At 43.0% G+C, this 144,179-nt stretch overlaps 1 protein-coding gene across 10 annotated transcripts; it reads left to right on the top strand.

Moving 5' to 3' along the window:
* The first annotated feature begins 49,076 nt into the window (after positions 1-49,076).
* On the top strand, positions 49,077-143,909 carry PRR5 (proline rich 5). 10 transcript variants are annotated; one of them, XM_030040945.2, is made up of 13 exons: positions 49,077-49,234; positions 49,679-49,761; positions 50,615-50,695; positions 51,671-51,852; positions 72,801-72,972; positions 88,501-88,766; positions 99,319-99,399; positions 105,987-106,035; positions 106,712-106,769; positions 111,491-111,582; positions 113,794-113,934; positions 139,765-139,903; positions 142,768-143,909. In XM_030040945.2, exons 6-13 carry the CDS (start codon positions 88,636-88,638, stop codon positions 143,316-143,318), a joined length of 1,242 nt encoding a protein of 413 aa, XP_029896805.1. In that variant the 5' UTR covers positions 49,077-49,234; positions 49,679-49,761; positions 50,615-50,695; positions 51,671-51,852; positions 72,801-72,972; positions 88,501-88,635; the 3' UTR covers positions 143,319-143,909. The 10 variants fall into 10 exon arrangements, with proteins under 10 accessions (XP_029896805.1, XP_029896806.1, XP_029896808.1 ...); XM_030040946.2 differs by lacking the exon at positions 51,671-51,852; XM_030040948.2 differs by lacking the exons at positions 50,615-50,695; positions 51,671-51,852 and having other exon boundaries at positions 49,679-49,697.
* Positions 143,910-144,179: the final 270 nt, after the last annotated feature.

The following is a 144,179-nucleotide window of genomic DNA, read 5'->3' as shown; positions in this document are numbered from 1 at the left end:
TGTGAGGGATCTCATGAAATATGAATTACGCCTGTGTAATGTTTTGCATACCCTAGTGGCTGCCTCATTTCAGTCATATTACATATGCAGCTTCTATGCAAAAGGGAGAGAAAATGCTTAGTAGATGTTATTCTATTCCTAATAGAGGTTTTCAGGTTTCCATAGTCACTCCAAATTCCCTGCTAAGCATTAAGATCAAGAAGTGGAATGGGTTATAGAATGCAAACTCATCATGACAATCTCTGTGGTGAACCAGAACGTGATCAATTTAAACCATGAAAATTCAACACCAGCCTTTAGTTCAGCCTTTACAACTGTTTTGAAAACAAAATTTTGCAAAGGATTCATTTTCAAAAGCAATTTCTCATGCACCATTATGTACAAAACAACCAACTGCTCACAGGTGCACCGGTTTCATTTGCTTATGTGAATGGTAGTCCTAGGTTCAGATGGGTGCACGGAAAGAATTAATTATAGAAGTTACATCTGGAAAAAGCACTCAAGGTACCTCAGCCACACTTTTCAGTAGCGGAGTTCAGAAGCAGGAGCAGAGTTGTGAAGGGTGCTGCTGTCACTTCGAGGGGCCTTCAGCTGAACTATGACAGCTGTACACCAGCTGAGGCTCTGCCTCGTTAAAAGATTGCATCAGAACAAGTACACATATTGAACTGCTATACGTGTTGGTTGCATCTGTGTGATGAATTCCATTTGTCGTGTTCTTAAATGGCTCATCTCCTTCCTGCTTGGTCTTCCACCTACACAAGGACCATGTCTGACTCTTGACATCTTTGAAGAGCAGCCAAGATAAACGTGATTTTGAAAGGACTGAATTACTTCCAATTCCTTCCCCATTTTCAGGTGCTCGTGTTGGAGGATTTTCTGTGGGTTGTGAATATCAAAGCATGTATTTTTCATTCATGGAAATGAATTTGTGCACAATTCTTCCCAATTACATAAAAGAGCTCTTTTCTTGCCAGGGTATGTCTGATATATAGGGTTCTTAATGAGAAATTCTACATATATAGCAAGCCCTATCCCTGTCTAGATAATACATTACATCTTACAAGTATGATATTTTTGTAGTGTTTCAGGTAATACGGCAACATGAACTTCCCTTTAAAAACAAAATTTTCTAATTTGCATGGTTATAGAGAAGAACTTGCTAACATGAATCTTGAAAAGCTCAGAACTATGACCTCAAGTAGAAACATGTTTGACTCCATTGTATTTTGTTCACTCATGACCTTTATGAGGCCTCCTATACTTCCAATTCTTTGAGTTGGCAATATGTAGTGATTCCTACTAGTTATTTTTCATTCCTATTCGGATGTGAACTGTTGAATTTGAGGTGTTATTACGGTCTATCTTTATTTATGAACTGATACCTAGTGCCAGCATTATTCTTGTTTGGGAATATCTTCATAGCTTGGAAGAAATACTGTTTTCTTAGTTTTATGCCAGAGAAAGATTGATATATGGAATAAGTGGTAACACTTCTATCAAAATATTAGTATATTTGCCCCCCCCATAAAAGAGCCCACACAATCCCGCCCCTTTTCCCCAAAGGTCTGTTTTCTGTTTATAGCAGAATGGTTGAATAGCAGAGAAAAAGAAAAAATCCTCAAGAAAAAATTGTATTTTCTATGGCAAAAGAATTCTTTATGAATGTATGTTTTCGCATTCTTCCCTCTTTATCTCTCTAGATGTACGTGAAACAACATATAAATCATTACATCTTTTCTCACCATTTTCACATCACCCAATTTTTAAGTCTTCCCAATATCTTTTAGTATTATAGATTAGCAGTGCTGTTTAATGTCCCCAGGCAGGATAACATGCAAACTTCACACTGCTTTGGTGAAGACAAACAGCTTTTTCACCCTTAAATTCCTTAGCAATGTTTCTTTAACCTACAAGCAGGAGTGGGATTAGTGAACTCACTGGTTGACTCCTTGGAACACACTTGAGAAGGTTCCTTTCAGGAGCATAAAAGGAATAGGAGACTTGCAGTAGTAAATATTCCCAAAGCTATAGGGAATAATGAAGCAAACAGCTTGCTGTAATTAAACAAGGAGAAAAAAAAAAAAAAAAGGTTGACTAGGTCATTACATAAATGATGGCTTATAGTGAAACAATTGATTATTTTCTTTAAATAAAAACTACTAGCCTCTCAGTGGCTATAAAACGTCTCATGAGGCATCTTGTCTTACTTATGTGAAGATTTTGTGGTAGAAAATATGAAAAACAAATTTATAAGCTTGTATGACTATAGATTTTTTAAACAAAAGCAGTTTAGCAAATTATAGACAGCCATGTTTTATTAAGAGACAGTGAAGGAAAAGTCTTGAAGAGAGGTGCAAATTTATCTGGCTAGCATCTGAAATGTGAGTAAAAATGAAGAATGAGAGAAAGTACAGAAGTCCACTATAAAACTTGTCATGCTTCCTATTTTATACTTCTGTGGATCACGTACTGTCATTTATACTCATGCTTACTGTAAGTTTCATGTTAGCATTAAATACCTCAGCTTACCTCTGGAAAAGTAAGAATGATGAACTTAATTTTTTCAGTAGGAAAATGTAATCACCATGAAAAAGTTCTAAACCAACAGTTACTGCAATCAGAGAACAGTGGTAGTATCTCCATGAGTTTTTTTAAGAGTAAAGCACTGTGGGGTTTTTTTTTAATGAGAAAAGGCTGGTTTTCACTATAACAACTTCCACAGAAAACATATCCTTTTTTAATCATTCATAAGAAGAAATACTTCATAGGGCCTTAAAAAGCAGATTTCTTTGGTCTTGCCACACCCCAGACCTAGGTATGCAGGTTAGCCTCTACTCCCCCAAACCTGCCACATGCTACGATTTGGATCCACATTAAATGACTTATTAGCATCCGGACATGTTTTCTTATGGCCTGAGTAAACTTCGTGCAGGTAACCCATCTCCAGTGCCTTCCTCTTCTGCTGCAGCCTTCACTGTCCAGGCATCCGTGCTGCTTTTAGTTCCCCCTGGGTGCGGTGGGTGAGGGCTTGCAGGCAGGCAGGAACAGGTACTAGAGGAGTGGAAAGCCCCAGAGTAGTTGCCCCTGTCTCCTATTCGCAAGGAAAAGAGTGTTACAAGACTGGTGTAAGCAAGCGGGTTTTTTTTTCCTAATGTGGTAGTATCCCCTAGTTAGCTCCATCTAACAGCAAGGAAAAGATACTTGTGTAATTTTGGCCTGATCAAGCTAGATGCTGCACAGATTTCGGAGGTGGTGTCTTCAAAAAACTCTCCCAAGAACTTTCCTAAATGTTATTTATTATAATGCAAATGATCTAATATGCATTTCCTTATGTATCTGGGATATCTTATATCTCTCATTAAGCATTAACTCATGAGACATGAAAGCCCAAATCAAGCAAGGAATAGAAAGAAAAGAGAACAGTGACAGCAACAACAAAAAGACAGACTTCAGTAGGCATTCAAATTATTTCACAGGAGCTGCCATTTTTATTGATACTTAGCAAATATAAATTTTCTTTCTCTGATAGCTCATATTTCCATTGGATAAGATGGTACTTCTGCCTGTATTGCCTTATGTTATTTTCTCAGTTGCTTTTGGTTGTTTTGTGTGAGGAAAACATAGAAAATGTAACAAGCAGTGCAGTGTTAAATACTTCGTGCCATTTGGAGGGTGCAGTATTTCACTCCTGATGTTAAAACAAGTCAAAAAGCCAGAATAAAACTGAGAATATTTCAGTTTTCTGATGAAAATAGTTTCTAATTTTAGGGAAGCAAATACCTTCTCAGTTTTCATTTTTACCAATTCTATGCAATGTTATTCTCCCCGTGTATTTCTTTTTCATTTTTCTATTTTTATAAAGCCTGTTGTGATTACTTTCCATATTCTATATATTTATGATGAAAATAATTTGTTTTCTCATCCTAAGTTTACACCAAGCTGAATTGAATAGGAATATATACACAAGAGAAAAGCAAACCAAGTTTTTATTAGCGTACAAAATGATTTCTAGAAGTTTGGCAGATTATATTTATGGGGCTCTGAAACCAGAAAGAAGACAATATTCAGAAGCTTTTAATTTGAAAAGTTTTGTTTATGTCTCTTGCTGCCCTGTGGAATTTATTTTTCCCAGAGACTTTTCTTCTTGCCATCATTTCAAATTAAGACATGTCTAATATATGTGCATTGATGTAAAAGGGAGATGGTTATTTCTCAGTTCTTCTGAGGTGGCTGGGGATCCCTTCTAGCTGCTTAATGCTAGGGACATGTCATTTTCTGTTGTCCTTAGTTCCACTTCACTCAAAATAAATCTCTTGTAAATTGGCTTGGGGTAAAATCTTTATCCTGCTGAAGTCAATGGAAGTTTCAATATTGGCCACAATTGCATCCTGAGATCTCAGAAAGACACAGCAGGTCACACACTGCAAGTTTCTTCTTCATTACAGTGAAATAAATGATGCTATAGCACACATGAAGGCTCTCTACTTTCTTGAACCACCTGCCACCTTCCTGGGCCTCTTGTATCCTTCTAACTTACTCTTTCCTCCTACAGCCTGCTCCTTTTCAGGGACATTTTGAAGCGTGCTGTCAGCATACTACCACATTTGCAACGGCAACTGCACATCAATGATTTTTAGGACAGATTTCATTCTAACTCAGTATAAAAATAACATATGACTAAACAGAGTGAGCATGTGAAATGTATCTGTGCTTCACAGCATGGCTGCTTCAGCATCTACTTGGAGCTATGCTTCCTCTAACCTGTAAATAGACATGAGCTTGTACGTTGTGGTGCCAGGAAGAGGGCAAGAAATACAATCCCATTTTTTGTGGGCTACAAGTTCACAACAGTAATGAGTAAGATGTGTTTTATCTACATTCCCTGTGAACTGTGCTCTTAGTCATACACATTATATATTGTCCCAAGATGAGATGTGTTCTGGAAGAGGGTATGTGGATGAGGCTTTTGTGATGTCTCTGCACTTCTAGATGAAGTCAGGAAGCTTTCCAAAGGCAAAGTTTATTTTTCCAGTGTTAGCAATGTTCGTGTGTGTATGCATGTGTATTTTCCTCATATCCCTTATCTTCAAACATGACTGGAGCAAAGCATCACCATGCCTCATTCCCCATTTTTTGTCCCACTGAAGAAAGAATGCCCCTGTGCTGTGAGCAATGAGGCACGGCTATTTATTGCCATTTTACACCAAGCTTGGAGGTGTAAGTTGCACATTTCTCCTGAATGTAGAAGGGAGATCAATAGATTGTGTCTGTCTAAGGAGCTTCCACTTCTGTGTGCTTACGGTTGGAAAGTTTAGCTGCAGTCCCTAAGGACAACTGACCCAGGTTTTTCCCAGCATGATTAGTAGATTATATCTACTCCTCTTTGACCCATTAATGATGATCAAATGAAGGTAAGTCTGACTTTTGCAGTGGGGAAAAGTGAAAGCATGTGATGAAAGCAATCACAGGAGGGTTGGAGTAAAGATACGCTACTCTAATTAGACCCAGGTTTCCTGATGGAGGGTCTGGCAAGCATATGTGATCTCATTAATCTTGAGCTATGGTCTTGAGCTATGGTCTAGAATATGCACAGCCAGGCTGGGATGGACAGGTGAGGTCCTGGGATGGTATCTGTGCTTGCAGGATGTATTCACAGTGACACAGATTCCACCAGCATCTCTCCTGAATGATATTTTCATTCTGGTGCCAGGGGTTAGTATTCCAGAGTGAAATTAGAACTGAGATTTTCTAGTCATTACTAATAACAAGAATGTTATCATTAGCTACCTAAACACATAATAATAGCAAGGGTGAATGTAATCTTCCTATATGCCTTCCCTTCTGAATTTCAATAGGACGTGGTATTCTGCCTTTTCACTAGATGGACTGCAGTATTACTTGCTGAAAGTATGCCATATTCCATCCAAGAAATGGCTGTATTTAGCTCTACTGAATGTGTAAAGATTTTTATCAGTTCCTTATGAATTTCATTAAGATGCTGAGACATCCTATTCTTTACTGTTTGTGAAAGCCTGTTGAGATCCTGTAAGGCAAGACAATACAGATAAGTGTTAATTTACAACATTTGAAAATATTTTGCTAAACTTAGAGGGGAAAAACTGCATCAGGTTTGTTTGTCAATTGCCTGTTTTCTTTACTATTTATTCTTTCTACATTTCAGAAGAGTATTGTGATTGAATTTTACATATGAACTCACATTTTCTTTAGAAATGTCAAATTAAAAAAAACACAACAAAATAGGAGACGATATCTAGAATCTTTTTGAACTCAATTTGTTTTTCTAGCATCTCTTATAAGAAGAGCTATATTAACAGATCGTTTGCCTAGACTGCTTGTGCCAACTGTCACATCAGTTGCACAGCTGTGACTCAAATCTCTGACCACTGACTTACACATACAGTTCCTCTAGTCCTCTTTTTTCTTCACTGTGTTCCTAGATCATTTTGTTCATATGAAGCAAATTATTTAAATCATAAACAGTGAGATTTCTGAAGCAATTAATGGCTTTGCATTTATTACAACTGGGACAAATTTCTAGGAGGAAGGAGGGACTTGGCTAAGAAAGGGGGGTTTCATAGATTCCAGTGAAGGCTATTAATTGTTTTCTGAGGCTGTTGGTGCCACCTTCTTCCTACCCCTCCTTGCCCTCTGTGATAAGATTGTGGGTACAAGTGCCAAAGCTGCTGGAGAGTCTGGGGAGACGCTGAGGCAGTGGCCCCGTCTGAATGCCGCCGTGCTGCGACTAGACTTCTCCCAGAGCCAGGGGTCAGTCGGTGTGAAGTTGTCTCCAGTATCCGCCAAGGTACTGCACGCACTGCGTAGCCGTGTCCTTGAGGAGCAGCACTGGACTGGCACTGGGGCAGAGAGAAAAGTGTTCGCACTGGAGAGAAGCCACGGAGACACCGAGAAGGGGCGTGAGGCAGTAGCTCTAGGGAGAAAGCAGAAACATTCAGCTGAAGTTTCTGCAAAAAGGACAACCTGTCTGTGCTGCAGATCATTACTACCCCATCTGAGAGGGATGGATGCGTCCACTTTTTGTAACATTCCCTGAGAAATACCTGTCTCCACAGAACTGATCTGTGCTTCAAAGAGAAAACTGGCCTCTGAGCCATGAACAGCATGAGCATTCAGCAAAGATGAAGAGGTGTTTCCACACTAGAGAAATAACTAAAAGGAGGAGGAGAAAATAATGGATGTGAGCAACGGAGCCAAGCTAGCATCGCCGTTAAAACATAAAGCGTTATAGTTTCTGACCTCCTCTTTTGTCTTGTGGAAACTGTTCCAGCTGTAGCCACAAGTTAGGAAACCAAAAAATGCACAGAGCTTGCAGTATAGGCAAGGCTTAGCTGGGCTCTGGGAAAAATGAATTCTCTGTGGGTTTTGTTTAAAAAAATTCCAAACTTCCAAATGACATACTTCTTAATAAGAAGTTTATAGGCTTTAAATCTTCTTCCATTTTTGTGGATATTCAAAAGAAGTGTGAACAGAGCATTTTCAATAGTTTTTTTTTGTACCATCGTAACTCAGAATTGCAACATGCGATTCTTAGAGTCTTCATCAGCAGATTTCAGAGCATTTTATGCTTGAAACCAGTATAACTCCTTCGGTTAGAAATGGGCAACTTTCCAGGCTCCAACACATCAGTAGCAGATCTGGGAAGATTATGAACATGTCCAGTACCCTGGTCCAGTGCTCTAGGCAGTGTTACGAGTCAGAAAGAATTTTGCTCTGGCTTCATCTCTGGGCACTGCTTCCTTGTATGATGGAAGGCTGAAATGGGAACTGCATCTATATGTTTGATCTATAGTGACAGTTATGGGTAGTCACCTATGCCACAGTCATGGCAGGCATTCACAGCTCTGTAGTTTTTCAGTATATTTGATCCTTGTATCTTCAATCTTCATTTTCTCTTCATTGCTTTCTAGTGGTTAGATTCAACTGAATGTATATTTCATGGATTGCAGTAAGTGATCAGATTAAACTGAATATATATTTCATGGATTATAATATTTCTGTTTCTGCCTGTGTACATAACTGAAAAGTAAGATTTTGGAGAGATTTGCTTGTCTATTAGCATACTGTGTGCAGCACAGACCTCTTTGCTACTCTTCCCTGATAAGCAAGCCACCAGTGCCAGTTTAGTAATGCTCCTACAGGCAACAAGGAATATTTGTTCCTTTTCATAAAACAATCTGCAATATTGGTCTTCTTCCTAGAAGAGATCAGCCTACAGCTTTCTAAAATAAGGTCATTAGAACTGCCAGTTTAGTTTTCTTGTAACCTTGTGACTGACAATGCCTTAGGGGTGAGAGGACATGACTTAGCTCCTACTTCCTAGAAAATACTACCAAAAAGCTGTCCGTCTGTCTGTCTTGCAAAACTGTACTGGTTGGTGGTTACAACAGCTAGGATATGTCATTGCTTTGTCCACAATGAGTGAGCACTGTAGTAGTCATGGACACTCCAACTCCCGGTTCCCAGACATCTGAGAAGAAAAGTAGAGTAATGAAATCACTTGGACAGTTTTCAGTGGAAAAGACCATTTCTGCATTGTGTAAAGGTCTGCTGGAAACACAGTTGGCCTACATTTCCCCCACTTGGCTTTGTCTCCAGGATCTTGAATCATGATTTGCTTATCAAGATAAATTCTTCAACTCTAGAAACACTCTCGCATGTCAAGAGTTATCAGTGGTCTGTCTTTCACAGCTCTTTGTGTGACTTGTCTAGTTTACTCAATTTGTTTCAAACAGTTCAAGTGCTCTTGAAAGACAAATAGGCATTTTGACCTAGTGACATGGAATCCTGGACATGAACTCATGAAAATCCGCATTATAAATTATTCATTCTGACTCCTGCTATGAAGATGGCATGTAATTGGCTTATTTGTGGGCATCGGATAAAACTTATCTTATGCCTGTGCAACTGTCTTATTTCCATGCTGCATGGAGGTACTAGTAAGGAAGTGGCAATGCTCTTAAGTGGAGCATTGACAGCTCAAGAATATGCATCAAAAGCATTTGGTGGGAGACAGCTTTTATAAAATCCCTGTGGGAATTTACAATACCTTTTCCTTTCCTCAAATCATATCTTTGGATATACTAATCAGACCTTGGGTGTACAACTTTTTTACAGATCCCCCTTTTCTATTTTGACTGGCTCTTTTGACAGCAATGATCTAGATGTATAAGCTGCTTTTCTATGTGAGAGATGTCCCCTCTCACTGGAGTCTCCTTCTTGAGCTCCTGATGAAATAGTCTTGCCACCAGTTTGTTGCTATTACTAGGGGTTGCATTTATTTAAACTAATTATATCAGAGCACCTTCATCTAGGGGTTGCTTCAGTCATCACACACATCTAAGAGACTGTAGAGATAAGTCATCAGATAATTTACAAACTCCAATGGTTCCTAACTCATTTAGTATCATTAGGTGCAGACAGCTGTTCTGCAGTTTTTAAATTTTGGGGGACTAAAATATAACCTGTAAAAGTGAACCAGAACAGCTTTGTTATACATTTGATTGGAATTTTACCTCTTCTTTCTTCAGTTTTTGGTTAGTTCCCCAGGCTCTTCTGTGGGAGAAGTGGTACTATGATTGTTACCTTCTGTAGCTTCTGCTCCTTTTTTTCCCATGTTTTTATACAAAAACATGATAAATGATGATGCTGATCACTGTGTTAAGACATTAACATATCTTCCTGGCAACTCTGATAGTCTTCTGCTGGCAATTTGATCTCTAAACAACACTCTCAAGCATCTGTATCTGCTGAGTTGTGTCCAAATCTGGTGATATAACCGTATTTTTTCTCCAGTAACTCTCTCTGGCACAAACTGCTGACAATATTCTGGGTTGGGCCAAGTTATGCAATACTTCATTGACTTCTGGGAAGGAGCCCTCTATAGGGCACAGAGTTGCTTGATCTTTGCAAAGGTGAAGCTGCCTGACTCCTCAATATCTAATATGCTGTTAACATGGGCCGTAGCACTTTAGGAAAGAATTAGAATTATTCCATTGGCTTTATTACTCCCATTACTTACTTCTTTGCATGTAATTGTTATTTTCAGCAGCAGCTGTTTAACCATCTGAATCATTTTATCCCAGCTGAAACATATTTGAAAACGATCTTCTTTATGCAAGAACCATCCTGATAATCTTTTCGCAACTCTTGCAAGGATATGACGGTGCATTGTCTGTTGTGGGCACATGTTTTGGTTTCCCTTGTGCATCCGTTCTATGACTCATTTGTGCCAGTTTTAGTGCCACCAAGTTAAAGAATTCACTTATTTCAGCTGTCGTCGCTAACTTCCGTGTTGTAAGCACTGAGTGAAATCTCAGCCTCTTTTCCAGGTAGTCTGCTTACAATTTAAACTGATGTAGGAATACCAGGAACATGCAGTATCATAATTTTAGCTTGGTTTTGCTTGGATACATTTGATTTTTTACTTTTGCATTGTGCTGGGGAAGTTTGTAGGTTGTTGTGACTACATTTGGACTTTCAGCACCCTGCTTGTCTACATGCTGCTTTGTTGTTTCAGCTGGTGAGTATCCCCTGTGCATCATCAGAATGGGCTGAAGGAATAAACATCTTTGCCATTTCTGCCCTTTTCAACTATTTTTGGAAAATTCCTTTCATACACTCCATGTACTTAGAGTTTGTCTCTCTAAGCAATATATGGGGTTTGTGTATGTGACACATACACTTTTTATGTGAAATTGATCGTCTGAAGACAGTTTTAGGGAAGTGAAAACAGGAAGTTACAGAGTAATTTGCAATATTAACTATGATGTGTTGTTTGCTAATAGCAAGAGTAATAAATCGTATTTGTTTACAAAAGCTTGGTGCCTTTCCAGATCTCATATGTTTTGGTAGCGGGGGGGCTACAGGGGTGGCTTCTGTGAGAAGCTGCTGGAAGCTTCCCCTATATCTGACAAAGCCAATGCCAGCCAGCTCCAAGATGGACCCGCCGCTGGCCAAGGCCGAGCCCATCAGCGACCATGGTAGTGCCTCTGGGATAACAGATTTAAGAAGGGGTGAAAGTTGCTACACAACAGCAATTGCAGCCGGAGAGAGGAGTGAGAACATGCGAGAGAAACAACCCTGCAGACCCCCAGGTCAGTGAAGAAGGAGAGGGAGGAGATGCTCCAGGCGCTGGAGCAGAGATTCCCCTGCAGCCCGTGGTGATGAAGACCATGGTGAGGCAGGCTGTGCCCCTGCAGCCCAGGGAGGTCCACGGTGGAGCAGATATCCACCTGCAGCCCAGGGAGGACCCTACGCCGGAGCAGAGGGATGCCCGAAGGAGGCCGTGACCCCATGGGAAGCCCGCATGTCGTGGTTTAACCCCAGCCAGCAACTAAGCACCACGCAGCCGCTCACTCACTCCCCCCCCACCCAGTGGGATGGAGGAGAAAATCAGGAAAAAGAAGCAAAACCCATGGGTTGAGATAAGAACAGTTTAATAGAACAGAAAAGAAGAAACGAATAATGATAATGATAACACTAATAAAATCAGAATAGCAATAATGAAAGGATTGGAATGTACAAATGATGTGCAGTGCAATTGCTCACCACCCACTGACCGGCACCCCGCTAGTCCCCCGAGCAGCAATTCCCCGCCCCCACTCCCCAATTCCTATATTGGATGGGATGTCACATGGTATGGAATACCCTGTTGGCCAGTTTGGGTCAGGTGCCCTGGCTGTGTCCTGTGCCAACTTCTTGTGCCCCTCCAGCTTTCTCGCTGGCTGGGCATGAGAAGCTGAAAAATCCTTGACATTAGTCTAAACACTACTGAGCAACAACTGAAAACATCAGTGTTATCAACATTCTTCACATACTGAAATCAAAACATAGCACTGTACCAGCTACTAGGAAGACAGTTAACTCTATCCCAGCTGAAACCAGGACACCGCGCTGGAGCAGTCTGTGCCTGAAGGACTGTAGCCTCTGGAAGGGACCCACACTGGAGATGTTCATGAACAACTGCAGCCCGTGGGAAGGACTCACGTTGGAGAAGTTTGTGGAAGACTGTCTCCCATGGGAGGCACCCCACGCTGGAGCAGGGGAAGAGTGAGGAGTCCTCCTCCTGAGGAGGAAGGAGCGGCGGAGACAAGGTGGGATGAATTGACCCCAACCCCCATTCCCCATCCCCCTGTGCCACTCAGGGGAAGGAGTTGGTAGAGAAAATCGGGAATGAAGTTGAGCCCGGGAAGAAGGGAGGCAGGGGAAGGTGTTTTAAGATTTGGTTTTTATTTTCTCATTATCCTACTCTGGTTTGATTGGTAATAAATTAAACTAATTTTCCCCAAGTCGAGTCTGTTTTGCCCATAATGGTAATTGCTCAGTGATCTCTCCCTGTCCTTATCTTGACCCACAAGCCTTTCATTGTATTTCCTCTCTCCTGTCCAGCTGAGGAGGGCAGTGATAGAGCGGCTTTGGGGGGCACCTGGCGTTGAGCAACAAGCAGTATTCAGCTATGCACTTTGGTTGAGGGGTGTGGGGTGGGAAAATCCTTCTGCCTTTTTTTTAATTTTGTACAAGTGCTTTACAGTTCAGGCCAGCTGCAAAAATGATCTATTTTTAATGTTCAACACATCCAAGAGTCCATTTTCTCAGTTACTTGGTATCTTAGCATGGTTTGGCAAGCACTTAAAGTTTGGAAGATAGTATTGTTTAAAGGTATAATTTGCTAAAATACAAGTTCAAATATAAGTGATAAAATATTCTTTAAACTTAAGAAACTTTTTATGTGAAATTGATCGTCTGAAGACAGTTTTAGGGAAGTGAAAACAGGAAGTTACAGAGTATTTTGCAATATTAACTATGATGTGTTGTTTGCTAATAGCAAGAGTAATAAATCGTATTTGTTTACAAAAGCTTGGTGCCTTTCCAGATCTCATGAACTATGGGGCCCTGTGATTTGCTTCAATTTTTTACTGTAGTTGTTTAGATTTGACTTTCAGTTCCGCTACAATGAATACCTTTATGTAAGCAAAGGAATAGAGAGCTTTCTTCTCAGCATGTAGTGGGGAAAAAAATTGACAGAAATCAAAGTCTGCTATACTTCAGCATTGTGGCATCAAGAAAACTATTCCTCATGCAAGCTCCTCTTTGCTGGGTTACACTGCTCATAACCTTCCAGCCTGTTATGTTCAAACTTATCTCCAGGAATTGAGTTTGCATTTTCTGTTTCCATACAATATGGGAATAAGGAGGATTTTTGGATGTGTATTATCCTGAGCTGAATTAATCATTAAAATCATCAGTAGTTCTGGATTTCAGTTAAACAAGAGTAAAGACAGCATGAAAAATTTTCAAAGCACTTCAGGTTTTCAGGTACAGGTAAGTCCTAGGGCTGAAGGAACTGCTTCTGGGTGTGATCCACACTCAAGATATTGTAAAAGTTTGCAAATTCAAAGACAGATTTTCTAAGTGTATTTAATACTTAGAAAGCATTAGTAATCAGTTTGTCACTGATTTTAAAAAGGAAACATTTCAAGCTCTTATTTATGAATATATAATGTAATAAGGAGAAAATGTTATGTCAGCTCACCTGTAATACTAGACATAACTAGAATTGCAGGTTTGCAAGTATGAGGTTTTTACATTGCTTCCATGCCTTCTCTTAATTCTGTGATCCCGGATCCAAGCAGCCAAAGTTAATCAATCCACAGTAGGCCTGTAGGGAAATGCAGTTCTACCTCTATTCTTTCAGAATTACCGTAGCAGTGGAAATAAAGAGCTGCTCAAATGCCCAGTGCTGTCAGTGGAAAAACACCCCTTGACAAGACTTGGAATTTCTTTCTTTTCTGAGCAGGGAGTTTTCTTCTTAGATTAAAAATATATTCCTTTTTTTACAACGTGCAGTCCTGCATCAAGCAAGAAGTACAGGAAAATATTATTCTAGTCAGACTCAGCAAAAGAGAGATTTTGTAGACCTCAGGAGGCTGAGGACTATAATGAACATTTGCAAGACAGCATTTTTTTCTCCTAATTTAATTAATGGAAATTTTGGCCGCAAGTACTTGAAATGTGGAAAACAGTATGTAATGAGATCCATCTGTCTAGCTTGAGAAACCATAACTTCCCAAAGAACAATCAGATTGCTTGTGTGATTGTACCTTCCTTTTGGGGGGGGGTGTCCTGATGTATCTAGTGGAGAGGGGAAGTGGGAAGAAAGATGGAAGGACAGACGTGATGTGTTCAACGGAGCAATCAGCCTCCTTCATCCTATAAGCTGCATGCCAAAACTCTCCATATGGCTAACATCCCCAAGACCTGTGCCATGGACCATAAAAATGTGCAGAAGTATGTCTAGGAGTAACACGCAGGCAGGCGATAGAGATGGCTCACAGAGCCTGTGGAATGGGGACAGACACACTGCCCAAACCTTTTTCAGTTTTTTCTTTTTCATTCATTTTTTTGTTTTCCTATTTGTACTGTTTTCATGTAAATGCTGCTAACTAGTTTCCATCTCAGAACAGATTTTTTTCCCCTGTGCAGGCTTTTTCCAGCCATCCTGACTACTCCAGAAAACTGTTGTGAAAAATTTTATTCCTGCAGTACTAATCTGTCCCTATTTTTTCCATCTGATCCCTATATCCTCAACATGTAGCATGCAACATTTTTCTGCACACAACAATGGCCATTTCAGCTGGCTGAAGCTGGGAACGATGAATTGAAGCATCAAAGTCTGCTTGACTTAGCAGCAGCATTTTTTGGAAACCTGGGCAAGTTGGAATTTGAAATTTGAAGGCCAAAATAAAAATGTGTTGTGATTCAAACTACAAACCTAAGGTAAGTGCTTGCTTTTCAGTGTGCTGTGTACTATGTACACCAACTGAAATAATCTATGAAAATTACACCACTTATTTTGGAGCCTGTACATAAACTTAGGAGCAAATCCTAGAAACTTTTTTTCTTTTATGTTTGCCAAACAAGTTTAGAAATATAAAGGAATAATTCAACCTCCTAAGCCAATCTGTTGCTATGGAAAGATTTACCAAGACAGTATGTTTTCCAGTGCTTAGTCCAGTCCATTTTAAGATTTGAGTATTTCCTTTGGCAGAGCACAATGCTGTCTCATGTATGTCGCTAGTGGGAAGTTTTGCCTAATACTATCTCATAATTTCCAAGCAAATTCTCTTTTCTTTACCTTGTAAGTCCTCTTTGCCTAATGGGAAATTAATCTTCATGTTCAGGATTAAATTGCAACTTCACTTTCATTAGTAGGAATGTTTCTGTTGACTTCAGGGAGCTGGGATTTTACTCTTGGTGGTTACGGGCTTCAAATGCTTGTAGGTAATGACCATATCTATTGGCAAGTCCATCCTGACCCTTGCAAGACCCTAGGATTCCTTACCTGTCATTTCTTTAACTTTGGTGTTTTTCCAGTTCTTCCCAACCTACCATAATTTGCAAATTTTATTTATATGCTACTCTGCCACTCTTCTGAGTTGTAACTGGTGTGGCGGGACAGGGCCGAACAAAACCTTTTCCTACTGCTTGTTGGTTCCAGCTGCTCTGCATGAACAAAAGTTATGAACCATTAAGTTTGATACTGTTTGTCATAAATTTTGAACTGTGCAAACATCCAAAATAATTTCTGCTTGATGTGGGCAAGTGACATCCTCTGCGTTTCCAACATCAGGAACTCCCCCAGGGACACCATACCTTGTACAGAAACCAGCAGAGACCTTTCTGGTTCAGCCAGTGGGACCCATTCCAGTGGGAACCACTAAGCCAAGGAGTCACAGGCTTGCTAATACACATCTTGCCGAATGCTTTGGATTGATGCTGCTTTTAAATAACAACAAAGAAAAATGTGTCCCGTATACAAGTTAGCACCTGTACTCAGCCTATGTTATATGATCTGCAAGTCAAGGAAGTCCTGGCTTCTTCCTCTTCTTTTCATGCAAACATTGTAGAAAATTTAAGCCACAAAAAACTCTTATTTTAACATATATTTACAGCAAAAGAGGTTTTGGTTAGTGGTTACTTTTTTTTTTTTCCCTTCCCCTCCTCCCCAATTCATACTGAATTGCTCAAAGGCTACAAGGAAGCAGGGAATAATAGTTTCATTACTTTGTTGCATCCTCTGCAAGGTTAGCTTTATGATGGTACTTTTGATGCTAACTGCAGTACAAAAAGGCCAGGGAATATCATCACACTTTATTGAGTAGAAGAAACCATGGATCAGTGGTACACCAGGCTCTCCAATTACATTTTTAGATGAGTAATTATTAATGTAGAGGCAAAGGAAGGTCTCAGACCAGTTTACAGCCCTGCATGTGAAAGGGTATTGCAGAGGAATATTGTGCGTTGGCATTTGGAAGCCCTCAGTCCAATAGTCTGAGCTCACCACAAATAACTCATTTGGGAGTATTAAATATTGAGCAGTGCAAATATGAAATTTCAGTGGTAATGAGCTGTAAATGGAAGGAAACAACCAAAACTCTGCATGTGGTAATGGGATAAACAAACGGTGATGAGAGGCTGCATCACTGCCAAAGGTGCTCAGTAGTTTTGACCAAGTGTGATCCAAAGCTCTACTGAGTTGCAGTCATAGTCCTAAAACAAGTGCATGGGACTTTTTGTTGGAGACATTTTGTCTTTTTCTGTCTCCAGTCTTGAGAGACCCATGTCTAATGTTGAGTGAAGCTGTTTCCCACTATGCAACTCATTCACCTCTCCTAAACAATCTGCCATTTTTGTTATTAGTTCTTTCAAAGCAGAGACTTCTTTATTGTGGATTTCCTCTCTCGCGTCACTGGCGGGACTTCTGAGCACGAATGCAATGGTGAGAATGAAATGGAAACTATCTGCTCGTGTCAGTATATCAGCCTCTTGGGGCAGAAAAATCCACTTTTTGGTGTGTTTATGGAAACTGATTTCTGAAATAACACCAGCTAATGATTTTACTTGGTAAATGTGCATGTGCTTCTGAGTTGCTGAATTTTGTCATTCTTCCATTCATTTCCTGGTAGAGTCAAGAACGATTTCTTCAGGACTGTGTTTGATGGTTGTTTACCGAGCCCAGAACAACTGTGGTTTTCTCACTTGGTTTTTGACTAGTAAATAGGAGGTATCTTGAAACTATCTCAGTTTTCTGATTTCAGCAGTACTGGTTTTAGGTGCTCAGATTGATCTAGCTCTGCTACACTGTAATTATCCAACTGCATTGTTGATTTAGTTAAAGGAGCTATGATTAGGTAAACTCCTCTGAAAAGATGCTGTCATCAACTGAAGTAGGAGTAGTGAAGCCAATATTTTGTATGAAATAAATGTCACTTCTATTGGCCAGAATAATACTTTTTAATTAAGCAGAAGCAAATACTAAAAGAGTCTGGTTTCTCCAGGTGTCTGGTTTATACTAAGAAAACAAAATTGATTCTGGATTTTGAACTTTCCAAAAGCACACTGAGGGAGAGGGCATGGCACGGCCTGGGCTCAGCCCCCCACACCAGGCTTCTCCCTGACCCCTCAGGGTCAGTGCTGGGTCCCGTACCATTAATGTCTTTGGTCATGACCTTCAAGGCAGGAGGGGATGCACCCTGACCAAGAGCCCCCAGGGAGGCCGAGAGCACTTTTCTGGTGCGGGAGCAGCCTTTTTGGGAAGTGATGTGGCCCAGGAGAAGGGTGCCTGGGAGGGCAGCCCTCAGCCCCCACTCCGGGGGAAGGACACCCATTGGCCCTCAGGATGCTCCCATGGGGCAGAGGTCAGGAGGATCCCCGTGGTGTTGGGGGACCAAGCCAGGTATGACATCCCCACGGCCCCCCTGTGTCACCAGTGACCTCGCTGCCCGCTGTTGCAGAGCTGTTACCAGGGCCTGTGGAGGGAGAGAGCTCGCACCGTGAGCCGGGCAGAGCAGCTTTGACAAAGGAGGAAGAAGAGGGAAAACTGGCTGGGACAGATGTGCCACTCTCCTTGCGGCCACCGCTGCCACCACAAAACTCATGGACATGGACGTCCCTGAGGATGAGGCCAAAGGCACCGGGGCAAACGTGTGTCACCCCCCCGGCCCGCTCCTCGCAGCTGGGCTGCCACGTCCACCCCTTGGAGACAGAGGCGGTGCAGGCATGTCCCTGCCACGGCTCCCCTCCACCTCCAGATGGGGACAGGGGCATCACCCCGGAGCGGCTCTCAACACCCGTTGCTGCCTCAAGGCCATTTTAACGACTTACTGTATATATTATTATGGAGCAGTTACGCGATAGTCATATATGACCATGGCTGGTCATATATTTCTATGCATGTTACATGCACAATAAGTTGTATTATTCTTAGCTTAAGAGTTAGTTATTGCATTCTGAGAGCATGCTTGTCCAGGTACCTGCAAGCTAGACATTGTGTCCTGGAATTTGTTATGCACAACATGCATCTGACTTCAATGCTATGCAAGCACAGATCTTCCCCTGAGGAAGAGTTAACAGCATTAGAATTAAAGGAAAATGGACTCAAATTTATGGAACAAATAAGTCTGCAAATACCGTTTGATTCTTTTTGAAATCAGAATGACTGAACAATGGTGTAAAATTGTTTGTCCAGATCACAAGACACATGTGGGAGTGCATAAAAAAAGAGTGGGACTGCATGCACTGTAAGTCCTTTTTGCATTTTGAGAAGAGTTCTTCAGATGTTTGAAAACACAAGAATAGGTTTTATTGCCGGTTTCTCTGTTACTAAAAGGGAATGTTCCTTACCATCAAAAAGAATATTTTGTCTTTGTATTAATAGTGATAGAGGCTCAAACTTTTCCCATCAGAGCTCTGATAATCTTTTTTTTTCGTCTCTTTAGTATGTTTCCAGTCTGAATAGCACAAATATACATTTACTTCCAATGTTCAGTAAATAAAACTACCCTGAAATGAATGACACTGGGCGAATTTGTACTGAGGTTGAATCTCTTCATAACGTGTCACCTGGTCTGACCTAACACCATGTAAAAACTAGGCTTCCGAAATGAGAGGGCTTCCCCAGCCACAGTCAGTCATGCCAGGCCACTTCATTGCATCACTTCAGAATGAGGGAAATTTGGAAAAGGACTTGAGCAATGAGTTGGTTTTTACCCTTACTGGAAAAAGATAGCCACGCCTTGGTGAGAATGGTCCTTGCATGATGACCCAGAGTGGCAGCCGTCCAACGCCAGGCTGTTCCAGTGCCTGCCTCCCACTCCAGCAGTCGATGGGCTTGGAAAGCGAGGGCGTCCTGCTAGCCTGCTGCTCCTTTGGGCACAGCCCCTCATGCACTTGCCTCCTGACCGCTAGGAAAACAGCATCACTGCCAAAGGCGGCCCAAATGCAAAAGACAGGCTGTCTTCAGCTCTGCGCACCTTGAAAAATAAACCTGGGGCAGTAGGAGGGAGAAGGCGGAAGGTGGAAGATTCAAAAGCACAGGCATAAATGACAAAATGAAATGGCCCAAAGTAATATGATGCTTCACGCTGGAACTGGGTATCAGGGGAGGGAAGAAACATTCCCCCTCAGCATGAGGTGCCGTCATGTCCATAAGCTAGGACACACCACCGTTCTCAATTAAGCCACATGGCCCAAGGTCTCGTCCGAAAGGAGATCTTCTTTTACCCCCTCAGTGGGACTGAGAAGGAGGGACTGGAGCTCCCGGGTCTTTGTGCAGGCTGGTCTATGTAAAGCAGAGGGCTGTGCTATGTTAAAGGAAGCCATCAATACCTGCATCAGGCTAAGTGTTCAATGCTTACCGCTTTGTCTACCCTAACCTTGAGATAAGTAATCATATGTTTGGTTATGCTGGGTGAGGTGTCGAGGGCATTACCTTTCCTGGTTTTCATATAATGCTGTCACGGTCTCTTCTCTGCCTCCAAACATTTGCACTGGTTCTGTATGCAGCTGCAGCAAGCTAGGCAGCTCTGCTGAGGTTTGTAGCCTGGCAGATTCACAGTGCTTTTGCCCTGACTCTGCTGTAGGGCAAAGTTGCCTGTTCTTCGTTGGAGTTGTGGGTGGATGTGGCCCAGGAGGGACCTGAAAATAACCCAGGTGGTGTGTTGGGCTCTTGCGTGCTGAGGAGATGCACTCACCTCCCCGTGTAATCGTCAGGACTCAAACCTGAGGTCTCAGGCTCGGTATGGCCATGAGGCCAGGTGGCTGGCTACATGAGGGTAGATGGGCTTGTTGGGGCCACGGCTGGGAAGTATTTCAAACACCAGAGCTTGGCAGAGCCGGAGGTCCCACAGGCAGCGTCAGCAGTGTGTGCTGGGCCAAGGGAAGCTGATACCCACCCAAGGGCAAGCGGTGACGTCGGTAGGGCAGTAATAACTAAGAGTGGATCTTAGGAGAGCCTGGACAACCACAATCACAAGTGTCCATGATGGCATTCCCCTTGGGGTAGCAGCCCACGTGAGATGCTGCCTTGGTTTCCTCCACAGCATGGCAATTGTCTCACAGTATGGCAGTTTGTGGCCTGCATTCCCTTAGAGGTGAAAACTCAAAGCTGCTTAGGATGCTGGCATACTTTAGAGATAAGAAAAGAGCCTGTTCATGGGCTTAAGAAAACAACATAAGCACTTGGCACAGATGAAGAAACTCATCTCAGTGACACCAGATTTTTGTAGAAAATTGATCAATTTAAGTTAATTTTGTTTCAAGTCTGGTGGTGGTGGTGCATAGAATGGGACAGATTACACCTCCATCCCTGGAGGAAATGTTATGGGATTGTTTTATTTTGCTTTCTTTGTTGGAGTCTGGTAGCGAACAGTTCCTTTTGGTAGCTCTCAGATACGCTTTCATTTGCTCAGCTATGGCAGCCTGTGACTATCAGGCCTATTTCTTTTCCTCTGCAGCAAGCAGTGTGGCTTGTAGCTCTCTGGTACTACTCTCCAGTCCCTTATTTTTTGTTCAGCAGCATTGGTTATCACACCTAGCAGCTGTGGGTTTATTTCTGACACTGGAAGGGATTTCAAAATGTCCAAGACCTCATGCCAGAAAGCTGTAAGGCTTTTTCCCTACTAGCTATATTGTTTCAGCGTTACATCCTAGAGACAGCTATGATATCGCTGTTGACAGAGGCAGGGTTTTCACAACTGGATAGGCTGGCATGCGCTTGAACCTTACACATTATGAAATCAAAGATGGGTTTAGGCTATTGCAGAATGTACCTTTGTAAAACTGTAATGACAGTAGCTCTTATTTCTGTCTTCAGCACTAACACTTGCTTTTCTTATGTTTACAGTGTAATAGCTTGTGCACGTCAGTTATCTCAGGGCGAATACAGCTAAGGCAATCCTGGTTTTATTCAATACTGCTTCCAGAAAAAGAGAATCCAGACACTGATGTCAAAGTCTTGTCCTATGTCAGGGTGAGGCAATGGTCTTCCTAGGACTGGAAGGAGAACCCCACCTGATGATTATCTGGGATCTCAGTTATTCCTTAACCCTCTAACCCATCATATAAAGTGACAAAAGAAGCCATGGCAAGAGCCAAACTGTTTCACACATTTATGCTCAACTTCCTGTTCCTTTCAGTTTGGTATTGAGTGTGAACATGATTTATAAGATTGACCACATTTAAAAGCATACACATGATCCAGACCCTTGTTTGGGACTTAAGGAAAATCCAGAAAGAATTTAACATTCCTGTGGGTCTTTTATAGTCTATAATGACTCTCAATTCCTAAGTCTTTGTTTTAATATTTCCAATTCTGGACAGAAAGCGTTTCTGAACCTATGAATAGATTATCCATCTTTCCCTAGAAATCATCTTTATTCCCACTACAACCCTATTAGGCATTTCAGTGGTACCTTCAGCAATGTGTTTGCCGAGTTTGTTTAGTAAATGGTTTAAGCTCTGTGACCTGATATTTCCGACATCCTTTTTCAAGTATGTTTAATGTTCCTGGGAGTAAAACCATACCTCCTCTTCGCTGGCTTTTTCATTCATTTGCTTCTTCCCAGTTTGCCAGACCACTTCAGTCTGGACCAAAGACTGACTTTCTTACTTCAGTGCTCTATTTTTACATTTAGGAGTGGCTGTGCCTGTTTCGATCAAACATAGACAGTACAAAATCTGGGAAAAAACTCAGCATACCTGACCATTGAGCCATGATGTCTTATTCAGGTATACACCCTCCTTCCCTTTTCTCACTTTCAGTAATCCTTTCACTTTTCCTGAAAGGACAGGCTTGCGTGTCTGCTGGTTCACTAACTGTCCCCAGAAGGAGAATGAGCTGGGAAGCCTAGATCTCAGCAACTAAGGTGAGGGAGATCATAGCTCCTCAAGGTGCTAGATAGGAAAAATGTATTGTTTAGGACAGAACCACAAAGTCAGGACCATGGAACAAAATTCGATATGTCAGACTTGAGTATACTGATTGAATGCACCAGAACACACCTGATGGCTAAAGATGAACAGACCTAGATCTTGAATGAGAGACCTTCCCTCAAAATCTTTGGGACCCAGGGCAGTAGCTAAGAAGTTGCAGCCGAACTTGGCAAATGCCACACCACACAAATCAAATCTGTTGAATCAGTACTGAGCTGCTGTGGGAAAAAGGAGAGGGGAGTCCTTGACTACATAGCTTCAGCTGGGAAAAAACAGATGTAATCCAGAGTTGTCTAATGATATACATCCGTTTTTGTCACAGCCAAGTATCTTTGGCTGCTTTGCATTTGAGTTGCTTTCATCACCAGTAGGAATTCAATTGGTACTTCTCATGGCTTTTGCCTACACAAACAATACACTCAACATTTCAATGACTGTTAAACTGTCATCTAAAACTTGGTTTTAAAATAGCAATTGGAATTAAACAAAACTTTGAATTAGAACTCCAATGAGACAAAAAAACAGGCAATCCTTTTGGAAAAAAGTTGAATACTTTTGTTTACTAGCTCTGCTGCTCCCTTTAGCTTCAATTAGCTTTCATTCCAAAGCATTTTATGCAATTCCGTATGAATGGCAATAATCCATATTAAAAGGTCTCATGCTTCTCCTTCCATTCACATAAAATTTCGGATGTTCAAACAGTTGCCCTTCCACTAGCAATGCCAGTGTCAAGCAAGCTTACTCTGCAGTGCCTCAGCAGATCACCTTGGACTTGCCTACTCTTCAGACAGCTCCTCGTTCATTTGCAAAGCTCAGCAGAGTCCAGTTTTCATTCCGTTGTCCCTGCAAGACTCCCTGCTCAGGAACCCATAATAATTTAGGGACAAATTTATGCTATATCTTAGACCATTGAACATCTTTCATTTTGAAACATCCCGAAGCATGCAGAAGGCAGGATTGTCACAACTGACCATAGTGCTCAGACACACGGGTAGTCCAGTGTGAACTGGGAAAAGTCAGTTGGGCTACAAATAAAGGCAAAAGTGTGTCTGTGCAGAGCTGTTTGTACAATCCCTTTCCCTCTACTGAAAACAGCAGGACTATGACATATATTTAGCAGTAATATGACTTTAATTAATGTCATCAGATACACCTTTAACAATAAAGTTTAGGTACAGGACGAGATTCAGTGCAAAGTGATAGTGGCCACAATGGTTTGGTTCACATCTGCCTTCTTAATAAATGTCCTGAGGAACCTTTAGGGAGCACAAACCACAGGAACTTTATTTCGTGTCTCTTCAGAAGGCTTGGATTTCCTGAACCACAACATATCTCTTCATCAGGCAGAAATATGATAACATGATACTGCTGCAGACAGAAAATTTCAGCTTATTCAGTCATGATGGCCTCTGCCTGATGCTGTTGCAAATGCCTGTGCATCAAAGTTTAGCAGTAAAAACATTTTCACCTTCTCTGCTGTAAGGCCTCCTCAACAGCTATTCAGTTTTCTTCTACTTCTATATAGCCTTTTCTGAATATTTTTGCATCAGACACGCGGGTACTTGATTTCCTTTCTTGACAACTGTGGCCATATTTTTGGAGTCTGTAACACAAGTTTTCAGGGCATCAGAGGAAACTCGCATGCGGTACAGGCTCTCCGGTATCCAGGCGGGGAGGGGAAAAGACACAGAGACACCGGATTCGTGATGCCCTCTTCTCTCTGTTGGCAGCTGGAAAACAAGCTGCAGTTCAGTCTTCACTTCCAGGCAGCTCCACTACTGCCAGGATCCCAGGAGAGACAGTGGGGATTCAGGCTACGAATGCCTTAACACCTCCAGTATCAAAACCAGAAGGAAACACTGTGGTTTAAAAAAAGAAATCCGGTTTTATGAGCACATCTTAATACATCAGAACAAGAGACACAGGCATACTTCTGTTTTTTTGGACTTACTCTCATTTTAAATGCCATTTCCTGTTTTACTAGCTCATAAAAAATCAAGGTCATATATTCTGTGGTAAAATCTGACACAGCTCCATTAATTGCAGGAAGACAACTCTATTTATGCTGCTTGAGGCTCTGGCCCTTTTAAACAAGCTTAATGTGTCAGAGACTCTTTGAGCATACCTTGATGCAAGGAGAAGAAATATGTATTTGTGATCCATGGTTTAACTCTGCATGATAATGTAACTCATATTGCTTTCATGTACCCTATTTATTAAAAAATTATAATTGCCTTCATTTTATCCCTTCTCTGCTTGTCGCAATGCAATATTTTGTATGTATTGATTATATTCAAAAGTACCCAGGTGATGATTTCTCCTCCTTTATTATTCCTGTATTTCACACCCTGTAAGACTTGATCTGAAACATGTTTATTAAAAGTGACAGCTGGGAATATAAGAACCTGAACACAATGAAGACATTATCTGCCTTGCTGGGTTGTGCTCCTGGAAGTGTTCCTCTTCAGGCTAGGCTGCCTCTTGCAAGATTTTGTAATCCAAAAAGTCATTATTACACAAACGTGTCCCTGGAAACTTTGATAACAAAATTGGTAGAAAACTTCAAAATGAAAAAAATTGGCTAATTTTGAAGTCATTTTCAGTCTACAGGTTTTGAAAAAAAATAATTTTGTGTCCCTGACACAGTTTGCAAACATTTTAATACAAAATGTTCTTTTGTCTCCCATCTAGTATTCCCTCTTTCATATCCTTTTTGTCTCTCCATATATCCTTTCCCAATCTTACCACACTGCTAAGCAAAGAAAAGAAATAAGGGGAGAAAAACTTAAAAGGTGCAGAAAAGAGGTTTTTAAAGGAAGGGGACAATGCCAAAAAAAAATGCACATTTTCTATTCTCCTGCTACAGAAAAAGCAGAAAACTGAGATGAAAAAGAGATAAAACACTCTTCTCTTAAAAACTCTTGAGCCAATAATTTGCACACTAATGGTAATTAATTAATGGCACTAGTTCCTCCCACCACCACCACTGCCTCGCGGGTATAATTTCATTCTGTCCTCTGTAGAGGCACGACGGCAGGGAGAGCAGAATGAGGAGGCTACAGCCCATGTCTGCAGTACAGCCACAGGGCAGGGGTCTCGGGTTAAGCAGATGAGCATGGGGAGAAACAAGCCCCCCCTTGGCGAATCTCAGCACTAGAGTTAAGCTCTTCTTCCCCTTTCACAGTGGTCGAGAAGGTAGATTGGGGGTTGGTGGCACATTAGCTGAGGGGGATGTAAATCCACGCTGCGGCACTGTGCGGTCCTTCACCTGCAGTCCTGTTTCCCCACTGGTGACAGCACCGGCAGTTTTGTGGCGAGAGGGATTTCTGTCCAAAATTAAGCTTTGTTAGGTACAAAGAGACTCACATGAGAGGGGAACTACTGCGTTCAGGGCCAGCCTGGAGTCAGAGCAGATGAAGGGGATCATCAAGGCGTTCCCACAGGGATGTACCAAGGATGTGGGTTGTGATGCTGCGTTAGGAAGGTAGCTGTGACAGGGGACAGAGTGATTCATGCTCTAAATACAAATGCTTCATTCATGTTTTGAACAGTGCTGTACTCTCTGAGTAGTCCTGGTAAGAGAAGCAGGTCTAGATCTGAAACAGAGTACCAGCCCACAAGGAAAGGGGACTGGTGCTCCTCACCCAATGGAGAATTGTGCTAGAACTGGAGTATGTGTCCCCTGGGCACCACGAGTGTGGTCCAGCTGTTCCTATACTCCATGTCCAGCAGTACCCATCTTGCAGCACTTCAGGGGAGAAGGAAAGGTACCTTAGAGCTAGTTATTTCGAAATTACATGTCAACACATAGGGAATGTTTTCAATTTCACCTTCTCTCTGTGCTGGTTACTACTCCATTACTAAGCAGTACCAATCATTTCTAAAACATATGAACACAGCTGTGCACAGATCTGTGGATGGCAGGATAGACAGAAGCATCAATACTCCTCAGCAGAAGCCTAAAGCAGAAGTGATGTCCTCTCACTGTGCCCAAAAGCAAGCAGGCCTCTGGTTGGAGGGTCTGAAAAGCCTTTATGGTTTTACTGCACTTGAGAGGATTTCTGTCAGGGCCCTTAATAGGCTTTAATGACCCCAACCAGCCTCACCTGGGGCCTCCACCCACACCCATGAGCTCTATTTAAGATCAGCCCTGAGGCACTTGTTCCCATCTGAACTATGTTGGAGAAGTGCTAGTCTACAGCTATGACCACCCTTGATCTGGACCTCAACCTGGGGACTGATTTCCTGCCTTGACCTGGGACCTGCCTTGGCTCTGTGGATCTGCGGTTGGTGATGCTCCTAGGAGAGATGGGCTAGCAGGATAAGGGGTGAGTAGCACATGAGAAACAGTTCACAACACCAGACCAGTGGTATCTTGGATCAGGTCTTGATACCAAGTGACACTCGATAGTCCCAGACTGTAGAGCAGTTCCCACAGGTAGGGTTGGGAAAGGAAACAACTTGATCCCAACAGCTGTCTCTCCAGAGGAGAGAGAGCTCTGGGACGCTTACAGCTGTACTTGAGGAACTGGGTGTTGTTTAACATCAGCCTGTTTCGTCTCCTTGGGGGCATGGGGGCTAGGACTGGTTCTTGAATAAAACATGAAAACATTGAAACTAGAATGTTTAGCTTAACTTCTCCAGATCTCTGGATAAGGCTTGAGCCAGTATTGTATTAGTGATGCTTTGAAATGTGATCTGCAGCTGTTGCCTCTAATGAAGCACTGGCAAAAAGCTTGTATAAGTGTACTAAGAGAACAGCTTAGAAAACCTACTCTGCGATTGACTTTCCTTCAGGGGAAGTATTTCAACAGTGACTGCAGCAAGTTTTCGAACAATCTATGTAGGAAAGAATGGTCAAAGGTGTTAAGGGTGGTTAGGTGCCAGGTACCTCATGGGCAATGAAGCAAATGCAAACTGGGTATACAGGTCCTACTTATCTCCTATAAACTCTCCAGCTGATAGTACTGTGGTCTAACCAGCCTGTGTTCCTCTTCCCCAACTGACTCTTACCTTTGTGGGGGAAAGGCTTTGGAGAATCAGTCCATGCGATACTCCTGATGTTAATACAGAGTTCGTATGTCATGGTGAGGCTTGACTGAGCTCCAACAGCTTCTGTAAATGTGAACTCATGGCCAGATAAGGCTTCAGAGCATCCTCCATTTCCTATCATTTTAGAAAAAAGAAGGGATGAACACTTGAGTGATGGATTTGTCAGGTGTTTTCACTGTTATAGCTTTATCTTGCTCCCTTCCTACACCTATTTCTGCTCCAGCCAGCTCTGCTGAGTATTGCTGACTAACTCTTACACGGGTGACTCAGAAGAACTCATCCTGGTTCAATATTTCCCTGTGTAATTATAGGGTACCAAAGTGGTTATTAATGTTGGTGCAATGCAAAGATATTATCTTCATTCTCCATATGTTCTGTCAGAACAAATGTTATTGCTACAAATGACACTTCTCTACCAAGTCATACAAATGTAGCTGTCTTCTCCTGCTACTGCTGTTCATTTTTACCTTCCAAATAACTGTTTACACTTTAGAAGACGAAGTGAATCCATCTGTGTTTTGCAAGTAACAGGACCATATGTCTGGTAGGGGTCAGCTGTAGACATTACGTGAAACCATGGGAGTCAAGAAAAGCAGTTAAAACAGCAGCCACTGCACTGTCTTAATGATGACAGACATCAAATTTGATGTTTAGCCAAATGCTTGTTCCAGACATTTTTGGAAGGAAGTGCCAATGACTGTCAGACATCCTCAGAAAGGCCGAATGCTCTATTCAGCCAAATGCTGGGAACGTTTGATTACTTGCTGTAAATATATGAATAAAGGGAGTGTTAAAAGAGGTAAGTGTAATGCTGTGCTGAAATGAGCAAGAGGGTGAGGCAGAACCACTGCTTTGACACTTCATGCTGGGTTGCAGGACTGTAAATTTGGCACCAACAAAGTCCTGATTTTCTTCTCTCCTCAAGAGAGAGGTCTAATTTCACTTAGTAGGGCTATAACTGAAGTCTTTTTTACCTCCTGAACCTCTCCATTCCTCATTTTCTCCAATGAGTTGAGTCAAGCATCTTGCTCATCACTTACAGTCCATTCATGATCCAAGTGTTGCATTTCATTTGGCTTTTGTCTTGGGGGGCTTACTGAGCCTGTGGCCAAACTTTCAGTTCTAAAATCTTTGTTCTTTGCTCACGAATAGAGGTGGACTAAATGATTTTTAGCCCACTGTTCCTTTACACAATACAAGTAACATTCACAGCTTCAGCAGAGGACTATGTCCCACCAGCCAGCTCTAAAACTTTTATCCACAGTGTGACCATCTTCACAAAGCACCCATAAACTGGAAAATGTCTGAGGTAATGTCCTATTTTCAGCTGGGATAGAGTTAACTGTCTTCCTAGTAGCTGGTACAGTGCTATGTTTTGAGTTCAGTATGTGAAGAATGTTGATAACACTGATGTTTTCAGTTGTTGCTAAGTAGTGTTTAGACTAATGTCAAGGATTTTTCAGCTTCTCATGCCCAGCCAGTGAGAAGGCTGGAGGGGCACAAGAAGTTGGCACAGGACACAGCCAGGGCACCTGACCCAAACTGGCCAGCGGGGTATTCCATACCATGGGACATCCCATCCAGTATAGGAATTGGGGAGTGGGGGCGGGGAATCGCTGCTCGGGGGACTAGCGGGGTGCCGGTCAGTGGGTGGTGAGCAATTGCACTGCACATCATTTGTACATTCCAATCCTTTCATTATTGCTGGTGTGATTTTATTAGTGTTATCATTATTCGTTTCTTCTTTTCTGTTCTATTAAACTGTTCTTATCTCAACCCGTGGGTTTTGCTTCTTTTTCCTGATTTTCTCCTCCATCCCACTGGGTGGCGGGGGAGTGAGTGAGCGGCTGCGTGGTGCTTAGTTGCTGGCTGGGGTTAAACCACAACAGGTAAAAATGAGAATTTGGGGTCTCTCAGGCGCCTATCACTAGTCAAAATGCAATGCATCAGGTTTACCACTGGAGCATTTTGTGTATAGTCTACAGACTTCTCATATTGCCAAGGTGGTTCTAGCAGTGCTGGTATTCACAGCCAACTCCTTTTTGTGGGTACAGGCACAGGAAAGATCTGTCAGTGATATTCTGATGTAGTTGATGCAATCACAGCTATACTGACACGCTATTCATACCTTACTATGTCCTGTGAATACTTTCCTTATGATGTAGTAGCATCATTCTGTGGGATGCAGGCAGACCACCCATTCAAAAATCATCTGAATTTCAGCCAAGGCAGTAAAATTGAATTGCTCATGAATGCTTGTTACCAGACTTGCTTTTTGCTTACATTTTTTTTCGAAGGAAAGTGGATAAAGTATCTTTGCCTTCTTCAGCGCTCTAACTTCGGGCAACTGGAAATCTTCCAGAGCAATTTAACAATGATCAATGCAAAGTGAATTAATGCAAGTCACAGACTAGATAATCATGTGGAATTTATCAGGTACCTATGGGTCTCTATTGTTAGGTGCCTCTGTGCTTACATAGGAATTTCCAGACTGTCCTGATATGGCAATAATGAACTGTTAGAAAAATGAGTCTGCAAAGAAAAAAAGCATTTCTAGAAAGGTTTTTTTAATAAAAGAAAAATATTGAACTGCATGTATTGCATGCAAATTGCTCAAAACAGATGTAGCAATTAACTTTTAATGCATCTCTTCTGAAATGCACTGGACACATAATTCTATATTTCAACTTGTAGATGAATGATAAAGGAACTTATAATTAATAATATGGATTTGTTATAACCATTATCTCTGTGACCCAAAACAGGGTACTTCATATTTGTTATTATAAGTCATGGTCTTTATTAGTGTATTTGCTAGGTGTGTCGTACTTCAGAGTGGCAGCCTGCAGAACACAGGTTTTGATCACAGACTGCAGTTTGACAAAAAAACCTTCGGAATATGTGTTTTGGTAAGTATATGCATAAAGGTATCCCTATTCACCATGGCCACTGCTGAATCAAGGTCTCCAGCTGCTGCAACTTTAGTTGCTATTCTTCAGCAGCTGAATATCACTGTGCAATAAAATAGGGGCTTTATTTAATCTTTTTAATCATTTTGACTTCATGGAATGTGTTTTGGCTCCTCCCTTTTACTCCATGTTGGCTTTTTACATGGCAGATCCATGCCTGTCTCTGAGTTATGCCCTGAAAATTTACCTGCAATTATTTCTTTTTTTATTTCTTTGTGATTACAATTGTTATTCCAGTCTAGTTTACTCTTTGCTTTAATTTCATGCTCATCATTTAGGTATTGTTGAAAGCTAATAGCATGATCACTGCTCTGTTATAAATAGGACAAGACATATTAGATGTCTTAAGGAGTTTATAATTGAAAACAGATTGACAACCATAGTTAATGCATTGCATTCCAAAGTAATCCTTCCTGGGTTTGTTTTTTTCCGCTGGCTTCCAAATGTTTCAAAAACTGATTTCAATTTAGAGCACTGGCTCTGTGGTTCATAACTGCTCACCAAATAACTTCTGCAGCTTATGTTGCCAGCCTTCTGTTTATTGGTTGTTGATGTTAATATTTGTACCTGGGATTTATGTTGCTACTTTCACAGGAATGAAAGAGGTGTGGTACCCAAGCCACATAACTTCCATTCCCTCCTTAGATATCCAAGGGGGTGACTTCACATCATACCCCCTCTGATTTATGATGTGCTGATGAGAAGGACAGCCTTGTCCTCATCAGCATCTCCGCATTGAACTTGGTGGTCTGCAGTCTCACTGGCAGGAGATTGCCTTGCTCATCTCAAAGACAATGAGTTTCTTTTCTTGTTTCTGCAAACTGATCTGATTCAACACATGGCTGCAAAATCTGTATTTGATGCAGTGAAAATAGTGGGAGGGTACAGCCAAGAGAGGAGAGACCAGCACCTGCAGTTAGACAAGGTTAGGAATAATATTAAACTACACCACTAAGTCCCACTGATACTATTAACATTATTTGTGGGTTTAAAGGCAATTGCTCTGAGTTGCTGTTAAATCCTTGAATAGGAGACTAAGAAATGGGAAGGGAGTTAATAACAAATGACTAATGTAATTCATTATTTACTTACTTGTAATGGTGGTTTCCAGAATGCAATCTAAAGTCCAAGCTACAAGTAGACAAAAAAGGAAATGTTGCGTAAAGTGTATGTCCTTTCTTTTTGGGGAGCAAACTGTATGAAATGTATATTTTATATAGAATTCTTCCCAAACAGGGAACAGAAGACTTTCTTCATTTTGTAGAAAGCAATCCTTTCTTTTGCAATTCTTGAAAGTTTTGTATCAGCATGTGTTTTTGTTGCTGTCATAATCTAGACTCTTGTATCTAGATTTCATTTATCTCAAACTTGCCTCTCCAGATAAGTAGGTGTACCCTCAGGTCATCTAAGTATTCTTGAGGGATGAACAGTGCAACCTTGCAAGCAGATCAAAGTCAGCATTTCCATTCACGATCATATTTCTTCTTGTCCTCAGTTTTTGGGGTTTTTTTTGTTGTTGTTTTTGGGTTTTTTTCCAAATCTAATGACAAACAGCTCAGATGAAGAATGCATTGACTTAGAGTTTGGAGGAGCCCTGCATGAAGTGATGTAGGTCTCCTAAAAATATCATGTTCCTTTCATCTGCACATCCTTCTAAAAAAGGCATGTTGGAAAGAGGGCTGCCTCAGAGAATTCCTGTGAATACAGGAAAAAGCAAAAAGCTGGCACGTGTAAAGAACTAGTAAGTGTAGCAAAGATTTAGGAATGTCACTTGCCATATGTGCATGCCAAGTAAAGAAATGCAGCAAAGTGTTTCTGCCTTGTTAGAACAAATACCTTTATTGGCTTCTCTTTTGGTGCACTTGTATTTTCAACTGGATAGACTTTTTCGTTAGAAAATTATTTATAAAGCCCATTGCCCCCACTGATTACTTGTCTCCTTCCTTAGAAACAAATGCAGGTAACCATGGAGCAAACAATGATTATTTTGCCAGAATATCACTAGAATTTCCATTCTGGCTGTAGATGTTTTCAGGTCTTGTGGCCAAACAAAATAGCCTAAGTTTTTTGCAGCAAGAGAATGGATCAAAAGGCCTCACTTTTTCAATTTCACAGCTACTACTTAGATAATATACAGCAGCTTCTCCTATATTTATTTTTTTTTCAGTTTGTGGAAAGCATGCTATCTTGAGACTAGCAGAAGGAAAAAACCTAGCAAACATAGCCTGTACATTCAGTGCAATTCTTTGAGGCCAAAAAGATGTAAAGATTAGACATGTGTTATGAATCCCAGCCAGGAATCTGTCTTCATCTTGTGCCCAAAATTCCCTGAAGAGCTAAAGATGTTGCTCCTTGGTAACATCAGCCTCTTGTTTGCCCTAAGAATATTTCTGAATGAGCCTGATCCTCCCTGTACTGTTCAACTAGGTAAGGCTCCAGGCCTGCCCTGGTTGCTCCCTTCCCTCCCAGTTCTTCCCATTCATTTTCCTGACATGCTTTCTGTGTTTTCTCCCCCCCTCCTTGTTCTATTTTTGCATGTGCATTTGTGTTGTGCCTATGTAGCTTCTTTCCGCTGTAAGCCTAATTAAATGTAATTACATTGCCTGGGTAGCCTTCTACAGAGCTTTGTCTGCAACACCCCATTTGGTTTAACTCAAATGTTAACTAAATGTCCACATGTCTTTCTGAAAGCATGTCAAATGAGACAGAGCCTAGGCTATATAAAGCAAACTTGGTTCTAGCATGTTCAGCTTAATAGCAGATAACAAGAAATAAAATGGAACACCATAGCTGCTCTCTCTTCAACCTCTCCTTTGCTTGGAATTGTAAATGCAAGCAAATATTTTGCAATTTTAGTATTTTTGTTGTTTTTTTTTTTAATGTGTAGGGACTCATGTAGGTTCCTGAAGGGAGAGGGGGAGGATATGATGAAGTCAGAGAAAAAGCCCTTCAGAGTTTAAGAGGTGAGAGTTAAGGGATTGCAAGTGCTGGAGCAAGGCGAGAGCTCAATTAATGCTACAGGACAGAGAGCAAGCTCCAGGAGAGCTGCACCCCTCAGTGCTTCATTTTACTCCCCAAAATGGAGTATCATGCTTAGCACAGTGAACAGTGTTCACCATCCATTTGGGGCCTGGATGAAGCCCTGTTGGACTTATGAATTTATTAGGATCTCTAGTAGTTACATTAATCTTTGAACTAAGTTTATATTTTTTGTGCTAAGGTATAGTGAACAGTTTAAACTGGTATTATGCTCTTGCTTGTATGTTTTACAGGGACGAGGTGCAAAGTTTGCAGTAGGTATTATGATAATGTTAATCCAAATGATCTTGCTGACAGGAGCAAGGGGTGGTGTGTATAATAGATTCATGTTCAGATTGCTACAATGCCCACCCCTAGAAGGAAGAAAAGCTCGTAAGTGTTTACACTCCTTTCCCCCCTCAAGTTAATTACCTGAATTAATGATCAGAAGTTTGTGTTAATAGGCAATAAATTGAATGAAATAAAAATTCCCTGAGTCAAGACTTTTGCTTGTGACTTTGCTGAAGGACATGAAATACTCAGGTGAAGTGGAAGAACAATCAAAGGGTCACAAGAAAAGCTTTGAGTAGGAGGCCCTGGCTATCAAGGGGACCTGGGTCCAAACTAAAGAACACATGAGAGAGCAAGGAAGTTGAGGCAAGGATGTTTACTGGGCTTTTTACTTTGCCTAGACCATGTATTTCTTGTATTCTTTGGTGAGAGTCAAGAAAAGCAGTAGTCTTGTGAGATTCATGTGACATTTCTGCGTATGTGCCTATGTGACTGCATGCATATGTTTACACCTATAACACATCCAAAAAGTTAATTGTAAGCCAAACAAATCACATCTCAATCATGTGTTTGGGGCTGGAGTGTGTTTAGGTCACTACAGAGCAGGGACCTGGGAGGTGATGTCAGTGCAGTAGTTCCCTAACTGGTCACCCTTTTAATGGTGTGATACCTCAAAAAAGATGTCTTTTGTCTGGCTCTGAACTTTTAAAACTTCCAATCAATGCATCAATGTACTGTTTGCTACTAGTTTAATTATCCATCTAATATCACAAGTCTTTTCTGTATGGAGCTTGCTAAGAGATCATTATCAGGTCTCCTCAAGTGTTTGTCTTGCATGATGGAGTGAAGGCAGACTTTCCAGTCCTCAAGTTGCCCATCTTATCCTCATACCTTCTTTTTTGACTTTTTTTTAAAATATGGACACTGGCAGATAATCTGCTGCCTTGTAATTAGGAAAGGAAAGTCAGGAGACAATGATCTTTGAACCCTTTCATTTTTGCCATTGAATTTGTCTTTTCCTTTCACACAGGAGTCTAGGTATTTGGATAATACTAGATTTATGCCAGAAATATCCATGGTTGTTAGATTTACTTGTGCCTCTGTGTGATACAATGCAGATATGTTTTCCTAAGAACATTTTTAAAAGTGGGTAGGCTCTTCCTCCAAGAGCTAGGAGCTGTATGTGTCTATTTAGTGCCTTAAAAAATCCTGGTCCTTCACAGAACTTTAGTTGAATGTTTTGGGGAAAGACTAATCAAATCAGCTGATTTTGGCATTAAACCTTAGTGCTTTCAATTGCCCCTTCCTCCCACCAGGAAATGTAGTCTCAGTTATTCACTAGCTACATAGGCAGCATAAGCATTATTCTGAATATGAAAGGAGCTTAAGCTAAATGCCTAAAGAAGCTGGTGTGAATTTTCCCTTCTGGATACATCTGCATGGCATGTTGCAGTGCTGTGTAAAAATATTCTTATTACCATGCAGAGTCCCACTGGAGTCAGTGATTCTGTTTTTGTAGACTGTTTGAAACATGAGGTCCTCAGCTTCAGTTGTTAAAATATATAGATACTTCACTGTAGCCTAGGCTGAAGCAAGATTGATATTTTTGATATGTGCATAATGATGCAGCTAGACTTCATCTTTCTGAATTCTTCTACATTTACACATTTCTCTGTCAGTATGACCTACAACAGAAACACACTGATGTGACTGCAGAGCATGAAAATACTACAGAAATATGTCATATAATACATTGCTATCATAAAGCTTTAACACATTATATTGTGTATATTTGGGGGGAAAAAAGGTATTGTGATTTAAGACCTATCCCATTTAAGTTAAATTGCTGGGGGAAGAAGAAAGGAATTGAGAATGCAGAATTAAAATTGGCTTTTCTAGAGCTCTTCTAAGCTGGAATGCATATCAGCAATATGATACCTGGAGCACAGAATTGCTATGATCTTACTTGTTGAAGGAGAGGAGCTTCATCCAAAATATCTCTCATGAATGTCACAAAAGTCGCATTTACTATTCTGGTATATTGTCATGAATGTGTCTTAGATGCGAAAATTGTATTTGATCTCTCCACTTTCTCTGCAGATTCACTGTAGTGGGAGTAGGATCAGGCTTTTGTTAGATATTTTGTTCTGCACTCTGTCTATCTGTCTGCACCTCCCTCTCTCGCGCTCTCTTTAATCTTTCTGAGCAATTTTCTCTCTTCCTGCAGGGGTGATTGAAATGATCCTTTGAAGCAACCAGCTTTGACATTTGGAAAAAAAATTCAAAAATGAAAGAATGCTCTAATTAAGCAAAACATCAGTTAGAGCTCAAGCAAAAATATAAGATTCTGATCAGTTCTTTCATGTACACTTGAAAACTGCACTGCGTTAACAGAGGGGCTTATTAGAGGGTGCTTACAGAAAGTGCAGATTATTGAGCAGAGACACCCATGAGTGATAACCAAGACTGTATGTAGGAAAACTAAATATTCGCCACCCTTCACATAACGCATGGTGTGACGTACTGCCCAAGCAGCTCAGGAAAAGAGAAAACTTTTGTTTACACTGGGGCTATTAAACACTGTTCCAGAAGTGAAAAGGGGGCTCAAAAGGGGGGGTATATTCTCCACTGTTGGTTTCACTGAGAACTGAGCCCTCTGGGTCCAGGCACTTGCACATGTGCCTGCTTAATTATACCTGTGTGACTTAACAAGTACATGGCAAGATTAAAAAAAAAAAAAATCTCTTCAAGGCCATGGTCTTTTTTTCTTCCATGGTGTTGTCCCCATCGTAGGTGTACAGTAGGTTGAGAAAATGCTGAAAGTACAAGTTTTACCTTGTATCCCCAGGTCTTATGGCCACCTGATATAAAAAGCTGAATTTGGATGTTGTGAGAGCTGAGGCTGGCACTTCTGCACACAAAATAGCCACAGCTCATTGTTTCAGCTGTAATGCCATTGTTGATAAGATAGCGATTACTTTTGTTGTGAAAATGACACACACACTATAAGGAGATGTTCTGAGTTTAACATCAGAGTGGCTCTCTGTGAGGCAGGGCTGGGGAGCATGTCAGGGGCCAGCAGGTTCGCAGAATCCAATTCATAACAGTAGTGAGATAGAGCTTAAAAATGAATAATTGTGGCATGCCCACACACCGCCCTTTGAAAAGCTGTTTAAGTGGAATGATATAAATTGTTTGCATTGTTTTACTCGCTTTCCTCTTCTTTTTTTGCTGAGTGAGGAATAATTTTCTGCAGTGAGGTTGTGTGCTGCTGAGGTTTTTTTTTCCTGAAGCTTTCTCAACTCATTTAGTGTTGTTGGGTGAAAATGCTAGAGGACCAAGATGGGTGGAACTCAAAACCCCTGGTTTCAGCCTCCCTGAGTTTCAGGTGTGCCTGTTTCCTGGCATGGATGGTTTTCATTTAGTCATAGGGTTTTTTGCTCTGGGCCTGCAGACAGTTACATGCATTCTTAAACATTCTACCACAAGCGCTCCCGTTGGAAAGCTGCACGCCCACAGGAGGCAAAATGGATGAAATGGGCACAGAGGCAGGAGGAAGGTCATGGTACTTTGGCAGGACTGGGAGTTTATTGCCTGCTTTAATAACGTGCTAGTGCAGGAGAAATAAATTTTGAGAACTGATTGCATGTGGGAGTGCTACTATGGTGTGAAGAATTTTCCTGGCAAAAACCCACAGCCTTTATCTTGCAATGGCCATTTGTCACCGAACACTGTCCTAGGGGACTGGGCACACTTAGCCTGGCTGCTTCAGGTGGTTGTCTCCAGATTTTGCTGACCTTGCCTGACTTACAGCATGGGTGTAATGCTCTCTCCCCATGGGCTGCAGAAGGAGCCTCTTTGGTTAGCTTAGAAATACACCCAAGTGTTGGGGGGCCAGTCCATGCATGCATGATAACAGGTTTTTGTGTCTTGTTGCTCTTTTAAGGGCACCTTGCAGAAATCTCACTGCTGGGGCTGAGGAAGGACACTTCCCTTGGGTAACAAGAACTGTTTATGAACAGGGTTTACTGATGGGCAGGGGTGCTTTTTCTGGGGACAACAGACTGGAGAATTCCTGACCACTCAGGAATTTGAACTGAGGCTGGTCAGTCTCAGTTTCAATGTGAGACAACATGGTGCATGCGTATGTGGAACAGCTTCTACGCACTTTGCAGGTATCATGGTGGTGCTCCAGAGATCTTTACAGTGTAGTTAAGAGTTGGGAAAGATGCGGCTGCCTGGGTGGAAATTATTTCCTCATGCACAAGTACAGAATAGGTTAAAAAAAAGTGTTTTTTGGAAAAAATGGGCTCAAGCACTAAAATCTTGAACTGTTGGCAGAACAAGGAAGAGCCTGTTCTTTACTCCTTCAGTCATCAGGCTTTTGTTGACAATTATTTTGGCATGCATAACACACACTATGATTGACCATACAATTATGCAATCTCCTGAAAAAAAATGAGGATTGTGTTGGTGTTTGATTCTGCAGCCCTCTCTGATGCCCAGCATGACAGAAAGTAAGATCTAATAGAGTAAGTCTTCTGTTCCTTTACTTTTAAATACATGCATTTTCGTTTTATATCGTTTTCCCAGAACACTTACTGGCAGCAGATATAGCAATACCATTTTAAAGTTGACTCCTTTGATGTCTTCAATCAGATCTGACAAGGAGTCTGTTCCCAACAGATATTTGTTGGGGCTTCTTGGCTAAAGCATCTTCCCAATCTTTTGACAAATTCAGTGTCTCAACACTGTGAATCTCACACCCACCACCCCCAAAATACTGTCAGAGCAAGTGGCTTTCTTTAGAAATGTCCTCTTTCCAAGTTTTGCACACTGAAAGTTCCTCTTCAGATTTACTAAGTCTAGCTTGTGGGAGGATCTGATGACGTCTTCTCTTTTTATCTTCATCTGCAGCGTATCAGTTGTTCCTGCCCTGCAGACTTGATGGCTGATCCCTCACTGCATGCATGCCTCCAGCCTGCCTGTGTGTACTAATGAGGCTAGAAAGCGAGTTTCTCAGTGCCGGTCCTGTGAGCAGGACCTTGCGCCTGGGCGCCTGCTTCACTACCACAAGAAAAGGCTGGAAAGTCAAGTTGTGTCACCAGATCACCTAGCACAGTTCAGCGAGTAACAAATACTAATGGCCATCTGCTGACTAACAGTGACGGCTATCCATAACAGACAGTATCTATTTTGCTTGTTCTCACTTCATAGATTATCTCCCTGTAAGAAGGGTGAAGCTGGGTGAAGAAGCCTCTGGAAGGAGAAGGGATGCTCTTTCCCTTAGGGAGCAATTGAATCTGCCCAAGGGCGAGAGATGCATCCAGATTATGGGGCGGATCAGAGGAAGCAGCAGTAAGGCTTTAGCAAGGCAGCAATTTGCAGCACAGCGAGGAAGCGAGAGACCGGTGAGAGAAGCAGTGAGCGTGCTTTGAGCTCTGTGCTGATATAAGAGAAAACCTCTTAGAGAGCTGAGGGGACTCTGTAGGTAGTTGCAGCCCACCAGAAAACTCCAAATATAGTTTGAGAGCAATGGCCTGCCTTTCTAAGATACAATGGGCAGGGGGAGATTTGTTTATAAGCTTTTTAAACTACTCCTCGGTCGTACCTACTGTCTGTCTTAGTCAGTTGGCATCTTCTGATCTAAAATGTCAACAAGTTAGATTTTTTTGTCTAATAAAGACTGGCTTTCTCTAAATTTGAAGCCTTTGAGGAGCTCCCTGTGAAAGAAAAGCTCTTGACAGATTTGTATCAAAGCTTGGGCTAGGCTGGGATCCTATCACACAATCTGGTGGTTTTCATAAAATGAGTTAGCTATCTGACCTCATTTGAATTGAATCATCATAGTGTCAAATCATCAAGTGTCAAATGACACTTTGTTCTCATGTTACCAGACTTAACAGAAAATCCTGAGACTGAATCATCAGATCACCATGAAGGTAAGGTGCTTTTCCGTCCTCTGTGCCTGATCTCTGCAGATCTGCTGAGGTGCATGGCTGGGCTGCCTCTGCCTGGGTGGAAGGACTTCATCTTTGCAGAGCAGTGGACACTTCAATTCTCTCCTTCATCAGGGTATTGTACATCTCTAACACTGAGAAACTGCCTCCCCAAAATGTATCTCCAAGTTTTGCTACGTTTTGGGGTAGGCTCTGCTTTCCTCTGTCCTGGGGAGTAGAGGGCACTGGCAGGGGCCTGGACTGGTAGTCAGATGAAGTGTGCAATGGAAAGAATAACACTTCCTTGTGTGGGTTTTTTCTGCCTGTCTCTGGTCAGCTGGCACCCCTTGGGGCAGGAACTGTCTTGTGCTGTGTTACTGTACGATGCACATTGATGGTCTCGTTCTGGGTTGAGGCTGCTGAAGATCCTCTGAAGAGGAAAGAGGAGCATTTCTTTTTTCTGACTCTGGCAGATCAGGTGTACTGCTGTTGTGCTGCCCCAGGCAGGCCGGGTGGATGCATTAGCCATATTGCCCCTCTCAGACTCTTGCCAGCAGATCAAACCCTGTGAGGCAGGAGTGCATGTCAAACCCCTTCAAAAGTTGGTTCAGTAGCTCTGTCCTCCCTTCCCTTCTCCACAGCTCTGTGTGGACTGAACCTGCCCTGACCAAGGCAGAGGCACATCCTCCCCTGCTTCTTTTGGAGTCAGCAGAGCTACAAGATTTGCCTCTGGTGCTCCAGACACTCCACCACCCTCAGTGGGTTTAGACTTATCACCAGCCTTAAGCTTTGGCAAAGGCAGAGGAAAATTTCTTGGAGAGAAGGAGGAAGCTCTTTTCTGCCCAGTATTCACAAACATGCTGGTGTATACTAAGTCCATACTGTCCATGTGAGAAAGAAGCACAGTAAAAGGAAAATAGGTACCTCCCACAGGAAAAAAAAAAAGCATCATCAGTGTGCAGCTGAACTTGAAAAATGTTATAAAACATCACTCTGAAACTCTTCAGTGGGTTTGTAGCTGGTCTAACCAGTCTTTTACATCATGGAATCTTCCCCTACATATTATTCATTAAACAAAGGTATTTATTAGAGCAGAAACTGCAGCATGCGGCATAGATAACATCTCTATTGCAGGGCAAAAAAGTTCTAACCATTCTTTAAACACACCTTGCTTTTGTGTGAATGGCAGGTAATGCTCCTTCAGTGGCAGGGACAACATATTCCTGAGGAGCAGACAGAGGATTTCCACTGTTGGAGCAGTTAAGAGCCAGCAAATGCCCTACTGCTGCTTCCACCCACCTTGTTCATCTATGACTGTTGCTCTCAGTATGCTTTTCTACCCTGTTTTTCTGCATATTCCATGCAGCGGGCTTCCAGCTGCTCCTGAGGGGCAGCCTTTTAAATCGGTGCCTTTCACTTGTTCTTTTCATGGGCTCCTAAGTGTCTTTGACTTTAAGGTGTCCACACAAAGGTACAAACAAAAAAGCCATCATGCTGGCAAGTGGGCTTACATTTGGCATGTAGGAGGCTGTAGAGTCACTTGGAAGGCTTTACAATTGTACCGCTAAAAGGAGATTGAAAACCCCAGTTTAGATGAAAGCAGAAAGGATTATTACACTTGTACCCATGTATGTTTTGGCTGCCTGATAAAGGCTGTATCAGAGCAAAGGCCTTCTCCAAAGCAATTGAATTACATAGGCAGTGATTACCATTCTGGTGGCACACGAGCCTTTCTTCCAGTTATTTGCATAGGTTGTTTATCTTTCTGTATTGTTTTTCTCTTAAATTTCGTTGAACTGTCTTTTTTCCAAGGTATCAGCAAGAAAAACTCCTTAATGACTGTACACTGCTCCATGATCAAGGATATTTCTCTTCCACAGAGCTGTTCTTTGGAAATGTGGTGATGTTTTGACCAGGGAGCTGAGCTGCTCGTGATAGAAAAGCTGTCGTTTAAGCAGGAATGGTACGTACCTATCCACATGGAGATGCCACTTGACCTTTTGAAAATATAAAACTTGCAGACTTTGGATCTTGACTGAGTAGCAAACTACCTACTGACATTCTGTTTTATACAACTCCCAAAGACTTCAGCCATTCCCCAAAAGAGATAATGCTCATGAACAGCTGGGATTTTCTCAGTCTGCCTTTATTGTTCTTGTCCCCTGAAGTGAGCTGTGTAAAGGTCTCTGTAATGATGCCTCGCTGCCTTATGTAGCCAGTAGAGTCCAGCAGCTTAAACTCAAGAAAATTCCTAAGCCACAAATATGCAACATTTGAGTTAATTTGTATTTGCTGTTGGAGAAACTTCAGCTACGGGTGCTGCTGCAAACAAGTGTTGGCCAAAGTATAAATGAGACCGAGTGGATGTAAACAGTCCTGGGCAGCCAGTTGTCGTGCAAGCAATGTATCTGGATACATTAAGAAAGATTAAACATTTTTTTTTTTACTTGGAAACAGCAGTGGCTGTGCAAAGACAAATAGGAAATGCTGTTGGAATCTTACAGAAATTCCAGATGCCTTTATGGTAATGTTTTTGAAAGAGCTGTTACAACAGTGGGTATAAGGGAGCAAATATGTATGAATTATAATTTCATTACTTTTAGTCCAGCATCAGATTTGTAATGTTATTTATTAAAGTCATTTTGGTATGTATTTTAAAGAAGATATTATTCCCTACAGCATTACTAGTGTGTTGCTATTAATATTTAAAATCTGTTACATAGGACTACTGAGTTTGATCTTCAGGGTATTAAAAACAGTACTTAAAGAAAACAGACTTTCTTAAGGAAAAGCCTCAGCAGTGTAATAAACAAGTTGTTTAAAAAAAATAAATCAGAAAATATAAAGTGAAAAATGTTGAAGTGAAAATATTTTTGTAAGAACTTGAAATCACTGTAAATGATACATGTTGGTTCTTTAGCCAAACCTTTTTCCTTGCAGTCTGTGTCATTTCACGCTTGCTTCTGAGTGTCTCATTGTTCTGGGAAACTTAATCATGATAATTATGTGCCATCTCTTCTTTGACAAAGACCCTTAGCACTTAACAAACTTTTAAGGATATTATGAGGTGTAAGAATCACTCTTGCAATTGGGGAAATGCAGCCAGTCCTGGCATGGAGTATGGCAACTGCTCAGAAGCAAAGCTAACAGGCTACATGGTGTCACGGTCATGGAAGGAATAGTCGAAGTGGATCCAGTAGTGAAATAAACAGTGGTCCCAATTTATTAATCACCTAAAAATCTTAGAAAGGATGACTAGAGAAGTCCTATAACCTAGTTGCCTGGACCAGAGCAAGTTACTGATTCAGAAGGGTAAGAGCATGACAGCAAGAAACCACCTGCATCATTCCCTGCTGTACCTGTAGCAGAGCAGTGCAGAAACAGTTTTTACTTCCTGCAACGCTTTTTGAGATTCAAAGGGGTTTTTTGGTTTTTTTTGGGGGTTTTTTTTGTTTTGTTTTTCATTAGAGTGGTTCTGCTTTGAGGAAGTCATCAGATAGATACTCCCCATGGCTGGGGAAGTCCCAGCTGCCTGGCGAGAGGCAGGGGCGGTCTACACCTCCATGGAGCACAAGGGAGGTTTGAGGGACGGAGGGGACAGTGGTGTCTGCAGCCCTGTTATATGGTAAGGGAGAGCGAGCCCTTGCCAACAGGGGTGGATCACAGGGGTGAGAGGGCAGCGATAGCTTCAATAGATTCCTTTTGCTGGCAGATCTCATGTGCTAGGGTTGGAGGTATTCCCATGACTCATGTCATCGCTGTGCAGTTCCCTGATGTCCAACAGGAAGGTCACTGGGCAAGAGCCTGTCCCTTTGCCCAGTTTATAGCGAATGATTCACACCAAATGGAATAGTTCCAAAGACAAGACAGATGCAGGTCTGACTTCAAGCAGCCAAAGTCCCAGTTGTAGTTTTGCTCCTACAGCAGCTGTGGGAGACCTGCCTGCAAATTCAACAGTTGAATCAAAGTAGGAACTTGGGTTCCTGGCATCCTGGACAAGTGTTTTAAGTCCTTGGGTATGTCATGTATTCTTAGGGCAGCCTCACTGATTTGGACCAAAAGCTTCAGTTTGGATTTGAGACTCTTTCTAATGAAAGTTTCATTTGGAAATTGCCTCATCCTGGTTAGTTTACAAGATAAGTTAAAAACAAGAGGAAGGATAGTCTCTCTCTCTCTCCCCTCTGTGGTTCATAGCCCATCTCATATCTGGGATGGTGGGCTTGGGACTGTGGGCTCCTGCCAGACTTCACCTGAGTGCGTGTTTAAGTGATGCTAAGTGCAAAAAGAGCAGAGATCCCAGCCAGCATCTCTGCAGAGTACTGCAGTACTGCTATAAGTAATTGTGCTCAGGGCTGACATTGCACTGAATTGCATCATCAGAGATGCTGGTTTTTTAAATGTCAGCTGAACTGCATTTCCTTTTCCTTCTCAGCTGACTGTCAAGTTGAAACCTCTGGTTTATTTTATATATCCTCCAATGTTGGCCAGAACAACTCCAAAATGAAAAATGGTTCTAATGTTCAAACCTGTTTGTTTATGCTGAATCCTTGGTGGAAGCCATCTACTGCTGTATTTATCTTTAAGTTGCTGGAACACTTGAAGATATCTCGAGGTTGGAAAGTTCCTGGACCACTGAGAAGCAATATGAGATGGGATATAAGATGTCTAAGACACATATCAGTGGTACATCACTGATTTGCTAGATGCCCTTCAGCAACTCATAGCTACTTTTACACTTATTTTGGTGCAAGTATGCTTACATGTATTTTGGTGTTTCACCTATTGCAGCTATTTTGCAAAATAGCTATCACTGTCTCGACTGGATGCTTTGAGAGAGCTAATTAATTAATGTTAGTGAAGCATTTGGTATTCTTGGATAAAAGACACTACAGAAAAACAAATTATTATCCCTTATGTTGTAAATCAGTTTCCACTCCATTCCTAAATACTTGCTTTATCTAAGGCTGATAGCAAAAACTAACAAGCTCATTTGAAAAAAAAAAAAAAAGGTTAGATACAGTTGCCTGAGGGCATCCTTAATCGGAGAAGATATTTCCTTTTCAGATGAAAAAGGCATCTACAGTGAACAATTTCACTAGCCAAGAAACAGTAAAGAGAAGGCTTCCCATGCTAAGTTAAATAGGTGGTAATTACTTTGTGGCTAGAGAAGGGGTGTGGGAAGAAGGCTAAGACAAGCATCCCACTTCTGAGCCACTTAAGCTATGAAGGAAGCCAAAGACCTACGGCTCCATTAAGAATCAGAGATCTTTATCCCAGCTGTCCCGTAGCTGAGAAAGTTTTTTAACTAATTATCTACTTGTGCCTTGGTTGCCTAGGTAGGTTTCTTTTTTCCACTCTCTGCAACTGTACCTTTGTACTACAAGCCCTATTTAAAATCTTGTGATTATGGTTCATCTTCACTCCCCCTGAGCTTCCCATCCTCAGCCCCTTGGACAACAATCCCTTGTGTAATTTGAGGAGAAGCAACAGCAGGGACATGTAAAACAAGTGCGCACACAAAATCCATCACTGTGTGCAATAAAGTAAATCCGGCCTCGTATTAATTTTAACCAGCTGGTGAAAAATGAGCTTTCTCTGTGCTCTTACTTCATTGTTTAGAAAAACGACTGGTTGGCAAGGTATTGTTCTTGCAGATGGAGGGAAATTTCTGCCTCCAGTAATATCTGTGGAATGAAGTTGCCTGGAGTGGGCATGCTACGGCTTAACTGAGGACACTCTCTGGCAGTCATACTCTTTGACAGTGTGAGCTGGTAATTTTCCACAGCCTTTACCCAGTATCAGGACATCAACCTTTTTCCATTAACTCATCCTTTCTGCAGCTCTGTGGTTTCCTGTGCTTGTTCTAGTGTGAATTTCCTTCCATCCACAACTTTGTTGTGCAGCTTTTACTTCAGGAGGTAAGAGGTTTGCCCTTGTTTTGATAATTGTGAACTGCTGAGGGCACCAAAAAAAAAGTGCTAACAGCTAATGCCCTACATTTTCAATAGCCCTACATATTCTTTCTGCTGCCGTAGCTGAGACATTGAAAAAACGTGCCACCTCAGCATATCTAGGCACCAGGAAATGCTGGCTTAAAATTAACTTTACCAATCTCCCGTCTCTTTGGCAGCCTGAGAATATGAGCACCAGCGTCTCCAACAACGCGTGGATGACCACGTTTCTGGCAGAGCTGCCTCGGAGCTTGGCAGCCTGGCTCAGCGTGGCTTATGCAGGCTGTTCTTGCTGCTCATCTCAGCCTTTGCTGCTGCTGCTCAGGCTGCCCTTGTGCTTAACGTTGCTGGCGGGGGCGGCCCTGCTCCTTGCAAATATTCCAGTTGATATTTGCTATCTAATCAAGTCCCCTCGGTGACGTCACCCACGGGAGGGAAACTGAGCTCACAAAGCTGCTGCTGGCTCCAACCACATCCCAGTCTATTTGCGTGTGATGCTGCTGCTCCCTTTGGTCACCTAGTGCAGGAAAACAAAGCAGGATGGAAGTTAGATGAGGTCCTGTCAGTAGGATAGCCCCCAAGACCTGTCCCCTCCTGCGAGGCATAATTACCTTGCTGCTTAGCACAGACCCTCTGCTAGACAAGCTCCCTCAGGTAGAGAAACCTACTCGAGCCGTACAAACTTCTGCCTCCCTCGACGGCTGATCAAGAGTGTACTTGCACGTGCAAGGCAGCAGTTTGGGCTTTTGCAGTGTAAGCGTGCCCTGCCAGCTCTCACGCGTGGCCTGCTAGCAAAGCCATCTTTGCGAGGAGATGAAGAGCAGTGAGGGGATCGTCCTGCGTCACCCCCCCAGCCGGCTGGCTCCATGCACCTCCTGTTCTGCTGGAAGTACGTTTTCAGACAGGAACCTAAAACTGGCTCTGGGAAGGAAGGAGCTGAAACACAGAACGGGGCTGAGCCACCTGTTGATTTGGCTTCTGCTGCCTTCCTGGGCATGCTTTGGTTGATCATTTCTAGTTTTACACGGGTACTGAAGAGGGCTTGCTTTCTCTCTGGCTGTGTCCTTTAAGACAGGGAAAAAATTAACAATTGTCTCCTATGTACAGATAAGTCTGCACCACGCTGTTTTGCTGCCCTGGGCACCTGGACTGACTGCAGTTATAACGCTCCTAGTCTGCTTCTTGGTGCACTTATAGCAGTATTGAACTGATGGGGAGCAATAAAATCAGTAGACACCTTCTCTGAACTGTTGCTCTTTCCATGTTAGAACTGTTACCAGTGTAGCTATGCTGTACTAAATTCTGCCCATCATCTCTTGTACTTAGACTAGTAAAAAGTGTAAGTATACAGATTAGACCTTAGTAGGAAGATGTTGCTAGTGATGTGGTTTTTTTCTGAAGCAACTGGATGTGTTTGGCTGTTAGCAAAGGATCTGAGCGTATTCTGACTGATGTTACTCCACCTGGCACTGAGATTAATTTGAATCCTTTGGTATTTTCTCCTGCTGTGAAAACCAAGCAGCACTAAATATTTCTCACACCAAGATACCATATCGGTCAGGGTGGTGTTTCACCTACCCAGAGTAATCACAAATTAATACTGCAAAATGAGACTCTGATCCCGTAAGAGGTTCCTGACGGAAGGGGGTTTGTGCCCATGCTAGTTTTGCTAGAAGTCAGCTGGGCTGCAGAGGGGTGCAGAGAGGTTGCTCATTCGGCTGTAGCTATGATCCTGGTAGTCATCATTAAAATCAATCGTAAGTACCAACTCTTTCATTTTTATGCTTGCTAGGGAGTATGCAGTTTTTAAAGCAAAGCTTTTGGAAAACTTCCAGAGATAATGCAACCTGTACGTTTTTGTTTTGTTAAATAAACAAACGAATGTATCTGAAGCTTCTGATGACAAATTCAGATACCAGTTCCTACCAAAAAAGGATCGTTTAATAGTGATTCTGTAACACTTATGGATCAAAGACCCAGTTCAGGTTCCTTTGCATATTAATTAATTGTGTTTTAATAATTCAGTTTAGATTTTCTAAGATGGAGACAACTTAAAAGAAAACAGACAGTGATGAAAATGTTTCTTCCGAGGGCTTTAGTTTGTCATAGAGACCTACTGTTTGAAAAAATGCCAGATCTGGAGAAGAAACTGCTCCCTGATCCTTAGTTTAACTCTTCTTTGCATTTAGGGACAAGGGCAGTCAGGGACATTCCTGACATTCCTCCACCGCAGGTTTAGAAGGGCAAAGTTGTCTTCCCCAGATTTCTGGGTCAGTTAAGCTGATGAGAAATCATGGCTTTTTTCTATGCAGGAGTATAGTTTTATAGGTTACATGACTCTCGGACTGCTTAGTCGTGAACTTCACAGTTTCACCGTTTAATCGCAAAAGACACCATGAATTCTGCAGGTACAAATACCCCACGACAACTCACACACTGCTGCCGTTGCCTTTGCAGTCAGAAAACAGGCAAGGGTGTACTTTATTAATCGCTTTTGAAGTGTACCAATTTGCCCCGAACACTGTAAAGGACTCCTTTGCATGATCCTTACTTCTCCTCTATTAGATTCCTTCACCTAGTGTTACCATCCAAAGTCATTATAGTCTGAACACAACCTGGATCGAATCAGCGCAGTAAGTCACTGACGTCCAGCTTCCACTGAAATGGGAAGAAAGTGAAGCATGAGCAGCCCCTTCCCAGACGAGAAGACCACGTATTTTGAAGCCTGCGGTACCGTGACGTGATGTTGTTGGGCACTAACGCCCAAACACAGCCATGGTTTGAGTCCCCTTCTCGGCACTGCCGATCCCTCGGGCGGGACAGCTGAAGCAGGTAGGAAACCGAAGCAGCGTGCCTGGCAGGTACCCCACGCGAGCTACGATTTGATGTGGCTGAAACTCGTGGTGGAATCGATTTGTATAAAACTTCCTTTGGTTTAAATCCCTGCAGGGTGCACTTAAAATCCCATAACTCAGATCAAAACTACCAACTACAGACCAGGCGAAACCACAAGTTTTGATTGATACGCAAACCCTAAAGCAAACTCCAGCCGGCCCGTGGCACACGGCGGGATGCTTCCCGGGGGGGGGTCCAGTTTCCCCGGGGGGGGTGCCAGCTCCTGTGTTATTCCCCCTTCTCCCCCCTCGGCAGCCGCAAGCCGGCAGCCCGCCGGAGCGGGGAGGGGGCTCCTCGGCCGGCCTTGGTGCTGGGCGGTCGTTCCGCAGAACGCCTCGGAGGGCTGCACGAAGGAGCTCGGCCCTCGGCCGTCCCGAACCGGCCGCCGCTCACCTGCCAGCCGGCACCGGCACGGGATCCGCCGTTACCCGCCGACTCGCGGTCCCCGCCGCCCCGGCCCGCCGAACACCAGCGGGCGGGGAGGGAAGGGGCTGCCGGCGCCCGGGGCTCGGTGGATTTGGGGGGCTCTGAGGTGCCGGTTTTCCCTCGGCTCCCTCCCGGCGGCCAGGCGAGGCTGAGGCGAGGCGAGGCTGAGGCGGCGGCCCCGCCCCGCCCCGCCCCGCCCCGCCCCGCCGGCGCGGCTCCCGCGGCCGCGCATTGTGCATCGCGCCGCTGCCCCGGGCGGCAGCGCCGGTCCCGTCCCTCCGGGCTGAGGGGCTGCCGGGCACCAGCACCCCCCAAAAACCCAGCCCAACGCACCCCTCCCGGGCTCGGGCCGGGCCTCCGGCTCCTTCCCCCCCGGCGCACGGTGAGTGGGGGCCGGCGGCGGAGGGGGCCGCGCACCCCCGGCGGCGCGGTCTGGGGCGGGGGGGGGGGGCGAAGCGGCCGCCGCCGGTTCGTGTGCCCGGCGTGGGGCTGGCCCCGGGGAACCGGGTCTGTCCCTGTGTCCCCGTGGGTACCCCCCCCCCCCCCCCGGCGGACAGGGCGGCCGCGGGGACCCCTCCGGCCCCCCCAAGGGCCGGGGGGCGGTCGGGGGGTGCCGGGGAGGTGGGTGAGCCGGCAGCCGCACGGTCTCCGCGCTCTCGGGGGGGCTCCCGGCTTTGTTTATGCCCGTGAAGTGCGATAAAATACCCCTCGTAGCCGTCCGGGTGAATTTGTGTTAATTCTAGACCCGGGGCTTGCGGTTTTTGCACACTACGGGAATATTCAATTAGTGTTTGTGCAGACACTCGTCTCCTTTTTTTCTTTACAGTCTGAAATAGCTATCTCAGGTAACTGGAGTTGACTCTAAATGTGATTCCTGTGGGTTGACTGCTGTAAGCCTTATTCACGCAAGTAAGATCCGTGTGCATGAGTAAGATAATTTTTTGCAGAATGATCTTGCATGTTGCCGCCCTGAAGTGCATCATCTCTGATAGCTTTTGCAGAAGATGGGCTTGTCCGTTTCAATTTTTGCGTGCGCGCAGTCGCTGTTAATTTTGGCGGCTCGTAAGCAATCGTTGGGAAAGGTCCGGTGTCTTCGTTTTCTTCGAGAATACCTTAAGTTGGATGTATGCCAGTGTTTTGATAGCGTAAAAGCAACAAGAGAGACAGCCTTAGAAAAAGGATCGAGGAAATGATTTAGTGTTTACAATGTTCATCGTTTCCAGCCAGCGTACTTTCAAGCGTTTCATTTTAAAGTACAGGAAACAATCAGTTTTTGCGTTTACCAGCATGTTGATTAATAATGGAAAGATAGGTCTAAAACTAAATTTTGATGCTTCATTTGAAAGAAATGCTTTTCATCTGTCTCACACACCTATTAGCTTTTAAGAAAAAGAAGGTTATTAGGTGATGATTAGGCAGCTTGCTTACAATTTGAGTAAAAGAAATAGTTCGATATAGGCTGGCTATAGAATAATGGACATGCTTGGCATCTAGTGTATAGTTGGAAGTAGAGGTGTGGTGCTGCCTCGCAGAACTGTTCTTTGTTCGTAAGTTCCCCCTGTAGCCGAAGCGTAGTGTATCGAAAACTTAGTTCTGGGAGTCAGATGAATACTGCGTATAACTCTAGTTTCTCTGTGGTAGGCTATTAATATGTGACTTACTACGAGACGTGTATTGACGGGGATTTCATATTTATAATATACACCATTGATTGAATGACTTAATGCCTCATCTTTCTTTTTCTCATTATTAATCTAATTAGGGGAAGACTCTGGAAGGAATATGGAATTAAGACACGTTCCCAGTGGATACGCAGTAAAAAAGACACTGCAAAGCAGACAGTGTAAGAGGAATTTCCAAAAGTACTCATCACCCAAGACAGAGCCAGATTTTGAACACTCCTAGGCTTGTGTTTAGGCTCCAGAGTAAATTGCTATATTTGCGGGTCTTTCTTTTCAGTTCTCAAACTTTTGTATCCAGAGTTCTTTGGGGCAACCTTGAGGGAAATGTATCTGTGTAAGCCAAGTTCTGAGTCTTCAACACTTAAGAAAATCAAGCCCTGAGCACTTCAAAAAATCTGATCCTTGGGTTACAGTCATACCTCCCCCCATTTTCATTCTGGAGGCATTTCCTTTTAATTTTGACAGAATTATAGTTGTAAAATGTAGCCACAATAAAGCAAGCCAGTAAAATTACTTTAATTATTTTTTTTTTTTAACATAAAAGCCAGCAGGATTAATGAACAGCTGTATAAATACACAGGATAAAATGCAAGAACAGTAGTAGAACTGCAAGTGGGACTTAATCTTTGAACTAAAATAATAGGTAATGGCTAAAAATAGTATTTCCCGTTTCATCCATTACAATATTTAACTCTATTGTTATTAACTCCAACAAGGTAGATTGGTCCAGAGCTGGAGGCTCTGACCATTCATACCCGCTGACCTTCTGGCCTACTTCTTTATTTTCTTTTGAAGTAGCACTCTTGCATGTGTATTTGATAATAAACCAGAAATGCAAACCAGAAAGCTGTTCTTTAAAGGGAAAATCAGAGCGTTTTGCCGCACAATAGCGGGACTATAATTTCTAGAATGTATTCTGATCTCATGTAGCTCAGTGCAAACTGCTGAGCCGTGTTCAGGTTGCACCTAGATTTACACAAGTGGTTGGTCCCACGCATGGCCAAGAGCATCCTTGCACTGGAAAGAAAATGATTAGGCCTGGTTCTGATCATTTAACGGTGTTGGAAGTGTTTCAACATCACTGCTAGATAAATGCCTTCGTATTAAGGTCAGTGAAAAATTTGCCTCTCCCATAGCCCTGGCCAGAGCCTTTCAAGGAACTGTTGAATTACGAGAGCTGGTAATTATCTGCCTACATCTGTGGCCTGGGACTCCTTGACACTGAGCACAAAGAAGAGAAGAAAATGACAAATGCTTGTCCAGAAGCACGTCCTCGCAGTGGCGTTTGCTTTCCCCTTGGTTTCTTAGGATAACACTGGTGAGTTTGGGGTGTGGAGAAAGCAGTGATTAATTAGCTAGTGCATATCTAACCCTTGGAAGATGGAAAATATTGTGTGGGTATGATTTGAATTAAGTGCTGTTATTCCCTGCTATTAAAGAAATTGCTTGCCTGCTCTACGTCTCAAGTTGGAGTCGTAGGTGATTTTAAAGCATTATTTAAACTGTAGTTTAGGTCCGTTTAAGCAGAAGGGCCAGGGGAAGTCTTTCAATAGGAAAAAATAACAGGTAAAGATTTTCTTGTTTAAGCCTTTTCCTTTTTAGTAGCTGCAAAATCCATGTGTGTGGGAGGGAGGAAAAGGGAGTCGAATGGACCCTCCAAACGAGGAGCTGTGGTGTGGTAAAATTCTGATATTGTTCTCTCGTGCCACCCCACAAATACATTTGCATTTAAAATTTCCAGGCGAGCCAAACTGTAGGACCGGTGCAGAATGCTAAATGAAACCTGCCAGCTAGCTTGGAAAGTGCCACATAACGATGTCGGGTGTTCCCTTGCTCGGACAATTGAGTTGAGGATTGTTTCTTGTAACAATCGTGGATCTGAAACAAAGACAGGTGCAGAAAAAAACCCAAAAGAGACATCAGTTTTATTCTGAGCTATTTTCACTTGGAAGATGTTTACTTTCTGTCACATCACCCTGTGACTGCTGGAAGACTCACAGGAACTGTAAACCCCAAATCCCTTCCCGCCCATCAGCTAGCCACAATATACTCCTTTGTGTCGCTCAGGCTGAAATTCAATCTGCTTGGGAGGCTGACGAGTGGTTCGGGGCGCAGTTGTGATCTGAAAGATATTGGGTATCACCAGGGAGGTACCCTTTATGCCGCTTGTGCGAGCAGACAAAGCAGCTGCTCTTTTGGGGAAACTTGGTGATGCATCTCCTGTATAAGAAGAAAATGTATTTATGCCTAGTGGCAGTGTGATGTAGAAGCCAGGATGATGACAACCGAGGAAAGAACATGAAAGGCATCAGAAAAGCTCAGTGCGTTTTACGTTTTCACGTGTAAAACTTGGGTGTCTGCAGTTACTGGCAATGAACTGTCCTTCTGCAGACAGACCAACGGTGCAGAACAATCTGAGGAGACTGAGGGATGGAAACAGGAAAAGAAAATGAATACTAAGTTAGCCTGTGTTTTGGGTGTGAAAGAGCACACGCAAAGTCACGGGGCTGAAGCAAATCAAGGGCCTGTGGTCAGGCACGGCTGCTGCAGTGACGCAGTAATACAAGGCAGCTCAGTTGTCCGTGATACCCCGGTTACAAATGGAAGAATAACAGGCTTTACGTGTGCTGTGTGGATGCATCTGGCTCCCTGGCTTAAATATAGGACACCTGCCCTTTGAAGACTTGAGAGGGAAGGGAAAGAGCTGATTAGGAGGGCAAAGGGACTGATTTCTGAGGAATGATTAAAAATGCTTAATACAGATACATTATCGAAGAAGCAAAGATGGCAACAATTTCAGGTGTGGGTACTCGAGAGATAATCGCTTAGCCATTGCAAGAGGGTGCAACTAGACTTAACGGGCTGCAAAAGAGAAGGTAACTTGAACATCAAGAAAAGGTTCTTGGTGGAATGAAGCTACTTAAATCTTCCATGAAAAATGCTGGTAGTGTTGTCAGTCGGGGTTTTGTAAAGCTCCTGGAGAGCCCTGGAAAATGTTCTGTGAGGCTGGCAGCTCAGGGTCGCCTCTCCCCTGGCTGAACTGTGCCTGGGGATTAGGGTGGAGGTTTTGGAAAAAAGGCTCTTGAGCGAGCACGCCAACTCCTCTGCTGGGAGTCAGCTTCTCAGCTCCCCGTACGGTCTGCTGGAAGGGTCAGAGTCATTCTCTGCTGGCTTGGATGAGATGCCTGTAGGGAGGGAGATGGGCCGCCTGGATTAATAGATCTTACCCCGTCTTTAGCCTGTGATCCAGAAAATATACGAACACTTATCTTGCTGGCAGCTGACATGTATGCAGTTATTCTGTAAAAGCAAACGCTATAGCATCTCGGATGCCTTTCTGATCACGCGGCAAGGGAGGCTGGGAGGAGGGAAGACACTTTCCTGTGGTGAGCACAGCAGGCTGGGCTAGAAATACTGCTTGGTTTACACTGATTCTGTTAGTTTGTGTCCTTGGACCCATGTTGGATTTTCCTCTTGAGGAAAAGCTAGAAAGCAGCAGGCTTGGGGTGTTTTCCTGCTTTAAGTTCCAGCCATTATCAGCAGAAGAAAAATTTATATTCTTGGACAGTAGTTGCCTCTTCCTTTGCAGAGTCCTGTAATAGACACAACATTGCGTACTTGCCGAAATGCGAAGAGCAACTTCAAAGGGTCGCGCAGCTCTGCTGAAGTTGTAGGCGATGCACAAACAGATTAGAAGGGCTGAGGGCCATGATCCAAAACGCACCGCAGTCGGGGGAGAGACTGCTGCTTTGGATCAGCTCCGGCAGTTCTTCAGTCCAAGATCTCATGTTTGCTTATGTTTGGATTTAATCAGTTTCTTTGGGATTAAGGTATTTTTTAGAATGTGGTTCCAAGAATATAAAGAGGTTGCAATTTTGAACTTAATTAGTTTTATAGTGTTACTGTATACTAGTGATATTGTTCTGCTCCTCACTTCAGATACGAGGTGGGTCAGTTCATGAAAAGTCTGATTAAAGAGACCACTGATAGTATGATGTAGATAGTATGGTATAGTACCTCTCCCGGGTGGTTTGATGTCTTAACATATAATCTTTCCTCCACTGAATTTCTGGTTGTATCCCAGAATAAACCAGAGTTTATATAAATTAGACATGCTCTTACTGCAGGACAGGTGGAGTTAGAAGTGCTTCAAGGTGGCATCTTGTTGATAGATAGGAAGGAATATTTTTATTCTGATTCATAGTGGCTGCTTTAAAAATCAGAGACAGTTTGACTGTCTTCAGCATGAATGGTTTATTGGAGGGCAGGCAGGAAAAACATTGACAAACATTTACAATGCTGGCTTAAGGATGACTCTCCTTTAATTATGTGTGACTTGAGTCCCAAAATTCCTCATCTGTTGACTTGGTACCAGGTTTTTACTTCCTGCATTGTCCATTTGAAGTGGAACGTCAGAGGAAAAGAAACTGAAATTTTGTTGTCTTGATTGCAAAGGAAATCAGAAAGCTGAGAGAAGTTAAGCATTCGTCCAGAAAGTGCATTAACCCAGCTTGGATGTGCTCGTCCAGCCCCTCTGTAAGCCAGTACTGCTGGTTTTCTTTTCACCACTATATTCATTTTTCTTTATGTAAAATATTGTGTTAAGGTTCTCTCCAGGAAGAATGGAGGGCCACTTCTTTTCCTTTGATTAGCTACTTATATCCTGATCCAGAGAAATACCAGTGAACTGGTTGAATTTGGTGATTTTCATTGATTCCAATGAATAAATTAATTTCACATCCAACTGTCCCTGTAAGAGGAACACCCGCTGTTGTCTGCATTAGTTCATAGGTATGACTTGGCTTTATAGTATTGATTCCTTTTCAAAGTATGGGCACTAAGGATTACATACAGAGAGTCTTGATTCACTCCTGACTGCTCCGCTGGTGGTTACCATGACTTTGTGTGCATGGTTTTGCTTGTTTGTTTTGCTGTGTTTTGTGGTGGGGTCTTTGTTTGGTTTGTTGTTTTGTTTTTTTTTTTTAAATTTATTTTAATTTTTGCTCTGGAGGGGCAAAGGCCGCTGTCAGCAAGTTATCAGACTTAACAGATGATTGGGTTGGCTTGGCATAACAAAACCTCTACTCCTAAATAAAGCATCGCTCCTGGTATAAATTATCCTATAGTGTATTCTGTCAGTGAGGTCTGAATCAGTCCAATTCAAAATGCCAGGAAAAAGACATTCTTGTGGTAATTCTGGCATCCCTGAAGATAGAAAGTATTGGAAAATTTGAGAGAGAGCTTGTTCTCATGAAATACACAAGCCAGTTTTGTAACTGAGAAGCAGCTTGGAAAGTTCAGATAAGAAGCCAGATGTTGGCCCAAACTTGTGAGATTTGTTTGCATGGATCAAATTTGGCATTACAGCATGATTCCCAAATTAATTCTGTAATGTATAATCCAGCATGGGTCGATTTTCCATTTTATTCTGCATGACTTTTGTTCATTTATCATTATTAAACAATTTCCTGGAGATACTCAGGCTTAAGTATGTGTTTGTATGACTACCAGAATTGTCTCCGGTTATACAGACAGGACAGAAAATATTAATGCAGGTTAGAAGATAAATTTTTCCCCATCTACAGCACGATGTGTACCCTGTTACAGTCATCGAGGATTTCTCAAAGTGTACCAGAATATCTAATTTGAGAATGGTCCCAGTCAGGAATAAGATGCAAGGTTTATGCTTGGCATACTCATGTATAGTAAATTCCTCTTTCTTTTGTTGTTTTTAGGCTCAAGTTTTTAACATTGATAATACACTACTGGCATCATCCCTTTTTACTCTTTTGGTGGGAAAGGGGTATCCAAAAGAATATTTATTAGCTGATTTATATTCAGTTAACTTAATTTCCCTTTCATGGAGTTTTTAACAATGTTTAATGAGAGATGCAACTGAATTGCAGAGCTATTATCTCCCCCTGAGCACATCGAGGTCTTTCTTGAATTCCCATGAAGGTTTCTTGATCATTCACATTTTAATCCCGGCCCTCATAATTATTTTGTAGCATATGGAAAGTCCTGTAAATGCTAATTCTGGTAGCCTTTGTCAGGCTTATTTAAAAAATAGTTCCAGTCTCTCACTTATCTGCCTTAGTAGCTATTGTTTATTGGTGGTCTGTTTTTTTTTTTTTTTTCTCTGCCTTTAAACCCTTGCGTTGAGGAACCAAGACCACCCTGTGCTAGGCAGAGTACAAACACAAAGCAAAGTGCAGTCCCTGCCCTGCACACGGACACTTTCTTTTTATGTCTAAATGAGGGAGATTCTTCTTAACTGATCTGTACTCAGACCTCTCCAGACTCTCAGTTGTCACTTTAGCAGCGTTTAGATACCCTAGAAAGCAAATCTTCAGCTTAGGGAAAACAATTTAAAACTGAGCACCACTGCTGCAAAAACAAGCCTTGTGCTTGTTGGAAGCTGTAAAAAATTAAGTTTTTAAAGCCTACCTATCATCTCTGTGCTTAGGCAAAAATGTGAAGCTCTTTCTTCTTTGCCTCGCTTTTCCTCTCATTCAAGCAAATGGGCTGATGAATGCTTAGGCGAAATGTGCCCCTCCTTTTGTCTGTCTTGTTTTCTCGCCTTCTTTCAACAGCTGCTCTGTTCAGTGTTAAACAACAGGAGAAGAAAATGACTGCTAAAAATGAAGATATTCTATTATCACGTAATCCTGTAAAGAAGGATGTTCTGCTTTCCCCACAAATGGTCAAACTAGAAAGATTCCATGCTGGCCCTAGAATCTGTGATGGCAAGAAGAATGATAAAAGCACACTGAAATTACAAATCACTGCATTGCTGAGCACAAACTACTGGATGTGGAGCACTCTGTACCGTTTGAAAACTACAGCCTGGAGTGTGATTTTGTCGGCAGCAGAGGTTCAGAGACGGAGCTTGGGGATGTCAGAGGGCAGTTAACTGAACTAAGCTCTTTTCTAAGCATTCCTTGTTTTTCCTTTGGTTTTCCATACAGGAGCTTATACGTACACAGACATATATAGATACACATGCAGACACACAATGTTTAACAGACCGAGCATGAAGGCTGACCCGCCGCTCTTAAAACAGCAGCCACCACTCTGCAGGTTTTGCAACGTGTCCTCCCTAATGCCCCGTGTAACCTTGTTTGGGGTATTAAATGGAATATGACTCTTGGAAAGATACATCGGGTGCCTAGATGATGCCTTTCTCATACTGACACAGCTGGCGGAAAAAGTGTATGGGGCTTGCCGTTCTTTTGATCCAGGAGAAGGCATGTCCAGGCAGACCCCGGACGGCTTGTGTGCGGTGATCCCATCACCAGCGGGTGCTAGGAAGGATGGATGCGGCTTTATGCTGCGAGGGTGGACCCTTGAATGCTCCTTGCTTCATGCTCTTACAGGGAATGTGGGGAATGCTACCTAGTTGTGAAGACCAATGAAACAGCTGACACATCTATTGGGATTCCTACTCTTTCAACCTGAGCTTTCCAAAGCCTGGTGAGATATATCTGGTAGAGCCCTGTAGAGCTCAGAATGGCTTTTTATCCACGAGTCCTACTGAGCAGTATTTATGTAACTTGGGGCAGGATCCCCTGTGGTTTGATCATTGGGTATGACCCAACCCAACTCTCTACCACTGCATGATCCCATATAAAGACTAGAGGCGTGCTGTGATTTGGGATGACCGCGGTGATTAGGAGAACTCCTCCTGGAGGGGCATGGGAAGCTTAGGAAACCATTGCTGCTGCTTTGGCTGGCCCCAGCAGCTCCATGGATGCATTCAGACATCCCAGATGTAAGCAAATAAAAGCCATTTGCTTAGGTTCCCCCCGTGCCTTTTTTTTTTTTTTTTTTTTTTTTAACTCCTGCATCTGCTGTGTTGCACAGTCTTCTGCCTGCCTCTACAAATGAGACAGTAATGGAGCAGATTTATTAAGCTGATAAAGAACAGGAAATAACAGTGGATTTAGTGGACTTTGAAGACAGTTCTGACCTCTGAGGAGCACAGCATGGTGTGCTGGAACAAAGCTGAAAGATAGTGCCCTTGGTCAGTGTGTCCAAAGTCATGGGGAACGTTTGAAGTCATTTAAGAGAGACTCACTTTGCTTATGTTTTAAGAACACCTTGTCGTTTTGCTGACTCTGCAGCAAAGCCCCTATCTTCCTACCTCGGAAACAAAGTACAAAACCTTTAGTATGCTAGTGGTGCAGGTCCCTCTCAGACCAACACTCAGTTTAGTTCTTAATTTACCATGTTTTTTGCTTACTGAGAGGAGGTCAAGTGGATTGAGGCGCTTGGGTAGTGGCAGGTGTCTGGGGATGGTGAGTCTGGTGCTGTTGCAAACAAATCTCGGAGCTCACGGCTTGCTTTGTAGCTACCAGGCGGGGTGTGATGAGCCGGGGCTTACACTGTCGTGTTACAGAGTTGGATGAATTCTGGGAGAGCGCTTGGGTAAGAAATCTAAGTGCAGGTTTTATGGGAACAAGTGCAGAGAAGTCAAGTAATGCCCATGCATTTAGAGTAGCTAAAGGTATCGATTAATTTTGCATTGAGTTTTTAGGTATGAATCCTGCCTATAAGCAGCACTGTGTGCCCTCTTCCTTGGAGCTTTTCCATGCAAACACTGCTATCTCGTGCTGTAGCTGATGCCTGCAGCACTGACAGCCAAGTCTTGTGTGCTGTCCTATTTCTCATCCCTCCCTCTTCCCCAGCCCCTCCAATTTTGTTTTCTTCTATTTAAGAACTATAAATTACTACAGTAAACCTATTACTCTCTGGGGTTATGTTTATCTGTTGCTGATTTTACCGAATGGAGCTGTGCAACAGCCTAAATGATAAGACCATGTGAATTAGGATACTAGGTCGTGTTGGGGGCTTTTAGTTTCTGCTAAGTGGAAGAGCAAATACTGCAAGCTTGAAGAAATATAAGGGAAATGTTTACTGCAGCCTCTATGCATGGAATAACTTCAGGGGATGATGCAGATTCGCCAGCCCTGCTGTACCTCAGTACACCTAGGTGAAACACGGTGCAGCTTCCTGGTACCTAAGTGGAAGATGGATGTTTGGCACAGCACAGCTTGACGCAGCTGTGACCGCGTGCCTTGTCCCAGCAAGGTTGTGCAACGGGGGACAGTGGCAGCGGGGAACGAGGACAGAAGGGAAACGACCTTCCAGTTCTCTCTCCTCCCTCCCAGGGAAACCTGGGCCTCGTGAAGTCACCCTGAAGCTAAAGCAGTTTGAAAACTCACCGAGTCAACCCACAACCCTTGCCAGAGACCAGAAATCTGGTTCTCATTTCAGTTAATTCTGGTTCAGCCACCAAACCCCCTTTGTATTTGGCGCTTAGGGCGATATTCCAGCTGTTTATTTTAAAAAGGCAGTCTGGCTGATGCCTTCTTGGGGGAAGAGCCTTACTCTTACGGGGGATACCAAGCCTGGAGAGTCCTCTGGCTCCGCAGAGGATACTTACATTCAAATAGAAACAAGCAGAGCTTTTTACTGAATCGAAAACCCCCGTCTCCGGTGCGTTTGCTGGCTGACTGCTGCAGCATCTTATTTGCTGTGCTCTTGTGGCTCCCTGGCAGTGCTCTCCGCTGTCGTGTTTCATTGTATGTTTTCCGTGAACACAAAGGCATCTGTGTTAATCTCTCATTTTCCAGGCGATTCAGTGTTCTCTTCCAGCCTCTGGCTCTCTCCTTTTTCTCAGCTCTTTCCCAAGGTGGAAGTCAAATTTGGTAAAAACGAGGAACGAATGTATGGTAAGGGGGACTGACCCAAGTTTTCAAGACTTGAAAATTACTGTGAAAGGAAGACAAATGCATTTATGCCCTTCTTTATTTCTGTTTGATCTTTTTATAGAAAGTCGGATCCAGCCGAGCCTGTGAGTCTCCATGACTGTAGTAAGTCAGGCAAGGCAAGAGGGACTCTTGCATTTTTTTTTCTTTAGCAAAACCTGTAGCATTCTGGTCAAATCCCACCGCCTTAGAAAGGCAGCAGATTATTTCAGCTTTTGAAGGCCTACCTGCAGACTGCTCCATCACTGAAGAAAATGCACTTGGGGGGCTGTGGGGGAGGGAGTGTTTTCCCTTGTCTTTGATTTTGTTTTTCACTCTTAGAGAGCTATTTTTGTTCGTGTATTTTTTTTCACTTCCTTGAGCATCACTATCATATCGGAAACTAACCTTTTAGAGTATCTTTCTTCTCCTGCCCTTTAATTAGCGGATGAGAGCTACCAAACATCATGCCACAAATATTTCAGCAAAACGGAGACATTCCTGGTGTATCTATAAGGTAAACAAACGGAAGGAAAAAAACATGAGTTTTTTTTATAGCAGTCGTATAATATTAATAGTAGACTTTCAACTTCTTCTGAGGCTTCAGAATTAATTTTGAGGCAGGGAAGTAATTTTTTAATTACCTTTAAATACAGTGCTGAGGAGTAAAAAAAGCTGTGTTGACTCTGCATGGGGAATGGAGCAGCAGTGACCTAGACCGTCTTTCCTGGCGGACTGCTGTGTTGTAGTAGTCTCAGTGAGGTCTTCAGTATTCAGAGTCGGATACCAACTCTGTGTGAAACAAATGGAGTCTGCCAGCCTTTTGTGGCGTCTTGTAAAAGCCTTTTTCTCCCTCATTGTTTGAAAATGAAGGGAAATAGGGAGGAATTTTTTGAGTCGTCTAGCATGCTGCTATGAGATTATGTGGAAATGCTTTTGCTACTCTTTAGTTACCCATGAATGATTGTGCCTAGAACATATCCTGAGAGAACATATGCTTCTGGTTTTGCTTATGCTTAATTATCTTTTTTGTGCTGCCTTCCCACAGCACCTACCTCAGTCAGATTTTGGTCTGTAAATCCATGGTTGAGTCTCCATAGTTTGAGCATAATGCAAAAACCCCCAACAAATAATAATTCAAAATCCTTAAATACAACTACTTTTATGCTATTTTGTAGATGCTTAGGAGCCTGCTCAATAGAACTTGGTGGAAAAAATTGTCCAACTTGTAGTTAATTTTTATTGAGGTGCGATTGTCCTTGAAGCTCAGAGAGAGTTTTCCCTGAATAAAGAGTCTTGAAAAACTATGCTTAGGCTTGTGCAGTCTCTTGAGCAGCTTTCAGGTTTGGGGTTTGTGTTTTTGGGGGTTTCCCCCTCTTCGTTCTCTTTGCGTCTGAACCCTTGGCAGCTTTCCAGCATTGTTCTCCGACCTGCTGTGAACGAGTGCAGGAGCGGTGCTCTCGCCGCTAATTCAGCAGCGATTCAGTGATAACTTTTGGTAAAGGTTAGAGACGCCAGCTGAGGATAGGTTCAGAGTCACCCACCCGGCCACATGCGTCAGCTTGTGGTTCCTCCCCATTGTATGCACCTGTTTCTTACTCAGTGAAGGTGAGCGCTACCAAAGCTGGTCATTGCTCTTCAGGATCCTTCCGATTCAGTTTTTCTTAGTGTATTTTTTCTTTCTTTTGTTGCGTATGTGGAATAACTGATGCTTCGGTGTAAATACTGTGGCCCTGGCAAAAGCCTCTCTCTCTCCCCCTTCTCGTTATAAATGCTATACAGATGATTGTGTCTCTGCGTAGTGCAGAACAGTGACAAAAAAGATTCCAGGTAAATTCATCGTCAAAGCACTAACTAGCCAGTATTGTCCACCAGCACAGTTTTGATAAGCCCTACAGTGTGCCTTAATATCCAGATTCTTCCTTCTCTTTGGTTATCATCACCTAACTTTGGCTATTGTTATGCAGAGTTTTAATAAGATTTCCCAAAGTTTGGTTTCACATGTAGCAAAATCTTCTGGTTGGTTGTGCTGCTGGATCTGAAATCCAAATCGTGTTGTCCTTCAACTACTTGTGATCCTACGCCTGCAGTGTTTCCTTTGCTTTCATGGAAGCTTGAAAATTCTCCAACTCCAATCTTTTCTTGAAGTAGCAGTTTTGTTCGGGTTTTAAATGGCGACTCCTACTTGCATAGGGTTGTTACCTGCTTACAAAAGGGTTGTGGAAATAGCGTTAAAAACGACTGTAGGTTTGCGTTCTTGCGCCAGCAGAGAGTTGCACTGAGGCTTTTGCTGGATGACTCAGATAAGGCACGGCAAAGATGCTGCGCTGCCATTCACTTCACCAACTGCTGTTGCTGGTTAAAATATGGAGAGGCACCCTTTGCCGCAGCTGTTTGATACTGCCCCTGCCCCTCTGCCAGCAGCGAGTCTTGCGTGTGTCTACTTAGCAGAATAGACTGAGCACTCCCTAACCCACTTCAGGCAAAATCGGAAAGCTCAGGTTAAACTGTGGATGGGAGCTGCTTGCATGAGGATGACTGTGTTAGTGCTGGTGTGGCTGCTCCTCCTCTGCCCTGGGCAGGAGGGATCCCTGGACCTGGGCACTGCTTTAACCCTCCCACGTGCATCTGCAAAGGGATCTGTTTGCACAGTGTGACAGTAAGCAGAGGCTTAGGCTGGTTTAAATAAATCCATTTAACACTAGTGCAGCAATCGTGTTCTGGCAGAACTGGAGTGTTCCAGTGAGCCTGGATAATATGTTAGTTTGCAAAATGTTCACCTTTAAATTGCCCAGTATTCTTTTTCTAGCAGCACTTTTCCTCTCCTCTGCCTGGTGAGAGGCTAACACTTGGGGGTTTCATTTATGAGTGGTTTTTTTTGTCCACGTGTCTTGGTACATGCTCCCAAAGCTCACAGAGCACTGTGCAGGTAGCAGGCTGCCTGTGGTCTCTCAGCAGGCGGTAACTCTTCCTTTGCTGGAAACAAACTCATCCATCCATTCATGTGTGAGTATGTCAACAGTCATGGAAATTGCGGTAGGAATGAAGACGTGACAATGAAGTCTCTCAGGACAACCTGGCAAATTAAGACGGGGAAGACACCACCACCCAGAATGAAAAGGATCTTATTTTTAAAAGTTCAAGGTTGTGTAGAACTTTAGCCAGGTTGGGAACCAGTTGGGTAGTCCAGGGTAACTCATTGCTTTTACCCAGTGGAGGAGAATGGGGAAGAAGTTTTAGGTTTTGGTTTGGGTTTTTTTTTTTTTTTTACTGAGAAATCAGCATTCCTCCCCCCCCCCCCCCCCCTTCTTCTTTTTGTAGTAAGGGTGTTTCTTTTCAGTTCAGCTGATACCAGTTTAGCCCTCAAGATGGTCTTGAGGCATGTTTGTATGCTCACAACAGTGGCAGGTTGGGACAAAGCAGTGCCGTGACAGTTGATGAAGTGACATCATATTCTGGCTGTAGAATGACTGAAGGGAGACTCTTAGTGATATTGCTGCTGTTGCAGTTACTTGATCATGATTGTACTTAAGTAGCTTATTAGCAGAACCATTGTATTAGACTTTACATAAGTACATGGAAATAGACACTTAAAATGCACATATATGTATATATACACACACTTACGTATGTATACACATTCTAAGTTAATAAAAAATAAAAGGTCTAGTAAGAACTCCTTGGAGTAAGAAGATAGCTAGAGCCAGTGCCAGTGAGGATGCTACAGCCTCCTTCAGTCCTTCAGTAAATGCCCAGTGTCAACTGGCATGATCTAAGTCTTAATGGTATATAAAGTATATATTAGAGTTTTCTGTGATTAAACTGCCAGCCATCCTGGTGGAACAGCTTCCAAATCACACTCTTCTCAGCCGATAGGCTGGGTTTTCTTCCTTGATTTCTTTGCAGCTGATGAGCCAAACCAGCATCACACCTGCCTGCCGTTCATCCGCCTGCTTTGCCGGTGCCAGACCAGCTGTGCAGCAGCAGTTGCCATCTGTCTGGGGTGAGGACAGATTGCTAGTACAGAGTCTCAGGAAGTAATTAGAAGGCGAATTTAATTTGCTCTTCAAGCACGTTGAGGTCCAAGTAGCTCTCCCTCCCCCTGACAAAAGAATTGGGGGGGGCGGGGAGGAAAGAAAAGGATAGGAGGGAAATATAGGGAGGAAAGAGTCGAGCTGCATCCTCGCCATCTGTCCACTTGGACTTGCGCAGCTGCTCTGCCATTGACAGGTTGCCGTCTCTCCACCCAGCGCAGACAGCCAAATGACTTGCATCGTGAACACAAACCACTGAAGATTAATACTAGTAAATAGCCTGGTCAGGATAAACTATACCCAGAGGCAGAGCCTTTAATGGCTCGAAAACCTTCAATATCCTCTTCCTTCTCCTCTCATTTCTCCCTTCTCTCCACCCCAGATTTTCCCAGAATTTGGGAGCCAAATATAATTTCAGTATGTGTGCTTTTTCTGGATCAAATCCCATGCCTCTGAATGCAGCACCATCAGTTTTGGAACATTAAAAGGTTACCTAGAAGCAAAGGGGAATGGCCAATTAGAGCTACAGTGGAACTACTTCTGTGCTTAAAATTAGTTAAGGATGTGCTTAAATGCTTCATTAGCTCAGGGCCTCCATCTGCTACCTGGCGCTGCACAGTTTCTGACAGTCCAGCTCCAGGGGCATGTGGAAGATGCCCTCCTTTTATTTGAGAAGAATATGTATTTTGCATCAATTGCTGTGGAAATGTGGAAAATGGGCAAACATGGATTTCAAGGTAACAAATACTTGAAACTCAACAGAAATACCAAGGGTGAAGTGTGCTTTTGTGAATGGCTTTAGATACCTTCCTTGAAATCTCAGTTAGGCACTCAGTAGGTATCTGAGGGGTTGCCCCAGCGCAAGGTGCGTGGAGTCCACCTCTCCTCTCCCGGAGGCGCAGGCTCTTCAGGGTGGTCTTATAACAACCTGAGACCTGATCTAGTATCTGTTGACATCGGTAGAAAAATATTTTGTGTACCCAATACAAAAAAAATCCAGCACACTGCTATTTTTGGTTTTCATCTCCTGGTATTACTAATGATCATAGAGATTTTCCAGAGATTAGTCACTGGCAAGTGTCCCTTCCTGAGCCTGAAGGACCATTCAGGCAGGTGTTAATCTCCAAGAATAGCTCTGCACTTGAGTCATTACTGAAAAATTGAATATTGTTTAGAGGCTTAAGGTGTCTCTCGTAACTGTTCAGAGAGAGATAATGGGATGACAGTTTTTACATCTGTAGTATTTGCACTGTAGGACTTTAAATTACTGAGGGCAGGAGCACAAAGAGATAGCTGAGTTGAATGCAGGTGCTTTTTGTGATAGTTGTGTAATTGCTGCTACTTCTATTTACCTCTTCTTTTTTTGAAGTCAGTTTATTTCCCACAAAACTCTTCCCTACATACTGCCTCCAGCACACCAAGTCCTGACATTGCTTCACAGTTTATCTAGCTTCTGCCTGGTTTCAGTGATGGAGGATCAATGAAGCCGTGAACTTGCTGAGTTCTGTGTAAGTCCAAGCCCAGCATTCTCATCTCCCCAAACTTTGGCAACTGAGAGATTAGAGACCTGGTCTGTCTCCTCCCAACAGCAGCTTATCCTCTGCTCTCCAGGCATATCATCCTCATTAGAGAGGCGTCAAAAACTTCTTTTATGTCCTTTTCTCCCTTTATTCTCAAGGCGTTCAGCCAGCAGTACCTGCTTTGAGAATGGCAGCAGATGCAGGCTGTGGAGCTGTATTCTCATGTTACTGGGTTTCCTCAGGAAGCTTTTGACTAAGCAGCTGCTGGCTCGTGTGTAGTCAGAAGCTGAATCTGAGAGTGTAGTAGAAATGTCAGAGGAAATATAAGAAGTCGCTGCCTGCAGCTATTTGCTACCTTTCTTCAAAATCTGCAAGGCTGGTAGAGCAGAAAATATCTTGGTATTGCATCTGGCACCTTCACCGGAACCTCACCTTCCTCAGCAGCAGAGCTGACACCACTGGATTTTGTGCAGGACCAGAGTATAATGCATTCCCTCTGCCAACTTTGCTTTGGTAGGGCAGGGGAAGGGGCAGAAGGGGTAGTAGTGTCATCATTTCTTACATTTCTCTTTGCAGACTTGGAAACCATCTGTAATGAGCTTAGGATGTACTGCCTTCTTACTGTTCTTTTCTTTTTTTTCCCCTTTTCCCTCACATTATTAAATGGAAGTGGCAATTACTTCTGCTTTCAGGATGCATGACTGTAATGACAGTAGAGTACTACCCATGTAAGGATTGCACTCTCTCTTTTTTTTTTCCTCCCCCCTCCCCCCTCCGCCCTTGCAGTCCTAGTGATCCTGGAAATGGAGAATTACAGTGTTTCACATTCCTTTTGCCCAATCCATGCCACCCAAACAAAATTTTCTTTTGCAGCCAGGGCTTTGTGAGCATCTCTTGTAAAACTCCACTACAGGTCCTGCATATGTCTCTAATCTGGTGCCAATGCTGGCATCGTTAGGCTTGGTTATCCCTGCTGTGGCCATAAGTAACCCCAGCTCTGCTCTAAAAATAGAGAAATGTGAGTGGCTTTTGCTCTGGTGTATGCCTGAAACGTGCTGAGCCAGAAGCTTGGTGGTTTGAGCGGAGAAGTCCATGTTAATGTTGACGGGCCTTAGAGCATGTCTAGCAAAGTCTACAGATTTGTGAAAAGAGACAGATGAAATTGTCAAGGGGGTTTGTGGGTTGTGACCTTGTCATTCCTTTTTGCCATGCAGACTTGAAATTCTTTCTGTGTTGGAAGTCACTTCTGGCTCCGCTTCGCTGTCAGATGTCTGTCTCTCCCTCTCCTGTTGCTTCTTCCAAAGCTTGCTTATTGCTGGTCCTGCCAGGAGCGATGGATCGGCTGAGAAGGGTGTGATTTGTTTCTCTAAGCTGGTTATGAGTCTCAGTTGCGCAGGATCCATCAGTCTCTTAATCTCTCCATAGAGGGTTGCTGTTGTTCTTAATAGGAAGCTACTGTTCGTGGCGGATGTTTTTCACGTAGGCTTCAGAAGCAGCTACTTTAAATGTGGTCTGGCACCTCTGCAGACAGAGGCTGAGCACTGGGCTTGGAGAGGGGCCGGGGTGAGGACGGCTGTGGGCAGGACCTCCCTGTGGTGCAGGGATTGCTTATAAATAGGGAGACAAATTGAAATGTTCCCTTTTTGGTTTTCCACCTCCCGCAGTTCTTGGGAATGAGGAAGGAGGCCAGTAAGAAATGTTGGCATTTTAGTATTTTAGTCAAAAGCAAAGGCAGCTGAAGGGGAATGCCTCTTTTTTCTTCTTCTTTTTTTGAGAAATTTTGCCGCAGAGATAGTGCCAGGTTGCTGTGCAAAAAAATCCTCCCTGGATTTGCTTGGTGTTCAAATACAGGGGTAAAGCAGTTGACAGTCCCTGTCCGTGAGATTGCCTGAAGTGACTGAACGAGCAAAGGCTCAAGTGAAATTCTTCCAAAATGCCCTCGTTTACACTCACTGCATCCTTTCCCAGTAAAACCCTTCAAATGCTGCTTCAAAAATTCATGAGTTTGAGCGCTTTAACGGAAGTGAAGGAGAGACATTTCCCGTTTCATCCTGAAAGAGCCTGTGGAAAGTTCAAAGGGAACTTTTAGTGTTTAGTTATGCTGCATTCACCCATCCAAGAACTCTTCTCCCTGAGTTACCTGAAGCTTTAATGTTTTATTGAGATCGCTGTGGGATGTTGACTTTCATGTGAGGCTTGTAAATGGGCAGCCTGTAAAACCAAGGCACTAATATATCAAATATGAATTTAGCTTAAAATGATGGATGTTATGAATAGGATTTTCCAGTCTTTTCCTGCTGAAATCGCTGAATATTTTTCTTTAATTTTCATTAAAGTAGAGCCAGGGTAGTGCAGAAAGATTTAAAAATCTCAGTCTATAAAGACAGTTATGAATTTGAGGAGCACTGCCGTTGGGATTTTTTGTCTGTTTTGTTAAGTGGTAGTCAGCCCTTGAAAAATATGTTATTGTTCTACCTGCATGATTAAATTCACAGCCTGCTTGTCTGTGTAAAAACACTGGCAGTGATGCAGTTACATTTGCAAGCTTTGCTTGTGAGATGTTTTCACTCAGCTGAATACGAATTAAACTTGGGGTGCTGTGAAGTCCAGTTCACAAGGTGCTCTCTGCAAAATGGAGCATCGCCACTGACATCTGTGGAAGCACGCTTGCAGTAGTCTGTGTACCACTTGTCCGTGCAATCAATTAGTCCTTTCATTTAAGATTCGGTCTATGGGAAATGAAGAATGAGGGAGGTTTTAAATATGAATTATTGGAGTTTTGAGTGTGGAGAAAGTCATAATCTGCGATGGGAGATCTTTTGGTTCTTTTAGACTAGGTTAATCCTGTAATTGGCCCCTTGAAGTTTCATTTTTGTTTTTGGTATGTACTAGCTATTTCTTTGTCTCCATGGAGTTAAATTTGACACTTTTTAATGCAGAGCTTTCTACAACTTTTTCATCTGACTTCTTTTAAGAATAACTTCAAGGATTTTCAGGAGAAATTATCGCCTTTAGGGTTCCATCTTCTTAAGTTTATGTCCTCAGAGATATAAAAGCAGATTAAGTGTCACTATTGCAGCAGAAAAGAAACTCAGCAATACATGCAACAGAAACAGACTGTCAGCAAAAAAAAATTCAGCTATGAGAAGTCAGCATTAAAAACAATCTTATTATTTGTCTGAGGTACAATGTTGCCCCAGGGAAAGTCAACAGGGGCTTTCCTATCCATTTCTGTAGCCAGAATTCATCCTTTAGCTGTAATTTGAATTTATAGTATGAGCTTTAATTCCATTGAAGTGAAATATTTTTTTAAAGGAGAAAGATCAGGGAAATAATGCCCAGAAGACATACTACCCTCTTTTTATCTCTGGCAAAAAAAAAGAAAAAATACTTTATAGCTGCAAATCTTTCACAGGTCTGAAAGAAGAGTGAACCAAGGTGCTTCGAAAGCCAGTTGTAGCATAGGCTGAACCCCATGGTTTTGCTTGGTGGGACCAGCTGCAGACTGGCTTGTTACATGGCTGGGGAGGGGAAGGCCAAGAGCTCAAAAGGCCACTTGCTTCACAGACTGAAATAAGGCTTAGCTAGCCCAAAGAAAATGTATACATATGTAACTCAAGGAATAAAGCCAAGAGTACAGATGGTACTTTTTATATCGACTTCATTCTTCCCATGCACTCTTTTCCACACTTCCGGTTGATTGAGCTGAGCTTGCAAAACTCTGAAAGTAGTGACCAAGCCTTTGCCATTTCCAGCCATTGATATTCTTCCTGGTCATTGCAGCCCCAAATCAAAATCTTCTAATAGAAAAAGGTTCGTAATGGTGCTGCTGTGGGTTTGTACGTGACTGACCTTGATCACGTCAGCCCGCCAGGCTGATTGTAGTTTAATTGCAATCACCATTTCCAGCCAGTGTGTTGATTCTTGGCTTGCACCTTTGTAGACTGCAGTCACTGAAATGATAGAGCTTACTTGCCAGCCACTTTACAGCTGAATTGAAAGACACACGCAGTAATACCTGAAATTAGAGTCCGTGTGACTGATTTCTCAGGCCGTAGCTGGCTGAGCAATAGGTGTAAGTGGGGCAACTGTCAGCTCCACTGAAATACTGATTTACAGCAGCTCTCGTTGTCAGTCCTGAGGAGGAACTGACATTCCCTTCGCTGAGCAAGTTCATGCTGTATGAGAAATGAATTTCACCCACACTCACAAATAAGTTAATTTTAAAGTACGGTCACTTAGAAAAGGAGGGCAGTTATATTAATGTATTCTTTATAATGCACCTGTGATGCATGATCCTGTGTTTTTTTACCCTATATTTTTGAATATTCTCTAGCATTTGGACAACTAGCCTCTCTGCCAGAAGTAGCATTTTAGATTTGAACAAATTCCAAAATAGCTGTTTTTTCAAGCGGCATCACCAGCCATGCTACACCTTTTCCTCCTCTGCCTCACATGCAGAATATACCTGGAACTCACACTGCCATGCAGCTCAGATTAGAGCTGAATCTGGGTTTGTGGCACCTTTGGAGTCAAAAAACCTCTGGAGTCGTGTTTCTTTCCATGCTGGTCAGGAGGTCTCTAAAACTACAACGTGAGGCTTATGTCTCCAAAAGTATTTTGGGTCTTTCACAGTGATTCTCCTCAGAGACTTGTATTGCTGCTTTCCCTATAGCATGGTGGAGGGATGGGTAAGTAGTTCTGAAATTCTGCCTGTGGGAGATGCCTGGTTTAAGGCATGGTATCAATACTTGATAACAAAATGCTATATGAATTCTTGATTTGCTTTACCTGCCAAAATAACATACTGATTGCTCAGCTGGTGTGAGCAATATGCTTAATTACAGTCTCCTGGAACTTCTGTACAACAGCATCATGGGTTGGTTTTTTTTCAGGCATTCTCTTCTTCCCTTTCCCCTGAACCTATAAATAGTTTAAGATATACAGGCCATTAGATGAAAGCAAGAGAAATGTAATTCACAAGTTTAAAAAAAAATGATTTATACTTCATGCATGCATTGACAGAATAGCTGAGCTTTGATCGTCAAAGTTGGGTTGATTTAAATAAAGAAGGCAGTGGAGTTTTATTCTGAAATAACCCCCTCAAATCCTGAAGGATAGCACTGTGATGTTGGTTTACTACCCCAGCTAATCAAATTATCACAGGTTATAGGCAAAATGGAGGATTTTTTTTTTATCTGCTAGCACAGAAATGTCAAAGCAGGATCTCCAAGCAAAACACTGTTTTCATACCCATAAGCATCTACTATTTTGAGAACCAAATAGCTATTATTATCCTTTCTGTCTGTCCATAATATCTGTCTAAAATCAGTGGGATTTCTCATATACTTTAAACTAGAAGATTAAGAATCTTCTTCAACTTGCCTGTTAAGCAGGGACAAAGCCAAAATTCATGGCAAGGCCTATTATTTTAGATACGTACTTCGACAGTATCCACTTCCAGCTGAGATCAATCGGTCATAGCTTTTGGAAGACCTCAATGCCCTGACCACTCTAGCAGTTTTGGCAGACGCTTTTAATATAAACCCAGCTATATCAAGAAAGCTCTAGTGTGACAGCTTGCTTTGCTTAGAGTGGTTTTTCGTATACTCGTGCAACATATAGCTGTGTCCACGGGAGTTTTTGTTGGTATAGCATGTTCGTATCCAGTGTACTATGCTCATATCTTGTGGTTTTGCTATACATCCCGCACTTCAAATTTGTTCATCTGTCATCTCCCAGATGCACACATGTCGCTGAAAAGGTTGCTTTCCCTACCTTGCCCCTAGGTATTTAAAATACCAGTTCATGGCTGTAGCCTACAAGCTGCAGATAATTTCTCCCATTCTTCAGGCTGTCTGCTGAGCTGCTTGTGCGTGTGCTCCTCAACGCATTGCAGTCAAAATGCACTGACTTCGCACAACACTGTTATTTAAACTAACACCTCTGATTTTGACTAAAATAAGTGGTAACAGAATGAAGCTCACACCCATAGAGCAGAAAAAAGGTGGGAATATAAGGGTGTTTCTTAGTTCTCTTAAATGCAGGAAAGATTAACCTTAAAATATATATATTTGTAAACACATGCAGTTATTTACATCCTGGCAAAGCGGGTATGAAATGCCACAAAACAAAAGCAAGAGTGGTTTGTATGCAGGATAAACTGAGCCAAAAAGACATCTATATATTCGTAATCAGATTTAGCAGTGTGTTAGAGCTGGTGCTAATGACTAAGCGCAAGGCATGAAGAATTGCACTCAGAATGTGGATGCAGATGTATGTGGATACTGCTGTGTGTCTCTGTATGTTTTTTTTTTTCATAATAGTGTTTATATTTATTGACCAGTAATTTAAAAAAAAATCTTTATATTATGAAGATGTTTGTATTGTAAGCCACATAATTATAAATTTTGTGCTGTACCAAGATGCCCGCTCTGGAGTGGTTTATTTTGTTAATAGTCATCTCAGAGAGGCACTTCAAGACCAGCTCAGGACAGGCAGTGATATTATGACCATCATTTGAAGCCCTAAAGAAAGAATTTCCAGTATTTCTAAATAATGCATTTAAGACTTTTCTAGGCCTCATAAGACAGCTGCTCTCCAAAGGTGATCACTGCAGATTGCGCAGCCTATTTCAGACCTTTTTCTGTCACCTCTTTAGTGCTGGAACACAGAACTACTTGCACTGTGTGTGCTCACGGAAACTCTCTTATCCTCTTCAGTGATAAGCATAGCTCTTAGCGCTGGTGTCAGTGAGTTGCTCCCCCTGAAGAAAATAAAACAGAAAAGGGAAAAGTGCAAGAAGCAGCATTTAATTGTCAGTGATGAGGTGGAACAGCACTGATTATTGTACTACTTGTACTTCTGTGTCTGTCATGTATGGGCTTACTAGTGCGCTCTTGAGAAACAACTCCTAGAATAGCAATACTTGCAATACTACTTTTTGTTCATCTTTTGTTGCAGAGCTGCCTTTATTGCAAGGCAATTGACTTTTTCAACCAAATTGTATCGCCTGTCAAGAATTTTCATGTGACTATTGGAAACCTGCTGCCAAGAATTTCATGTGACTATTGGAAACCTGCTGCAGAGTCTTCCCTATTTGCTATTCACTCCTGTTCTCTTCTCCCTTTAGCAGGTAAGCACATGTTTCTGCAACACTATTTTCAACTGGAAAATGTTTCCAATTTCAGACACCCGGAGAGTTCGTTTTGTTGGACTAACTAGGGTTAACATCTGTCTTCCAAAATTTCCCACAGAACCCACTGTATTTTCTGCTATAGAAAAATATCTGAATAACAATGCAGTACTTTGGGATTTTTAACATCAGCTCATGTCAGTCTACATCCCCCTAGCTTTACTGCAGCTTAAAAAATGGTATGCATGAACTTTCAGCTGTGAATCTATTTACAGCTGAATCAGGGTTGTAAGCAAGCAATATAGAAAATTACTTGAATTTCTGCACTCTGAGAGGAGCCTCTAAATAACTTCATGTCCTTGGGAAAAAAGCCCTGAAGTAGAGAGCCAGAATGGGTGATGCAAAAGCTCGGGTGTTACCCATCACGGTGACCTCGAGCTGAATGAGAGGGTTCAGATACTGTTCACCAAGATCATAGTCAGACAACCGTTTCAGAAACAGATTAAGCTGCCCTGGCTGACTGTGCGCTGAAGCATATGAGGAATTCTCAAATGACCTATATATGATTGATGTATACCTAGGTGTGGCAAGAAGAGGCACCAAACAGCTGAGTGGTAGTAATATCTTACACAGCTGCAGCTATTTCTGCAGAGGTGCTTGGCACAACCCTCTAGAGTTCCTTAATATTCCCGCGTTTGAGATACAAGGTTTTTAGGAAGGAGGAAATTTTTACAGATTTCTTGAAATCACTTGCAGTAAATGCTAGTTATGAAGGGAGAGTGTGTATGGGGGTGTGTGTGCATTTATGTGAAAGGAAAGTAAATGTGCTTAATCTGTCTTTGATGTTGCTCTGTTTTTCTTTTAACATTATCATCGCATGTAGTAGCTCTTATTTTTTCAAAGCAACTTAGAATTTTTCTCAGAAAACAATTGCCAGTTTTCTCCTCCAAAAGAATTTTCTTTCTGAACACATTAAGGCACTTATTTTCTCTTAAAGATTTATTTGCTTTATCACTAAGCTGCAGAATCTAATCTCTGCCATCGCTTCAACTTTTTTTTCCCTCTGTTTTTTAAGCAAAGAGGCCTTTTCTAAAGGATTCACTCTTGAAAACTTCTGGTTTGATTTACTTGGCAGTAATGCATGCTTTCTTCCCAGTTTGTATCAAGCGGTAAATGATGGGAATGCCTGTTCTGTGCTACTCCATTGCCATGGTAGCTGGATTTTGCTACAGTGGTTACTTGGTCTCATCTCAGGCTGCAGGGGTAAATGGTCCCCTATAATCTCCAGCTCCCACCGGGGCCTTGCACCGTAACCCAGTGCAAGGCTGTGACGTACAGCAGAATTTAGCTTGGTCTGTAAAATGGGTGCAGATGTTTAAAAGTGAGAGAAGTCATTTTCATTTGTGCTGCACTTTTTGCCATAAGGATTTCCAAGGTGGTGTTAGCTACTGCCTTTCTGGATTCCCTGAGAAGTGAATTAGTGGTATCAGTAGCAGAGAAGGGGGTATTGCACAATGGGAACTTGATAGTCCCAGGTCATGAAGAGTATGGGTATGGGTATAGCTTTTCTCCTTATAAATGGTTCCTCTGGAAAGTTGAGGGAAGAATCTGGGTATAACTTAGTCAGGAATTCCCTGCTACCTCTGCCCACGTTATTCAAGCATACCCAGAAAATATCTGCTCCTGAACTTTACAACCTTCTCTAAAACAAGGACCCATGTCTGCTGTTAACTAAGTCAGCAGCCTACCGATTAATCTGTTACCAAACATGAGTTCTGTCAGCAGCACCTCCAAATACAGCTGCTAGGGGGATTCAGCCACTGCCAGCAGAACTAAAAGCTGCTCTAATGCTTCACTGAAATATTTTGAGAAGTTCAGTATGAACACTCTATCTTTTTGTTCATTGTTAAACTTTTTATTCTTGGTATTCTGTGTAACTGCCCCTCAGAGTAAACGGAGACACATGTGCATGCCTTCTGCTTCTGGCAGAGCATTTGCAAACTATCCCACTGTAAACTGTTTATAGCTTACTATGCAATCTGTAACCTTACTATGATGGACAGTCAGATCAGAGTTCCCACCATAGGAGGGAGGCATTATTAGACATTATGCCTTGAGCAACTTAGCAAACACTCTGTCAGGGTGGTGGTGACTAGAGATACCAATGCCTTATGAAAAAACACTGCCTGCCTGCTGCAAACCCAGCATTTTATCACCACTTGGGTTTTTTTCATTGCAAAAGACATAACTTACTGGCAATATAATAGACTTTAAGTGATGCTTATGGTTTTATTGTATTCAAATTTTATATTCCAACAGTGTACATATTTTCACAGTTACATTTATTATTTGCTCTTCATTGTGGTATGATATAATTTAAAGTTCTTAGGAGTCTGGTCCTACTGTAACAGGGACCATAGAAAACATGTATTGAAGGTTTCAGGTCCCCATTAGTTTGCATCTGCAGGCCATGGCCTTTGTAAACGGTTGTACATAGGTTTTACTTTCTGGATGTGTCCCATACTATTCCATGGAAATGTCACAGGTTTCAAATCCAGCACATGCAGAAGCCTTGGCATGGCAGGGGCCTAATCAGAAACAGCAAAGTAATATATTTGCTGTGCTCACAAGGAGACAGAAGTCAGTAGGAGAGTGTTGAGATAATAAAGGAGATTAGCAATGTTTACTATGTCACAGCTGATGAGCACTCAATCTGTTCATAATTAGTATTATGAGAAGTTCCTGGCAAAGTTGTAACTCTTTCTTTGCTCCCTTTTTTCTCCTCTTCCAATTCAGATGAGAACCTGACAGTATTTTTATTTATTGTTTAATTCTCCTTGTCCACTGCTGGAGTGGGTGTTACTCTCAGCTCAACTCTCTCCTAAAATTTCAGCGGATTCCCTAGCCAGAAGATGCTCTTAACCAGCAAATCCCACTTGCCTTTCTGTTGAGGCTGTCCCAGGAAGGCTGCAAAGTTTGTCCTTTTCTCTCAAGCCCACAATGCCTTTGGTCAGCAGCAGACTCTCCTAGAAATACTCCTAATTTAATATCTCCCTACTTGAAATACCAACTGAGCTTGAAAACCAAAGATAGCTCCCAAAGGTCTCTTCATCTAGGGTCAGAGCGTGTACTTGAGGAAATGAAACATTCATTAGTTGGTTGCCAGATTATTTACACTTGTATCATGATCGATCAGGCAGTAAGAGACTGGGGATGACATTCATCTCGTCTAATTTTAGGTATTTATAGCTTGGAATACCATATCCATATCTGAACTGCTCACATTATGTTCTCTTTATAGTTGGTGGAGAGAACAGGTACGTCCCCAGCATGACTTTCCTGACCAGGTTTAAGTATCCTGTATAGGATGTGATGAAGTGCACCCTGGATGTGCCCTGTTTTCTCCAGCAACTACAGAGTGAGGTCTGGATTTTCCTGTACATCTCTACTTGTGAGACGTACATATCCCACTCCTGATGTCCCTTGCCTCATTTCCTAGTAGCTAGTGCTGAATGAGCTTAAAAAATGGAAGGCCAAGCTAGAGTGACTGAACTTTATCACAGGAGAGTCTTAATTCCACCTTCCAGTTCTGACCTGCCAGGTCACTACGCTGCTGTCACTGCGGTCATGAGTATCTTGTCTCTTCACAGCTCTTATGGATAATTTAATCAAAAGGAAGGAATTATTCCAAATGTTACTCCCAATTTTCTTCCTGATACTTATTTACCATCTCATTAAAATACAGACGGTAGTAAAGTGTAGATAAAAGCATAAGTATTCTATCTATAGATCTACCTATCTAACTGTATGTGAAATAACAGCTGAAGTGTTACATTTATTACATTTAACTTTGCTATAAGTAAAGGAAGGTGAAAATAGTATCTTTCATTCCTCTTTTTCCCCAACTCTACTCGAATGCAACCCAAACAGCGTTCACAGATCTAAGCAAAGGAGGACAGGTCACCTCACTGAGATCTGAATAATCTTCCGAAAGTTAAATAATGAGTATTACCAAAATAAGGCTTTAGAAAGTCATATGCCTGGCACAAAAAATCATGATGTGGGCTTGAAAATGGATTATTTTTTTTATTTCTGCAGAACTTGTGTTCTGCATTTGAACCAAAATGGGACTTCTAACTGTTTCAGCACCTAACATTGATGACTAGATAGCATTTCTTGATAAAAGTGTAAGAGAAGTGTGAAATGCAAGTGGGTCCTGGTCATATTTCCATTAAACCTCTCAACTAGGACTTAACAAAGTATCTAATAATTTTGGATGCCTTTTGGTTTTGGCTAGAAAAGTTTAGTCCCTCTCATAGGGAAAGACAGTTATACAGTATTAAGGATTCAGCCTTTAAAATGTAAGGCTCCTATACTTCTTTTTTAACACTACAGGGTACCAACTATAGAGTTGGAAAACCTTTTGCCTTAAAAAAAAAAAAAAAGCTTCAAAACATTTGAACCAAGAAGATTATCTGTTGGAAGCATTAGGTAGGAAGCAATACACTACAGTAAACAAACACTGAAACTTTCTATTTTATTCCAGCAGAATAAGTCTGGATGCGTTTACGTTTCAGACGACATGCTAAATTCTTGTACTAAACAAACCGAAGAAACCCAAATGGAGTCAATGAACCAAAAACCTGGATTCAAAAAGCCATTTATCTTTATGCCAGTCTGAGTCAAAAGTTCAATTCTGGATACTCTCCTTCCTCAGAGCATTCAAATCTGGACCCAAAACTTCATTGGAGCCAATCTCTTAAAACAGACGACTAATAAAACTAACATAATGACACGCACATATATACACGCGCATATCTCCTTTTTAACATACGGAGCATTAGCTGGGGGCCAGGACTGTTTTAGATTTATTTTATGTATAAAGTGATTCAACTTTCCCTTCCCTGTCCTCCTCCCTTCTCCCAGTCTGGCCAAATCTTTATGCTGGTTCCTACTGCTGCATAGCCAAATACTGCAGAAAGGAATACAGCTTTTTTTTTTTTTTTTTTTTCTTTTTGGTAGCAAAAATGTGAAAGTTTTTTGTTTTACTTTTTTCCCCGTGTTCATCAATCAAATTAAACAGCTTAAAAATTGATGCAAGCAAATGTCATCCAGAGTGCCCTTGTGCATTTTATAATTGCGCCCAGCTGTGATTACAGTCCCACAGAATATATTTTTGCATTTTCTTTTCTTTTGGTGCACTTCACTGGTGATTCACTTCCTAGAAGGGATTCACCCCTTTTAGGAGAGAGAGAATTCACTGGTTTCATGACCTTTTATTTCTGCAGTAGAAATGGGTGAACTCACTTGGAATAAATACAAACCAAGCCAAAACATTACATAGGACAAAATTAATTTCAAATCTGACCTTTCTGAGTATGGGGGGGGGGGGGGGGGGGGGAGAAAAAAAAAAGGTGGTGTTTCTCTGTCTTTTGACCAGTGCCCTACAATTTGCAAGCACCAAAATACCACAGCAGGGACTAAAGCTTTATGGATGCATGTCCTGGTGAAAAGCAGATGAATGGCAAAACGGGAAGGCTCGCAGTGCTGTGGCCATTTTTCAGGCACGCACTGGGAGCGTGGTGGGGAAGCCCCTGCGGCTGTCTGGAAATGCCCGGATGCCCCGGCTGCTTTGAAGCTGCCAGTACACCTTGCCACTCCGACCCACCTCACCACCACCGCTTGTGGTGGCTGTGGCTCAAAAGAGTGGGAATTGAGAAAACCAGCACTTAGAAACATACCGCTGTTTTTTGCCCCCTATTCGATGAGGGGCTGTGGACAAGAGAGCAAAAGTGTGAGGCAAGGAGGTCCTCTTTGCTTGCCAGGGATACGAGTGTCCTGCGGGAAGCGTCTCCCACCAGGAGGGGTACTGACCTCAGATTTTTGTGGCCCTCTCAACAGGGGGTGACACGCCACTGGTCCTGCAAGCTGCCTGAGGGAACGGGGGACCAGGGACGGGCCCTTGCCTGTCGCGTTGTCCCTGCTGCCGCTGCTGCTTTCATGCCATCTGGAAAAGCAGAAGACGGACATCTTTTATTAAAAAAACCCCATACATGACAGAGCAGTGTTGCGGCAGTTAAGCTGTTTCAGTTGCGGGGCCGCTGGCCTCGCCCTCAGGCGGCGGGGTCTCGGCGGGCTGCCCTGGTTGCCATTTTGTGTCACCTCCTCCGAGGCTGGCGCGGCTGGGTCGCGGTGGCGGCCGACACTCCCTGCCCTGCTGCCGGTGTCGGGGCGAGGAGCGGGGCAGGGCCCGCGGGGGGACATGGAGCCATCACCTCTGGCGACCAGTAATAAAATGGCCGCCTGGGCAGCGTCTCCTCAGGCCAGGCGGCGGGAACGTGCGTCCTGCCCGAAGGAGGCCGTAACAAGTCGTGAGGGACTCTGTCAAAAAGTTAAAATCTGGTTAAAAGCAACGTGCCTGGGTGCATGCCTTCACAGAAGTTAGGGTGCATTTTTTTAATTGTTTTTTTTGTGTTTTAGATGGCTGTTTTCGGGGCTTCCTCCCCACGCGCCCGGCGGGTGGGGTTGCTGAGTGCTGCCGCAGCAGCCCCTGCGCGGCTGAGGGGGCACGCAGGCCTAGCTCTGCCTGGCCACCCTCCCAGCCGTCCTCATCACCTCAGGTCTTCACCCCTTCGGGTTTCATCAGGCTGAAACCTGGCATGTGGCTCCGATGGGCTTGAAATTTAAAAAAAAAAACCAGGCTGACACAAACAGGTTTGTCAGTTTTTAAGAGTCAGGGTGAGCAAAGGCTGTAGTTTCTCTGTGAGGCTGAGATTTGTTCGTCGTCCTGTGATCCTCCCCTCAGCGATCACCATGTCTTACCATGAAAATGTCAAGTTGGTGAATTTCAGTACCAACCTATTTATAAACACCAAAGTATCTTGAAAGGACTTGAGGCAGGGATTTGAGCACAGAGCTGACCACAGTCCGGGCTTCCCCACTCGTGAGAGGGTTTCAATTTATTTATTTTTTCCAGTGACGTTCCCAAAATGAAGTATGCTCTGCAGCAGGCAATTCAAGCAAGTGCTGGCTGCAAGCCTGGGACTGACTACCTGGCCTGTGGCTTTCTCTGTGAAGGAGCTGTGCACCCTAGAAACATGGCCCAGGGTTTTCAGTACCAGGATGACAGCAGTCCAGCAGAACATCTGGGAGCCTTGCTCGAGATAAGTCCTTCAGCCTTTCTGCTTCAGAGTGGGGGAGCTCAGTCTGTGTGGGCTTTCAAACTGCTGGCCCTGGAGCGGCAAGCTTGAAAGACCCTGGATGGCTCTCAACTCCAGATGCCAGGAAGCCTAAAACCTTTTTGGTCCCAGCAGTTTTCTGAAAGGAAAAAAAAAAAAAAAAGAATTTTAGTTTTCCATATGTTTAGAGAACTTGAACTATTTTGCAATAAAATATATAGCCTGAGTTTGGAGAGCAGATCATTTGAAATGACTAAAGGAAGCCTGGTGAACAAGCAAGCTGGAGCAGCAGGACTCATCAGGAAAGAGAGAGAGGAAAGATACCACATTGCTGCTGAAGATGCACAAACCTTCTGAATGACACCACTGTTCTTCCACCGCATCCCTCAGTACCTTGAGGAGGCTGGTGTTTATGCTGACTTCAGGGAGGGAGGAGTACCTCGACTAGTTATCTAGTTGTTGCTACCTTGTGGGGAAAAAAAAAAATTTTCTGGAAGCAAATGTAATGGAGTTTGCCTTACCTGCTTGATAACAAGGCAGTCCTTCAAGGTGATAACTCAAACGGTGATGTAATGTTGATGTCTGATTGAAGATTGAGACTGGCTAATGAGCTGGAGTGAGAGTGAAAGGAGTTTTTCCAAACCTTGTCATGGAGTCTAAAAAATTCCAGCACTCTGCCCTTTGAGATAAGTTATTTCCCAGAGAATCCTGAGAAAAACACTGACATGATTCATACTGGGAGGCCATAGTGCTGGACCTGCTGACCTGGTGAAATGAAGATTTAAAGGTACAAGTGTAAAATAATTTGTGTGATGAAGGCCTTTTTTACCTTGCTATTTCCACTGCCCTGTATCTCAGTGTGCAGGGACTGTCTCAGCATGTGCGTATGAAAAGATGGCAAAAGGTCCCCATTTTTAAGTTCCTAATGAAAGCTCCATGGTGCTGAAGGCTACAGAGTCCAACTACATAGCTAGATGTTGCAATTTTGGATTACCTTTAAAATCTGTCTGGCGATTTTTCCATTCAGAAAAATACCCTTGTGATGCCAAGGGAGAATGATAAATTTTCTGAAAGAATCCATTTGTGTTGAAGGCTAGGCTTTTTTGACATTTACGGGACTACGAGATTTGTTCCAGAGAGCTATAGTACTGTTTGAGTAACAGCAGTGTAGTACTACCAGAGTCAAAGATCCCCCAAATTTGCATACCTGTTTCTTGCATTGCTCAGTACTGAAGTGACCTCCCTGACTTATGCACAGGAGGTGGCAGTAATCTCAAGGCATGGTTCATCTTTCCAGACATGCTCACATTCTCATAGAGAGAGAATATCACACAAGTGATATCCTGGCTTTGAGAGTAAAGCCGGGATATCACTCGTAACTAACAGCTGGCCACCAGTGCAGTTTATTAGAAACTCAGCTAGTTACCAAAGTGGGTTCTTTATCTTGGTGAGCTTCCAAGGCAATCAGAGCCTTCTTGGAAGACCTTGAATCAGAAGTGTTTCGATATAAGAAAAATAGCGCTGCGCAGCACACAGTTCTGATCTTGCAGGGTTCACAGATTTGGAAGGCGCTGTACCATAGATAACTATAGAAGACAGCACTGAGATACTGTAGCTGCTGCATCAAGGTCATGGTGTTCTGGGATCCAATTAAAATTATGCAAGATAGGCAATTTAGGAAAGAATTCACACAGAGCTCAGGAAGGAAAAAGTCATATGTGTTATGAGCTCAGTTACTTTCTAAGATTAATTTTCCACTATCTATCTTATGATCTTGTAATAAGAGCACAAAGTATTTTAAATGTTTGATTTGGTTATTCATCAGAACTCTTGAGTCCTTACTTTCTAAATCACAGCTAGAGGTTTGACTTCCATTTAACAGCAAAGTTGTGGGCTTGCCTTGGAGTGTGTATTGGTTGCAACGGGTTGTGAATTTGGTGAGTGGGCAACAGTGAAACACGGAACGGGCATGTCTGATGCTCGGAAACCCATCTCCTTCCCTGGAGGTGATATGAATAGAAAAGGTGGTAATGCCACAGGTCCTGTAATCCAGAGCATTGATCCTCACCTCCTCCAACATCATCGTCATGCTCATTCGGATCACTGTGCTATCTTTAATTTCCAGAACCTATAAAGAGATAATGAGGAATGATACTATGAGCTAGGGGAATTGCCCTTTGATGGAAAGCTTGATATTTTGGATGGGGGTGTAACAGGCCTATTCCTATCCTAATTCTCTCCTAATTCCTATCTTCTGAAGGACAAGGAAAAAAAAATTTAGCTATATCTACTGTACTTTAAGAACTGCTTATATTGTTATGCTCTGTAAACCAAAAACTTCTGCTGGCAAAAGGGATGGGATTTCATGGATGCTTTGAGCAAAGGCTTTCTCACAGGTATTACTAGATTCATGACCTGTGTAAGATTAGGCTGGTGACTGGGGACTTACTCTGAGCTCAGAGCCCTGTTTTGCTAGCTAGTGTACAAACACTGAATGAAAAGTGTAAAGAAGAGCTAAAGAACAGCTCACAGTCCAAACGGGCAAGACAAGGACTTGATTCCCTTAGAGCCAGCCAAAGACTTGTTTGCAAATACTGTGTTAGTACCAGTGTTTTGGTCTCAGTTTTCCTTTCCCTTTTCATTATATTTAAAAACTTTGTCAGAGGAAGAATTAGCTAACCAAGAAAGACAAAAAAGGAAGAGGGAGCACAAGAGCAAAGGGTGACAGAGAAGCAGGAGGGGAGCAAAGTGGGGAGACTGAGAAGCTCAGTCAGTGAACAGATAAGAAATGTTGTCCAGCAGAAAACTGAAAAGAAGCTAGACATGGATGGTTGCTGCAGTCCGGATGGTCCTTTGCTCAGATGCAGGTCTCTCTCTCTGCTGAAAAAGTCTCCTAGACACATTCACACTGCTCTGCCTCACGCTGAACAACACTGGGAAGGGAAGGTCCAGGAGATTGGCCCTGATCCTCCGCAGGTTGCAGTGATTATGGGTGTCCGTGCTTGGTGCAAGCCAGTGTATCTCCAAAGCAGGCAGTGGAACTGCAGCAGATGTGGCTGCCTGTGGGTCAGGTCTGAAGCTTTGTAGGATGGACTGCGCTTGCAGGTGTTACTGCAGAAATGGTGAGGGGAGCAGAGCATCCTGTTCTAATGGTAGTCAAAGGACTCTTCTTGGGTATAACCTTCTGCTTGCTTAGGAAGGAGATACTGTCTTGAGCATTTCTTCTTTTTCACAACATAAAAGATAAAGAAACCCCATGTGTGAGTCCTACATGCAGTTGAAGGATCAGAAAGCCCAGCTCGGTCTAAAGGGAGGCAACTGTGGTCCTGTGGGCACGATTGGTCCCAGGATGCAGAAGTACAGGAGTACACAGGAGGTGTTTCAGAGGTTGGGGAGATGGCTCAGTAAGCCCAGGTCCTCTCCTATAAATTAGTGCTTGGCTGTTGTGAGGGCAGAAATAATGCAAAGGACTAGCAAAACCAAGGCTATCCTGTGACCAGCCTCCATAAACGACAGGCAGAAATTGTCCTTGAGGGTGCCTTTATCTCCAGAGGTTGCAGAGAGTCAATGGGATGGAGGGGGAAGGGCGTAAATAGTGCCTGTTTGGTTTCGTACTTTCTTTATTCTCTTTATTCTTTGTTTTCTGATGATAAAGGAGCTTTATGTAGATATTGTAGCAAAGGAATTGATGAGTCATAAGGTTTGCAACTTCATTTCCCCCTCTGCTCTTTTTATTTTTTCCCTGATAGTCGCATCTTCTTCTCCCTTTCCGCCTTGCTCCTCCTCTGCTGGCGCAGCAGAACGTGTTGTGCCTTTAAGAAGTGTGGTTTTTCAGAAGACTAATTCCTGAGCTTTGGCATATGTTGAGGCATGCCCTAAGTTTTGTGGTGTGGTTTATGAAAAACTAAAGTGCATTTGTCTAAGGAGGTTTTTAACTCCTTTCTGCCATAGATACACTTTACCTCTTTGTTCTTCGGTTGCAGAGCATACACCATTCAGTATTTCCATAGGGTTTTCTGCTCTCTTCTCCAAAAGAGGAGGGGAGATAAAGTGAAGTAGCGGGCTTTCCTCCCCACCCCCCCCCCCCCAATTAAAATTTATATTTATTGAGTTGTTTTTTACATGGCAAAGCTCTGGTGAATAAAGCTGAGATAGCAAATTCTCTTGCTGATTATATCCTCCCACTGGCACCAATATCGCTGCAGTGTTAACCTGTCATTGCAGTAGCAGAACAGTGTAGCTGAAGACACATTGACCCATAGCAGTCACAGCCTTGGCAGCTTTATTATGAGTTTCATATATTGTGAATTTCTTAATGTTCCCATGCATGAACATTACTTTTTCCTTCCTTTCCGCTCTTATCACTGTCAAAAAGAAACTTTTAAGAAGATAATATGATTGTACTGTAAAAATTAACATAGCATTACATAAATAAAATGTAGGGTTTTGGTTTTGGTGGTTTTTTTTGGTTTTTGGTTTTTTTTTTTCTTAGCAAATCTTCTTTTGAAACCAAGTGTATGCTTGGGGAGATCTGCCTGGATTTTTTTTAACATTTGCTAGGGGCAGCAATATGGTCTTTAAACCACAGCTCCCAGCGAGAATGTTGCAGGCATTGCAGGCATACCAGGAGGTAACTACAGAGTTACCCTTGGCGATTATTTTAAAAGCCATGTTTGCTACAAGGTCCTGGATCTGTATGCTAAAGTTGTCTTGTAATAACAGCATAAATCCTCTTGGGCTGTCAGCCTATATTCATGTACCTGTACGTTGTTTTAGGCCTCAAGATAGCAACTAAGTCCAGGTGAGCAGAATTCCCCTACGTCTCCAGCACCGAGGCGGCTCCGGGACTTACCATGCAGTCACCCGCAGGATGTGGGCCCCACAGATGAAAGAACAGTTTCTAGTAGAGACAGGCCTGTTTTTATGAGGAGAGATGTTGGAGGGGAAGGGAGGGAGCAGGAGCCTAGGACTGGATGTGCCTTCCACACTGAGGTGGTTGTGTGACTTTGATTAAATCACTTAACCTTTGAGCTGCAGGTTTCATGTGAGTGAAATAGTAGTATTAGCACCGTCTATGGCATGCTGCGATTGAATGAATTAACGTAACAGTACTTCACAGTCTCAGTTCTGTAAATGTGCTGAGTGCAGTTGTTCTATTTAAGAAGCTTGTGCTTGTTATTGAGCCTACGGGAGGGCCCCCACCAATCCCCCGTCCTCCCCTCCCTCCCAATTAGTCTGGTCAGTGCTCTTATCCCTCTCTATGACCAATAGCGAGCAATCTCTGCTGCTTAGCCTCTCAATCTTGAAGCAGTGCTGTATTGCGACAACTCTCTTCACCAGTGGCTACAGAGGAACGGCTGCACCGCAAGTCCTGGCAAGGAGCTTTGTCTTCTGCATCACCCCCCGGTCGCCTGGGCCCAAGGAGTCCCTGGCTACCCAGTCCTTGCAGCATTCCCTTGGGACTGTGCTGGAAGGGAGGTGGAGGTCCTGGGATCTCTTGACATCTCTGCCACCTGGTCACGGGGTGGCCTGGGCAAGTCACATCACCTTTCTCTTCTTCATTCTTAATGCTGAAGTGCGGATTGTATCCTTTATCTTCATACCCAAGAGCTGCTCAGGCTGAATTAATGAATGCCATGAAGTCAAGGATGTCCGTGGACGTGCAGTACAATGTAAATGTGAAGTATCACTCTGTAATTATGGGTGGAGGTAATCCTTGTTGAAAATGATTTATTTTATCATAAATCAACATTTGATCAGGTGGAATCATAGGAAGGAGGAAGTGTAGAGAAAGCCTGTCCTCTGTTACCTCAATCCGAAATTTTTCAGGAAACTGGAATGCTGCCTCTCCCATGTGTTTTGTGCATGTGTCAACTCTGAATCTAGTTCTGGTTAGTGAGATTGATGGGGTGGCATAAAAATAGTCTGACTTCTATAGGTGTAATATTTCAACATACAGCCGGAAAGAGGTCCTTTTTTTTTTTTCTTTTCTTGGTATTCGGCATTTTATGAGGAAGCAAAGTACTGCTTTTTGCAGTGTTGTCTGGCGTATCCAGGGTTGACGCAGCAGCTCCCTGGGTTCAGTCAGTTAGCTAGTTGAGGATTTTAGGAAAGAAAGCAGATGAAACGTTATTATGTAGCTGCTGACATACTGGCATCATCAGGGTACAGTTTATAAAGTCTTTGGTGCTGCTGATGGATCAAAGAGTTAAAAATTCCAAGGGTTTAATCCAGTATAATAACATTTTGCAAGGCCTGTCAATTTCACAGCAAGTGAGAAACAGAAAAGCAACTGAGCTAGGTGGAAAATGAAATTAGATGGAATTATATTGCCACAGGTTTATCTAACTAGTTGTTTCACTTAGCAGGGCAGACGCACGTTTACCTGAGCCCTCAGCAGAAGCTCAGACTGAGTTGTGCTCCCCTGCTCTCCCAGGCTGTATTATCCACAGAAATGGAGTGCCTTTCATCCGATTTGAACAAAGAAGTGTTCTGCTGTATCTATTTTTGGTCACTGATTTGTATGCTGTAGAAGCCATCTCATTCCTTAGAATACAGCCATATATTGTTGTGTTTGTTTTCCTTTTGCTGCTGTGTACGTAGCGGATTGTTGTTCATTTGTTTGAAGGATTTAAACATTTGGAAGAGACTGGGGATAGCGATGTCTTTGTACATAGGTTAGATGTGGAGCTGCAGGTCCCTTCCAAAGTGAAACATTATGTGCCATCTACTGTGATGCTCATTTGTATACTTGAGGGTTTTGGTGTGGGAAGGACAATCAATATAACGCTAATCCAAGCAGCTGGGTAGAACTGCTACTGCTAAAACGAGCACAAGGTAGAAATGGATTTATTTTCCTAGGTAGTTCTGGAACTGGTTCCCATGGAGGTAATACCAAATACAAATTTTGGAAGAAAATAGTTACATGCAATAAGCTTAGCTGAGTTTGGGTGAGTAGTGAGAAGAATCCGTTTTTACTAAAATATGTCAGTAAATTATGCACATAGGGCAGATCTCGCTGTGAGAAATTTAGTTCTCCTGTAATGTAAACTTTGCCATATTATTTGGACACAAACAAATCCAATTATAGCCCGAATCTAGACAATAGGTTATCACAGATGAAAAGAGTAAGTAGGAAGTGGGGAAAAAAAGAAAGAGTAAATTCTTCTATATGGTAGCCCCCTTCCAGTGAGTGGAAGGCTACTCTGCAAGGAGCCTTCGTGGCTTTTACCACTATTTGCAGACCAATGCTGTAGCAACGGAAGAGCAGTTCTTGGGCTCTGGCTCAGTCTATTGCAAACAGTTTCTTTTCTGAGAAAGCTAATGGCTGTTTTGTTACATTACTTCCCAGCAGACAAGCCAGGCACTCCTGAATTTAAAACAGAACCGCAAGTGAGTGACAGTGAGCTAAGCATGGGCTGGAGTCTTGTAGCAGCATATCCTTCAGCTCCAGTGCTGCAGTCAGAGAGAGAAAGAAGATTTTTCCTTTGAAGATAAGACACCTGGGGCTTTTGTAGAAACTAAGTATGCCATGAGTTAGTTGTGCAGCTGTTATCTCGATTTAAAAAAAAAAAAAAAAAAAAAGGCAGAGAAAGACAAAGCGTCTCGCTCTTCTATGCACCACCAAAAATTCCTCCAAATGCTAAAACCCAAACCAGCATTTTTCATTCTGCAGTTGTGTTGCTTGCGAATACTTTCTGTCTGGTGGCTTATGTGACACTTTCAGCCGAAGCAGCCTCCCAGGCGAGCCGTGAGGCTGTGCTGTGTGTGTACGGCAGAGAGGGAGTGCGGGAGTGTGCGTATGTATATGTATGAGTGAGGGAGCAAGAGCGCGTGTGTGCAGTGTCGTAACGTGGCAGGGCACAGGCAGTTATGAAACTTTCCAATAAAGTCTCAGTGCGTCAGTATTGGTTGCTTGGGTGGTTTTTTTTTTCTGTCCGTTGCCCTCCAGTTTCATTTCCATTTATGAGTGCAGAGAGAAGGAGGGAGAGGTTGAGAAATGCTAGCAGACCCCCCCAAGCCGCTGGAGGAGCGGAGCAGTTCCCACGACAGGTGGAGCACGCCACTGCCGCGGCGGCGCTGAGCGAGATTCCTGGGTCGGAGATTCCTGGGTCGTGGTGCCCGGGGACAGGGGGAGGGGAAGCCCTCGTACTCGGGGCAGCTGCGGTTGCAAGGGGCCCCTTCAAAGTGCTGCAGCAGCAGCCAGAAGTTCGACTTTGATTTTTTGAAAGGACTGGAGAAATTATTAACCACAGTTGATGACGTCAGAGTTGATCTGATTAAAGGTTTGTTTTCTTGCTGGCAGAGGTGTGCTCCGTAGAGACTGGTTCTCTCTTCTTTTTTTTTTAAGTTTCTTTTTTGAACAGCAAACGGAGGGAACTGCTCGCATTGCTGCTGCTGCTGCTGCCGCTGCTCCAGCTGCGTGTGTGTGTGTGTAAACAGGATGGTGTATCTGTAGCTGCCACGCGCAAACACACATTTGACCATGAGGACTCTTCGCAGGTTGAAGTTCATGAGTTCGCCCAGCCTCAGTGATCTGGGCAAGAGAGAGCAGGCAGCCTTGGATGAGCGGGGGACCCAGCAGCGACGGGCCTGCTCCAACGCTACCTGGAACAGGTAAGGTCTCGCACGATGTGCCGACTCCCCTGCAGCCTCTCCATGCTCCCACGGCCGTGATTAATGTGCGGGTAGCCACTCCATCGGCTTGCAGGCTAGGCTGCCTTGCTCCCAGCTCAGCAAGGTTACAGTACGTCGGGCTTCTGCGTTAGCGTGTTACATGTACTGGAGTTTGCGTTCAAGTAGAAGACGGGAGCGGCTTTTTTCCCGTTACTGTTAACCTTTCTCTGAAGGCTGACAGCAAAGAGCCTTTTCTGCAGATGGCTCAGCCTGCTCTTCCTTGTGACGCACAAGGACTTATTTCCCAGGGTCCAGCTACAAATTTGTCTTTGTGTCTATCTAGATATTTTCATTCGAGGTTAATTTGGTTTATTTTAGTTAAAAAAAAAAAATTACATATACGCAACTATTAAAATACATTATTTTTATCTGCATAACTATATATATTGCTGGTTGTTGATACAGATATGACAAAGTCTACTCAATTTACTCACATTAATACAAGTATGTCTGTGCGTATGTGTATGTGCGCATACAAGCACATGCACTTTGGACAGGGAAAAAATAAGCTCTGATTGTTTCCTTTATTGTCTTTATACATTTGAATTTTATTACTGTTTGACAAAAAAACCCATGCAAACATTTTGTTCTGAATGTGTCACTTAGCACAGATATTCAGAAAGCATCTTAATAACCATTTTGGTGACACTCTTAAAGATGGGTCTAAGTTGTTAGGAATTATATTCTTATGTCCTTTTTGAAAATGAAATGTCATCTCCTGGGTCACAGCTTGGAAAGCGTCATTTGTAATGTTTTATAATTGTATGGCTGTACAGCTGTAGGAAGAAAAATACCAGTGAGCTATAGACACATTTGTTAAAGATATTTCAGTTTTGAGAGGAAAAAAAAAAAAGCATTATAAAATGCCACATCTTCTGTCCCTCTCACCACTTGATTTGTGGTTTCACGTCTGCATTATGAATTAGTTTTTGAATGCCATGAGCACAACAAGCACTGAAACTGTACCAGTCACAAAAAAGTCAGGGTTTCTGTTCAAATATTGTGCTATTTATATGACCCAGAGTTGCACCCGAGGTCTGGATGGTGGTGGTAATTAAAGGCTAGTTTGGGCCACCTTGGCTCGCACCAGTTGGGACTTCATTTGGCCAGTAGCCCCATGGGAAGCAGCAGGGAGTAAGATACTCCTTGGTGTGAACCAAGGTGAGAGAATACGTTCCCCAAAGCCTTTTTGTGATGGTGTGCTGACAGCTTTTGCTGGCAGGGATTAGCGTTTCCAGGTCTTGCTTGCGGAGAGGGCGCTGTGGAGGCGGATGCAAATGGAGAGCAGATCAGGCACTGGGTTTGCTGGAAGGGGGAGAGTTCCAGGCTTAGGGGCTGCTGATCTTCAAACCAGAGGATTTTCCTAAGTGAGCCGGAGCAAGAGTTTGTTATTTTTAATTTGGACAGGACAGGTATAGCTCTGGCCAGAAGTGGTTGCTGATCAGCAAGCTAGACATCTGCACATTTCATCCAAATGATTAGACAACTGTCCCATCGCTTCTTCCTGGAATAGGTCTCCGCAAGTCATCCTGTCGCTCCTTAGCGTGAACTCGGGCCTAACCATGCTTTCCTGCTGTGGGTTGCCTTTTCCGTGTGCAGGGATCGCCGGGCTGTCCCTGCCGTTTGGTGGCACGTGCCTCTGAAATGCCTTGGGAGCGCTGGCAGGGCTGCTGTTGTGCGGTGGCAGGCTGGTGCTACCTGTGGTGGCAAGTCAAGTGGGCATTGCGTGTCTGCACTAACAGCTGCCTAAAGCTATGGCAAGTACTGCAGATTATGGGCCAGTTGCACTGCATGGGCAAAGGGAAGGCCCTTTATTTCTTATTTAATAGTGCAAGGCTTTCTCCTGAGTGGAAGAGAAAGTGAGGGTAATTCTTCTTTCAGGTGCAAAAAGACTTGTATCCTCTCTGGAGTTTATCCTCAGGAAAGCCAGGGCTTAAATGATATTGGATTAGTTGTATTAAGAAGTTATCCACTGTAGCTTCTGCCTATCACTATTGCATGCCCATCTTGGCATGTATAACAGGGTCTGGTCTTGAGGGAGTCAGTGTTCAGCTCTCTTGGAGAGACTGTAACGTTGATGTGGCAAACTTGGCACCTAAACTTTGACTCACCAGAAATCTTAGGTGGGTTTTGAAAATCTTGGGCTGTGGAAGGTATTTTATTTTTCCCCTGCAAAATTAAAACATCCCAACAGAGGACTAGCATACCATACTTTAGTATATGGGAATATTTGTTCTTCCAAATGAAAGGATTGCCTGTGCTGTTTCATTCTGTGCAATATTGAGCGTAAGAGCTTGCTGATCAAGGAAGTTGAGATGCACCAGCAGAGCTCTTGCCTCTCACCAAGCCTGGCTGTTCTATATTTAAATGTCTGCTGGTTTCTTGCCTAATGTTAGCAGCTGTGCCTGGGTGTGGCACGTGTGTATCTGCTTTTGAAAGAGGCTTTGAACCAAGTTCATCAAAACCAATGCGGGGAAAGGTATAGCACAACCCCATGGCAGGCCCTGCCCCACATGAGACTACTGATCCCACTTTGTTGAAAGTCATCCCTTTGCGGTGGAGCGAGGATGCTGCCTTGGCCCTGCCAGGGACCGTGCTGACACGCTGCTGAGCTGCAGTTCTGCTGATGGGGTCTTCTGCAAGGTAGCAGCTCTGTTACTGCGGGCTTTTTCTGAGGAGGCTGTGCGGCTTCCCTTCTGCAATTGGCTTGTCTGTGGCTGCAGTCTGGCTGCCCAGCGACGTCCCCTCCACCACCTCCGCTCTGTTCAGACGGGTCTCAGGCCTCAGACTGTTTATACCAGAGGATGCCTGCTGCTTTCTGACACCAGGGGAGGGCAAACTGCAGGAGCCTAATAGCAGGGTTCAGTGTGCAGGGGCCACGTAGCACTCCGTGCTAACAAGGAAGGTCTCTTCCTCCCTGATAGCTTTCCTTCACCTCCAAACTAAAATTCTGTAAAACTTCTCGACACTGTTAGATGAAAGGGAAATCGGTGCTGAGCTGCTGTCTGCTACTATGCAAATTAGACTTTATATCACAGCTTTTTCTGAGCTTGCTTTCCCATGAACCCCAAAAGATCTGTACAGCAACACACCGGCAGTGCACGTTAACTAGCAACCAACAGCAACATAGTGGAACAATACAGTTTCGTTACAGCTCACAGAATTTGCATTGGATTAAAATAGCTTAGATTTTTTCACTAGCATTGTCTTCAATTCCTTTTCTCCCCCACTTTTCTGCTTCAGGCAAAAAATGAGGGCTGAATGCTGACTAACCCAATTGGACTGAGAAACCTAGGGTTTTTAATCTTGAGCTTGCAAGCTGGGGGGGCCCCTCTCAGGGCAAATAAAATCCATCGCAAGGTTTTCATTCTGACTGAGCTAGTACAGACTGCCTAATCAGGAGCCGATACTGTCTGAGTTGTGCTGTGGGAAAGCCTCTAGTCAAAGGCACTTAGATCCTCTTTGGTATAAGAAAATGGGGAAAATTCACAGAAACATGAAGGAGCAGGAGATAGCAAAGAAAAGGCGAAGAAAACACAGATGAGATGCCTGTGACCTTATTGAGATCAGCAGTAAATCCAAGGAGACATATGGAATCAGAAAGAGTTTTATGGTTTGAGCTAATTTTTACAGGGTTGTAATAAGCACAATAACTTGCTGTAAAGTAATTTTTACAGTCATGGGAACCATTTTTCATCCTCTAATTAAAAATGAGTATTTTTTCAGATCACAGGGAGGTTTTGCTAGTGGAGAAAGCATTCCAGACCAGCATATTTATCTATGACTTCTACTCAGAAATTTTCTTTCTTCCAATATTTAGTGTTTATTTAGAAATATTTAGAAATATTTCTGCATGTCTGAGAATCACCTTCTTTTTACTGACCCTTTATTTGGAGCCCTCTTTGGAGCATTTGGCCATGTGCATGCATGGGGGGCAGAGAGCTGAGCTGTGGGGTGGGGAGGAGGGATGGGGAGGTAAAGGGGACTTCCCAGCTGTTCAAGCCACCACTGCACCATGGAGCACGTGCCAGCCTTGACTACAGTAATAGAAAGTGGTGGTGGTGGAGAATTGCTGCTCCCCATAGCCCTCCAGACATATTTATACTTGCTTGAATGCAGGTATATTTGGAAGCCAGAATCTCCTTAGTCCTGTACTCCGTAGAGATATTAACTCTTAGTAACACCTCAGGGAAGTCCCTTCACCTGTCTGTCTCAACTTCTTCATATGTACGAGTAATGTTTATAGTTGGTAAAGTTAGTGAACTAATGCCTCTCAAACTCTTTGAAGACAGAGTTTTGCAGACCAGCTTATTTTCACTTGTATGACCCAGTGTGTAATTGCAGCCTATCCCTCTTTGCAGATTGCTTTACATTGGATAGAAATTTCAGAAACGTAAGTGAACTAGCAGCCGCAAGCTTATTTTGAAAGGGTCAAGGCCTCATGGAAAGCCTGTGGAGTTGCAGCTGGACTGAAGCTGTGCTGAAAATGGGCTCTTCCTGATTGGATTAAGCTAATTCAAAAAAATGAGGTTTTATTCTGGAGTGAGGGTGTCTTCAAGGAGGTTCTGATGCAAGTATATCAGGTTAATTAAGCTATTCCCATAACTGTCCAGAGGAAATGTGCCCTAAGTCACTTAGTCCCTTTTGAAAATGAAAATGTTGCCTTTAACTACCCAATACTCCCAGCATGTGATTATCCACACAGCATTGTTTTTGCTCATGGACTTCACCTGCAGCTCTGGAAAGGGGAGAATTTGCAAACACTAAATAAAAAACGCCATGATATTTTCACCCATGCTGTTTGCATACAAAGATAGTGACTGCTTCAGAGAACCAAAACTATCTGCGTGCTGTGCATGAATGCAAACATGGGCCACTCCACCTGCTTTGCCAGGAAACGCAGAGCTGGGCGGGCCATGGCCATGGTCAAAGCAAACAGAAGGTCAGGATTCAGACAGAGACTTGCGAGCCCAACTTTGCAGCTGTTCTTCACCTCTGGAAAAACTGATTCTGACCTGGCAGAAAACAGTGTTTCAATCACAGTTTTCTTTCTTGCCTTCTTAAAAACATCAATGAAAGAACAGGGGTGGGTGGTACTTCAATGCTGGAGGGAGCCAGCCTCCCACCCACCGAAGGCAGTGGTGTCTGGGTGGACAACTAGCAACTCAAGGGAAATGTATGTTTTGGTGGTATTGAGCTACTTAGGCAGTGGCTTTCTATTATGCAAAAATCAGAATAATAAACCCCACCCTCCTCATCTTGGCACTCATGCTGTTAGGCTGGTTGGGAGCGCCGTCAGCGAGCATCCAACTTTGTGCTCTGGCCGTTTACACCTTCCAGATCCTTTCATGCTGAAGTAAATGGTGGTGAAGGTCTGCACTGTGTGTGCTGGAGCTGCCATTCTCCACGTTCCAGGCAGCTGAATAGTGAGTCCTGGAGCTGCCACCTCCTCTGGAGGATCGGGCAAATCTAGAATGAGCAGTCTCTCCAAAGAGGTGAAGTTACTTAGGCTTCTGGGTTGATTTTTGTTGCTCTGAGTGCCTTCTTGGCTGTAGGTAGTTTTCTTTTGGTATTTGGTAGCCACAGTGGGATAGATAAGTACAATGCATTGCTGGAGCCATCTAACGTTTTGTCTTCATTCTAAAGGCAACCCCACCCCAAACACCTCGTCTCTGTAGTTTTCCCATCCTGATTTCCCCTCCCACAGCCAGCCTGCTCTAACCATGCTTCTCTCTTCCCTGCCCACCCACTGACCCATAGGAAGCCTCCTCCCAGGCTTCTTTCTGCCCCGCTGCTGGTCTCTCAAAATATTTTCTTCTAGCTATAGTCTTCAGACGAAGAGTGACCTATAGCATATGTTTTTATGGAAAGCATCTTAGTGCTTGGACTCAGGTTAAGTAATACTGCCACAGCAGTTTACCTCAATTCATACCGGTTGAGGAGATGGGTAATGAATTGGTGTTGCACTTTCAAGAAATGCCATAATCCCATAACTCAGAAATTTGCCTTTTCTCGCAGTGTGAGGGTGGCTGTAGCTTGTTTCAAAGGTGCACTGCTCAGGTGCAATGGGCTTCCAGGTCCCCCTTGTTCCAGCAGAAGATACTGGCAGGAGAACATTGGAAATTGCTTATTTTCTTAAGTAGGAGACAGTGCAGTGCTGCAGGAGTAGGAGGTTCTGCACTTCTGTGGAAAATATGTCTGTTGGTACAATATAGCAAACCAGAAGCATTTATAACCCTGGACATACAGTGTGAGGTCTGGTCTTGATTGGAAACTGGAACCTTACTCACTACTGAGTATGGGCAGTTCAGGAACTGACCCTTTTGGGGGGTCTTTTTTGTCTCTGCGGTGCTGTGTTCCTGTGCACACATTTACACGTACAGCAACTATAGGCAAGGTGTTCAGAGTTGTATCAGTGCATGAGTGCACCCATTATTAACTTTCATGTTGTAAAAGAGTTACAGAAGGGAGTTTACAAGGCATTTTCAGTTCAGATTAACTATTAAAATGTAAGTTTAATTACATACATTATTGACTTAAACCTTAGTGGAGGCTGGTCGCAGGCACAAGTAAAGGTGATCCACCCACCTCAAGCATCTTGCAGGACTTCTGTGTGTAAGCAGCAGCTCAGATTTTCTTTACACCAAAAAGTTGTACCATTCTGACTAAACCCTTTTAAATAATCACTCATTATGGAAACCATAGCGTTGCTTTAATTTAAGCAAGGGTTGGGTTTGTTTTTTTCATTAGCTTAAGGTAGCTAAGAAGATTTAAGCTAGCTTTTTATTATCCTGACACCAACTTATGCCACTGATAGCCTCCCGGTTATTCTGATTCCTCTTTGTTGCCTCTTGAGCAAGTATGGAGGACCAGATTATGGTGGTATTCCCACGTCACCTGCAGCCTGGGACTGCATGCCTGCACCCTGCATGCAAGCACTGCTGTCTGCGATGGGAAGGAAAGGCAGGTGTCAATGTAGCAGGGCCAAGACTTGTCTTCCAGACAAGGCAGTTGTCCCTCACTACAAGGATTAAAAGACCACTGCTAGGATGTTTTATGTACATGCAGTTCTACTACACAGGCAATAACTTAAATGCTCACAGCCTGTCCCCTTAGTTCTTGTTAAAAAAGCTTGCTCTCTCTCTTCTTTGAGGAATAATAATGGACCTGTTAAGCTGGAAAGAGAAAACCTCCCCCTCATTTAGAAAGGAGTGCCAGAGAGAAGGAGAGAGAGCATGTTGACTTTTAGGAGAGATATTTAGTCATTCTTCTCTGCAGAAGGCTGGCAGGGAACATTGCAAAGTTCATTTCCGAATCAGAAGAGCGTGTAAAGACTGCTTGTTTTATTCACTACATTAATCGTACTTCACATATTACTCATAATATTAAAATACCCAAGTCGCTTCACTGTATACCAGAGACATTTAGCTGCCAATTTTCAAATAATCGTAAATTGAGTGTGTCTGTCTGAGCCAGCCAAAATAAGTTGGGTTAGATCATGAGTGTATGTCTGTGCATGTGGGTGTAGGGGGGAAGGAGGGACCACCGTGGTGGGGGGAGTGCTTAATGCCTTGGAAACGTCATCAAAGGAGCAAAAGAGAGAAGAGGATAACAGTTCCTATTTTAATCTGCTTGTGCATTTCTCTACAGTGGGTCATATCCTTTACCTGCCACTTTTAATTTCCTTTTTCCACAGATGAACATGGCTGAGCTTTTCGAACAGTGCATCTCTTTGCTGTTCAGCATTGTTGTGTGCCTGCATTTCGAATCTCTCAGTGAATAGTGTCAGGTTTACCTTCCAGCCCATTCCTCTGCTCCCAGCAAGCACAGAAAGGGGTTGCCCTACCGTGGACCTGGGAACGTTTAATGTGGGTGCTTGAGGTCCCCAGGCACACTGCACTGCCACCTGGGGTAGTGCCTGCAGTGACATCCCCTTGCGGTGGGAGCAGCTGCGTGTGGCTAGGTCTGGCCCTCGAGCTGGCACCAGGCCAGAGCTGACCGAGCTTGTCTGCCAGTAGGAATCCGGCTTCCTCCCTCTGGAGACCTTAGAAACAGGTATCACCTTTAGCTCTTCTTCACTAGACATGGCAACCCCAAATCCTGGTACCTCCAGGATGGGCAAATCTGGTCCTGGTTTTGCTTTCCAGAGCTCCAAAGGTGGTTGCTGCTCCCGTGCACCAGACTCCAGTGCAGTGTGAGGGGGGGGAGGTCAGCTGTAAAGCTCTGAAAAATGATATTGCAGAGTCACTGGTAAAACCAAATCCCCAGGAGGCATGTGCATGCTGTAGCTTCTCATTCTTGGAAGGTCTTTTCAGTAAATGTTCTAGGGGTGAGAGTCAGTTCAGTGGCTCCTAAATACACCTCTGGAGTGTCCCCGAGGCTGGTTGTTGCTGTTCCTTGCTCCTGCTGAGTACAGGCTGAGAGGTGGCATGCAGAATGAGAGACCCAGGGAGATGGTGCAGAGCAGGAAGACTTCTGCCCTGTGTTTTTTGTAATATGCCTTAAGGTGTCATCTCCCCTTCTCAGGTGCAACCTCAAATAGGAAGAGCCCTCTGCCAAATTCTGTATTTTCCCTTTGCAATTAGTAGGATTGTGAGGGAAGAAGAAAAATCCGATGACAATGATGACATGTAATACTGCTATTGATAATCACACTCATTGCTTTTGTTATGATTTTCATAAATACGTCTTAAAATACCCTTTAGTGGTCAGTGTCATCATCTTTATTTTACACGTGGGGTAACTGAGTCAGACAGAAATGAAATAACTTGCAGTCACTGCCAGTCGTGGGAATGGTCATTTCAGTAAAAGCAGTCATATCGGAAATTGAGTAGCAGCAGTAGAGCAGTGCAGCGGATAAAGGCTGCTTTCTTGTGTGTTAGCGTCAGGAAACTAAAGCATCTCTGTGTATGTGGAATAAAGGCTGAGCTCACCCTGCAGTATGTTTTTGGTCACTAAAAGATGCTCCTTCTGCCCCAGCTGAAAGCTAAAAGGCCTTCATGTTTTGGGGACTTCTACTCCATAGTTAAATGTGGTAGAAATTGCCAAGCAGTTCCAAGAGTGGAGGAGTGGGGATGACCTGACAGATGGAGGGGGACCATGTGGTTCGTCTTTCCTTTTGGAGTCAAAGCTGTGAGGCTATAAAAGGTGACACTGCGTTGGGGAAGGGGAAGGAGACTTCTGCTCCCTTCTACTAATGCTGGAACAGGTTTGGTCTCACCTTTCACTGGCATTTCTTTACTTTTCTCCTCAGACTTAAGCTCAGTGATTTAGGCTGATGTGTCCTCACGCTAATTGTGTCAGGTGTATTTCAGGAGCATTTCAGAGCTTTGTCTTGAAGCCCATACTCATTTCAGTAACCCTTTGAGGTGCAGTCTTTTTAAGTTCATGGGACCAGTAAGCATCCCTGCTAAGCACGTGGACTGCCAGGTATCTACAGTACCTGGTACATTTGTGCCATTCAGCATCCTAGAATTTATGGGGCTGGTGGCCATGCACCCCAGGCACAGACAGCATTGGGTATGTGACTTTCTGTTGAGCTAGAGAATTTAGTGGTCTCAATCCTGTCTTCGGTTGCGTCTCATTGCAGCAGAAAGTCACCACCTCTAAGCAACGTCTGCTTGTAGAACAGTTACAAATGGCATTGAAGATGGAAAGGAAGCATTTTTATAGGACAGATGGTTGGCCTATGCCAAGCACATTGCTGCCTCTCTAGCTGTCCACCCTAGAAACTCTAGACCTGTTGTTCTTTCAGTGCAGCCTTGGTTTTCCTTTAGCTGAAGCAAGAGCATAAATCTTTGAGAAATGAGTGAGTGGTAATAGGAAACAGTCTTAGTAACCAATTGCCCCTTTTCTATTGTTTAATTTTTGAAAATTAATGAGAAATTGGTTACATTGAGTTAAAATTCATAATTGTCCAGTGTTTCTTTTATTTCTTTTTTTTTAAAGAACTAACCATTCTTGAGATTACATTCTAGTAAAGGGATGCTATATTTGGGGTTAAACTTCAGGTATAGTGTCCAGCCTGGATAAATGCTGATTCATTGATAAAGCTCAGACAAATATGTGCCAACAATGCCAGGAATATCATCACTGATCTCACAGTGAGGCTGTTAATTGTCTCTGTGCTGAGCCATAGAGACAAAAATATACTTTAAAATACTTCAAATATACTTAATATATTAAAAGTTATACTTAATATACTTAAAGTACCTAAAATATATAACCCTAAGTTTTCTGAAATTACTGATTTCAGATGTGCAACTGTTGAAGTTACCGAGTTGGAACAAATCAAAAAGAACTGATTTTCAAAGATGTCATCTATTTTCTAGGCAATAATTCCCTTTAAGGCATCTGGGATGGGGTACCAGAAGTCATCTATGACTTTTAAAAAGGTCTTGCAGTGTCTAGGCAGAGATGTTAGGCATATTGTGGAAGTGATACCCTTCTAAAATGTGATCAGGTGCTAATGACTCCTAATGTCCTCTTTCAGTATCCACAATGGAGTAATAGCGGTGTTCCAGCGTAAGGGTCTCCCAGACCATGAACTTTACAACCTCAATGAAGGAGTCAGGTAAGAGACTCGACTCTACGCCCAGCATTCACAGTACTGTTTGCTAGCACTCACATTTGAAAACTTCTACAGCAGTATTACCTTTTTTTTCCCCAGTTGTAGTTTCAACCAATGTAGTCAATTGGGCCTTAGTGAATAGCTGTTGCTGATGTGTGTCGACACCTCGCTGTGTAGGGAGAGCTGGGTTCCTCCTTCTGTGGAGGAGGTGCTTAGCCGTGAGGAGGATGGATTATTACAGAGTCTGTCTTGATGTACTGGATTGAAACTAAGGAAGGGAAAACCTGGACCCCTCTAGTAATGCAGCCCTATTCCACTGCAATGATGCTGCCCATTCACAGGTTCCAGGCGTAGCTCTGAGGTGCTTCACTTGCATACATGGAGGATGTAAAGCCTTCAAGCAGTCAGTGCAACATGGCAAGGAAAGATGTCCTGCCTGGTGGTCCCTTACATCTAGCTGCTCCTTCTGCAAAGGCTGAATATGCTGTAGATGTTATAAAGCTGTCTTGTCAGCACAAGGAACTGAGGTTCCTATTTCTTTCTCATACTGTGGTGATGCTGTTCGCAACAGACTAAATATAGACCAGTGAGATGCATAATGGGAACTTTTCTTCCTAAAACAAAAATATATATATATATATATATATAGAAGGTGAAAACCCTACCATTTGAGTTATTGAAGTTATACTTGCAACGAAACGTTTACCAAGAGATAAGCTGATATCTGGATTTACGGCACTTCAGTTTTTACTACTTTTTCTAGCACTTAGTATTACTTATTAAACTCTCTCTCACTGACAAGGGCAAAGTTGCAGATTTCCTTTTAGAAATTTGTCCCAACACTTTGAAGAATAAATAGTGGAAAAGAAGCTGCACTTAGAAAAGACAGACAGCTTATTACATTCCCTGGCTGCCTTCAGATAAGAGCCTCAGTGATTCCCTTTCCCTTACTGCTTATTCCCACTCTGTCCAGGCACTGGAGTCTGACGAAATCCACAGAATATCCAGATATTCTGGGACTATCTGTCCCTGTCTGGTTCCCAGTCTGGGATAGCTGGCCCAGTCTGGTTCCTTTTATTGTGGGCATATCTTCAGAGAAGTCCAGGTGAATGAGTTTTGGCGTGTGATCTCTCTTTTTCCCTCTCTCTCTGTCTTTTTGAAATTAAAAGAAACTTATTCTCCAGTTATTTCTTACTTCTCTGGGGACAAAATGACATACAAAGAATAGCTTTTCTAGGATGGCTGTCAGTTAGCATGATCCATCAATCATTTTCAGTTAGTTATTGGAATAATGGTTGATTGTTATTACTGTAAGTGCAGTTAGGATTCTTCAGCTTTATCTGAATGACAAAAAATGGTAGTTCTGGGCTAAGATTTCCTGGACCAGTGCATTTGCCTCAGGGTGCTTGTCTGCTGGTGAGGGACAGAAGAGGAAGAATTATCTGCTGATGTGGCAGAGACAAATACAATCTTGTATGAACCAACAAATAGAAGATAGATAGATAGATAGATAGATATTATTTGGTGAATTGTGTCCAGATTTTGCTTTCATTTACCTGGGTATAAACCCTGCACCATGATGATGCTTGCTAATATAGTTGTGTTGAATTTATTGCAACATCCCAGGCAGCTGAACAGGCAAGCTGACTACAAATAGACTGATTTTTTTTTTTTTTTCATTTTATGATGGGCTTTGCTGCCGCATGATAGGCCCATTTCTGTTTTTGTTAGGGTAAGGATAATGCTGCTTTGTTGTTATCTCAACTGATCGCTCACTTCGGGGGGGAACGCCTGGTGACTCATACCTGAGCTGATGGACAAAATATTGTGAAATCTAGACTGAGCTAGAAAGCTGCTGTTGTAAATGAGGCATCAGCAGCATAACTCTCCTGGGATGAGCGAGCATTTGGCAAGATGCAGCGTGGCTTTCAAGACTGGTTCTTGTCTACTGCTGTTTTGAGGTTGTTCCCTCTTGCCTCCTACTTGGCCTGAACAGTCTTCTAATTTATTGCCAAAAGCTGTCCATCCTCTAGTTGACAACTCTGAATTTGTTTTTGTGAAGCTTCTCGTGTGTGTCCTGCTTGCTTCATTCATAGAAAAAAGCTAAGATGAGAAACCTGCAAGTGGGTGAAGAGGACACAACAGCCAAAAGATCTGTCTCTAGAGGAGAGCATGGTAGTGGTATTTTTTTAAACATGTGTGTTCACAGGCCCAGCCACGGCCTCTTTCCAGAAGCTACTGCACTCCTGCTGTGTGCTTCATTTTACTGCCGACCACAGTCAAGAATGTTTTAGGGCCTCCTGACTATTTGCAACCAAAGCCCTTTTGCCTCACTTAAATTCAGCTCAAAACCTAACTAAGAAATTACTGATTTGACACATACCAAAAATACCTGGCTTATTACTATTGTTATTTAATTCAAAATAACTTTCTTTGAGTTAATGTCATTATTGAATGCAAAAATATCTGATTCCTAAACATCAGGATTGTTTTAGATCCATTTTCCCCACAAGTACATAAATAAAAGGAAACAAATAGCCATTATTTCCACTGGACAGGATTTGAGTGTGGAAGCATTCGGGTAAATGGCTAGTATCAGTAACTTTTTCAACAGTTACAGAACAGTAAAAGGAAGTTATTTTATTTTACCACTTTAATTAGAGCAGATTCTGGGATACTTTTCATAGTTAAACCTTGAATATCCAAGCTGACTCACAGACCAAGTGTAAATATTTGAACAGTTAGGTTATGCCCGCAATATTTGCACACCATCATTTTAACTTAGAAATGTCACGTATATTCAACTACTGTATGTCACACGTGCAAACAAATATGTATAACTTCCTTTTCTGAACACACATCTTGAGGCTTTGAACTCTGATTATGTATGCACTGATAATTTAAGAAAACATCAGTGGGTACAAATCTGTACAGTAACACTTACTTTTTTTCTAGGTTTGGCTCATAAAAGCTGCTACTCATTTACACCGATGGCTTTTGACACCATTCTTGCATTCCTCTGGCATTAGAAAGTGGCCTTAAATACGGAGTTACATAGCGCTCAGAAGCCCTACTACCAATAAAATCAGTGTGTGACTTCAGTCTCTTTCATATTACTGTAGCTCCTGACTAACTCTGCTAAAGCTAATGCAGTACAGTAAGGTGGTGAGAAGATACTCCAGTAACTGCGAGTATCACCAGTGTATGGCCTGTACATTACTACTTCTGAGCCCTCACTAGGTGATTTAATAGGGGATTGATTCAAAAGTCAGGTAATAAAAATTTATATGCCTACACTTACTGTTTAGTATTTCTGTTGGTGCATGTGTGTGATATTAGTAATCATACAGTGTTTTTTCTTTTTCATTTCATGCACCATATGTCATTTCAAAGTGTTTATTTACACCACTTGTAAATCAAGGAAGAAAAAGAAGGAAAGGGAAACGTAGTGGAAGCAGGATGTCCTGTATTAAAGCTAATACATATTTATAGCTGTCTCTTTTCTGAGTTTCAGGATGTTGGCTTAATGCAAACAAAGCACATTTTAGTGGCATTTCCTCCTTTGTAGCAAGAGTTCAAACCCAGTAAAATCACTTGTTTCCATTTGCTTCATTTAACTTTATTTAACAGAATTATACAGTGTTAGACTTTCCATTCTGAGTAGTATTGCAAGAGTTATTTTCAAAATGAACCAAAGAAGCAACAGCAGGAAGATACAAAAAAGTCAGGAGCTACTTTAGCATATTTTATGTGAATTTATATTATTATCTTAATTTCTGAAGTCATTAAACAGGGAATGAAGACCTGGTACCAATGATATACAAGCTTCATAAGAGTGCAGAAACACTGGCTTCAACGTCAGATGTGCTTGAAACAAGGTCTGCTATCTGATCAGGGATCTCTTTTAGACTTAATCAGATTTTTACCGGGATTCCACCATGATGTCCATATATCTAGATAAGGTTATTCAGTAATCTGAATTACCCAGGATCTGACAGGTGACAACCTAACTAATTTTTGTTAAAGGAAATTAAACAAGGATGAAAAAAAAATTGCAAGCAATGTCTTGGATCCAGTTTTGTTGTGAATCTCTTTTACATGAATATGGATACAGAGAACATAAAACACCGGTGTTCTGATGTGGCCTGAGGGCCTCACTATTTATTTCACTAGAAACTAATTAAGTAGCAGGAAGTATCTGTATTATTAGGGATTTAAAAAGTAAGACACATTAACTGTGCTGTCAGTTGTACCCTGTAAACAGAGATGCTAATGTAGCCGTAGTGCTGATTGGTGTGATGCAGTCCAGTGCATATAATTAACTACAAGCTGGTTGTTTACTTCATTCACAGCAGAAAAAAATGGAAATGTGGTGGGATTTTGTTTTATCAGGGGGCTAGTTATTGGATAAGTAGAACATAATTTTGTATTTCCTGCTCTAAATGACAGGAATTATCACTAGAACCTGAAATATGAAAAGAGAAAGTATTTGCAAATCACCTGTTCAAGACTAAGAGGAATCCAAGACTAGACTTCAAAGAGCTTCTAGCTTGAGGAAAGTGTAGAAAATTAAGCAAAACCTGTCAGCATAAAGTATCAGTACTTTTTGAAACAGTGGCACAAAGAGATATCTGGGAATAAATTGCTTCTATCATAGGAGAATTCAAAACTGCTACTTTCTTGTTATTTTAACCTAAAAATGGTTTATTTATCTGTGTCCAAAGTAAGAAAAACCTTTAGTGCCATTGCTTGCACTGCATTCCAGAAAAAAATCACAACACTTGGACAGTAAATTCCCATTTTGAGTGAGCATGGCAGGATTTGGCTATAGCATCCTTGTACTCATTGTCTACTCTTAAGGCTTTAAGACTTTAAGGATCTTTGGGGGAGGTGGGTTTTAACCCCTGCCAAGGGCTTGTCAGTGGGTACCATTCAGGAAGGAGTCTCAGGATACTGCAAGGGTTGTCCTCTCCCATACGTTGCAACAGCGTGCCAAGGGGGCTAGCCATACAATGGCCATTCATGGCAACGAGAGACCTATGGCTAAAGCCTGAGCTGGCTTTGGAAATTTTTGTCCAGAGATAGTTTGTCTGAATTAATCAGGTTTTTAGCTGAAAAGGATTTTGATGCTTAGGAACATCTGAAAATCCCCTTCCTTTTGTTTATTTTCAATTTCATTTATGCCTAGGGTGTTTCCTCAGGGTGCTATGAGGTCAGTGTGGACATGTGCTTAAGGATAAATAAATAAGATACTGTATTTCAGCCTCCTAAAGATTGACCTGCTCCTCCTTTCCCTGAACTTTCAGAAGATATCAAGAGGCTGTGCTGAAGCATGTGCTGTTAAAAACATCAGATCCAACTCCTGCAGACTTTTTCGTGGAGCGTAGGGATATGGTGGACTTCTAAAACCAGACGTGTATTTGTTTACTAGTTAAAAAATTTGATTAATTAGTTATTTGTTAGTTAAAGACATAACCCAAAGGGATAGATGATAATATGCTACTGAATATATAATTTACATAACTACCCTAATTGAAGTCAGTGTTTAGATTTTAAGTTGAACTTGACTTCATTTCTTCATGGGACCCGAGGTGGTCACACAGAGACAGGTTTTCAAAAGAGCTCCAGGCCAGATTTGCATGTGTTCAGAAAACCCGGCTGGGGCTACGTTTCTATAAGGTCCAGGCTCTCATTTATGCACCTAAATAGTGACCTGATTGCAGAGAAATATATCTAGTGTCCAACGTGTGAGATTTGAAGGACATACAGTTTTTTAGCAATGTAGTCAGTTTTACCTGGGTACAAACATTAGGCTTGCAGATTGGGTTGAATTCAGTTTCTGAATTTGAGGATTGTCTGTGGGAATTTTTTTGCATGTCGGTTTGGTTTGCTCTGTGAGATTGCTTTGTAGGTTTTAGTGTAGAGGAATCATGAAAGGCAGAGCTAAACTGTTAAATTCCTACCTGCTTTTTCACTGAAACTGTGGGAAACTTCAGCTGTCATGAGTCTCCTGAGTGGAAGATCGTGACCCTTTCAGTGTAAACTGGCCAAGTTTCACACCTGCAACAAAACCCACAGAATATCATCCTGCTTCAGGTTTCTCTCTAAATATTTTGTCACAGCTCTTTTTTGACATTATGCAGGAGAGGGATGATTTGGCTCTGAACATGTGCTCGGTTTTTGGCTCAGACCCACAGATGGGCAGAGAGCACCAGGAGTCCTCCCATGTCTGCAGTGCCAGGCGCCACTGAAGCCCTGGCACAGCAGGAGAACAATTCGAGCATTTTTAAAAGGATTAGATGTAGGATGGAAAACATCCTCTTTTCATCAAATCTTAATTTCCTTTCATATGTATTTGTGCAACTGAACTATCTAAAAGCACAGCAGTTACTTTTCAACACATAGAAATGCTGGTTGGGAGTCTTGGTAATTGTTGACCCCATTTGCTCTATTTGTAGTTAGGCATTATTGACAGGCTCTGTGCTCACATGAAAATATTTTGCTATTAGTGACTTCCCCTTTTCCATGCAGTGCACAGCTAATAAGATTTGCTGATTACACAGATCCTTTTCTTATTCTTTTGAATACAGGCAATTATTGAAAACAGAACTGGGATCCTTTTTCACTGAATATCTACAGGTAGGCATGTGCTTTCTTTCATTTAAATCAGATTTTGTTATATGCTACTGAGCAAAATCATTTCACCCACTCTAAATGCTGATCTAGAGACCCTTGAAACCATTCAGAGACGTCCACTGACTTCTGTGTGTTCTGTCATTTATGTTCTAATGGGATTTGGATTTTATATATATATACAGTTAGATAGTGAAAGTCCAAGCTGTGGAATAGATTTGTGTAGTCACTGAGTTTCTGTATGACATTGCTGTCTTTCAGTAGACTTCAGACAGTCTCTTTTAACTTAAAATTTAAGTTCCTGAGTAAACCAGTTAAGTTCATTGTAGTATAGTTAATGGGAAAGACATTTAGCAGTAAGTACACACTATTGAAGCAGTATTCTTTCGGCTTCTCTAAGACAGAGTACCTGCTTTGTGGGTCAGCCGTTTGAAGTTTGAGAAGCACTTTCTGCTGCACAGAATATGTGCTGTATCCTGAAAGAAGTAGGGGATTATATCATCATTTGACAAGTGTCCCAAGTGATTTAAGCAAGATGGACACAGGAGGAGTCCTTTGATGATTGATCATTAAAATAAAAGAGCCCCTTCATTGTCAAAAGTTAAGAATGAACAAAATGTGAAATATGATGCCTGTAGGGAAGTACAGTAATAAGTAAAGGTAGTCTATATTTTATTTACAGAATCAGCTGCTCACAAAAGGCATGGTGATCCTAAGGGACAAGATCCGGTTTTATGAAGGTAACTTGGATTTTAGCATGACTACCTATGTCTGTCACAAGAGTTTTAGCAAATGCATTCTGGGGGCAGTGTGATGCTTTCCCTATCTTCCCAGGACTATGGATTAGCTGTATCAGTTCATTCTTGCAGTCTGTTGTTGTGTCTTGCCTTGGTGTTCTGACCTGGTTTCGGCTGGGATAGAGTTAATTTTCTTTCTAGTAGCTGGTATAGTGTTATGTTTTGGATTTCATATGAGAAGAGTGTTGGTAACACACTGATGTTTTCAGTTGTTGCCAGGTGGTGTTTAGACTAAGTCAAGGATTTTTCAGCTTCTCATGCCCAGCCAGCAAGAAGGCTGGAGGGGCACAAGAAGTTGGGAGGCGGCACAGCCAGGACACCTGACCCAAACTGGCCAAAGGGGTATTCCATACCATGGGACGTCATGGCCAGTATATAAACTGGGTGGAGTTGCCCTGGGGCGATCACTGCTCAGGAACTAACTGGGCATTGGTTGGCGAGTGGTGAGCAATTGCATTGTGCATCGCTTGTTTTGTATATTCCAATTATTTTATTATTTTATTATTGTTGTTATTGTTGTTACTATTATTATTTTCTTCCTTTCTGTTCTATTAAACTTTCTTTAATCTCAACCCACGAGTTTTACTTTTTTTTCCCCAATTCTCTCCCCCATCCCACTGGGGGGGCGGGAGAAGTAAGCGAGCAGCTGGGTGGTGCTTAATTGCTGGCTGGGGTTAAACCACAACAGGGTCCCATTGGCTTTCATCAAGGAGAGGTGATTGCCTAGAGCAGCATCGAGGGAGTAAGGGAAAGGTTACCTCCAGCGTGAACACTTCCTTCTCCTTCAATTATAACCTGCTCAATGTTAAGGAAAAGTGGAAAAATAGACTGAGATATCTTAATAAACAAAAAAATAAGCACTAAGATCCCAGTTAGCTGAAGTGTCTGGCTAAGTCCAAAATAATGCTGTAGGTTGTTTTAAGAGTTATTGTGGATTCATGCTTACATAAACGAGATCAGACACTGTCTCTTTTTTTTTTACAGTCAAGCCTCCATTTGTCTGTCTGCACCTTCTGGAGGTGTCAGCTTATGGAAATAAACATCAAGGATAACCTCCACCTGATGTGTCATTTTACAGACACCTTCATTTTGTGTCCTATGCTATTGTGTGGCATCTAGATGTTCTGTTAAAGATGCTGTTTTGTCCTAGATGTAGGCATACACCATCAGAGGGTGAAACGGTTTCAGAATATCTTCAAGAATGATTGCCCATTAAAACAGTCTGAAGATCTTTGGGGAGTTGAGGCAATTTTAAAGAAGTGCATCTTTCCTTTACCACAGTTGCAGTCATAATACCATTTAGTCTAAATATACTGTTTAAGCAGTAGCCTGGAGATAATAATTTCCATTACTTTCAGCTATCTCTAAATCCTAAATGTAACCTTTCATTACTGACAGTACAGTTCATCAGATTAAGATGGTTCTATGGGACCCAGCTTTTCTGGTGAAAAGACAATAGTCCTGAACACCGCAAAAAGAGAACAAATTCCACATTAAAAAAATACCCCCCAAAAGTACCCAAACTCTTCTAAGCTGAACAGAGAATTCCTCAGTTATATAAAATAACAGCTTGGAGAGCACAAGGGGAGCTGTAAGGATCTCGAGGCCTTCATAGCTGCTTTGTAAATCACAAAGGAAGTTGGTTTCTAAGTATCAAATCAGCAAATTGGATGCAGAGACCTACCAAAGTCCAACCCCTTTTTTTCTGGTTTTACTAGCTTGAAAATAAAAAAATACTATCTCTGATGTTTGAGATCAAAGCTGAGATGAGAAATTGAAATGTGAGACCACTAAATGGCTTTCAAATGTAGGAGCATGTTTGGCAAACAAAAAAATTTCAGCAAGCTGTTAAGTTTATTTTGGTTTTGAATTTGGTGTATCACTTTGTGGTTACCCCTTAAAATATGGTCAGAAATGCTGGTAAGGTGAGGATTAAATCGATCGTGTTTTTTCAAGTGCGTCCTTGGAAGTGTCAGCTCACTAAGACTGGCTAGTTATGGGAGGGTAGCTGTAACTTAGGAGTCTCATTCAGAGCCAGAGGTCTTTGTGACAGGTAGCTTTCTGTTAGCTTGCCTGGGGAGCTGCTGAAGGATGTGAGTTTCCAAGGCTGGAATTTGGGTCTTTTGGCAACAGAGGTAGCAGCACCCCAGAGTCCTTCCCATAGTCAGTGACTCCCTGGCTCCCAAAACATCCAAGACAAAGCCGGGAGCATGGTAGTCTTGGGAACTCCCATTCTGAGCAGGGCTCCCTCCCTGGGTCTGCAGCAGCAGGCGTCCTGCCCTCAAATCTCAGTTTGTCCTACATCCCATGGTTTGAGTTTCCCTATCCAGTTGGTGTTGAAGTTTTCAAAATAGGAAAAAGATCACTTCAGGGCACACTTTGGAGCATTTTTGTCCTGCAGGAGGTTTTGAAAATTTTAGCTTTTCTTTTGAAATGATAATTTTTATTCTTACATTTATTTCAGGAGTTTCAATTAGCTTTTAGAAGCACTGTGAAAAGTACTACATGCATTTTTATGTCATACAAAATTGACTATATTGTGCTTCATTAAAATGAGTATTTAGAGTAACCCAGCTTCCTGGAATCCAGCAAATGCTTATGGTAGATGCAGGGATCTTTGCCTTACAGTAAAACAAACATGTTCTTGAAAGGACACGGAAGTCACGTTCTTCTGTGTGAAAGATGCTCATGATCAACAAACCGTAGGAATTCTTCCACAGCCCTCAGTAAAAGGCCTGCCTGGCAAAAGGCAGTTAACTCTGGAGCCTTTCTGAGCTGCTGTACAGAAATCCATCACTTCACAAAACAAGCTGCCCACAAGGTGAAAGGAGTGTGTGACAGTAAAGACGTATTAATCTCAACAGGGTAATTTGACTTCATGCAATTCTAGCAGCAAGATTGAAAAGGACCAATGTTCAGCACCCACATCTGGAGCCAAATTTGTAAGGGCTTAGTTTCCACTTAACCTCAACTTGTGGGCAACTAACGTATTTAACTCTTTTTAAAACTCTGACCTCGAGGCATAGAGTGGTTGGGCTTCTCCTTCATGATCAGATTTATATCTTTGAAACACTTTAGTGTTTTAGACACTAGTACAACGAGGTTATAATGCAACAGTATTTGTTATTATTACTGCTACAGCTGCTAGGAAATTCTGAACCTGGTTCCCTGCTCTGTTCACTAGAACAAATGCAAGACAAATTTAAAAAAAAATTGAAACCGAGAACACCCTTTTCAGTCTTGTGCACGAGTGTGTAGGACAGAGAGAACTCCTGCCTGGTGGTGCAGAAACGAAGACCTTGGTGTGGTTCACAAGCCAGCAGTTGCAGTATAGCATGGTGATCCACATTTGTCACAGAAAGCACTTAAAGTCATCAACCCAGGAATAATTCAGGAGTTGCAGATGGGCCAGAGCTGGTGCTATTTGTCATGTGCTTAAAAATGCAGGGAGATAAAGTATTCCATAATAAAGATTGGCACTTGGCTAACTTTGAGTGTAGCTGCTTTCATGCAGTTTCTTTGTGATATGTGTGTAATTCTAGGCAAAATGTTCCCTGGCTGAGGCCCTAAGTAATGCTGTAATACAAAAATTAAGAATAGTATCTGATTCTGAAACCAATTGTAATATTGATTGATTGCTATTGAATTTGCTTCCTGATAAGTCATATTGTCTTGTCTGAATGCCTCATAATCATTGATGTATTTATCGCCATAGTACTTGCTGGTGGAGGTACAGTGCCATTGCTCTCCTTTCATAGTTGGGTTAGGGGCACAGGGATGCTGAAGAGCTTGCCCAAGGTCACACAGGCTGTCTTGGGGAACAGGGATTTGAGGCCAGCATCTAGTGATCAAGCCAGACTTCCTTTGCAGTAGATCTCGGCTCCTGCATTTGCCTCTGTTTTACAAAATGTTCTGTGAGGAACTCGGTGTCCAGCTTGGTTGTACGACCTGGCCAGAGCTTCTCCAGTCTCCACTGGGGAGCTTCCTGGTGGCTGGAGCTAGGGAATGGACAAGGAGGTGGCCTTGCTGTGAGGACCATGGGTAACTCGCATCCTAGCAGGATTTGACTGCATCCTTTGAAAATTACAGTAAAAAACAGAGCTGCAACACCATTGTCTTTTTCCATAGATCTTGGGTGAGATTTTCTATGTAAGTGGAGATACAGGGAAGCTCAGGGATTGATTTGAGGGAACACTTTGTGGAGCATCTCCACAGAGCGTGGGTTGCTCTGCTGCCTTGCAGCTTGGTGGGCAGAGGGGAGCATGGTGGGGGAGGTTTCTCTGCAGGAATGCTTCCATGTTTAACCTGCTGTGTCATCCTCCTACTGCTCTCCTCCAGAGTCTTGTCCAGTAGGTATTACTGCAAGAAGAGAAGGAGGTAACCGGGGCCATTACTCTGTTCTTCACGGGTTTTTTTCTGAGTAAGCTTTAACCACAAAGTCTCTGAGTTTACTAAGAACATTAGATGTGTCACCTGAAAAGACACAAATACTGAATGATCTGATACACTGAAAGGAATACTAATTCCATACTGCTAATAGTAGCTGGTACATGATTCATCTTTGTGTATAATAGCAGATTCATATTGTTTCCTGCATGTTTTAGTCTTTGGAGTTAGCTGATTACAACCTAAACGGTTCACTACTTTTTTGTGTGTTTTTGCAGGGCAGAAACTACTGGATACGTTAGCTGAAACCTGGGATTTTTTCTTCAGTGATGTCCTGCCCATGCTTCAGGCTATTTTCTATCCTGTGCAGGTGAAAAATTACTCTGTTACTATAGAATCTTGAAAAACTTGAAAAAGCAACTTTACTGGTTCATCAACAGATTGATGTAATCCTTAACTCTCTTTCCTTGGGCCAACCTCCCAGTGCAGCTGTTCTGTATAGTCATGTCATGCAAATAAGTTACTTACGCAAACGGGTTTGAAGTGCTTGGGTGAAAAAGATGAAGGAGGACTTTGTAAACAAAAGCGGAGTGCAGCGAGGATGGGTAGTCCTTCTGCCAACTCACACTAAAAGTCAAAAAAGGTTATGAATGATAAACTGAAATATGCACACAGCGAAATAAGTGGAGCTGTGTTGACTTAAATATATGCATTTCCTTCTCTGCAATGTCAATTTGTCTCAGAAGTATCTCCACTTTTGAAAAGGAATTGTATTTCTGAGATCAAATTCTATGCTACTATAAGTGGACAACAATAGCGAAGTTAGACCAGTTTACATGAACACAGAATTTGACTCCAGTAATTTTAAATCCACAACAGGTACTTGATCTGATTTGGATGAAGGCTCAATCTTCTAATTTCGTGATGGCCACAGAGTGTTATCACTTAAGTCCCAAGGAAATCTGTACCAGATAGGTATAAGTGACCTGGACTTGCTTCTAGATGCCTATAAATTTTAGTGGGAGCTTGGTGCCTGAACATATTTGGGCAAACTTCGAAACCTTCTCCCATTTTTCCGAGTGGACTTCACGCCTAAAATGATTGTCCAAATGTTAACAATATTACTATTTACATCTGCAGATAATTACAGGCATGAAATCTGAATTCAGTGGAAAAGCTGCAACTTTACACAGACTTTGATTCTGAAAGAGAAGACCTCTAAAAACATACAGGGCTATTTCACCCATTGACTTCTGTCTTACCAGTAGAAACTTTAAAACAATAGAAATAAGATGGTACCAAAAACCTATTAGAACACAATGGGAGATTTTTCAAGTGCCACATAATTTAAATCCAAGACATTTGGGCACATAGAGATATAGGTAGGCTCTCAACCTCATTTTCCAAAGCACTTGACTAAATTAGAACTCACTCAGAAGTTTTTGAAAATTGCACCAAATCCCCCTTTTCATTGTTGTGTTCCTGAGGCCTTTGAAAATAATTTAGCAACACAACTCTCCTCACCTTTCAGATGCAAATAATTGCTTGAATTTTCAAAGGAACCTAGAGGGGGATAAGAGCCCCAAGCTCCATGTAATTTCAAATAGATCTAGGTGTCTGATGTTCTGAGGTTACTTCCAAAAGCCCAGCTGGTGCTTATGTGCTCTTGTAAATTCTGTTCATTAGCAATTGAAGCAGTTTGGGGGCCTTTTTTACTTCGGTATAAATAATTAACAAAGTGAAAAGGAATGGTTGGGTTGGGTCAGGTCAGGTCAGGCTTCTTTATTCCCAACTAAGATAAATCAATATCAGCTGAATAACAGATCTTCCAGAAATGTTAGTATTTGGCTGGCAGCACTCATAACTGCAGGCAAGAATATATATGTACAGCCATATATACCCAAGGAAAAAACCCTGATGCCAGAAACAGGAACAGCTTTGCAACTCCTCATAAGGCAAGCGGTGTTAATCTCTGCAGGCAGAGCTAGCATTGTATTCTAAAGATGAGATTTTCTTCAATAAGAAGGTATTCTTAAACTGCAAAAAGATGTCTTTTGAAAATACAATATGAAACTTCAATTCTGCTCCTGCCTTATAGTGAAGTCTCCCAAACTGTGGAGAAAAGGAGGATCCACAGGTGGGCTGAGTCAGGATTCCCACCATAATTTGAAGACAGTACCCAGCCAGTACTCAAAATCTTGTGAAATAATGGAAATTCAACCCTTTTTCAACCCTGCTTTCTTTTTTTTTTTTTTTTGAACATATGATACGTTTCATCACCATTAAAGTACAAAATATACATATGTATCCTGCGCTCAGGTATGATTCCCCCCATCCCACCCCTTCATCATCTTCAAACACAGTCAGACTCACTCAGAGTCTGCAGCGCTTGTTACTGCCAAATCAAATTCACTGTGCAGACTTACAGGCTGCTCCATGTCCTTTGTTGTTTCCTTTGCTTTTCATTCAGGTTTACCATTCTTGTAATCCCTGAGAAGTGAAGGAAGGAATTTTGACAGAGGATTTTGAAACTTATTTTCACACTGCTCATAATCCATCTTGCTTTGTTTCTGTTTCTAAGGGGAAGGAGCCCTCAGTTCGGCAGCTGGCTCTTCTGCACTTTAGGAATATAATTACCCTCAACATTAAATTGGAAGATGCATTATCACGTTCCAGAGCCAGAGTTCCACCTTCTATTATTCAGATGCTATTAATACTCCAGGTAAATTGATTACTTTTCTCAGGCTGTTTTCTTTATCTGTCTTTCTGTACTATATTGCTGAAGTCTTCTTAAGCAGTCTCTGATTTTGCTCATTCATTGAAAACTTCTTACCCAGAATGCCAGAGTGTCTGTGCAATTAAATGTGGTCCTAATATCTAAAAGTAGAGACTAGAGGTTCAGATTTCATGCCTTAAGATCCAGAGGGTCTGAGAGTAAAGACTCATTTTGAAACTGTGGGCCTTGCAATACGAAGTTTTGCAGGCAGACCAGTGTGTGTGGTAATAATGTGACTTCCATTAAATTCTGCATGTCGCTGCATTAGCAGTTCTGGATATGAAGCTTCACATCTGGAGTAGGCAATAAAGTGAATATGCAATTTATGGTTGAATCATGGTCATATTTGGTCACTGGAACCAAATTCTATCAAAGCTGTTGATACAAAACCATTAAGACCAGATAAGGGTATTTGCCTTCAGTGTTAGTTTTGGCTTTTTTTAGTAGTAGTGAGGTGAAACAAAAAGAGGAATTCCAGGCAAAGGGCAAGTTTAAGATTTTTTTTGTTTCATTAAAGAAAAGCATGAGCTTGTGTCGAGGAGAAGGGGAATGAGGCAGGGAGAGAGCCAGGAGTGGATTCTTAGGGGGTGAGGAAGTTGAGATTTTCCTGACTGGTGAATTTATTTTTTTTTTTAAACAAATAGATTTACAGCAAACAAAAGGATATAGTTTCTCACACGTAAAATGTTTCTTTGTTCTTTGTCACTGTATGAATTAGTTCTGTGTCTGAAATTGTTTTAAAGAGCAGGATAATCTAAAGGCCAGTGATGAAAATGGAGCAAGGAGTAAGATTCTCTCTGCTGGGTCAAGAAATGGTATTTCATCCCTGCTATCGCACTGTACGTTTCTTGGAGTGTATAATGGTGTTTTTAACCTAGTTTTCTCAGAAAAAGGTACCTACGCAATAGGACTGCTTGCTTGCCCCTTGTCTGCCTTCTCCCTATCCTCCATCTTACCAAATGCTTCTTGAAACTGCTGGCAGATCGTGGCACAATGACAGCAATATTGGAGATACTAAGATTCCTAGGAGTTTCATGGAAATTAGTGTCTGGAGAGAGGAGGGGAGCCTCAGGGAAAAATTGGAGCATGGCTTAACTGCATAATGAGACATCAAAGAATTCACATAATTGAACTGTGAACCCAGCTGTGTTAATAGACACCAGAGACTCCACATGACAGAGTACCATCGCAAAAATCTTCATCACAGGAAGGTTGTTTATCAGGCCTCATTCCTTAGATGCAAGGTAAACTATCCATTCTAAACCAGGCTTCAGCAGTGTCATTGCTAACAGATCTGCTAGCTTTTTTGTGGTTTCTTCTTTAGAGAGTCTGTGTTGGCTATGGGCAGGATCCAGCTTTGAATGAATTCAGTGGTGAGCTGGAAACTGAGTAACTTCCTGATTTAGAAAGTTCATAGGAGGTGATGTAGAGTCATTTGCCAGGATTAGTGCTACAAGAAACAGTTTCTTTTTAAATCTGCTTTCTTCAACAACCAGAAGTGTTAACAAGGTGGATGCCTGTTTCAGTAAAAGGCCAAATCCATTCTCATTGCAAAGCTGTCAATGGAAATCAATTACAAAGTGAGAGGGAGTTTGCCCCTTGGTGTTTATTTCTGCATACGTTACCTATGATTGTATGGTGGGGATGGTGAAAAGTCCTTTCTTGGCAATAGCTCTGCCAAACTTGTGGTTTAAAATCTAATGGAAATTACAGGAAAAGGTCAGAAGAAGATCTGGGAATGAACTATTTACATGCTTAGCAGAGTTAGTCAATAATTGGATTTCAGAGCAAAGGCTTTTTCCCAAACTCAAATGTCACGTTAAACAAAAGCAAATTTTATACATTTATGGCATCATAATAGAATTTCCTTGACTTAAATCAAATCAACATGTGAATAGGGCTGGAGGAGAGATAACAATTCAGCTGTCCAAAGAGAACATGGTGGACTTGTGTGCATGGATTTCCCAGACTGAGAGACAATGTCTTGGTGTGGACATTGTCTAATCCCTATTTCTGTCTACCGTGGGTATCTCCTTCCATAACAAACTCAGTGACACTGGAGCCAGACTCTCATGGCTAGATGATGAGTCTAGTGATGTCAGCCCTGGACCAAGTGGTGCTTGGTGCTAAGGTTCCCTGTTTCTGTCCTTGACAGCCTTGTGCGGCTGTGTTATCTAATTAAGGAGTAGGTCACGTTCTTCAGGACAGCAGCTGTAAAGTCAGCTGAAGGTCACAGGTTGACAAAGGCCCATGCTGACATGCAGCAGTCTGTCCTGTTAGACTGGATTAAAGCGGCAGAGATTTGGTAACTAATGCAGGGTGCATCTGGTATTGCTCATGTTTTAGTTCGTCATGGTGTAGGAGAAGAGCTCTGTCAGTTTGTCAGGAGAAGACACTTTTTCCTTATGGAGGGAAAGGGAAGCTGCAGCAATCCTTGGACTTTATTCAGGAGGTAGGTGCTGATTCAGCAAAGCTTAGTAAGCACGCGTTTTACCTGAGCTTGGGTTAGCTTCATTGGCTTCAGCATGTGAGTGATTTCATTGACCTCTGTGAAGTTACTGACCTATTGCAAGTTGCACACATTTCTTGCTTGCTCAGCTGGCCATGCTCTGGCAAGGAGAATAAAACAGTCCCTGCCAAAGAACTCCTGAATAAAAGGGCCTGAAGTGAAGTTGCACCCCTTACTTCATTGTTTGGGTGATTGTTTTTCCTTCTTTGCATCAAATCTTTTTTCCTGTCCACAGTAGACTATTTGCTGGAAGTATGCCTACCAGCCATGCATTTAATAACCTAGCATGTGATACAGCACCCACACCAGTCCTCTGACATACAGTGACATGATAGAGGATATACGCTGGGACAGAAGGGGTCACCAACCTGACACATACCTCACAATTTGCCTGGAGAGCCGAATACCTAAATTACTTTGTGTTTAAGACATCAAAGACTAAAAAAAAAATAATGAGGGGAAGGAAAATCTTGTATCTTCTCTATGCAGTCCTTTTTTGAAGGAAAGAACCACCTCTGTTTCTGGGATAAAGCTGTTTAAAGTATTGTAATAACAGATCGTATATCTGAAGCTTTGTTGTAGGATACCCTCCATTTAAAGGATCAGAAATTAGTCCTTGAGTTAATTATTAGACTTGGGTTCTCCAATCCAGTAGAGCCACTTCTCACCAGTGCTATAACCTGGCCTAATTACAAACCAGCAATCTATCAGGAAAGCAGCAGTCCCCCAGAAGTGGGGGAAGAAGTGATAGTCCTGTGCTGGTGAAGTCAGTGGGAGTTTTATCATGGCTTGGAAGAAGGGCCTTATACCGCTCAAACTTTTGGTTGCCAGCATAGCCTGACCCAGTTACAAAGCACAAACTGAAATGTTAATCCTTTGTGGCTGCATATAGGAACATAAGCTGAAGTGCCTCCAGGATGCTCCTGTTTAAGTTGCAGGGCCTTCAAGAGCAGAGTTGTGACTGAGGGAAGTAAAAGAACTAAAACTGCTTTTGAGCACAGAGCGATGCACAGGAGCTCATGTAACTATACTGAGTTGTCAGTCTCACCTTGATGACCTTTCTTTTTGGGTGAAATTAGGAAGCTGGAGGGAGAGGGATAAACAGAAGGAGAGATTAGAAAAGAATTTTCTCCTTTATGCTCTGTGAACCAAAGAGACCAAAACTACCACCAGAGGATAAACAATCTGACTTATTTCCCAAAGCATGTTGTCAAAGACGACCTTTGCCACTGAAACTGGAACATCTTATCTCCAGGTATGTCTCCTGAGGTCTGAGAAAGTTGGAAGAGAAGAATTAAAAAGTGTTTATCTGCATCTTTCAGTTAACATCAGGATTATTTGAGTTCACAGAATCTCTCTGGGTGACCTGAGGTATTTAAAAACCTTAGAAGAACAACACAGTATCTCTCATGCCGAGAGATGAGGCCTCACTAAACATAAGCTCTGAAAAGAAAAATAAAACCTGTGGTTTCCTTTTTGGCTTCTCTGAGCTTCATTTGAATTCCCTTGCCCGTTGTCTTTCTCTGTAAAGGAAGACAAAATAAATACATAAAACTACTCAGTGTGACCTATTTGTTATCTCTGGAAAGTTCCTAAATGTAGGTTCAGCTCCTTGCACTTTAAAGGGGTGGAAAAGCACACTGCAAGAGCTGCAAGCAAAATGCAGAGTGTGCTGTTTTTCCATCTCAGCAGCCACATAGCAAACCAAAGACAGCATAGTGGTTAAAAACAAAATACCCTTTGCTATCGGAAGACTTTAGGGTCCTGCTTGTGGAACAACAGATTAGCTGTAACACTACAATGTGTGTCAACTGGGGTCAATTCTTTATGGCCATAGTTTTTCAAATTTGTTGGTTGCTTTTGCGAGGTTGTCTTACTAAGTCTCTTAGACCTGAAGCATAGGTTGAACAAAGTGGTGTGGGTGTGAGGTTTCAAAATGTTTTTAATTTCTCTTTACCTTTTACTGAATTCCTGATTTATAAGACACAAAAAGTAGAAGCCAATAAATAAATGTATTGTAGACCCTATTTAAATATAAATCACCATAACAAAAACTCGTGCTTCCCCTGTGTTGTGCATAAAAGTGTTTTCTTCCTTCCTGGTGAAAGACTGGCTTGTCCGTCATTTGCATCAGCCCCATAGGCATGTAAGGAGTCAGGTAAGAAATCTTACAGCCGGCACACTGCCTGACACAAAGGGAAGAGTCCTCCATTGCTTTCTGTTGATACACACAAAACTGAGAATCTGGGCCTCAAGATTTACACCTTAGAGTATTTTGTAGAAACAACACTCACTTCTAAGCAATGTCCCCTGTCTTACTCTGTCTTATTTGTTGTCTCTATCAGCAAGTGCAGTTTGCTGTAATGAAATTGACAGAGGTTTGTTATTGTGGTGGGTTGACCCTGGCTGGGTGCCACGTGCCCACCAAAGCCGCTCTATCACTCCCCCTTCTTAGCTGGACAGGGGGGAGAAAATATAACAAAAGGCTCGTGGTCAAGATAAGGACAGTTTAATAAAGTGAAAGCAAAGGTCGCGCGCGAAAGCAAAGAAAAACAAATGATATTATTCTCTACTTCCCATCAGCGGGCGATGTCTGGCCACTTGCTGGGAAGCAGGGCTTCAGTACGCGTGGTGGTTGCTCTGGAAGGCAAAAATGCCTTCCCTTCCGTCTCCCTTTACTTAGCTTTTATATCTGAGCTGACGTCATATGGTACGGAATATCTGTTTGGTTAGTTTAGGTCAGCTGTCCTGGTTATGTCCCCTCCCAAGATCTTGCCCTGCCCCAGCCTGCCATTGAGGGGGGCAAAAATGTTGGGGAGACAGCCTTGATGCTGTGCCAGCGCTGCTCAGCAGTAGCCAAAACACTGGTGTGTTATCAACACCTCTCTAGCTACTAATGCAGAGCACAGTTCTATGAGGGCTGCTGTGGGGACTATTAACTCCATCTCAGCCAGACCCAATACAGTTATCCTGGAATGAATTTGTATTGCTATGATTTTAACAAGGCATAGCATTCATTTGTTGTAGGAAAAAGATCTTTTGAAAGAAAATCTTGACCTTTTTGCTAGTGAGGAGTATTTGTCATAATTGATTTTGAATTTCCTCATATGGTTTTTATTATTGTGCTAGTTTTCTGGTGCTGGGAATAATTTCTGCATGGAAGCAGCAAAAATGCTGGAACTATTTCCTCTACATCTTGGGGTATTGCCTCAAGCAGGTTGGGATGTGCTGTGTTAATGACTATGAGACAAGAAGCTGGGAACTGACCAGAGAGTTCAAAAAAGTGACAGCAGCAGTAGCCTGAGTGCAATACAGGGGAACCAGAAAGGTACATTACAGTCGTGCTGACACTTTGGTCGGCTGATGGTGCCAGGTGGGAGTGCTAAATACACTATTTGTACTAACCAAAGTACCACCTTCGGTTGCTTGCATGTCAGTCAAGAGCAATTCTGCCATAGTTGGGGACCTTGGTGTAAGTGGTAAGGACATGAGTCAGTGACAGTCGGTGGCTATCTGTTTTCCATTTACGAGCTGTAGGCTTATAGTTAAGGAGGGAAACCACATCAGAGGCATTTTCCCTTTATAATGTTTTTAGCTCTGTTTCCGCCTGGCACTTATTTCATGGCTCACCACAAGTATGTTTTCTTTAGGGGCAGAGATAGGGGGAGCGAGCGTGGTTGCTCTTAACCAATCTGTAAGGCTGACTGACAGGGCACTTTTTCAATAGTAACTCCAGTGCAGTCAGCGTTTCTGTACCATGAATCTTAGAATATCTGTGCTCATGTGGACCCTCTTTGTAATTAAGGCCAATGGAAGTCCATTGCCATATGAAAAGAGGAGATTTCATTTGGAAATCGAGTACTCACCAAAACTAGCTCTGAACATATTTGACAACACTACATGTTGCCACTTCTGTAATCTTAAGCAGCAGATAAACAGGAAAGCAACATAGAATATAGTTGCTTTGCTTTATTATATATAAACGTGTCTCATGAACACCGTGGTGTAGTAATTCAAATGTGTGTCTTGTCCCTCCTCTTAACAGAAAGTCAGTGTTCAGGGGAACATGACCATAACCTTGTCCATACCAGTTAAACACAATTGTTTTAGAAGGCAGTTTGCATTGTGCAAACTCCCTTTGAGTGTACGTTCATAGTGCATTTTAAGAGTACCTTGCGTTAAGTAAAATGTCACTTCTGGGAAGAATACCAGTTAGTTGACCAAACGTATGGCTTCAGATGGAGTTGGTCAAATGCCACAGCAGTTGTCTAGACTGCCCTGAGTTATGCTGTTACCGTCCATCAGGTAACTCTGCAGTTACTGCCCATTTGCTGTCTTGCACTGTGGTAGGTGAGAAGTGCTTACTTGTCCTTCAAATTACTCAACACTTGCCTTGGGGTTAGAGTGGGTGTGCATGGAGTTACGGCGTAGCTGCTGCCTATGGCGCCTGAGACTACCTTAGCCCACAATAATTTATTTGTGCAGCCTAAGTGTGAGTTGTTTCAGCTCAATTCAGTTAGATAAGTGTTTAACCTCAACTAAACCAGGCTGTCCTTACTAAAATATATGTCTGTCTCCTGGAGTTTGCCTCCATTAATGAAACGGGCATATTAAAACCAGTTCAAGTTCATTGGTAGGCAAATCCTTAATCCTTAACAAAATAGAGTTAAATCAGTAAAATCATTCTTGACTTGAATTAGAATGTCCCTGTAGACCCTGTAATTTTATCGAGTAAAAGGGAGAAGGTTTTAAATAATTGCATTAGTTTGTACAAATGTCTTTTGTGGACCCATTTGGGCCAGTAGACTAAAACTGGCATAAAAGATAGCGCAGAAATTTTGACTGTTGAAAAACTGAGCAATAAACATTCCCACGGTGCAAGAATCCTTTGAGGCAGGGTGCTTCAATACTGTAATTCATGGGTTGTCTAGAGGGGGAACATAAGAAAGTTAATCTAAGCTACCTTTTAAAGAAGATTAATTAAACCCCATTAAAACTCTGTATGGACACTCATTCTGAGAATTAAAGGGGTAGGAAGGCTGGGGAGTTAAATTAATGACACTTCAATTCTACATCAGAGGCCTACGCACAATTTATCTAAACAGCTTTCTGTTCTTAATTTCGTGAATATAATTCCATTTTCCTGACTATCCCCAGGTAGACAAAGCCATGAAGGAATTGTGGTGTGTATTGCCCAGGGCACTACAGGGGGGGTCCCCAAGAGGTGGCAGTCACTTCTCGGCTGTTATGGCTGACCGCAGACCCGGGACCCGGCACCGTGGGTCGTACCTACCAGCTATGGCCGTGGTGACAGCCAGCACAAAAGGGGAGGACTGGTTGCTCTCCATGACTGAGTCGTGTCCGTGCAGGTAGAAGGTCAGCCGATGCTGGTCGGGGTCGCTGGTGCAGCACCTCCTGTTCTGGCCTGCTGGGATTCGCCTAGCCCTGCTCACGGGAAGAACAGCAAAAGTAATTTCCACCAGAAAGACTGTGCAGGGTTGTTTCGTAGTGTTGCACACCTGGGCTTCCCCATGGTTTTCGGAGACGAGTCAACATCGGTTTCCAGTTAGATCTGTACTGAGCTGCAGCTGGGTGCAGAGCTGCTTGGACAGCACTCTGTGCGGGTACCACCATGCCCCTGCCTCCTCACTCCCTAAAGCTTTCTGGCTGAGCACAGGGCTGGCAGAGAAGCTTCCCACCAGGAGATTTCAGAGGCGGCCCACGTGCCTGTTCTCCTGCTGCTTGAGCCTTTCCTGCGGCAGACACGGGGCTCCACAGTCGTCGCTGGATTTTGAATGCTGGTGCTTGCTGGTAGCACAGCTTCTCCCATCATCTTGCTAGCTGCTTCCTCACCTTTTACCTTCCCATACGTTGCCTTCTGACTCTTTTCCTCCCCTGACCCCATCTTATTTTCCCACAGGGCAGAAGGGAGGAAGGCAGAGAGGGAAGTAGCTGGCAGCATGTTAGTTGCATGGAGGACAGCTGGAAGCTCATCCTTGCAGGCAACTCTTTCTCTGGTCTCAGTTTCCCCCTCCTGTCTTCAATTACGCCCATAAACCGGGTCAAGACCCAGTAGCAGGTAGCTGCGGGGAGCTGCCTGCGCCACGGGCTGTTAGATGGTCGTGACGAGCATCTCTCAGGAACGCCTGAACTACTGAGTCCTCCCAGAGGCAGCGGTGACCTGAGCGAGTTATGGGGACCTGGGTGGCAGCTAGTGGAAATGCAGACGCTGTGAAGCTCCGTTTGCCCTGTAGGCAGCTGGAGCTGGTTGCGCTCTCTGGCAGGCAGCCAGCTGCCCATCTGGTTTGGGGAGAGACGAGGGCACGGCCAGCACTGCTTGCTCTAGAAAGGAGGTGTCCCCCAGCAGCAGGCACGGAGTGGTTTGCTCACACCAATGTGAATGGCAACTTTGTAGAAGAGTCCCCTATAATTAGAGAGGAGCGAAATGAATTGTTTCCTCTATGAATTGTTTGGAAGTAACTCTGGCAGCTGTTTGCTTTCCATCAGGAGTGATTTCTCCTGGGGTTTTGGTGTTTGCCTGTTTCTGTGTCTATGCTATAGAATTTTATTATAATGGGAAGATGTGTTTCCATTTAAGCCGACAGGGTGATTAAAACAAATTATATAAAATGTCCTAGCCTCCGCCTTCTCCCCAGAAGGTGCACTGAGAAGGGAAAGAGTTGTGCAAGGTATGGAAATTCCTGATCTGCAGTGCCACCTAAGCACCCTCCCCAAGCCTTTCCTCTCCTGATCTGTGGTTGCTAGTGCCAGAACGAGCAGCCCACAAGGACAGTGTGTACCAGGCTAGTGGCATGGGGACTTGTGCAGAGGGTAACTGCTTTGTGGTGTATTTCTTTCAAAAATAAAAAGGCTGTGCATTGCAATCTGCAAAAGATAGGTGAGTGATTGAATGAGTCTCTCAGAGGCATTCTTTCTCCCATGGTGAGTGGACAGGGTTAATTGTCTTCTACCAGTAATTTCACAGTCTTAGCCTTAGCTCTGCTGCGCCTGCAGAAGAAACAACTATGTGGCACAGTGATACACGACATGTGCTGTGAAATTCATTAACTTGGCACTACCCAATTATTAGAAGCAATTAAAAGGTAAACAGTTAATCATGTGACAGAGCAGGATTCAGATTATGTTATTTGATTTAAACAGTTATTTCTTGGGAGCCTTCTCCCGTTTCCAGTGAGCTACTGGGTGGTTGCGGCAAGAATTCTGCAGCACAAGGTGACAATGATGTGGCAGGTCATGCCTACGAGTCAGGCGTGTGGGCAGTTGTGCTGAGCATCCCTGGTATCTTACGGCTTTGCTGTGAGTGAACCATCTGGTCGTGGCGGCATGGTTTTGCTGAGAAGCGACCATCCATCAGAAAGGGTGGGAGCTGTGGTGGGGCAAGCCAGGGGCACAGGGAGAGGAGGGAACCACTCCTGACTCATGTGCACTTCAAAATGGATCCAGAGGCTTCTGGTTTGAAGTCAGTAGGCAGGGGATTGTGCTTTAGTGCTCTGTGATTCAAATGCAAAAAGCAAGCATGCTGCAATCAAGCAGATGCTGGCAAGAGAAAAAGCTGTCGTTGAGCATGGCTGAAATCAGTCAGAAAGGTGTTTTGCAAAATACAGCTGTTGTACTCGGAGTGGCTCTCTCATGAAACCAATTAAATTTCTTCTTGAGCAGCTAAGAGCTGTCAGCTGCTTCTATTCCCAGCCACCATGTGTCTCCGAGCCTCCTTACTTGCTAGCGTGGGTAGATGGGCCTTCGTGCACTGGGCACTGTATAAACACTATTAAAATATGGTCTCTGCTCTAAAGATCGTGCGGCCTGATGCAAGAGACGGTAGGTATATCTGGTCAGACAAATGGGGAACAGAAGGAAACAAGGAAACAAACATACTAGAAGTAATTTTATGACAAATAATACATCGTTGGCCTTAGTGGTCTAGATGTCCTCTAGAGACTATCGGCAATGTGGTCCTTCTTGTCCTCTTGTTGTAGGTTACGTGTTGGACTCCAAGAAAAAAAATACATCCCTCATTCCTCCTGTATCACTCATGAGCCTTTCTTGTGGTTTCCTTGTTTAGTTGAAGAGAACAAAACCTTGGAAGAAGCAGTGGGGTATTTCCATTGTTTCTCAAAAGACTTAATCACTTTAGGACAGATGTTTAGGCAGTATTAAGCTAATGCAGCTCTGCTAAAGCCCCTGTATAGTAGAGGAGGAATTGGGCAGTAGTTTTGCCTGAAAATCTCTAGAATATGGTTATATATGTAGCTGTGTTGTTAACATTTAAAACAGAAGCAAGGAGAAGGTTTGCTCCATAGAGGTGGCTGTGTGATACTATGTGAATTAAATTAAAGCACCAGCCAGCATTAAGAGGAGCAGGGACAGTGGGAAAATACTTTCGTTTCAGTAGTAGGGTAATATCGACAACAGGTAGGTCAGGGCATCTGTTGGTTTCAACCACATAGGTTTCCATTACCTGTAGATCTATCTGTTGCAAGATAGATCTTGCAGGTAGTTGCAAGAATTGCTGAATGCTGCTGAATTTTGCCAGAGCGTGGAGTTGCCAGTGTGCATGTCCCTGGTGGGTGATGGGGACGAAGGAGGGAAGGTCAGCCTTTTAGAGCTACTCCTGCAATTATGTCCCTAATCCGTCTACTGTTTGCATTTGGGGAGTACACTGGTCAGTGCTCTCTGGCTGTAAACTGGGATTTTGTATGCTTGTATTTCTTTGTTTCGTTTTACCCTCTGCACACTGGGTTGCTGAGACAGTGTTTCTGCTCTAGATCCAGTCAGTTACTTTCCAAGTATTTTGAACTGGCAAAGATTTTTTTATTGAAATTAAATTGTTCTGTAGAAAGGTGTTGCTTTCAGCAAAGCTGTTGCTGCAAGCCAGGAGGGCTCCCACAGGGCCAGGCTGCTGGGCACCTGGGCTCCAAAACTTCTGTGTTCTGGGATTGATGGAAGCTCGACCTTCTTGTGCAAGAGAATAACTACGAAGCACTCGCTCAGCAGCACGCTGCTCAGTTCCCAGTTCTCCCAGTGGGTTGCTCCCTGCCTGCACAAGCAGCAGGCTGTGGGCAAGCAGCTGTCCTGAGTGGCTGGTTGCCTGAGCAGACAGCTGCCCACGGGTGGTGTCTGAACCATGCACCTTCTTAAGCCAGGATAGATAGGTGATCTCGAGGTAATCTGCTTTCTGGCTCACAGGGATGAGTTGTTGGTGATGAAAATGGTGTTGCTATGAGAAATAGCAAAAATTAAAAAAATCCAGAAGGCACAGCTGACATGTCTGCTCGGTCTATTCAAGTGTATTTCAGAAAAGAAGAAAATTTGTGGAGTAGATTCAGTCACCTGTGAATGATGAAGCAGCATGGAGGATGCTGAGGGATGAATGTTCATTAATGATTTAAAAGGGGAGTGTGGCTGTGAAAGGCAGTGTCAGAAATCCTCTACAAGTAGGTAACACCAGTCAAGTTAATGTTTGCAGCTCTTCAGAAGCATTTCTTGGATGTTTCTTCAAAAGAGCCTGGATGCACTGAGGGAGGGCTCTGCAATCCTTTTTTCTGTTTGAGTAGCCACCTGAAAATAAATGCAAGATGGATTTTCTTGTAATAAATGTTAAATGAGAAAACACTCACAGCCAAGACTAGGTGAAAGGCTTGAATGCTCAGAGTTAAAAGTCATCAATTCCCCAGCAAGGTTAGATGAGCTTAATGTGTATAAATCAGCAAGAACTTCAGGAGGGAGCCTAAAAAGAAATGAGAAGCTTTATTCTCTTGGACATTAAACATCACATCTAATTATTTGGTAACTCGCAGGGTGGTCTCTGCATGGGGCTGCACATGCGCTTCCATGCACGTGTGTGTTTGCCCGTGAGTGTAATGTGGTAGTGCTAAAGCATTTGTAAATGCAGATAAACTAACTCCAGCCCAAATTTATTCCATAAACAGCTCTTCAGAGACGCTCACCTCTGCGTAGATTTCGTTTGGTGGGTTGTTTCAAAGTCACATTAGCTTATTTGACTGAGATGATTGCAGCTCTCATCTGTGCCTAGGGGAGTCACTTAGCCGGGAATCAGACAACGTCTAGCCCTAAAACTATGAAAGGCAGAAATGCATACCATTATTTTTGTTGGATCTTTATTAACAAACTGGCTGTTCAGCTTCTGCAGGATCCTAAGCACTGTATTTAAAGCTGCAAAGTAACTTCCTAACTTCTAATAACTTCCTATCTTTTGCTTATCTTCAGCCTTCATCTTCTTTGTCTTTTGCAGTCTCATATAAAATGTTTAATAACAGTTTAAAGAAAAATGATACATTGTATTTCTGTGGGTCAGGGGGATACTAGCCTGTTCTTTGTGTTTGATCCTTTCTGGAAAGAAAAATCCTATTGCTATCTTTCTGCAGCTAGGCCATTTGAAAAACCCTCACCAGCTGAACACAAACCATGTCTGGGTGTTTTGTCTTCCTTATCTTTTGTCTGTGTCTCAGTGCCACCAATGAAAGGAAGAGAGAGACAGAGCAGCTTCTCACGCTGACGTTGACATAACTTGGCACTTGCTGGAGATTAAAGTGAATATGACAAGATCTTTATTTCTGAGGCAGTCACAGGTATCTGAAGTGCTGACTTTTGTCAATATGGCAATGGCAAGCTTCTCTGCCTCTCCCTCCTGTGAACGCTGTTGCTATGAGAAAAGCAAGAGGCAGAGATGAGACAAGACATGATTTAACCCTTAAAATATTCTAGGCTTTACCAGTTTGCCAGTGGCTTAGGGTAGAATGAAGAGAGGAAAAAATAATGTGAGGCAACACTACCGAGGGCTCATAACGATACAACCATGAATTGTGCAGCTGCATCTGTCCAACACGTGCAAAAGGATACCAGTGCCTAGGAATGGACATGTAATGCGCAGGGCACAGCCTCCTGTGGTTTTAAACCAGTATAAAATTATTAATCTAACAGGGGTTATTCTGACTTAAAGCAATTGAGAGTTTGATGCACAAGTCCTAGTTTACACATTTCCTCCCGCCATGAGATGTACCTGTTTGCGAACACACATAGCATAGACTTTGAGGTTTACTGAAAATGAGTCCATTATGAATTCCTAGCTGGGCTGAGATAGCCCTCTGAGAGGGTAAACCGCTTTCTTCCAGCCTGTTCAACTCTGTAAAGATGTGGTCTCCATTTCCCACAGCCCAGGCACATTTTCTCTTTCTGCCTCTGGACTGCTGCAGAGAAACCCCTATGGGGAAGAGGGCACACATAGTTTAAATGGATCAGGTTCTGCTTAGTCAACAAAGGCTTGGACAAAGCAAAATTTAGTCCCTGCTTGAAGCAGTTTTGATCCAGTTTTGAGTCTGTTTCCTAAAGGCTAAAAAATGTCCGAGTTGTCTGCTTGGGATAAAAGTGGCATGAATCATCAGGGAAACCCAGGAGGAAGTACCTGAAATTTTCTATCCTGGCAAACACAGACAAGTGGGCTAGAAGCAGGAGCAGGAAGATTAAACTCCTAGTCCTTGACCCCTTTCTGCTCCCAGTTAAGTTTGATGCAGGGCATTTCTTTTTATCCAGATGTCTCTTCAAAATGGATCAATTGATCTTGTAGTCCCTCTCAAGTGAGCTCCCAGAGTTTACTCAACATTTTTATGGGACTTGAAGCTCTCAGATGGAGAGTCCTCCAGAAATGCGAGCCCCATTGAAGCTAGTAGAAGAACATGGGCCAGCAATGTGCCCTTGCTGCAAAGAAGGCTAGGGGTATCCTGGGCTACGTTAGATAAAGTATTGTCAGCAGGTTGAGGGAGGTGATCTTTCCCCTCTACTCAGCACTCGTGAGGCCACACCTGGAGTGCTGTGTCCAGTTCTGGGCTTCTCTGTACAAGAGAGACACAGACATACTGGAGAGAGTCCAACAAAGGACCATGAAGATGATAAAAGGACAGGAGTGTCTCTCATGTGAGGAAAGGCTGAGAGAGCTGGGACTGTTTAGCATGGAGAAGAGAAGGCTCGGGGGGGATCTTACCAATTGTTATTAATACCTGAAGGGGGAGTGTAAAGAAGATGAAGCCAAGCTCTTCTCGGTGGTGCTCAGTGAAAGGACCAGAAGCAATGGGCACAAACTGAAACACAGGAGGGTTCTTCTGAACATAAGGACACACTGTCTTACTCTGAGGGTGACTGAGCACTGGCACAACTTGCCCAGAGGGGTGGTGGAGTCTCCCTCCTTGGAGACATTCAGAAGCCGTCTGGACATGGTCCTGAGCAACTGGCTCTTGGTGGCCCTGCTTGAGCAGCAAGGTTGGACCAGATGACGCCAGAGATCCCTTCCAACCTTAGCCATTCTGTGAACATCAGGTTTTCATCAATATAAGTGGAAAAATTCTTCACTCTCTCCATGTCCTATCTGTTTTCACCCAGTTTTCCACCCTTGCTGGCTTAGGCTGGACCGCCAGCTGATGTCAGTCAGCATAGTTCCACTTAACTGCAATTAACATTCAGAGTTAAGCTGAATAATTGCTGCCAACAGTCTGGTCCTTCTCTGTCAGACAGCAGAGGGGTTCAGCATTGCACTTGCTCACCTCCTAACTAGGAAAGCTGCAACTACACAAGAAAAGCACTTAGCAAAAGTACCAAAGAAATCCATCCTTTCCCCTGTTCAGAGGACTCAGTAGTTAGGCTTGTTCTTTATTTCTGGAAACTAGCTATTCTGTCAATTATTGACCATCTTCATCTTGTTGGTTAAATAATTTCTAGCACAGATTGTTTATGCTTAAAGGCTACTGCAAAGTCCCATGCAGCAAGTTTTTACATCACTGTTTGCCAGAAGCACCAATGTATTCAACAAGAAAGCCTGCACTGAGCATGCCCTATTTCCTTTTTTTGCCCATGCACTTCTCCTGCTATCACTGTTAGCAAGAAAATGTTGAATTTAGTTAACTTTTGGTCTGGCACTGCACGGCTGATTCTACGCACCGTGTTACCCTTGGTGTCAAAATTGCAAAGGCTGAGAAGAATCTGTTATCACATCTGATACCTCCATGAGTTTACTCAGGAGCTTGCATTTACCCCATGTGTAAATGGAAGCCAGATGCTACTCCACAAATGTAATTCTATTTGTATAATACTGGGGGATTTGCTCTGCAGGGCTGACTCCCAGGGAACAAGGTGGATAGCTGGGATTGAGGGAGCCCAATATCTCCACTTACTTGGGCTTCCTGATTTTGTGTTGAAGCCCAGCAAGTTCCTGCAGGGGGTATAAAAGCGAGATCTTTGAGTTCTTCAGTAGAATGTTGCGCATGTCAGCTGAAGGTGGAGTAAATGTGAGCAGGAGACTCCCATGATGATGCTCCTCTGCGGTGCAGTAAGAGCAGACTCTGAACAGCTGTGCACAGGAGGACAGCTTCGGCTGTTTGGGCAATAGTTGCTGCTCCAAGAGCCAACTGTGGTCTCCTCCAAAGCATGAGGCTGGGTGGTCTCGGTCAATGAAGTGCCACAGTGCGGTAGAGAAAACAAAAATTCTGCATAGCTGGGGACCACTCCTGAAGCCTCTTCTCAACCAAGTAAACCATAATGTAACTTTGCTGCCATAGGTTTGTGTGTGAGCATTGCAAGATCAGTAAAAATTAGATGATTAGCTATTAGATGATACTAAGTATGTGCGTGTGTCTATTCAAAGGATGATAGAGGGGTGCAGACCTCAATCCAGAATGTGACCCATAGCATAACTGAGAGCACATGCTATGCCACCAGTGGTGGACATGGCAACGACTGGTGGCCCAGCTGTCCCCAGTTCCTCCTCACAGTGATTTCATGCCTGTCCTGAGACCAGGTTGCTCTGTGTTGCTCAAGTTTGAGAAGGCTAGGTATGATGCAATGAAAGGTGTTACATGCACCAAAGTGGGATAACAAGTAGTCATGGCCTGTAAGGGCATTGGTTTCCAAATCTCTTACAAGCAAGGCTGCTGCTGTCTCTTTGACTAAAATAAGAAGCAGATCTTGCCGTTTGTGTGGTCGCCGGGGAGTGCACTGCAGTCTGCATGCCCTTATCAATTCTCCACCAGCAGTGTTGCCTGAGTAATGTGTGTTTTCCCTATAGATACTATTCTGTGTCTGCCTTGTGGTATGTCTTGTGACTTTTAATCTCAGCTTTCCCTAGGAGTAGTTGGGCAACTATTATCATCCAGTATTTGTCAGATTATGGCTGCTGCATGTGTGTTTCTCTTAGTCATATTGATCTGACCTGTTGCCAGTTAAAGAAAGAAATGTGGTTCTTAATGCATTTTTCTTTCCTCCAAGGAATCTGCTGCTTTTAAGCAGAAAATAGTTACATTTCTTAGCTGTTTTCCTATGTGGTTAAGACAGGACAGTACATGAGGCCAGGACCTCACTTTGCATTTGGGCCTGACCCTATAAACGCTTCCGGCAGCACGTTTCCTTTCACATAGCACCAGGTCAGGAGTTCTTCAGCAGGTAGTAGGTCACAGCTTTTTGTTGGTAGACCAGGCTGGAGGCCAGCCACCAAGGACGCCCCAGCAGTCTGAGGTTCAGGGTGTGTTATTTGGCGATGAGTAGAGCCACACACAGCTGTCCCATGGGCAGAGGACTTTGCAGTCCTGGGCCATCAAGTCACCAAGAGTAATGATTGCTGAAATGACTTCATTAAATAATCCAGAAGTCTGGCTTTTACTCCTTTCTTTCCTGAAGTCCAGAAGTTGGTAACCCAGGATCTAGTTCGCAGCTCTTCCTGCTTGGTGTCCACTGTGGTAGAGCTGCTCCCATGTCAAGCGCCAAGACATGCTGTGCCTCCCTCGGTGCCGTGTCTGCTCCTGGCAGGGTGCTGGGCTTGGGTCCAGAAGGCCTGCTTGCTTTGCCCACCCTGACCTGGGGGAAGACAGATTTTTATTTATGTTTTATTTTGTTCTATTTTATTTTATTCTGTTCTATTTTATTTTTCATTTAAAAGCTATCCATCAGTGTGTCAGTTGAAATAGAAGGTAGTCTTCTGCACCGGTACTTACTTACTCATGTAAACATGCTGATCAGCTAAAGCATTAAAGCTAAAGTTGAGTGCTACATCATTTAATCAATGACCAGTGTATACGTAAGCACATCTGCAGTTGCAGGTGAACGTGAAGTAGTTTCCACCGTCACATCCAATTGTTAGGGTACACTTAGACACTGGAGATATCTTTTAATATGTACTTTATTAGGTAAGCGATCCTGTAATGCTTTGTGCTAAAGAGGGAAGTGAAAAGCAACTGAGTGATACCACCATTTCTAGGTGTTACTAGTGGTGGGTGCTATTAGTCAGAACTGGAAACTGTAGAGGACCTATGACCTTTTGTAAGTACTCAGCAAAACATTAAGTTACTGCTGGTCAGTTATAAGCAGTTTGGTGTTTAATAGTGGTTTATGATTATTTTCAGACACAGATGAATGAGGAGTTACCTGGGGCAACTTGCAGTTGTCTGGCCAGAACTGAAGCAGCCTGCAGTAAAGATGAATACAGGGAGGCTCACGCAGCAGAGGAGCTCAGCAGACGACAGGGGGCTTGGCCAGGGTCTGAAAGAGGAACTTGGAATGGATGTGGGGTATTTTGAAACAGCAGATGTCAAGGGTGTGAAGCAAAGGGTTAAAACAAAAGGAGTCAGGCATGAGAGAGTCATGGCCACGTGGAGATCCAGCTAAGACACCAAAGTGGAATAACATGAGCCAAGTATCAATGAAAAGCAGCCAGGTACCAAAAAGAACAGCCAGCAGCTAGGTTTATTTCTAGCCTCTTGGCATGCATGAGACATCCCCTTGAGGTGTGCCTGATAGCCAGAGGACGTGACAGCTTTAGCTGTAGCTCTTTTGTTTCCAACTGCTGTGATTTATGTATTCAGTTCTCTGGTCTGGTGCCTCGCCTGCCATTAAGAGGGCAATGCATTGCAGGATTTTTAGGGTAAATAATTTTTCAGTCAATGTAAGCCACCAGTTCCCAAGATTTCAAGACAGTTGGATGAGGTGGTGAATATACCATTCTTCTGCTGGTGGCTGCTCTGCCCACCAGAAGTACTTGAGAAGAAAATTTCATCTTTGTTCTACTTAGTGCTGTGCTAGCAAGCACTTGTGAGCAGGCTGCAGTTCACAGAGTGATGGGGCAGAAACTGATGCAGCCTGCTCGGTGGCGCAGGAGCAGTCTCTGCTCCTAGGGCTGCATTTCATTATTGGACTCCCTGGGCAGGTTATTAAAAGTGGGGCTTTGCCACCAGTTTTTGCCACTGAAACAGTGAGGTTTTGCCACCTCTTTGCTCCCTACTACAGGTAAAAAGGAGGCATGCAGCTTCACATCCAGTTTTTGTGGTGAGAAGCGAGGGACGTAAGCAGCAAATGATACACAAAACCAAGTCCCTTTCTGCCACATGACTGGGTTTCGTGAGCCAGGTCTTTTCCATAAGATGTCCTACATCTGCTCACAGGACCATAGGAAGCCTAAAACTCTGCATCCTAATTGAGCCAGGCTGTCTAATGAGACATACTGGGCCATCAGCAGCCTAAATAAATAGTTTTCCATGGCTGTGACTGTCTTTGGGGATTGCTTCATGTCTGGGGTTTCTTACCAGAGCCTGAGGAAGTGAAATAGCCAAGACCAGGTGAAGAGTGGTGGAAGGCACATGATTAATTTCTGGGCTCCTTTGCAACTCACAGCCTGAACGCCTCCTTGATGAGCTGGGCTTGGTGCAGCCAGGTTTATGGTCATTTCAGAGCATTGTTTGGAAGTGCTGATACTATCTGGGGTTTTTTAGGTGTCTTTTTTTACCAAAACTTAAAGGATTTCACTTATGGTGATGAATAAAAAGACAGAGCTGGAGCATCAGGGAGTATGCAGCAATGACCTCCTAGTTGCACAGGGACAGAGGCTGCAGGCAGGCTTGCATCTTACACCGAGTTGGATTGATGGCAGGTCCACCTGCCTGTGTGCCACTATCACTGTTCACTGCTTATGAAGAGAAGACCAGGCTGTTAAAAATTAATATAATAGGATATAGAAATAAAGAGTTGTGATTGTGGTTATTCATTACCATAGTAAAATAAAGCAAGGACATTTGATACTTTTTTTCCTAAGAAAAGCTGTGGCAAATGTTACCAAAATAGAGTTTAGGTTTTGGGTAGCTTTGCAAGTCATGTAGCCTGTGCTTAGATAGAATGTTCATCATGGCTTAGTAGTATTTTTTGTTAAAATATATGTATGTTCATTAAAAAATCTTCAAAGCAATCCCTCTTTGTAGTACAGCATGCAAAAGGTTAAAGTAATAAACCTTAGCGTCAGGCAGGTTTTAAGGTTTTGTTTGAGGAGGACTCTTCAAGTCCTTAAATGCCTGCCTGGAGTGGCCTCCACTTTAGGACCTCCTTGAGGCTTAGAGACGTCCTATATTTTGAAAAAGGAGGCTGTGGCCTTACATGGGGTTACAAAACCCCCAGCTATTCTTCTGAATGTATCTGTTTATTCGCAGTGCCAAAAGACAAATTTATTCTTTCCTCTGTGCTTTCCTAAGAAGCCCTTGTGCCCTTTAAAAACTCAGTAGGAGTTTGTGGTTAGCTTACAGAATTAACAGGGATGGAAACCTGAGCGGTTCGGTGTGTCCATTCTTACTGGAATGACTTATGGTTTTGACTCATGGGGTTTTTTTCTCAAACACAACGAATGTTTTATTCCAGCAACATACTCAAGTGCGGCAACAGGGAACATGCATGCAGCCAGTGCCACAGTTCAGCAGATGGGGCAGTAACTTCATAAAGGAGCTACCTCAATAACCTGTAGTCTTTAGGGTATATGGCCCTTCTGGGAGTGCTTACAGATTTACGTATCAAAAACTGTAGTGCATAGGGTCATTTTAATGCTTTTAAACTATGATATACAATTCTTTGTTTCTAAATGATTTAATTACAGGTTAATGAAGTAAGGGACTTGGATACTGTGTTACATGTAGAAATACATGTCTCTGTTCTTGATGCTGAGCGTAGACCTTTTCCATTTGCAATGGTATTCACATATTCGGGACTCAAATCCCCATTATCCATGCTTTGAGAGTAAGGCAGACTCTTGTCATAATATTACATTATAATCCTTCCAAAGATAATGAGGTGACTCTTGTTGCATTTCAAAACAGTGTGACCAAGATGAGGATTTGATCCAGCAGCTGCACTGTTCCAGAAGTACTAAGGTACTCGCAGCTATTTGATATCGAGCTATTTGGGCCCTCAATTGAGAAATAAATAGGTCAGGCAAGGCCTTTGAAAGGAATTTAATAGATACATCTCACACTTGCAGAGAAGCATGAAACTCTACTGCTAAAATGAAATTGGGTTCATGAAAGGTCACGGTTATCTTTTAGAGTAAGTTTTTGCATGTCTGCAGAGCAAATATTGCATTAAAGATAAGGGTAGAGCCTCTGTTTTACTGATAATGCTCCAAGTTTTCATTTTTTCCTCCAAATTATGATATAGCTTCCTGCAAGCTAAGCAGCCAGCCTGCTGGATGTGACTTGTTTTATTGCTATATAGTGATATACCAAACTAGAAAGGCATCAAGCAGTAAATACAAGAAGAACCATGAGCTGCCAAAAGAACGGGAAAATACTTTTTTTATTATTTTATTGGTGACTTTTAAGTCCTGCCATCAGTTTTTCAGAAAGTATTGTAACACGGATAATAATCCCAAACTGGCTTAACTCTAAAGCTAATTTTGCCTTTATAAGCACAATCACGTACAAATTTGAGAAAGGGTCTAAAAAGGACTTCATATATCTTTAAGTATATATAGATATCCATGTAGATAGATGTATAGATGTCTACACATCTATCTGTCTATATTTACATACAGATATACAAAGCATTTATAACCATACTTTGTTCTATCCTAAACTTCCACCAGAAGTGCCTTCCCACTGAATTTGGTGTCACACAAACAAGTGATTTCACACGTGGCACAATGGATCGGGTAGAAACCTCTGGTGGAGAGAAGAGTTTAAACGCACCCTTGGGGCTTGCAGCTAAAGCAAAACAGAAGCTTCCCCTGGCCTGCTAAAGCTGATCTGCTTTAGGACGTGTCCATCCTTCCCCTCGAAGTTCCTTGCCTCCCTCAGCCCCATACAGTGCCGAATTACAGTACCCTCTGAAGTGAGGTTTGCGCGCTGCTGTTGGTAACAGGAATCGGCAGGTCAGTCGCCGTTCAGACTCCTTTTCTAACCCAGCTATGCCGGATACTAATATCGGTGAGGCAGTAAGAGCTGGGACTCCGCAGCCCCCGCCAGGGCCATGGGCTGTGCGAGCTGCTGCAGCTCCTGTTGCTGTGAGCTTGCTGTTCCCCGCTCCCGGCTGGCTCAGAGGTGCCAGTGCCACAGCAAGCCCCGCTCTGGCTGCCCCGCGGCTGCACCAAGTGCAGCACCAGCCACACGCCTGGGGTTCACGAAAGAAGTGAAATTGGAAGAACTGCGGAATTGGAAAGCCCCGCTTTCGCAGTAGGGTTGTGGGGCACCCCTGCCCCTGTTACTGCCTTTGGTATACTTCAGCTGACCTGTTGCGGGCTGATGTATGAACCTGTAGCTACCTTCTTCGTGGGCCGTGATCTTAAAAGCTCATGAAGAGAAGCGGGGGCTGCCTTACACCCTGTGACCAAACCTTTGACAGCCTACAGCCCAGACCATGCAGTTGGGACACTTCCCAGCGGTGTCATGTCGACACAGCTGCAGCGAGGACGAGCTGGCTCTGGGTCAGGGGACATTCGGCTTCATGAGCGGCACGTGGTGACTGCAGCATGGTGCTGCCCTGCCTTTGGGCAGGGGCTGTGGCCCGGCGGAGGTAGCCACAGCTTGCTCTGAGCCTGCAGATGCTCCTCTGGGCCACTCCGGCTGGGGTAATTTGTAAATAAGTGATGGCGTCGTTCAAGTCATATGGAAAGTTTAGGTTTGGAAAGCTGAGATAGTCCTTGCTGAATATTGGGAGGTATTTGTATTTGGTTAAATAGAGGCCCAGAGGATGTTTGTCATTGAATAACACAGCAGAAGGAAATGCAGGAAAAACACTGTTATGGACGTGGTCTGCAGCCTGCTACGCTCCTGCTCTCACAGAAGCTCCATGCCAAGAAAATGGTTTAAGGGACCTGCCCCATCGGGCGCCTGCAGGAAGGCCTGGAACAATGGCCAATGCAGGAAGGATGTCGCAGGTGGATACGGCACGTTCGTGCCAAGGTGCAGAGCAGAAGACAAGTCACCACAGCTCCAGCGGACACCAGATGTTTTGTGACTTTTCAGTATGTTTTGAAAAGCATCCTGTGGACGATCGCAGAGCTGAGGAATAAGACTAATGGCGGGCTGTGATAATACTGGGTGGTTTTACACTGTAAAGGTAAAACCTTTACAAAAACTGCGTGTGTTTGCACAGCTGCTCCCCAGCCCCATGATGGAGGGATGTTGCAGCAGCTGGAGCTTGGGGGTCAAGTCTCCATCCTCTTAGTTCACCCCAGGAGCCTACCCCAACTCAACAGAGCTGCTGGAAGCCTCCTTGTATCCCTGCCAGAGCAGCAGTCAATGCAGAATACAGCTCAGGCTTTTGAGGTGTTCATCAGGGAAGGAGTGTATAACAGAGCAGACAATTCACAACCAAGAGGGAAACCAAAAGAACTTTTCAGGCCTGTAAGACCGATAGGAAGTCAGACGGTGTTAAGATGCCACTGGGCAAGGACACTTTTATCACTCGTACAGTGTCGCAGTTCTGCTAGTGGTAAGAGCTATTTTGTGGGCAGCATGGTACTAGTGAATTACTGGGTTTCATTCTCCAGTTGATATTTAGCTACCCTCTTTCACAAGTATCAAAAATACTTAAAGGGCAGAAAAGTAAATAAAGCCTTACCACAAAGCCTGGGCACAAGCAACGCTAAGTATCACTGGCTTTTGCCACTAGTATTATATATCATGTTGTCGTGGTTTAACCCCAGCCAGCAACTAAGCACCACGCAGCCGCTCACTCACTCCCCGCCACCGCAGTGGGATGGGAGAGAGAATCAGAAGGAAAAAGGTAAAACTCATGGGTTAAGATAAGAACAGTTTAATTGAACAGAAAGAAAGAAACTAATAATGATAATAATAACAATAATGAAATTACAATAATAATAAAAGGATTGGAATATACAAAACAAGTGATGAACAATGCAATTGCTCACCACTCGCTGACCGGTGCCCAGTTAGTTCCCGAGCAGCGATCCCCCCAGCCAACTCCCCCCAGTTTATATACTGGCCATGACATCACATGGTATGGAATACCCCTTTGGCCAGTTTGGGTCAGCTGTCCTGACTGTGTCCCCTCCCAACTTCTTGTGCCCCTCCAGCCTTCTTGCTGGCTGGGCATGAGTAGTTGAAAAATCCTTGCCTTAGTACAAACGCTACTTAGCAACAACCAAAAACATAAATGTGTTATCAACATTCTTTTCATACTGAATCCAAGACATAACACTATACCAGCTACTAGAAAGAAAATTAACTCTATCCCATCCGAGACCAGGACACATGTTTAGGAGACTGGTTCAGGAGGTAATTGGTGTGGGAGCCTGGAGCGGATGGCTTAACGCACTGGCCTTTGCCGGTGGGTTATGAGCGTGATACGATCGTGAATATGTAGTAAGGTAGCAGGCATGTTGCCCTTCTGAGGGCTGAAAAGATCTTGGCTAAATCCCAGCAAGACAGGGTGGGGAACCCTGGAACAGACCTCAACATGATAAAAATTGAGACCCTTCCTCCTGTTATTTGAAATGTTTTCTCTGATATAGTCCAACAATGACTTGGAAATAATACATGCACCTTCACTAAGTCCTGTGTTACTTTTGTCTAGTATAAATTGGTTGAATAGCTATAGGCTTATTCTGCTGTTACTTTGGTGTTTGCAAGCTTTCAGATTCACTGCATATGCCCTTGTGTTCATGTTTGTATTTGTGACTCTCCCAAAGTTTTACAGGACATAGCACATCTCCGAAGATGTTATTCATTATTTAAAACCTGCTGAACCGTAATCCAAATTCTGTCCATTCCCTGTTGGCCATTATTTATTTTCCATTCATAAACTTTTATCAAGTAACGCCAGGCAGCAGCCAAGAGGTGAAGTAAGCCATTCACAAACGCGTTGCAGGCTCATAGTCACCCGTAGACACTGGCTGGTGAATCATACTGAGCAGTAAATACATCCTCAACATCAGGATCCTTTCACATGCTGAAGGAAGTGTTGCAATTTTACTCATCTGATCTGCATATTGCTCTCTGGAGGCTTTCATCCCAACATGTTTCTTTTTACAATAATTCAGGGACATATTACGAAATCTGGAATTCTGCTAAATTCAAGCAAACTTCTTGCTGAGCATGACATTTAGAATCTTAATTCTGCAACAAGATACGTCAAACATATGGCCACATAGCAACACACTAAAATGTGAATTTACTTCGGGTTCAGAATCCTACACATGAGTATGCAGGGCTCTGCTCAGACAACGCAGGAGCATGCATGCTGCAGCTGTAAGTGGAAGGGACACTACAGCTCCACAGAGTTTTCCTGTCACCTCTGCAGCCTTATAAGCCCATTTGTGGGTGGAAATGCAGAGTTAACAGCTAAGGGCAAAAGACTTTGCCTATGGATGAATCTTACCATGCTAGTTATAACATGACTTTTGCCTGGATAATGGCAAGTGCCAGGGAGGGCGTGAGGAAAGAGATACAAACCTCTTCACTACAAATATTTCTTATTGAAAATATCCTGGAAGAAATATTTCGGAGAGTCTCAGTTTCACCTTTTTCTTAACCCTGTTGGTATTGCTTAGATGGCAGTGACACCCTGTGGTACCAGCCGCTGGTGCAGCACTCAGCAGTAGTTAGTTCAGAAGTCAGTGTAAGATTGCAATAACAAAAAGTCCAGGGTCGTTTTTAATTCATTGTCACAGACCACAGCTTCCATCTTCCCTGAGTGTCTTTGCCCTAAGCAGGATGTACCCTTCTGGATTTAAATGTCCTGGAAGTAGCTACTGCCTCTTTCTGAGCATTTGTGCAGTGCCTGCGTGGTGACTCTGTCTGGTTCGACTCACCTCTTGGCTTTACAGTAAGAGGAATCAGCAGTAGTACAAACCAGTATTGCACCACGGTGCATCTTTGCTATATAACTTAGTGGTGCCTCTCTGCTTGCCCCAGTGAGCAAGGAAAGCTTGTGGTTGGAGAGGACAGCGCTCATCTTGGGTATTTTCTCTCTTTCAGGGGGTTCACGAGTCGAAAGGTGTGACTGAAGATTATTTGAAACTGGAATCACTGATCCAGAAAGTCGTTTCTCCTTACTTGGGCACATACGGACTGTATTCGAGTGACGGACCCTTCACGCACTCTTCCTGTATCTTGGGTAAGAATAACAGAGGCTCAATTTGACACAGCACAGAGGGCTTCACCAAAACCTTGCTCCACACAGGACCAGGGCACACGAGAGGAGACTGCCAGTACTAACGCAGTGTGGTCAGGCTCCTTTTCTAAGGCCATGCTCTTTGCAGTGTGCAAAGTCACAGTGAAACTTGCCAGTGGCAGAAGGTGAAACCAGATCATCATAACAGCGCTCAATGGATCTGTGAATCTAGAGTGTGCTTAGTATTTCCAATCTACCTTTTAATGAGAGAGCTTTAACACAGGGTGCTTTATGGACAGTGAGAGGAAGAAGCAAGAAGCCATTTCTAGAGTGCTGAATAGTGTCTGTTCATTAGTGCACAAAGATCATACAAGGCTGTTTAAACCAGGGAAGAGAGTAGGAATTTGTCTTAGAGAAGACTAATGGATAAGCCTTCAAACCTATGAAAGCTTTCTGCAGAGTGGAAGATAATAAGCTGTTCTCCATCCCAGTGGAGACAAGAAAAATAAAGTGGACCACACATAGCAGGGGAAATTCAGATTACATGGAAGGAAAAGTCTCTGATGTCACATAAACCGCCTCTGGAGGCTGTTGAATCTTCACTGCTAGAGGCACTACATACATGTCACATACATAGGCATCCATAAGGAGCAAGGTGGATAAACATGGTCCTGCCTGTTGGCAGAGGCTGAGTGACCTTCTTAAGTGCCTTCCAGCTTATTTTCTATGATTCTTTGAGCTCTGAAGCATTCAGTGACCTCTGTAAAGGCAAGATTTGGCCAAGATGAAGGTCTTTCGAATATCCCATGTAGTAATTCAATCTGTTGAAAATGCAAGGGGGATACTACCAGTGTAAATCAAAAAGGAAATGTGGTAGTACCTGAGTATTTTAATGTAAATACTGTGATGGCCTGCTTGAATACAGAAAACAGAGGGGAAAAGAAGTTCAATTGTGTGTTTTCTATGCAGTCAATTTAATCTGTTTGCTTGTCAGAAATGATCAATAAGGTGGTTGATTTTCCCTTGAAGCTGAATGGAAAAAATGGTTGTATTGCAGTAGGCGTTTAAGAAACAAATCAGTTTTACGTGAATAAATAGAGGCCAGTTATTTATGGAAAATGGTTCAGGATTACTACTTTGTATTCGTTGCTTGCCATTAAAAGGCCACAAGCATTTAAACGGAGCCCCAAATTGATGTTTTCTGAATACAGGCTTTTGTATGTCAGGACAGAAAAAATGCACCCAAAGATAATAAAACTCCAGTGAAATGGATTGTTAAAAAATAAATGTTGTATTACATGACTGCAGAAGATAGGAAGGTTTTGGTGGACTGGGCACTTCCCCTTGCTGCGGTCTGGGGTGTGGATCTGTAGCAGTACCCCTGAACAGGTCTTACTATAGTCAATGGACCTGGATCCAAGGGAGTGGAGTGCCTAAGTCTCTGCTGCTTTTAAAGTAATGCATCTAGTTCTGTCCAGCTATTTTGGTAGCGTGATTTAAAGCTGTGACAAATTGTCCTTGGGACTGGTGAGGCCACTGACCTCTTTTCTTCCCTGTCTGGCCAGCACACCCAGCCTTCCCTTCCAGCCAAGCCTTGGTGTAACCAAAAAGCCAGAGTTCCTGTGGCAGGGCAGCCCCAGGGAACCTTTTCTATTTGCCAGGTCAAACTCCTAACAAAGCAAAAATCCAAAGGTGAACTTGGCTTAGTTGATTTCGCTGCTGAGGCAGACACATCTGCAAAATACAGTCTTAAGTACAGAAACTGGTTTTTTCAGTAGTACAGCATATGATTGGAATTTGTGTCCAGGTAAGCACATAATTATACATAAGTAAAATTTTAGGAAGAGACTAGCATTTGTAAAGGAAGTTGCGTGGTTTGCAGGGGAACATATACCAGCATACTGATTTAAAGCAGACAATTTATATGCAGTGGCTGTGGTTGACTTGCAGAGTGTAACTTGATTCCCTTCTCCAGCCACACGCCTTTTGTGGGGATGGCAGTGAGAGTAGCAGGAAGAAAGCTTCGAAAGTGAGACCTATTATTCACATCACTTTTTGTTTTTAGCACAAGTGAGTCTGAGCACTGAGGTCCGCAAAAAGTTTGCATAATGATCGTTTTGATCTAGCTGCCAGAGAGCACTCCAGCCCTAAACCACTGGTGGAGGATCTCTGTGCTGACCTGCTGCCACCTGCTGCTCATTCTTTGGAAAGAGCCCACTTGGTTAACAGCAGCATTCATACCATCACTGCCGGATTGACTGCAGGTTTGTTCCCCAAAAAGGTTGCTGTGGGCACTGCCCTCCAGCTAACGTTTCCAAACACTCTTGGTGCTCTCTCCTTGTGTGGTCTCTGACTGATGCTTTGAATCTGAGTTTTTCCAGAATTATTAGTAAGACTGCCTGTCTTAATCCTTGTGCCCCAAATTTGAAGAGACCTGATTTTCCCAGGGTGGGTGGAAAAGTTAAATTTCAACTACTAGAAATTAGCGATGACCTTTATAGCCTGAACAAGAACAGAATTGCAGTTTCTGTTCTTGTCTAAAGAAAGTATTTGCAATTGTTTATTCAGGTCTCCCACAATATTTAGTGGTTTACTCCAGCTGCTGAAGTTGTATGAATATAAGGGAATCTCCACTATTATTTGTAAAGATAGGTTTGGAGTCTTCAATGCACTAAAGAAATATAGGAAATCTGAAGCCTATGGATCTACAAAACTATCAAAATGTATTCTTTTATAAAAATTTGTGTCATTCAAGAAAAGCTCATGAATATTCAGGCCTTGACTTTTCTTTTGAACACTCATAATTATTAGTACCATGAAAATAGGAGACTTTGTGGATATTACTCTGGATCTTTCTCTATTTACAGAGAAGCGGTTCTTCAGGCGCTCAAAATCAGGTGACATCCTCGCCAAGAACCCTGTCGTGCGATCGAAAAGCTACAACAATCCACTGCTGACACCAGTGGCTGAGTATGAAACCGAGGGCATGGCTGCCAATGGAACAGGCATCCGAAGGCACTCCGTTTCGGAAATGACCTCCTGCCTGGAGCTCCAGGGGTACTCCAACCTCACCACCATCATGGACAACGGTTCTAAGAGCTCCATGACGGCCACGAAAAGCTCGCTGTCAGGAGACCAGGAGAGGCCCAGCACCGGGTCAGTGCAATGCTCTAGCAAACTCAGCACAGTTGAGCAACAGAAGGGACTCTTCCACTCAATGGACGACCCACATAGGTCTTTTGAGCTGGACAGGGACCCTTCCTTGATTCCAGTTCCTTCTTCCAGCCCTGAGAACATAGTGGATCAGATTCTGGAGTCGATCGACTCTGATTCTGAAGGCATTTTTATTGATTTTGGCCGAGGCTGTTCCAATTCATCAGCATACAATGTGGACGTGAACAGACAGAGCATCATGTGAAGGACATTGGGAGACAAACCTTGGGGTTTAATATATATGAAAGTTACTAACGCATTGAGTCGGACTATGAGCAAGCTATATATGTCTAGGGCAGAACCTCTGTTGTAGGTCATCACAGCTGTACTAAAGTACACAAACACAAGTTTACAGCAGGCAGGAATCTGCTGTGAGGGGGAAGAAACTCCAACCACTTCTCCTTGTCCCTGTCACTCTGCAGTTGGATTTCCTATTATCTTTATAAACTTAGGGGTTCACAAGCTGACAAGTGTCTGGTAAAATGCTATTGGTGCAGCTGGCAGTGTTTGTTCAGTAAAACAGCCTAGCAAATGGCCGTGTTCACTTTTAATTTTCTCAAGAGATTTCCTGTAGACAGCAGGTTGTTCTCTGAACCGTCACACCTCAGCCAGAGTAAAAACATATCCTTTTAAAAAAAACAAAAAAACCCAGAGGCTGTGGGCCTTCATGCCACAGAATACAGTGATAAAGAAGTCTCTTTTAATCTTTTTCTTGTACATCTTGTATGCACTCCTTTGCCTATGGTGAGTTAAGAGTTCTTGAAGAAAGGCAAATAAACAGAAATGTGCTACCTGATGTCACGTGATGCCTCGTGTCTCATGTTCTGTTTCACAGCCAATACCTTGTGTCTGTGAGAGAGTTGTCTTGAAACTGGCTTTTAAGGCCATGTTTATTTGCTCTGAACGTGGCAATTCCAAGAAATCTGTGCACTGTTGACTCCTGGAGCATCCGTTGTATGGAGAGATTCCAGCAGAAATCAACTTGTTTCCTAAATAAATAAAAATATGGCCTCTCGGTGGAAATCCTCATTATATATTTATATTCTTAAGGAAATACAATAATGCA

Source organism: Aquila chrysaetos, chromosome 17, assembly GCF_900496995.4.
Source record: "Aquila chrysaetos chrysaetos chromosome 17, bAquChr1.4, whole genome shotgun sequence".
Lineage (NCBI taxonomy): Eukaryota > Metazoa > Chordata > Aves > Accipitriformes > Accipitridae > Aquila > Aquila chrysaetos.
The sequence above is the reverse complement of the archived record's forward strand: the minus strand, read 5'-3'. Positions and strand labels throughout refer to the sequence as shown.

Bases quoted from the DNA above. Each gene is read 5' to 3' on its own strand.
- PRR5 (XM_030040947.2), top strand. From the start codon at position 88,636: ATGAGGACTCTTCGCAGGTTGAAGTTCATGAGTTCGCCCAGCCTCAGT. The intron at 111,583-113,793 runs GTGAAAAATTAC...TCTGTTTCTAAG, and splicing joins CTATTTTCTATCCTGTGCAG to GGGAAGGAGCCCTCAGTTCG. The intron at 139,904-142,767 runs GTAAGAATAACA...CTCTATTTACAG, and splicing joins GCACTCTTCCTGTATCTTGG to AGAAGCGGTTCTTCAGGCGC.